Consider the following 144,179-nt stretch of genomic DNA (forward strand, 5'->3'; position numbering starts at 1 on the left):
GCATAAGGGGCGTCGACTCGCGCATATTTCGGAGTCGACTCGAGGTCGAGTCGACTCGCGACTCAGTGGAGTCGACTCGAGGTCGGGATCCGGGTTTTTTAACCCTAATCCAAGCGTTTAATCAACACTTCTATTCACCGCCGCCACTGTTCAAAAAATCCTAGAGTCGTCTCCTAGATCGTCTCCGACCGTCCTTAGGACTTTTTCCGTCGACCTTCCTCCGTCCATTAGCGTTTTACCCCATTCTAGGTCGATCATGCCTCGTAAAGCCGTTGTCCCAAGCCGGAAGAGGCCCCAACCAGCGACCGGCACCGAGCGACGGTCCAAGGCTCGGAACGATCCCGTGAGGCCACAACCTCCGGCTCGTTCCCCGCCGAGGCCCGCTCCCTCGCGTCCGTGCGCCGGGAAGGCGGTCTCCACCGGGAGATACGTCAACTTTGACTATCTCTCCCGGGAGGGCTTCACCATAGGAGAGAGGTTAAGGGCCCAGGGTTTAGAGTTCTTCTGTTCCCTAGATCTCCCCACATACCCAGGGCTAGTTAGGGAGTTCTACGGTACCGTGCATAGGGGCCATGGTGGGATAGAGGGAACGGTAGCCGGTGTCCCATTGTTCATTTCGGAGGATATCATTGCTCAGATCCTCCATCTTCCCCAAGTTGGGGTATCTCCTACACATCCAGAGGACAGGACTGAGGCCCTTACGGCCATTTTAGGGTGTTCACCCCAGTCCCCATTAGATGAGGTGTCCGCCAGCTCACTGTCAGTTGAGATGCGGCTCCTCTTGAGTATCATCTCTAGGACCCTCTTCCCGAAGACTGGCCGCTTCGATTTTGTTTCTGAGAGGGACCTAGCCCTTATGTTCTACATCCTCCAGGACACCCCAATCAACTTCCCGAAACTCATTTACAGATACCTATGTGAGCCACTAGAGAGGCCTAGGCTCACCCTTCCCTATGGTATGATGTACACATTGATCTTTAGGGAGTCTGGGATCCCCATTCCTGAGGGGGAACCCTCTCGCGGTCTGCGATGGATAGATCGCATGGGTGAGGGGACCATGCACCGGATGGGTTTTCATAAGGTAGAGGGAACCTGGGTTAGGAAACCATCTACCTCCACACATACTACCAGACACTCCCCCAGTCCTGACCCTGATTCGGACATTCCTACCTTTCCCTCCACCTCAGCTCCCACTACCTCAGCCGGACCCTCCTCCTCAGCTCCACCTACTCAGCCCATGGAGGTTCGACTTTCTTCTGAGCAGCTCCGGGAGTTGCGGCAGGAGATTGTTAGAGATCTTCGGGACAACCTACTGAGGGAGCTCCGAGGTCCAGCCCCAGCACCCTCCTCTGCGTTGGTTCCCTCTCTATCAGCCGTGTCCGAGATGACGGCTCATCTGAGAGAGGAGATCTTCAACGTCAGGAGCCTGATCCAAGCCCAGTTCTCCAACTTGAGCGATGTCACGAGCAACACTCGGAAGATGCGCGATGACATCCGACACGATATGAGGACTACAAGTCAGGGAGCCGAGAGCTTGGCGAATGTGCTGATCGCCAAGCTGGATGCACTTCAGGAGACTCTGACCGAGCTCTCCATGACACAAAGCAGGGCCACCTCGGCCATTATCTCCCAGCTAGGGAATGTTGTGGACGGAGTTGGTCTCCTCATGGAGCAGTCCAGACTGAGAGGAGGAGCCACATCCTCGAGGAGACCCTAGCTGATTGTTTTATTTTGACATGTATTTTCTGCTTTACTTATTGTATTCACAAATGTACTTACATATACATCAATACAATGAGTAGACGAATTCTCTTCAATATTGTGCAAATTGATCTCTACTTGCTTGTGTGTTCTATTCACTTCCTTTTTGATACGATGACAAAAAGGGGGAGAAATATGTATTAGATATGTAAAAGAAAATAATGAAAATCAATAAAAAGAAAAACTTTTAAAACACACAATAATTTGTTCTAAGTGGATTTGATACCTCGAGGCTCATTATCTCTCTGTTGGGGCTCCTAATGGAGTAATCTCCAGAATCTATTCAAGGGATATTCGGAGATTAGTTGAATCCTACTCAAGAACAAATTGACAGATTTTTCCTCTAAAAACCAAAAATTTAAGTTCAAAAACTTCAATGCATGATCGGTTCTTTCAATTTTGAAAATAAACCACGCAATAGCACGTATCCTGTAGGACAGTGATTACGGGTGTCGGTCCACAGGGATTGGAGACAAGTTATTTTTCCTAATTAAATAATTACTTCAAAAAGGATAAGCTAGAGTAAATGATAAAAACATAAGAATTAATATGGGTGTAGTAGTATGAATTATCTATGGAGAGAGGTGTTTAGGGCTAGAATCCACCGATGGATTCGTAAGTGTGATGCTTTCAATGACTTAGATGCGTGTATGATCTGATTGCTCTTAACTACAAGTTAGGGCAATCATACAAAAAGCTGAAATCTAACCCACAGTATGAGTCATCTAAGCCTGGCACAAACCATCTTTTCTAAGGATAGGCATGGTCTGTCCTATTTAGCATGATTCATCTGATGATTAATTTCTCAAAGATAAATCCGATAGTTGCATAGCAATCTCTTCCAAACCACAGGTATTGGATTCAATTTCGATAAACTAGATTAATTCATGCAAAAAGACTTTCTACAAGATAAACATCTTACATAAATTAAACAAGACATTTTAAGATCATAATTTCATTGAGTATGCAACTGTCTTACAACGCTAAAAATCAAAGAAATGCAACACAAATACTCATCCATGGCTTCATCAAACCCCTAAACCAGGATTCAGCCACTCATGATGCTCGGCGACTTTGATCGGCTTGCTGAGATGCTCCACGCCATCCGCATCATTTTCTTTCACTAATTGATCCGCTCCCAGCCTCCCTTCATTCTCTTTTTTTTTATTTCTTTTCTCCCGAACAGAGCCTCCTCTGTTCTTCAAAACCGAGCTCTCCCCCCCAGCTCCTCCTTGCTGCCACCGAACGCCCTCTTTTTATAGCCGTCCGGCGCACGCGGAGAGAAGGAAGAGCGGATCACGGCAGCTGATTTTGGGGCGTGGTGCCGGGAGGCAGATGAAGGGCCGGATCACAGGCTGGTTGCAGAAGAGGTGATCCGTGGCATGATGCGGGAGGCTGAATCACAGGCTGGGGATTCCAGAATGGAGTTGACACGTGATGCTTACGGACGCAAAAGATCTCAAATTCGGAAGGGGGCTGGGATCATGCTTGCAGTCGGACGGAAGGAGTTGGATGGCTGTGGGATCGGATCATCCGGGATGCTGGCTGAAGGAGAAACGGGCGCGTTGGGAGGAGCCGAAGGAGAAGGTGGCCGGATCCGTGGCGTGATATGCTGGGAGCCTGTCTTGGACGATCGGAACGGCAGCGCGGAGGCGGGGATGCAGGCGGAGAAAGAGGCAGAGGAACGGGAGGCTGGCTGCACGCACGGTGATCGCGGAGGGCTGGTCGCCGGCTGCACCGCGTGGAGGATCTGCATCGCTGGCGGGATCGACGGGAGGAACTGGCTGCACGCATGGTGATCACGTGGTTGGGAAGCTGGGAAGGATAGATAGCGGGAGGAATAAACAGCGGGATAGCGGGAGGAAGAAGATAAACAGTGGGTTTTTTTTATTATTTATTTATTTATTTATTTTTTATTGATTTATATATATATATATTTTTAAAACACTGTTCATATGAACAGTGTTTTCACGGGACACTGTTCATATGAACAGTGAATCCAGTAATTCTTCCCGAAATTATTTTTATTTATTTTATTATTTTATTTTATTATATATATATATATATATATTAAATTATAAATTTTATATGAAGGCACGCAAGGCATTGGTTGGGAATTGACTTTGGGTTTGAGGTGGGTCATGATCGTTGATTTGCTTGAACTTGTTCTTGAGCCCAATGTCATTTTATTCTTACTAAACCGCTTCAGATTGAACTCAACCAGATCAGACCGTGACTTAATAAAAGGGTTAATCAAATATTTTTCCATACAATTATAACTTTCAATCTAACCAGGACCAAAGCCCATTGAATTATACCCTTAGCTTGATTGCAACTCCATCAGGTTAATAATTCAGGTCAACACAATCTCCTCCTTATATGTTTTCTTGTAGTTTTCATGAAAGATCGCAACCGGAAGAGAGACAAGTTCAGAGTCGGTTTTAAGAAAAGAATTATTTACTTCTTACCATAATTTAAATTTATTTCAATAATTATTCAATTTCATGGTAAAACAAGTAGTTATCCGTTTAAGAACATTGATAAGTGCTGGAAAAAGAATATTAAATTATAGATTAATCAGCACTTATCACACCCCCAAACCTATGTTTTGCTAGTCCTCGAGCAAAATAAAATTAGAAAAGAAAAACTCTAACTCACTTTCGCAGGCATCGCGATTGCATTTACCATATGCAACATGGCTTTAAACCCCTAGGTTACCCTAGTGGACGAGTTATAGTCTCGTGAGGGTTTCCAGTAAAGATACCCACAAACTTCTAAAAAATTATTTATTATTTTTATTATTTTTTATTATATATATATATATATTTAGATCGATTGATCTATGAAGTGAAAATCAAATTCCAAATGCATACTAGCTAAGATTTTCAAAAACTCTCTTATTATTATTATTATTATTATTATCTAAGATACATAAATGATAAGAATTTCAAAGCACACACGGTTTTATTTACTAAGTCAGCCCAAATTCTAGGTTAGTATGCAATCTAAGTTAAAGTCATTAAGTTTCCATTTAGGGAGTTGTAAGACTTATTTATACTGGAGTGCTCGGTGAAATCTGGACCGTACACAAGCTAAGGGTTCGGATCTCCAAAATATTGTTAATACTAGTAGTTTCCAAGGATTGGTCGAAAAGACCTGCTCACTGATTCAAAATCATCATATCTGCAGGATTTCGAGAGTTGTGGATGTTTACTTTAGTACCTCACGGGCTTTATCTGTAATATTCCAGTTTACTCGAATTTTTACAACGACGGCTTTCACACTATTGTCTTTTTCAAGGTCAATACAGAACTTTTTTTTTTTTTTGAAAGATGTATAATTGTGTACTTTTACTCTTGTGGTGATTTCTCCGGGTAACGAGCAATCAGTCGACAACTCTCACACCAGTTGGCACAAGGTGTCAGGCATCAAGACTCCCCTACGGACTTATGCTCGGAGTCCTCATCACAAGCCCACTTAACCTTTGACAATAGGTAGCCCTTTTCGATGTTCCTGACTAAATCCTTTTTTATTGATGATTTTTTTTTTTTTTGGATTAGATAAGTATGATTCATCAGGGTCCAAGGTTGCTACTATACTATCAACATAATATCGAGCCTAGACCTTAGAAGGGTCGGCCAGTGTGTAGTGAAATTCCAAAGTATTAATTAGCTTACAACTCCCTAAGAGAGACTTAATAAAAAGAACTTAAATTTGTATTACTTCCGACTAGTCATTGAGCTTTTTAGATTTTATATACCTTGTGTGTTTATCATTCTCGCATTAATGTATAGAAATGAGGTTTTTTTTAAAAAAAAAAAACAAAAACTTTTTTTTAATTTTTTTATTATTATTATTTTATAAAAAATGAAAATGAACACATTTTTTTTAAAAGATATTTTTATTTTTTTATTTTTTTTATTTCTTTTGATAAACCTGACATTATGAAATGAAAACGAATGCAAGAGATGCAAACAAAACAAAAAATGAAAAAAAAATACTTAAAAATACCCCCAAACCTAAACCTAACATTGTCCTCAATGTTAAAGAAATCTAAGAGAATTGGGTTGCCTCCCAACAAGCGCTAAGTTTATTGTCTTCAGCCAGACACAGTGAGATAGTTTTTGCATCTCCTTTTATGAGGTCATCTATTTTGTCTATCATAAAACACTCAACTTCCCTCGCGGGTTGGTTGGCCGCATTGAACACATTTAATTTTACCTTCATGTTCCCAAATGATATGTTCATTACCCCTGTTCTACAATTGATGCATGCATTGGCTGTTGCTAAAAAGGGCCGCCCAAGGATCACGGGGATTTGTTTATTAGGATTGGGCTCATATTCCATATCAAGGACAATGAAATCTATTGGAAAATAGAATTTGTCTACCTTGACAAGAACATCTTCAATTATCCCACGTGGTGTTTTTACAGATCGATCAGCCAATTGAAGGGATACCGAGGTTGGTTTTAACTCACCTAAACCAAGTTTCTCATAAACTGAATAAGGTAAAAGGTTGACACTTGCCCCTAGATCTAAGAGTGCTCGATCAATGAAATTATTTCCTAAGACACAGGAGATGGTGGGAGCACCCGGATCTTTAAATTTCGGAGGGGTGTTGTGTTGGAGAATAGAACTCACTTGCTCAGTTAGAAAGACCTTTCTGGGCACATGTGTCCTAGATTTTCGCTTTTGGGTGCACAGGTCTTTAAGAAATTTGGCATAGGAGGGAACTTGTCTAATAGCATCAAGAAGCGGAAGGTTGATTTTCACTTGTTTGAAAACCTCCATTATCTCCTCTAGTGAAGTTCCCTTTTTGCCAAAGGGAGAGGGTGAATTAAGAGCTTCAGGAAATGGGGCCTTTGGGATGTGAGTTTTGGCGGAAGGTGGACTAGCTGAAGAAGAAGAAGGTTTTAGAGTTTCATTTGACACATGTCTATCCTCTTCTTCATCTTCCTTATTGTTATCTTCCCCAATCTTATTGTCTACTACACGTCCACTCCTTAGGGTAGTCAAAGCATTGGCTTGTTCATGATGAATTGCATTTAATTGATTTTCTTGAGCCATGTATTGTCCCCTAGGATTACTTAGTGGTTGGCTTGGAAGCTTTCCTTCCTCTCGCTTGTTTAGTGCATTAGCTAGTTGACCCATTTGGGATTCTAGCTTGGCGATTGATTGCGTATGAGAGTGCACTAATTGTGTAATGGTTTCCAAACCTTGAAGGGCGTTCAACACTTTCTCCTCAAAGGCTGTGTTTCTTTGGGGTGGAGGAGGAGTGTGTTGAAATTGAATCGAGGGATGGTAGGGATGAATATTTTGTGGGGTTTGAAAATTCTGAGGATTTTGAAAATTTTGGAAATAGGGTTGGGCTGTGTTCGAAGCTTGCTGCTTCCAAGAAAAGTTTGGATGATTTCGCCATCCCGAGTTATATGTATTGGAAAATGGGTCATTACCCGATCTAGGCTGTGTTTGAGCAGCATTGATGTGTTCTTGCACGAGTTCGGGGAATTGGGGCACTGAAGGGCACTCATGAATAGGGTGGGATGGGCTAGAACAAATAGTACACACTTGTGCTTGGGAAGAGTTCATGTAATACCCACCTATCATCAGTTGGTCAATCTTATGGGACAATGCATCTACCTTGCTAGACAGGTCCATAGAATGACTTATTTCACAAATGGTCCCTTTTCTTTGAGAACTCGGGGGTGCTTGACGAGAACATGAAGCATGGTGGAGGGAGTTTTCATTTAGATTTTCAAATAATTTCCATGCTTCATGCTCATTTTGAAGCATGAATGTCCCCCCACATGCGGCATCAATCATCTGACGGTTTCGTTCAGTCAATCCGTCATAGAAGCATTCCACTAGCTGCCACTTAGGTATTTGATGATGTGGGCATTTACGGATTAGGTCCCGAAATCTCTCCCAAGTTTCATGAAATTCTTCTCCCTCAGTTTGGGAGAAGCTTGTGATAGCACGTCTAAACTGGTTCGTTCTTCCTATGGGAAAGTATTTTTTTAAAAATTCTTGTTGCATTTGACCCCAGGAATGAATCGAGTTGGCTTCTAAAGAATTCAACCATTGCTTGGCTCTATCTTTAAGGGAGAAGGGGAATAATCTAAGTTTCAGAGCATCATCAGTGAAATTCTGAATCTTGACAGTGGTGCAAATCTCAAGGAATTCATCTAGGTGTTTATATGGATCTTCATTGGTGAGCCCATAAAAAGATGGAAGCATTTGGATCACACTAGACTTTATTTCATATTGTACAGCTGCTACCTCAGGTAATCGAATGCAAGATGGGGAAGTGTAAATAGTGGAAGTAAAGTATTCCCTCAGGAGTTTGGGTTGTTCTTCAGCCATCTTAAGAGGTGGGGATGATCCTAATGTTTTGATCTTAGCTCGAATGTTCCTAAGGGTTCGTTCTATTTCAGGGTCAAAAGGTAATAGGTTTTGTACTCTAGAACGACTACCGTGCATACACTAGTACTCGATCAATCAAGCATGCAATAAAAGAGAAAAGCATATCAATCCTAGTCTTTGTCCTAAAATCACTAGACAGCTCCTAACTGGTTTGAAAAGGGCACCTAAGCCTCCAATCCGGTCTAATGAACCGAGTTGACCAGGTAAGCTCCCAGGTAAGTGGAGGGGTCACGATGCGTTCGCAAAAGTCCCACTTAAAACCCACTTGCCTCGAACAGATGAACTGTCTCCCTTATAGGGACAAAGCTTGCCTAGACATCAACTAAGCCACAGAGCGAAATTGGTGCAACCTTCGGTGATCTTCGTCCTATTGAGCTCGAATGTCCCTAGGAGCCAACGTCTAATTGATTTTAATTAAAGATGACACTATGTGAGATTGAGTTCACCTAAGTTGGGCAAGAGTCCGGTGATGAAATCCGGCTCTTATCTTGTTGGGGTGATTGCCCTTACTATGTGTAAATTGATTTGTGTATGTGTATCAAGCATGCATTCACAATTTTGCTATAATTAAAATCAAACAATCACCACAAAATTTCAAACCAATAATTAATTTAAATAAGAAAAGTTTAGAGGTTACCAAAGGGAATTTCCCCAGCAATTTAATTTTTTTTTTTTGCAAACCTCTACAGCATTTCTTTTCCGGCAGTTCTCCTTTTGATCATCCCAGATTTTTTTCCTCGATTCCTGATCAAATAATATATATAAAAAAAAAATAAATAAAAATTAGTAAGGGAGAAAAAGAAGATAAGAAAAGTAACAATAATAGAAAAAAAAAATTTTAAGAAATTTTTTTTAATTTTTAAATAAATTTTTTTTTAGTAAGAAAAATAACTATGCTAGCAATCCCCGGCAACGGCGCCAAAAATTGATCGATTCTTTCAATTTTGAAAATAAACCACGCAATAGCACGTATCCTGTAGGACAGTGATTACGGGTGTCGGTCCACAGGGATTGGAGACAAGTTATTTTTCCTAATTAAATAATTACTTCAAAAAGGATAAGCTAGAGTAAATGATAAAAACATAAGAATTAATATGGGTGTAGTAGTATGAATTATCTATGGAGAGAGGTGTTTAGGGCTAGAATCCACCGATGGATTCGTAAGTGTGATGCTTTCAATGACTTAGATGCGTGTATGATCTGATTGCTCTTAACTACAAGTTAGGGCAATCATACAAAAAGCTGAAATCTAACCCACAGTATGAGTCATCTAAACCTGGCACAAACCATCTTTTCTAAGGATAGGCATGGTCTGTCCTATTTAGCATGATTCATCTGATGATTAATTTCTCAAAGATAAATCCGATAGTTGCATAGCAATCTCTTCCAAACCACAGGTATTGGATTCAATTTCGATAAACTAGATTAATTCATGCAAAAAGACTTTCTACAAGATAAACATCTTACATAAATTAAACAAGACATTTTAAGATCATAATTTCATTGAGTATGCAACTGTCTTACAACGCTAAAAATCAAAGAAATGCAACACAAATACTCATCCATGGCTTCATCAAACCCCTAAACCAGGATTCAGCCACTCATGATGCTCGGCGACTTTGATCGGCTTGCTGAGATGCTCCACGCCATCCGCATCATTTTCTTTCACTAATTGATCCGCTCCCAGCCTCCCTTCATTCTCTTTTTTTTTATTTCTTTTCTCCCGAACAGAGCCTCCTCTGTTCTTCAAAACCGAGCTCTCCCCCCCCCCCAGCTCCTCCTTGCTGCCACCGAACGCCCTCTTTTTATAGCCGTCCGGCGCACGCGGAGAGAAGGAAGAGCGGATCACGGCAGCTGATTTTGGGGCGTGGTGCCGGGAGGCAGATGAAGGGCCGGATCACAGGCTGGTTGCGGAAGAGGTGATCCATGGCATGATGCGGGAGGCTGAATCACAGGCTGGGGATTCCAGAATGGAGTTGACACGTGATGCTTACGGACGCAAAAGATCTCAAATTCGGAAGGGGGCTGGGATCATGCTTGCAGTCGGACGGAAGGAGTTGGATGGCCGTGGGATCGGATCATCCGGGATGCTGGCTGAAGGAGAAACGGGCGCGTTGGGAGGAGCCGAAGGAGAAGGTGGCCGAATCCGTGGCGTGATATGCTGGGAGCCTGTCTTGGACGATCGGAACGGCAGCGCGGAGGCGGGGATGCAGGCGGAGAAAGAGGCGGAGGAACGGGAGGCTGGCTGCACGCACGGTGATCGCGGAGGGGCTGGTCGCCGGCTGCACCGCGTGGAGGATCTGCATCGCTGGCGGGATCGACGGGAGGAACTGGCTGCACGCATGGTGATCACATGGTTGGGAAGCTGGGAAGGATAGATAGCGGGAGGAATAAACAGCGGGATAGCGGGAGGAAGAAGATAAACAGTGGGTTTTTTTTAATTATTTATTTATTTATTTATTTTTTATTGATTTATATATATATATTTTTTTAAAACACTGTTCATATGAACAGTGTTTTCACGGGACACTGTTCATATGAACAGTGAATCCAGTAATTCTTCCCGAAATTATTTTTATTTATTTTATTATTTTATTTTATTATATATATATATATATATTTTAAATTATAAATTTTATATGAAGGCACGCAAGGCATTGGTTGGGAATTGACTTTGGGTTTGAGGTGGGTCATGATCGTTAATTTGCTTGAACTTGTTCTTGAGCCCAATGTCATTTTATTCTTACTAAACCGCTTCAGATTGAACTCAACCAGATCAGACCGTGACTTAATAAAAGGATTAATCAAATATTTTTCCATACAATTATAACTTTCAATCTAACCAGGACCAAAGCCCATTGAATTATACCCTTAGCTTGATTGCAACTCCATCAGGTTAATAATTCAGGTCAACACAATCTCCTCCTTATATGTTTTCTTGTAGTTTTCATGAAAGATCGCAACCGGAAGAGAGACAAGTTCAGAGTCGGTTTTAAGAAAAGAATTATTTACTTCTTACCATAATTTAAATTTATTTCAATAATTATTCAATTTTATGGTAAAACAAGTAGTTATCCGTTTAAGAACATTGATAAGTGCTGAAAAAAGAATATTAAATTATAGATTAATCAGCACTTATCAATGCATTAAAAGAAAATTCAGAGAATCAAAACAAAGTCGAATGCATATGTTGAGGGGGAGAATCTGAATTTTTAAGAAAGCCAAATTATTATATATATATATAAGCCAAACAATTGAGTGCATGACATAAAGACTTATATAATTCCAAATGAAAGGGGGAGCTTTAACTCCAAAATTTATTGTTTCACACCTTTCAAGTTTTGGATAAATTAAATAACCAGACACTTGAATTCATTTATAGATCTTATTTCCTTGTTTGTTGTGCAATTCACTTTACATATACTCAATGTTTTGTCATCATCAAAAAGGGGGAGATTGTGGAGTGATTGATCATAACCCTATTTGATTTTGATGAGCTCAAAGCATTTGAGTATATCTCTTGTTTACTAATGAATTCAATCTAGTGTTTCAGTAAAAATCTTATAAATTTATGGTTAAGTGCGTCTAGACTTGGTTCAAGATATTTTGGATAAGTTAAGAAGTCAAGTTGAACCAAAGTCTGAGACTCGAGTCGACTCCGGGATATTACGAGTCGACTCCAAGCGTATCAGAAGCACTGGCACAGGCTCAAGTCGACTCCGGAATGTTACGAGTTGACTCCGACTGAGAACAGACAGATGAACAGAAAGACTCAATTCAAAACCTGTCAGCGAGTCGACTCCTGAAGAGCGCGAGTCGACTCCGAAGCTTGCCGAGTCGACTCTGGAGTAGTATGAGTCGACTCCAGGGAGTTACAGACAAAAAAGTCAGAGAGCAATTCTCGACCCTGAGAGCCGAGTCGACTCCTGAGAAACGCGACTCGACTCCGATGGTTGGCAGGTCGACTCCAAAGAAAGCGAGAGTCGACTCTCAGTGGTATTCAAGGCAAAAGTCAGAGAGCAGTTTTCGGACACTGAGATCCGAGTCGACTCCCGCAATGCGCGAGTCGACTCCGATACAGCGCGACCCCATAAAGACAGAAGACCGAATTGTTGTCTCTGAGACGCGAGTCGACTCCAAGATAGCTCGAGTCGACTCCAAGGCAGCGCTACACCAAAAAGACAGAAGGCAGTGTTTCGGAAACTGAGAGCCGAGTCGACTCCGGAACAGTTCGAGTCGACTCCAAAACTGGATGAGCCAAAAGACAGAAGATCGGGAGTTCGGGCTCTGAGCGCCGAGTCGACTCCCAGTATTTTCGAGTCGACTCGAGTGAGCCAAGTTGAAGAACAGCTCTATGGATTCCATGGGATGAGCTGACTCCAAGAATGCCAAGTCAGCTCCAGTTTTTGGCGAGTCGACTCCGGGTTAAGTCGAGTCGACTCCCAGTCGAGAAGCTCACTTTAATTCAAATCCGGAACAGTTGCCGAGCCGACTCCAGAAAAGCATGAGTCGACTCCCGCTATAGCCGAGTCGACTCCAGATCGCGCGAGTCGACTCCGACCCCAACGGAAACATTGTCAGGATGTGCAGAGTGTGCAGAACGGCTAGTAAAGTGAGTCTAACGGCTAGTTTCCGTGGGGAATGGCTTAAATAGCCACAGAGGACTGTAGCAAAGCAGAGAAGTAATATTTCACTCAAAGAAAACAAGAATCCTTCATCTGCAAAGTGATTTTCAACGGAAAAGAAGGAAGAGAGCCAATAACTCCATTCAACCAACTCTTCCCAGCATTAAAGAAGTCTCCTCCTGCCTTCAAGTCTTCCAGACATTCAAGAGGAGACTCAAAGTTCAAGAAGCCCTTCTCTACTCCAACTCAAACGTGTTTGAGGGCTCTTAATTTTACTCTTATTTATATTGTTGTATATCTGCTTTTTAGAAGCTCTTGTTTTCTGTTTGTTTTTGTTCTTTCCATCTTGTCTTTACTTGATTCAATCAGGGGATTGAATCAAGGGTGTATAGGTTTGTTGGTGAGCCTAGGTTGAAACCAACGGTGTAAGGGTTCGATTGTGATCCCGGAAAAACAATCGGGGTGGTTCTAGTCGGTGAGCCTAGGAAAACCGACCGAGTTCGTTGTAACCTCGTAAAACAACAAGTTTGGTTGTGAGCTTGTAAAACAACCGGCTGTAATCCGAGGGGTTATAGTGAATTCCCAAGTGAGGCTTGGGGAGTGGACGTAGGAGCAAGGGTTAGCTCCGAACCACTATAAAATCATTGTGTTTGTGATTGCTTGTGTTTCTCTCTTTCTTTCATTTCATTCACAGCACATAGCATCTAATTAAACAATTTACAAAAAGTGTTAATTAGTATTTTCCAAATCAAATAATTGTAAAAGTTATTTTAAAACCCAATTCACCCCCCCTCTTGGATTGTCTATCTGGGCAACAAAAATACTAATCCATCAATGTAGTCAACTGGTGCAACAGGCTAACTTTGTCAAAAGAAAAGCCTTCCAGCACAAACAGGGCTTTGAAAGAAGATGCTCCAACCTTCAGAAGATTGTAACTGAGGTGTGTACTCAAGAGAGTACCCCAAGCATATTGCTAGACATTTGTTTTGTTTGCTCGGCTTATTTGGTGGAAATTCTGGAAATTGGTTTATCTTATTGGATAATTACCCGTTTATATAGATTAATGTTTGATTTGGTTTCAAATTTTGACACATCTTGTCCTTGTAAATAACATTCTAATTACCGCCTCACTTTTAAATTCCTTTTTTTCAACTTATCTTTCTCGATATTTTCCTTGGATCACAAATTGATCTTTTTGCATGTTCTTGAGAAGATTATATATATATATAATCACAACACCATGCCGGAGCAACAACATTATCCCAGAGAAGAAAATTATACTTGATAATTATTTCTTATTTTCCTTTAGCATATGTTATTGTTTATGCTTCTGTAAGAGAGTTATGGGTTGTTCTATGTGAAGGAGGAGTCTTCTAGAAAACCAGGATCTTTTCCCTGCAGCGAAAGAAAATTAAGAGAAAAATTCTGCAAAACAATGAACTGAGCGAAAGAAACACAAATCTCACCACTAGCAATCCAAGCATATTGCCTCCCAAGAGATCCACACTCACTGTCTCTCACTGATTTTTGTGGCTCTCGCAAATTTTGTGTGACTTCTTCTCTTATATAGTTCTGATGGCCAACCCTGGCTATTTATAGCCATCATATAAAACCCTAGGCAATGATATCCGTGGGATCCTTAGGGATCTCTATTCTCGGTTGTAGGATCACTGAAAAATAATTTTTTACAAAACTCCATATATTCTTTTAATTCCAAATTTTGGGCTTCTACAAATTGCAAAAATATCCATCAACACTTTGCAATTGACCCCTGAGAACATGAGATTAATTTTGGTGAAATCCATTTTGCTTACAATTTTTGTTTATTTATCCTTCTACAACACTATTTTCCATATAGGCCAATAGGATCGGAAAAATCACTGATTAAATTTCTGGCTTACATGATTCTTAATTCTTATTCTGTAATTCAGTTGGACCCCAAAAATTGTTTCTAAAATAATTTTACAAATAAATATTTGACTTATAATAATAATAAAATATAATGAAAATAGTACCTCAAATTGAGGCTAGTGGATTCTTTATTGAGCATCTATATAAATCTATCTGATGCACTCAAGATCCAACTTTGTTTGTATATTTGATCTGGAGAAGACCATTAACAATTGACTCAGTCAAGCATAAGAACACATCAAATATATTTGCATAGACCTCTCAGGTCAAAAGACATATAAACTAATTGTGCTGAATACTCTTCTCAATATCAGTGATCACCTTCAAATGGTATTCATATTTGGATCTCGTTCAATGCATGTACTCTTACAGTCACCCACTCGTCTGCTTAAGGTCTCTACCTCAATGACGAAGCTATCATCCTATTTATATAGCGGCACAATGAGTGTAGGCCTAAAATATATAACTCGGCCTAGAACAACATGAGTTAACAAGGAACTGAAAGACCACCACTCCATGCCTATAAATCATTAATCATCGGTGTGGTCTTTCTACAATATTACTCAACATATATACTATGCGAACATCTTATGTCACAATAAAATACCCAGTAAACAAATAAACATATATGTGAAAAGGAGAAATAAATAATTTAATAATTATTAAAATTGTCTTACAAACTTGGTTTATGAGGGCATATATCTAACATTGTATACATGAGGCTCCCAACTGCTGAGGCATAGGGACAGCTCCTAATCTTATCTCTCTCTCTTGAGTCTTAGGACTCATTTTCTTTGAGAGATAAATGCCATGCCTCCAGGTAAGAACCCTTTCTTGGCATCTTGCATATTGAATTTGACCAGTATCCTGTCAATGTAGTTAAGCTGTGAAAATCCTAAATGTCTTTTCTTTCAGTCTCTAAACAATTTGATCCCAAGAATGTAAGATGCTTCCCCGAGGTATTTTATTGAAAAATGGTTCGACAACCATACTTTCACAGATGACATCGCTCCGACGTCATTCCCCGTGAGTAGAATATCATCTATATAGAGGACTAGGAACATAACAGTACTCCCACTAATCTTCTTGTAAACACAAGGCTCATCCATATTTTGTGAGAAACCAAACTCTTTGATTGACTCATCAAATCAGATGTTCCAGCGACGTGATGCTTGTTTTAGTCCATAGATGGACTTGATCAACTTGCACACCTTAGATTCATTTCCAGAAAATATGAAGCCCTCAGGCTGTTCTATGTAAATCTCCTCTTAGATGTACCCATTTAAAAATGCGGTTTTAACATCCATCTGCTATATCTCATAATCATAGTAAGCAGTTATATACAACAGAATTCTTATGGACTTCAACATGGCCACTGGCGAGAATGTTTCCTCAGAGTCTATACCAAACTTCTGAGTATAACTCTTTGCCACTAGTCTAGTCTTAAAGGTCTCTACCTTTCCACTAGGTCCTCTTTTCCTTTTGTAGACCCATTTACAACCTATAAGCTTAATGCCTTCTGGTCGGTCTACCAATGTCTAAATCTCATTGGAATACATAGAGTCCATCTCAGATTCCATTGCCACTTTCCAGCGTGCAACATCTTTATCGCTCATTGCCTCAGAGTAAGTATATGGATCATTATCCAAATCCTCTGATTCCAATTGTAAACTCTCATTTAACATTGAGTATCTCATCGGAGGTCTAATTACTCTCTCACTCTGTCTAGGCTCTTGATCTCTGAACAATTTAGGATAATCAGTGATGACTATTTGTTCCTTATTGTTCTCATTTACTTCTTTTACGGGTTCAGGTGATTGCTCATCAAGAACAATCTCGCTTCTGCCTTCGTTTAGGCTATACGCTTCTTCCAGAAAAGTAACATTTCTACTGACAATTACCTTGTGCTCACTGGGAACGTAAAAATAATATCCAGTGGATATTTTGTGGTAACCCATAAATGAACACTTCTCGGTCCAGCTTGCACACTTTAGACTCATCTTCAGATGTAAAACCTTCAGGTTGGATCATATACACCTCCTTTTCTAAATCTCCATTTAGAAAAGCGGTTTTAACATCCATCTGCCAGATCTCATAGTCTAAATGTGCTGCTATCGCAAGCACAATCCAAATGGACTTGAGCATTGCTACATGAGAAAACGTCTCGTCATAGTCTATACCATAACGTTGACGATAACCCTTGGCAACCAGACGGGCTTTGTAGGTTTCCACCTTTCCGTCTGCACCATGTTTTCTTTTGAAAATCCATTTGCACCCTGTAGGTTTAATCCCTTCAGGTGGGTCAACTAATGTCCATACATCATTGACCTTCATGGATTCCATTTCGGATTGCATGGCTCCAAGCCATTTATCAGTCTTTTCTTTGCATTGCATCCATGTAAGTGATCGGATCCTTATCGTTTTCATCTAGTTCGACAGGATCCCTGTCCCGAACCAAGAAATCGTAGTATCTGTTCGGTTGACGTGGTACTCTATCTGATCGTCTTAATGGTACATCCAAAGTGGGTTCTGGATTTGATCTAATCAACTCAGACTCAACTGGTTCAGTGGATGGTGTTGGGTCTTCTACATGTTGAATTTCCCTAAGTTCAACATTAGAGCTACTACTTCCTTCTCCAAGGAATTCCTTCTCCAAGAAAACAACTCTATTGCTTACGAATAACTTTTGTTCTTCAGCAAGGTAGAAATAATATCCTTTAGTTTCTTTAGGGTAACCGACAAAGAAACATTTGTCAGACCTGGCTTCAAGTTTGTCTGTTTTCAAACGTTTGACATAAGCCGGACACCCCCAAACCCTAAGGAGAAAGTACCGATTTCCGTCTCGTCCACATCTCATGTGGTGTTTTATTCACAGATTTACTTGGAACCTTATTAAGTATATAACAGGCTGACTCAAGCGCATATCCCCAAAAGGATATGGGCAAACTTGCAAACCCCATCATGGATCGAACTATGTCTAACAGGGTTCGATTTCTCCTTTCTGATACTCCGTTATACTGCGGTGTACCAGAAGTAGTCCATTGGAAAAGAATCACATTCTCTCCTAGATATGTTAGAAACTCACTGGAGAGATATTCTTCTCCTCAGTCTGACCAAAGAGTTTTAATACTCTTGCCAGTTTGTTTTTCTACTTCATTACGATATAATTTGAACATTTCAAATGATTCAGATTTATGTCTCATTAAATAGACATAACCATACCTAGAAAGGTCGTCTGTAAACGTAATGAAATATGAATACCCACCTCTAGCATTTGTACTCATTGGCCCTCATACATCAGAATGTACAAGGGTCAATAAGTCACTGGCTCGTTCACCTTTTTCGGTAAAAGGTGATTTGGTCATCTTACCAAGAAGACATGACTCGCAGGTTGTCAATGATTCACAATCATTAACATTGAGAATTTCCTCTTTACTTAACCTGTTCATCCTGTTCTTGTTAATATAACCTAGCCTATAATGCCAAAGGTAGACATCCATGACATTATCTATTCTAGGGCGCTTCCTTGACGTGTACATTACATTAACAGGTTGTGATAACAAGTAGATGCCATTGCTCAATCGTCCATTCATTACGGTAACACCATTCATAATGATATCACAAGAACATTTCTTTATTGAAATTTCATAACTGTTCATGGCCAAGAGGCCTACGGAAATTACATTCAATAAGAACATAGGACAATAGTGACAATCACTCAAGACAACTACATGAGCATTGAAAACAAGTTTGAGATTTTCTAAAGCTAGAACTAGAACAGATCTTCCATCTCCAACATTCAGGAATCTCTCGCTGTTTTCAAATCTCTCATTGACCTGAAGTCCTTGCAACGAATTGCATATATTAAACGGACTTCCAGTATCTAATACTCAGGTCGAATTATCACATATAGAGAAATTACAAGGTGTTATCATATAAATACCTTGATCAGCAACTGATTGCCCTTTTCTCTTGCTTGGCCTGTTCGGATCAAGTGAGGCAAGGTACTGAGGACAATTCCTCTTCCAATGCCCCTACTTCTTACAATAGAAGCATTCTGCCTGACTCTGGTCAGCCTTAATCTTTTTGGTCTGACTATGCTGAGTTTTCAGCTTTCTAAGCCAGCTATTAAAATTGGGTCTTATCAGCTTATCACTATCCAATAGCGATCGGTTAGTGGCCATTTCTGCATAAAAGAAAATTGGCTTATTAGTGTATGAATTGACTAAACCCTAAAGACTTGGACTTTAGTCTAAAGGTCCTCCCACTATTTTATACAAATTTGTAGCCTCTACCTCAAATTCGAAGAATTACACTTAAATCTTTAGTAAGCACTAGAACCCAATTGATCGCATATGGGCCCGAGTGTGGCTCGGCCAACCCATATGCACCTATTGGTAGGTTCTGAACCAATTGTTTCACCATAGGTCCAAAGTTTCATTTGTTTGTTATGCTTTATTAGTATAAATAATAGCCTAGGGGTCTGGGACGGAAAGGCAGGAGTTTGAGTTGTTGTTTCTTGGTGCATTGTACCTGCTCTCACCCGAAGTAAAGCACTATAATAAAGTAAGTTTCTTTCTAGTTCGACTTTTCTTTGCTCTGGTTGGGACCTACCATCTGGTATCAGAGCCAGGCTATGTCAAACAAAGAGAGGATAGAGCATCTATAAGCAGAGATGGGCGCCATGCAGAAGGGGTTACGTGGCTTGGAAACGCGAGTGGAGGGGTGCTTCACTGAAGTCTTGGAGGTTATTTGCAACCTTTTGACCTCAGTTCAGCAACCACCACCGCCTGAGCTGCCAACTTTGCCTCCTCTATCTTCGTGGGATGAAGGTCATGGGCGAATGGAAGATTACGTCGGGGACGAATGTCATCTGAGATTGGATTTTCTATGGTTCACCGAGTCAAGGCACCCCAGCTAACTAATGGGTATCCACAACCTCATTTTACTTGGATGAGGAAGCGAACCACTGGTGGAAGTGGTTACGACGGGCATACAGAGATGAGAGATTGGTGATCACCTGGAGGGTGTTTGATGGAAGTTACTGGCTCAATTTGGGCCCAACAAGTACATGAATTTCACGAGAGATTATCGCGTATTCAACAGAAAGGGTCAATGAGGGAATATCAGCAAGAATTCGAAAAACTTGCCAACTGAGTCTGAGGCTAGCCACAGGAAGCGCTCATCGGCATATTCATTGAAGGACTCAAGGAAGAGATAGCGAAAGTGGTGCGCATGAGGCAACCCCATTCTCTGCGGGAAGCAATCACGATTGCTCGCATTAGGGAGGAAAGGTTGGAGCAGAAGTGGAATGCCTCACATAGCATCGGGCCTCGTATTACTAGTGCCCCAATAGCCCCAACCATGCCAACAAATGTACTGCGACTCCCTACTCCAACACCAATCCGACACATCACCTAGGAGAAAATGCAGCAGCATCGGAAGAGAGGACTTTGCTTCAAATGCAATGAGCGGTTCACCCCGAGGCACCGACGCGAGACCCCTCAAGTCTACTTGATAGAAGTGGATCGAGTGGAGGAGATGGAACGATCCAGTGGTGGCGAGCTCGAGCATTACGGTGAAGACAAGTTTGAAGACGACGCACACCCGGTGAACTCGCTACATGCACTATCTAGATGGAACATACCAAAAATAATGTGGGTGATGGCTCACATCCAAGGACAACTGCTGACAGTCCTTATTGACAGTGGGTCAACACATAACTTTATAAGCGATCGCATTGCAAGCTGCTTTAGCTGCTTGTAGATGCCACGGTGAAATTTGGGGTCCGAGTCGCAAATGGAGAAACCTTCCAATGCCAAGAAATGTTTCGATCTGTGGAGGTTGAGCTACAAGAAAAGAAGTTTCTGGTGACCTTTTATACGCTATCGTTAGTGTGGGTTGGATGCTGTTCTCGGCATCCAATGGCTGGAGATGCTTGGTCCAATGTTTTGCGATTGGAAGCAGCTGACGATGAAGTTCAAGTGGAATGGCTAAGAGTGTGAGCTCTCTGGGCAACCAACACAACTTGCCCAAATTCCACATCCATGGAAAATGTTGCGAGAGATAAAAGAGAGAATTCAATTATTTGTTGTATTTTTCAAAGACTTGGTCAAACACCTGCCCTTGGCCGAGACGAGAGAGCTACCCACGGACCTACGAAAGTTGATGGGAAACTACTCCAATCTTTTTGAGGAACCTCAAGGGCTACCACCGGAGCTAGCATTTGTCCAACGGATTTCTTTACAAGAAGGAACTTTGGCTATCAATGTATGACTGTATCGGTATGCTTATTACTAAAAGAATTAGATTGAGCACCAGGTAGCTAACATGCTACAAAGTGGGATTATCAAGGAGAGCTAGAGTCCCTTTTTCTCCCCAATTTTGCTAGTGAAGAAGAAAGATGATACCTAGAGGTTTTGCACGGATTATCGAGCACTCAATGCTGTCGCCCTCAAAGATAGGTTCCCTATTCCAATTGTCAATGATATGCTCAATGAACTACATGGAGAACGCTATTTTATCAAGCTTGACCTTAGGACGGGTTATCACCAAATCCAAGTCCACCCTGAAGATATCCATAAGACAACCTTTTGCACACATAACGGCCACTTTGAGTACCTTGTCATGCCCTTCGGGTTGTGCAATGCCCCATCGACATTCCAGGCCGCCATGAATTCCATCTTCAGAAGGTATTTGCGTAAATTTATTTTGGTATTTTTCAATGATATTTTGGTGTATGGTACCACATGGCAGCTTCATTTGTCTCATCTTGACATTACACTCAAGATTCTTGCTGATCACCAATTTTACTTGAAACCATCCAAATGCTTGCTTGGGCAACAAGTCGAGTATCTTGCCCACATTGTTTCAGCTAATGGAGTGCAGGTAGATGCCACAAAAATAAAAGCTATACGGGAATGGCAACGTGCCACTACCATGACAGAACTACGGAGTTTTCTTTGGCTCACGTGATATTATCGAAAGTTCGTCAAGGACTACGGAATCATTGTCGCACCATTGACAGTGTTGCTGAAGAAAAGATAGTTCCAGTGGAGTTCTCAGGCCGAGCAAGCCTTCCACCTTCTAAAGCAAGCAATGATGCATTAGACAGCCTCCGTGCTTGCCATTCCAAACTTTTTGAAAATATTTGTGATCGAAACTGATGTATCAGGCAAAGAAATTAGGGTTGTACTATCTCAAAATGGGAAGCCTATAGCTCACATGAGCAAGGCGCTAGGCTCGACTAAGAAGGGGTGGTCCACTTACGCCAAAGAGATGTTGGAAATCATGGAGGCGATACGGATCTGTTGGGAAGGAAGTTCCAAATATGCACTAATCAAAAGAGTTTGTGGCACATTTTGGAGCAACGAGTGAGTACATCGGAGTAGCAGAAGTGGGTGGCTAAACTCTTGGGGTATGAGTACGAGATTATCTACAAGCCCGGGAAGGAAAACACCACAGCGGATGCTTTGTCTCACCTACCCAAAGCAGCCATGCTCAATGCCCTTAGTCGCCTAGTATTTGACATTTGGGGTGAAATTTGGATTGCCAACAGTGAAGACCCTTATTTGTGACACAAGATCCAACAATTAGAAGCCACACCCAATGGCATGAAGAACTATCACCTCAAGAAAGGAATCTTGTACTACAAAGACAAGGTCCTAATTCCACCGGGGTCACCACTTTGTACAAAGTTGATGGGAGAGTTCCATAACACAAAAATAGGCGGGCATTCGGGTGCACTAAGAACCTACAAACGAGTTTCCCAAGCCTTTCGTTGGGAATCGATGAAGAAGGATATACAGAGATTTGTGGCAGAATGTATGGTTTGTCAGCAACATAAGTACAAAGCTCAAGCCCCGGCTGGGCTAGTACAACTGCTTCCGGTGCCTACTCAAGTGTGGGAGGACATTTCCCTTGACTTTATCGAAGGGTTACCGTTGTCCAAAGGAAAAAATGTGGTATTGGTCGTCATCGATCAACTTGCCAAATACTCACATTTTTTGGCTCTCTCTCACCCATATACTGCAAAAGAAGTGGCGGAACTTTTTGTAAGTCCAGTGGCCCACTTGCATGGGATGCCAAGGTCAGTCGTTAGTGACTGGGACTCTGTGTTTGTGAGTACCTTCTAGCATGAGTTCTTCAAACTTCAAGAAGCCACGCTCAACATGAGTTCAGCATATCACCCACAATCCGACGACCAAACTGAAGTCGTTAACAAATGCGTGGAGTAGTACCTAAGATGTCTGTGTAGTCAATTTCCAAAGACATGGGAGCAAAACCTGGCTTTGGCAGAGTATTGGTATAGCACCGCCTTTCACTCCGCCGCTGAGATGACGCCCTTTTTGGCGTTATATGGGAGAGCACCACCCTCGATCATGCAGTACATGGAAGGAGTTTCAGCTGTCGATGAGGTCGATAGAAACTTGACCCATCGTGGCCAATTGATGAGAGAGTTGAAAAGTAACTTGGAGAAGACGCAATGCCACATGAAACAACAGGCAGACAAGAAGAGGAGGGTGGTTACACTTGCAAAAGGAGAATGGGTGTTTCTAAAACTACCTCCTTATCGACATCATAGCCGAGCTTACCAAAAGCTCACTCAGAAGTATTTCGGACCCTATCGTATCACCGAGCGCATAGGGCCAGTAGCCTATCGGCTCACGTTACCAGAAACCTTTAAGGTTCACCGAATGTTTCACTAATCACTTCTCAAAAAGAGGCTTGGAGATGGGCAAGTTCCTTGTACGGGACCACCACCATCTGGTGCAGGTGATTTCAGCTAATGCACTGCATTCTGCAGGATATTATACAGGTTTTGCTGATGTTCTGTTCCAGTTTACTTGCTGTTGCGATGCTCAAGATGTTTCTCTTACAACATTGCAGGTTGGGTTCTATGTTGAATGTGAATATGTTTGGGATGTCAGCTGGTATGTATTCTGAATTAGCTACAAACCTTTGTATGTTTGGGTTTTTGTCGCAATCATGATTAGCCACACAAATAATCTGCATTTGGAACATTGCTTATATTTCGCTCTAGTTAACAAATACTAAAAATAACCGATAATAAAATGAAGGGTTGCATTCTAGATGCAAACAGTATGAAGGCAGACCAAACGACAAAAAGAAAAAATCGAGAACCAAATGACATTTCTATTCACTTCTCTTCCATTTACATTGTATGCTACGAGCCAAGAATTGACAGAAGGAAAAAGATGGAATTTGCATGCACTGGGTATAAAATTCAGTAATCAGGTCAAACAACTGCCCAAAGTTTTAATGCCAATGGAGGTGCTACTGACAGCAGAGCAATTTTCCCTTTTTTCAGCTTTCATGTTAATCTCCTATCTGTAAATGTGTTACTGTACGGTAGACACTTTCTTCAGAAGTTGGATAACTTTAGTCAGGTCAACTGCCGTGATCACCCGTAAATTCTTTACTGTAATGATTCCAAGCTAGCAACGCTGCCCCGACAGCTGGTTCCACCTGCAATTGAGAGTTACGTGCTCGAATGGAAAAGAGAGAAGGAAAATAACTTAAGGTTCACATTGTCAGCGATTGCATGATAGTATCATGACAACATCTGTAAAAATTGGGAATTAGGGAAGACTGAGAAGAAGATTCATAAGCCCATACTTCATCCAAACAAGCTCTTTTATTAGAACTAGGACTTATGTCATCTGGTTCATGTTATAGAAATTGTAACTCCATATGGAACAAGAGATTCTACGCAACCAATGATGTGAACAATTCAGCTACTTCTGCTTTAGACAATAATCTTGGCATCAGACAGATGGTGTTCAAAAGCATGTCAACATGAATTTTACATAGAAAGGGATCTATCACATATTTTAATTTAAGGAATAGGAAGTATTAATGTAATAAATTGCTAGAAATAGATAATGTGGCTGAATGGTTATTGTGTTACTTGAGTAGCCAGACCATGGAAAAAGCTGATAAATTCATTGAAATACACAAAAAGAGGAATAAAGTGTTGACTTAGTTTCTACAGATATAAACAATTGTGACAAGATTTTTGTCTACTAGAACTCCACCTAGTCTTTATTGCTTAAAGTTAATACCATCTTCGCCAAAATTTATAGTAATCATGTCAAATTCCATGGTTTTCAGTTGTAATAATTATACGGTCCATTTCTACAACATCCAAAACCACAACCAATATGGGAAATAGAAATTGTATGGGGTAAGGTTCATTTATGCTGATATATCTGACCCATGGTGAAAAACAATATCAGAAATTGAAAATATTATGGAAAAAACAAATTTCTCAAAGCCAGACACCATTAAGAGGCGCCATTTCTACCACTAAATGATTATAGATTGGAGGTCTACACACCTTAGGTTGAATAGGATGAGCACCAGCGTAAACCTTGGAGATGCAATTTATGACTTCTTTCCCTATATCCCATTTCTTGTTCGCTTCAAGAACACCTCCAACCATAACAAGTGGGAATGGATCCTTTCCATCTGCAACTAAAAAGCACCAATTAAAATCTCAACACCTGTAAGCAACCCAAATGAGTAAAACCTATGTGGATCATCATGGTTTCCTGCACCTTTGCCACACAATCTAAGTCTTCGGACAACAGCTATGACACTATCAGCCAACTCTTGGACTGAATCATATAATATTCTGTTTGCAACTTCGTCACCTTCTTCAGCTGAAGATACCACTACTGGAACTAGTGCAGCAATACGAGCCCAAGAGGGATCAGCATAGGTCCACCTATGCCGCATAAAAATAAAAAGTAAATGCTTGTTTCTGGGTTTGACATTCTAGTTTACTGCACCCATGAAACTGATCAACTGAAAAACATCTGCAGCATGCCATGCAGTTGCTAATCATAAAAACAAAGCCTTATTTGAACAAGAACTTATATTCTCATTTGTATTCATGTGCATTTTATGTCCAAAGATACAACAGAATCTGGACTCAGAGAAATTTGTAGAAATGCAGCAGAAAGACCAGTGAAATAAGGAAATATTTAGCATGCTTTTGAAATGAATTTTAAGATCAACAATACTCGTAAACATTTCCACGATAAACCACTATGAGAAATTAAGTTGAGGGGTAAAACAAACAATCCAAACCAAGGTTCGAAATCTTGATACTGGATCTTGTACCAATACCATGGTGGTATAGTGTCGGTATGCCTGGTACAATAGTCGGTTTGACGTACCAGGACTCAGTACACTTCCTGCACCGAGTCTCAGTTCAGTCTTATACGGTATGGTATGCCCGGTATGGTGCGGTATGCACTGGTACAGTGAACCTTGATCCAGACAGACCAAGTAACATTATCCTTCTATAACTGGTAGCCAGAGAAGCAGCTGTCAACCACCTAAAGACCTGCAAATAAATTCTGCACGGTCCATCAGATAACTTGACGCACAAGTATCTGAATCTTTGCGCAAGGATCCTTTTCTATTATGAATTAAAAAAAAAATGGATATTAGTTTATTAGCCATAGGATTCAATTCAGCATGCAAAAGCAAACCTGATAAAGTAATAAACAGTGTTTCATGGAATTGTAAAATTTTATGTTCCAACTAATCAATCTGCAAGAGCCTGATTCCATGCATCTATTACGTTGAGGGATGCAAAGTTAAGGAAGTACCCAATTAGTTCATCTGGTGAAGAAAGACCAAGTATGTCAAGAATGTTTTTTGTTAGTTTTGTTTGGGGTCCACGACCATCATGTGCCCTGATCACCGCAGTCAACGCCTGCGCAGCAATTCCATACCCACTGCATGAAGTACACATCTAGTCACCTACATTTTCTTTGCAACTAAAAAAACATGAAAGAGGGTATTTATAAGAAAAAAACAAATAAATCTAAAAGGGAAACATGATTCACACTTGACATTCTACATCCGTAATACTAATCATCCAAAGAAAAGAGAAGACATCGTTCAACAACAAAGGCAATCTGGCACTTGCATGTATAAGCTAGTTAATGCATGCATGTACACCTGAAAACTTGACAACTAGAATATGACAAGTAGATATGTTTGTGCATTTATTCATATGTACTAAGTCATATAAAGATCAGACTGTAGCATCTAAATATGCACAAATCATATTCAAATTTAATTTCAGAAAGCTACTGGCTTTCTGCATGAGCTAGTTAAGACAAAGCAATGAACAAAATCCTCTCCCTTCCCCTAGGTACCTTCCTTGTCAATCATCCTTCCCTTTCACAAAAATTCTTTTTTCCCCAATACTTTCCCCTCTCTCCTCATGATTTTCCCTGAATTTTTTAGAATTACAGCTACAGACTTAGATACACTGGAGAGGACTATTGTTTTGGTTTTCAATAACGAAATTGGCATATTTTCATTTCAATAGCATGCATATCCAGCATGAATCATACAACTCATTTATCATGCTTGATTGGCATCATAATCTTGAGAGAACAGATAATGGTTTTGGTTTTCAATAATGAAATTGGCATATTGCAATAGCATGCATATCCAGCATGTATCATACAATTCAGTTATCATGCTTGATTGGCATCATAATCTTGCTGCAGTCGATGAAGAGATAAAGAAGCCAATTTTGAAGGAGTTCATTGAGAAAGTTGGAAGGAAACAAGCAATACATTTTCAAACATGAATATGTTCCCCTGAAAAGTTGTTAAGATCTGAGAATACTAATTCCCATCATTTCTGGTTAACAATTCTACCAAGGAGGCTTCGTGTATTGACTAAAGGAACAATTGGAAAAACGCGATCTTTTCTACAAGTAATGACACACCTAGAGCAAAATGTATGTACTTATATTTGGTAGGAAAAGCTCAATTTTAATGATAGCAACGTTTGAGGTACCATCCAGGTGATCCAAAGTCCAAACTGTCTTCTCCAGTCCAATCATAATGAAAACATCAAACGATCTGGAGCCTTACACAACAAAGAACAGGCTCACATTGATGAGTACCTGTTTAACAGTTAAAGTATAAACACAATGTGGAATACTGTTGCCGATACATAGCTACTGCACTTTATTTTTATCAATAAACTGTTTCAATTACAAGGTGACTATGGAACATAACTCCAACAGCATCAATAGTTAGGTGATGGTGGGTATTGCACCTAAAAGATATGAGACTGTGCTGTCCTCCAATCTGCAGTTTAACTTCACTAGTGTCTTATATTATGTCAATAACATAACAGAAATTATTGCAATCATTATGCTGGATCGACCATCTTGCAAGTCTTGCAGAAGTGCCTCTCTCACATGCATTACTTTATCCTCATCTAAAAGAATCCTAGTGCCCACCAAAACTGAAGTAGACATGTGGCAAGTTATTAAATACATAAAACAACAGATGACGATAGACCTTAAGGACAAGATATATCAGAAAATAGGCGGATTTTGTTCCAATTAATAGGGAACTCATGATATCTTATCAAAGCTATCAACAGGCAGAATATAGAAAAAGGTTCTAAAAATGGAAAGTATTTTAAATATTGGGTTCTTTGAAAATCTAAAGTAAAATCAAATATTGGGTTCTTTGAAAATCTAACCCAACCTAAAGTAAAATCAAATATTGGGTTCTTTGAAAATCTAAAAAATTGGTGTTTGCTTATTCAAATTGGTTGGGTTAGGTTTGTTTAATATGGCCATAAACCATCAAGCATACTCCAAAGGCTTAGTAGAAATAAGGTCAAGTAAAAAAGTGCAAAGGGTAAGACAGCAAACAGGCATTCAGTATTATACAGAATCCATCTGATCATGTGACCATATATAGGATTCCAAAATAAGGTGTCCATGTCAGTCCATAAGAATAAAGGTGATAGATGAAATAGCATCACTCCTATCTAAATAAGCTATATGCTCCAGCAAAAGTTATCAGTAAGTGTAGTGGAACAAAGGTTAAAACCAAATGATCCATGAACCCACTGATGTTAATCATTTGCTCAAAAATAATGAAAAAATCAATAGGAACCTAATTTACATTCATCTTTTCAACTTGGAGTAACATATGATAAGAGTATGACAAACAGTAGTTGTGGAAAAAAGGTGCCAGCTAACAGAATATGTAAAAGCATAATCAATAGGCATAAGAGAACAACAATTGTGAGTAGTCGTTGGCGACAATTGAGTTAGTTACCAAGCATCATGGATCTACGCCAAGTTTCTTAGTTCTTAAACAGGTCATATGTGAATTGATGAATGATACCCTAAAGCAGGCCTCATTTTCAAAATTTTGATATGACAACAGGTGGATGATTATTTATGGCCCAGAAAAATTGTTTGATGTTTAAGTAAATGATCTAGAACAGCTTTCCTGGGTAAGTGTCTAAGTATCACTTGAACCAGAATATAACAAATAAAAGGACACAGTGATCACAATGGCCTAGAGATACTCTAAAGTGATTACTTGCTACTTCTCTCATATGAAAGGACAAAAAAAAGGGAATATATTTCCACTATAGCCAGATTAACATGGATTAAGCGAAAATTGTGAATCTAAAGGGTTCTGTGATCACTGAATGCCAGCTAAACTTAGGGAAAATCTAACAAGATGACAATAAGGTCAATATGTCGTCAAATTTAGAAATTTGGTAATATAGTAAGAATACAGGATGAGCATTGTAAAGATGAGAAAGTTAATATTGTGAGGCTCTGGGGATTTGTATGATAGATTGAGCACATCAAAGGAAACTAGGACAGTACACCAATAACAACAAGGTGATGATGTGGTCATGCTGAAATGCCCCAATCTATCTTGAGGAGTCCCGAAAAGTAAGGAGACAAACTAAAAAGACCTAGATGAAAGTTGCAAGAAAATCTTTAGACACTTTTTTGTTTACTTATTGTAGGAAATAAGTAGTCAAGAGTTAGAATATAACTTATTGGTAATCAACGAACTGATAAAAGATATTGCTAAATTAGAAGGAAACATTTCTAAGCACACTAAAAGATCAAAAGGAAGAATGCAAACCGAGATTTCCTTTAGAAACTTGGAGGGCTGATGTGAGAATTAATTTGAGACCTAGCATTACTGACTTGTCATTGCTCTTTGTTAACAGAATCATATCTGAACATACTTATGGAAGTTATAGATCTGAATCTAGTAATCTAAACAGTGAAATATATCGTATTAATTAGATATCAATTCTCCCAATCAAGGCATCAACTTTCAGCAAAATCTTGAAGCGCATCCATTGTGCAACTTTTAGTTATATTCTCATTGCCCCTGTACACTCCATCCAGGTAGTACATTTAATATCTTATACATTGAAATGCTTCTTTTCTTAGCTATCAATAGCATCAACTTTGGCCAATCTGTCTGTCAAACTCTAAAGTATGGGGTCTTTCTGCCTTGCTGTTTGCACTAAAATAATAATATTCTTTCATCAAGTATGGGGACTTCCTTTCAATATGAGTCTCTAAGATTTTAAGAAGAAAATAAAAAAAATGGACGTGGACCACAAGACACCGGATGACCTTGAGCTACTCAATGGCAGGCAGATGGAATTATTGAGTAAATAAGCTAAAGTCCAAAATCATTTTTCCCTATTTGTAGATTTTCTTTTGCATCACTGAAATATGACAAACATCTAAACTTATGTAAAACAAAGAAAAAGAAAAGGAAAGTAAAACAAAGTCAGACTAAAATTGCTCTCACTTATTTAGTAAATTTCCACTCAAACATAAGCCATCAAATTGTAATATTGGAAGGTAAAAGACTTCAGTCCTTAACAAAGTTCTGTGAGAAATTATGAATTACGATTTACGCATGGTCAAATCTGATAGACACCAGATATAACTGTTGAAATAAAGACCAGGTAATAATTTTTTTAGTATTTTGTTACAGCATTGACAAGTATGGTATGTCGTACCGCTCGAATCAGACAATACGGAGCGTACCGTACCGTACCAGTTTGGTACTGGTATCCGATATGGATGGCATACCGATATTTGGTACGCCAAAAAATTTTATACCGTATTGTACCGTACCGACATTGTGGTAGTGTGGCACTGGTATGGAGTCCAATACCGAGACGACGAACATCCGACGCCACTCCACTACGATCCTCTCTCCCTCTCATCCCGCATTCGATGCTCCCGCTACTCTCCTCTCCCTCTCACATCTTCTCCTCCATCACAACTGTCAAGTAAGCCTCTTCTCCCTCTCTTTTTTGTTTTTTTTTTGTTTCTTATATAACTTTAAGAGGGATGGCACGGGGCTTGTTCTACTATTCATGAGCCCTTCCCAGGCTCTTTCTCTTCCTTTTCTCGATGGTCGGAGGCTGTACTGTGGGTGGCGGCCAAGGGCCAGCCACCGGCGCATCTCTTTCTCCCTCATTCTATTACCCAAAGGGTGAGCCCATGGGGTTCTTGGACAGGAAAAAAAAAAAGAAAGAAAAAAGGGGAGGGCATGCTCTGTTAAAACAAAGAACCACTCTTGCTCTGTTCCGTCATACCGGCCACCTCATCGTTCTCTCTCTATTGTAGAACCAAAAGAAGGAAAGGAAGAAGAGGAAGGTTGTTCCCACCCTCTCTTCCCTTTCTCTCTCTATTGAGGAACCAAACGAAAGAAACGAAGAATAAGTAGACCATCCCCACACTCTTTTCCCTTTTTCTCTGTCCCTGCTGTGGAACCAAAAGAAAGAAAGTAAGAAAGAGGCTGTTCCCTTTCTCTCTTCCCTTGTGCGTGTGCATGGATGCATGGGTCATGGAAGAGAACGGGCTACTATGCCCTCTCCCACCCCACAGTCCCTCTCTTTCTCCCTCTTCCCTTCCACCATCTTTCATTCTCTCCCTATCTATCTATTCCTTGTCCCTTTGGGTGCATGTGTGTGGATACATTTGTATGTGTTAGCAGTCAAAGAGCAGCCATGTCTTTTTCCATGGCATTATCTCTCTTCCTCTGTGGGTGCATGCGTGTGAGATGTTGTGCGAAAGGGGCCCGCACAATGCTGCCTCCTCTCACAATAACCACGGGTTGTGGCATAGACATTAGAATAATAGCCATTCCCCTATTATAGCAGTCATGAGTTTAGAAAATTGGAACTTTGGAATTTTGAGGGAAAGTTTAAAATTTTTTTGAAATTTTGATGTAGCCCTAATTAGATATATGTGTGTTTTGGGGATGATTAGGTTCCGAGGAATCCTAGCAGAGTGATCAGATTTTTCTAATTGTTGGCATATGTGACGTAGGTAACACCTCCACTTTATGGTAGTTGTTTAAGATTAATTGTGCAAATTGATATAATGATTCCCAAATTAATTTGTATATGAAATTTCGTAATCATGTGGGATTTGATTTATCATGGCAAATCTGCTACTTAACTTTTATGATCGAATCATCATTATGGATCAAGCATGTAAAACTATGTTGTGGCACGTTCAGCTGCAAAATTTGATGTGACAATTTAAAAAAAAAAAAAGAAGACTGGATTTATGTATATATATGTGTATACATGTATCACTTGCCTCTCAGCATGACTATGTATGGAATCGGACTTGAATATATGCCTGCCATAGGGGTTAATTGTGGTGACCCCACCACGAGGGTAATCATGGCGTAACCATGCCATAGGGGTGAAATGTGGCGACCCCGCCATGGGAATAAATGTGACATGACCTAAGCCTTAGGGGTTAAGTGTGGCCGCATGATCACTTTCCAATTAAAAACCCAAACTACAGGGGTAAATGTAGAGTAACCCAGACCACAAGGGTTAAATGTGGAGTGACCTATGCTACAAGGGTTAAGTGCGGCCATAGTTATTGGCTGTAGAGAAAAATAAACTATATACCCAAGTATAAATATGTGAATTAGTACATGAATGCAAGCATAGTATAAGTATGATATTGGATATGTGACTCTGATATGATGTATTGATCCATGATGTTGATTCTATTGGAAAAGAATGAAATGTATCATTTTAGATGTGAATATTATTGAAACTATTTATCATGAAGTTACCTGCATGAATGTATCTTGTTTTACATAATTTAATTAAGTTGCATTTTGTAATTTAACTTGATTCAATTTTATAAACTGGATTTGTTACTTCTGAGTTGTGAAGCTCCTAATCTTCACTTATATTTTTCAAACCCAGGGATCAAGTTTGGGCAAGTATCAGTTTTTGAGGCATGTGAATAATAGTAATGCCATCTTGCAAGTCAGTATGTTGGGTTTCAACGATTTTATGTATAAAAACATAAATATGGAAAGTTGAGTTGTAATTTTTGGACTCAAATATCTAGCTATGACTTAAGGTGGTATTTATGTATACTTTATGTGATGCATCAGCTTAATAGTATAGTGGTTCTGATAATCACCACTGCCTGCATATGAACTATGTGATTGCCAGGTTATATTGATACATTGACAAGTGAAATGCCTTGCATGCTTATAGGGTCAACGCCTTATGAGCGTGCAGCAGCTGCCACGCCCTTGTATCGTGAATACAAGGTCGAGGGTGTGACAATTAGAGTGGTATCAAAGCATAAGTTTAATTTATAGGAATTATCTCCTAGAAGATGACATAAGTTTAGTGTAGGTGGGGTAGTTATTTGGATCAAAGCATAATTCTTATTTGTTATGTTCTAAGTGGTTAATAACCTCAAATCTTAGTTTATTTGAAACCTTATAAGGAACTTTTGTTGTTGTTCAGTGTGAATTGGAAATGGCACCCTGTCGTGTTAAGAAGGTTGCTAACATTATTGATGACTCTCATATAGAGGAACCTTCAAATCAATAGGCTGACAATATTGGTCAGCTGGAGGGTGCTACAACCTCTGCCGGAAATATCCAGATTGAACAACAATAGCAACCAGCAATGCAAAGAATGTCGAACTGGGCCAAACCGTTCGGCCCAGTTCGGCCGGTACCGAGCCGAACAGGTGGAAAACCGAGTCGGTTCAACCTTTGGATTCGGTTCTGACCCCGATGACATAAAAAAATTTAATTTTCGAAATATATATAATTTTTAATAATTAAAAATTTATTTTTGGATTAAAAAATAAAAAAAAATAAAAAATAAAAATTATAAAAAAATATAAAATCAGAAGCATATTTAAAGGAAGGCAAGCTACTCTCTAGCAAAATTTGGTGTCCATTCATTTAAGTTTTGATGCGATCATGCGCACAGTGGCCTAGACCTAAATTTAAAAAAAATAAGAAATAAATAGCTTTTGATCCATGCCCAAGAGCCTAGAAAATATATGTCACATCTATTGTTGGGTTCTACATGAATCTGAGCAAAAATTAATTTTTAAAATATTAATATTTAAAATTTATTTTTAAATTCAAAAAATAATTAAATATTATCTCAATAATACCAAAAATTATGAAAAATTAGTAGTACATATTATATAATTCAGAAGTATTTCTGAAGTAGAAAATATATTTTCTGAATTTATGATATTTAAATATTTTTAAAATTTAAAAAATTAAAATAAATAAATAAATAAATAATATAAAAAATTAGTATAATGTGTTAGATAAATTAGATGTATTTTTTGGTGTAAAAAAATTATCTTCATAATAACGAAATTTTGCTATTTTTAAAGAATTGATAAACTGATGTAGTTGATAAACCTGCAGGAATTGAGCCATAAAAAAAAAACAGAGCATGATATTGATTGGGATCATGGGCAAATGCTTGCGAGTCGGCACCATTGGAAGTGCAACTAATGCAACACAGAGTTCAAAAGAAAAGGGATAACCAGATTGAAGCAGCACTTAGCTGGTGGTTACCTGATGTATCTATGTGCTAGAAATGCCCACAGAAGGTTCGACAGCTGATAAAGAAGCACTTCGCGGATTTCAAAAGACTGAAAGAGAGAATTTTCAAGAATAAAATGGAGGTAGACCACCAAGTGGCAGAGCCACCTTTCTATCACTCCAGAAAGCCAGAGAAGACGTCCGCTTCAAATAACGAGAAGGCACGGATCCAGGCTACCATGCAGGCGAACCTGGATGATTAGTGGCAGCAGGATGAGGTGGCTAGGCATAAGGCTCAATTTGAGCCCTCGTAGTACGAGTCGGACTCCGGTTCTATGAGCAGTAGGGCAGATCCAAAGTTCAAGAAAACCTCAATCAGGAAGACCGTCAGCAAAGGCGGTGGATGTATTGCATCTATACTAGAGGCTTTTGGTAGCAAAAAGATATTTGTATGTATATTGTACTTTAAATATGTGTAATTGATTATATTGTTTTAAAATTTTTACCTTACTACTTGATTTAAGGATATTTTATGTTGCTCCTTGTAGCATGCAACATCTCACTAATCAATTTATAATTTGTATCATTTTAAAACAATAAGATGCATCATTTAGGTTAAACTGGGATCATAAAAACATCAAACAAACATCAAATTAGACTTAAAATCATTGAAAATATTCAAAAAAAATGATTACCAATTAAATCAACTTAAAATACTTCCAAAAAATACCGGCACACCCTACCATACCGCATGTCGGTATGGTACCGAACCGTACCATACCGAATCATCCGCCGACCGGTACTGGTTTGGCGGACCTCGCTCCAGTTTATGGAGAGCGTAGTTGGAATACTACAACAACAGTTGCAATTTCAACGGTGGATGCAATAACAATTTCTACAACAGCAACAACAATTGTTGCAACAAAAGGAATCGCAATCATTTAGTGTTAGGGCCTATCATGGGATGTGTGGAGGCATTTCAGAATTTAAGAAGGTAGCACTACCATCTTTCAAAGGTACTACTGAATTATTGGAGGCAAAGATTTGGCTAGAAGAGATGGAGAAAGCCTTTACGATTATAAAATATTTGGAAGAAGATAAAATGGCCTATGCCTCCTACATGCTACAGGAAGAAGCCTCTGATTGATGGAGGATGGTACAAACCAAGCATACCTCTGAGACAGAGTGCTTCACTTGGGAGAAATTCTGTAAGGTATTTTACGAAACATATTTTCTTTCCAGTGTTAAAGCTTAGAAAGAACAAGTATTCATTGCTTTGAAATAGAAAGGCATGACTAGAACTTAAAAAAATATCGGTATGTATATTGTACTTTAAATGTACGTAATTAATTATATTATTTTATAATTTTTACCTTACTTTTGATTTAAGGATATCTCATATTGCTTCTTGTAGCATGCAACATCTCACTAATCAATTTATGATTTGTATCATTTTAAAACAATAAGATGCATCATTTAGGTTAAACCGAAATCATAAAAACATCAAAAAATATTAAAAATATATCAAATTAGATTTAAAATCATTGAAAAAGTTCAAAAAGAGTGATTACCAATTAAATCAACTTAAAATACTCCACAAAAAAAGAATTGGGCGTGCCGGTATCATATCGGCACGCCCTACCGTACCGTGTATCAGTATAGTACCAAATCGGTACCGTCCGAACCATTCGCCAACCAATACAAATTCCGGTACTAGTTCAGCGGACCTTGCCTCTAGTTTATGGAGAGCGTAGTTGGAATACTGCAACAACAATTGCAATTTCAACAACGGAGGCAACAACAATTTCTGCAACAGCAACAGCAATTATTGCAACAAAAGGAATCGCAATCATCTTTCAGGGGTACTACTGAACTATTAGAGGCTAAGATTTGGCTAGAGGAAATAGAAAAAGCCTTTACGATTATAAAATATTTGGAAGAATATAACATAGCCTATGCCTCCCACATGCTACAGGTAGAAGCCTTTGATTGATGGAGATATGGAACAAACCAAGCATACCTCTGAGACAAAGCGCTTCACTGGAGAGAAATTCTGTAAGGCATTTTAGGAAAAATATTTTCTTTCCAGTGTTGGAGCTTAGAAAGAACAAGTATTCATTGCTTTGAAATAGAAAGGCATGACTATAGCTCAATATGAAGCTAAATTTAATGAACTTGCCAAATTTGCCACCAAGTTGGTAGAGGACGAAGAGACTCGAGCCTGCAAGTTCCAAATGTGTTTAAGAGTAGAAATTAGGAAAGGGGTTTCACCTTTGCAGTTGACTACTTATGGGGAAATTGTAAATCCAGCTTTGATAATGGAAAGAGAAATCAAACAAAAACAGAAGGAAAAGGAAGGTCAAAGAAAGAGGTCCAAGCCAATGGCTTTACAAAGTGGGCAAAGTTTGGCTTGGCAGTCTAGAAGTTTATCCAAGAAAATATGATTAGTCAGCAAGAAAGGAGTTCTGACGGTTGTTCATAGTACGAATAAAGTTATTCGGATATAGACTGTCTTTGGAACACCGGTGCATGTTTCAGGTATGGATAGAAGGAGCATAAAGAGTAGGGCTTCTTCAACACCTCCTATAGCCCAGTCAGGTCAAGCATCAACAAGCAGAGCCCCTACTGTACAAAGTAAAAGAGAAAATCCTAAAAGAAGTGTCTAACACCAGTTATACAATATCCTAGCGGCACTAAAATTTATAGGAATATAAACTTTTGTCGTATAACACACACACACACACACACCAATATATATATGTTGTGATTAGCTACTCCTTTGTTGTTTAAATAAGTTAGGCAGTATAAAACTAAGATCATAGTCAATCGACGGAATGGAGACCTATGCATGTAAGACTAAGATTTGAAGTTCAAAGCAAAAGGAATTGTTCTGCGCTTAAATGTTTAAGATATGATATCAGCATGTACGGTGTGAGTATTTTGAAACAAGAATGATTTTCGGAAGTCTCTAGTATTTAATAAAATAAATGAATCAAAGTTTCGCAGCGAAAGAGTGGTGGAATTATAACTCACAGGTTACGTGAAAATTGTCGATGCATAATTGTATGATGTTATCCCTAGAAGAAGATATTTAGTCTGCATATATTTAATCCAGTTTGGAATTTATATTCCAATATATATATATTTAATGGTCATTTTGTATGAGTAATTAATCTTTCTGTGGTGGTAATTGCAAAGAAATGGAAGTTATCGAGATTTCATCAATAACTATTTTGGCAGAAATAACAGAAAAGCTAGGACTTCCTAAACCAACTTATGGACATGAACTTCACAATGGGCAGTATGTAATGTTTGCAGATATTGTCGTGAGCTGGGAGGAAGGGCCACGTGAGATTGTTAGACTATGGCGGCCCACAAGATTAGAGCAACAAGAGTCAGAAGAGAAATCAGTCACTTTTCGTATTAACCAACCCAAGAATCAATTTAATTTAGAAATTAATGATATAAATTTTGAGGATAAAGAGCATTACAGGTATGCGTACCAAAGAATCGATGCCAGCTGTGAGGACTTATGATCGGAACATCGATAGTTAATATGGGAGTATGATGTATAGATGAACAGATACCAAAACCTAATGGATGAATGCAATCAATTAGGAAAGAAGTAGAGAAGTATAAGATGTTCCATCCAGACACCAAATCATCGGTATGAGAAAATTCTATATAGGAAAAGAAAATGTTGCATCAGATAACGGTATGATTTATTATTTTCCTTAGATTTTAATTTCACATATATTATCCTAGTTCTTGATTTTGATTTGCACTGAGATTTTTATGTTTAATGATTTAGTAGTACAATAACTTTTGAATCATATTGTCTAGAAATTTTATGACTTGTTAAGAAGGTCAGTAGAAAGAACTAAATTTTGAAGAACATTAAAAGCTCTGAACTTAAGGGTATGGCGCATGAACATCTATCTCTAGTAGAAGTTACGCAAGATAACACATCCGAGGTAATTGTAGAAATAGCATCTTACAAGGTAATGTAGAACAAAGTTAGACCTTTTGTCTTTTGGGAAGAGAATCAGAAAAAGAAATGATTAGTAGTTGCAATTATACATCGATAGTGGAATAAATTTGGCAAATCCAGGTATTGTGATGTGATCAATCTTAGGAATTACAAGATTAAAGCAGATATATTACGTCCTAATTATTTTCAGTCTTCAGTACATAAATTTCAAGGACGAACTTTAATTAGGAGAGGATTATGTGAGGCCCAGGCCCAGGATTATGCGATGTTTTTAGCTTAATAGTTTAGTGGCTCTGATAATCACCACTGCCTGCATACAAACTATGTGATTGCCAGGTTATATTGATACATTGATAGGTAAAATGCGTTGCATGCTTATAAAGTCAACTTCCTGTGAGTGTGTGGCGGCTGCCACACCCTCGTATTGTGAATCTAGGGTCAGGGCATGACAGTATCAAAGTTTATTTCATACTACTAAGGTTTCATTCCTTCAAGCATAAAATATGCAGTATCAAGCTCTGTTGTTAGGATCAAGCGCTGACCACTACACCAAAAGCGACCACTGATAGTGAAGGCGCTACTTTATTTCCTTAAACCGCACCAGATCAACACCTCAAGTCGACTCTGACCCGGCCTCGCCCACCCCGAACTCCGATCAGGCCTCGCCCGTGGGCTTAGTGACCGCAGTATGTCCCATCCTACTAACCGGCGCATCCACGCTGGCAGGCGACAGGACTGACTCGACCAACTCGGCCTCCGCCAACGTTGACTCGGCCTCCGCCAACGTTGCCTCGGCCCCTCAGGCCTCCGCCAACAATCCCCCCTAGCGCGATGCCCGAGTTTCGAACTCGAGACCTCTAGCTCTGATGCCAGTTGTTAGGATCAAGCGCCGACCATTACACTAAAAGCAACCGCTTATAGTGAAGGCGCTACTTTATTTTCTTAAACCGCACCAGATTAGCGTCTCAAGTCGACTCCGACCTGGCCTCGCCCACCCCGGACTCCGATCAGGCCTCGCCAATGGGCTTAGTGACCGCAATATGTCCCACCCTACTAACCGGCGCATCCACGCTGGCAGGCGGCAGGACTGACTCAACCAACTCGGCCTCCGCCAACAAGCTCATTAAAATCTAATCTAACATACCATTTAAATTCAAATCTATTTACAATGTAGAATAAACTTATTGCTAGCATGTGTTGGGCAATATTGTTACTGCTCACATTTCAAAGCAAGTACCGTTGGAGCAATCATAGAAGATGGATCACCCTAAGCACCTTTGATACATACACAATTTAACATGACTCATGAGTATCAGCATAACCTATATTAGCATGAAAAAGAATCTGAAACAAACCTTCCCCAATCCCCCAAGACTGGTCCTGCACCAGCAGCTCGGGCTTCCCTTCCATCTTCAGTGAACCCATAAGCAATGGTGCCTGTGCCTGCAATCAGTACACAGCCATGGAGCTTTCCCATCGTGCCACTTGCCAGTGCTGCCACAGCATCATTTTCTACGTAGAACCGGACATGGCTTGGAAATATGTCTCTGGTACAAGGAACAACAAATTTAGGTGTCACAAAGTTTCAATTTTCAAATCATTTGAAAGGTGCAGCAAGGCATGGCTAAATAATGTTTCCATAAAAATCAAGATGAAAGAATTGGAAAAGATGAAAAAGTCGGGATATGCCGAAAGATGCAAGTAGTGATAGATTTAACAACAGCAGAGAATTTTCGATCATCTTTTAGTTACCTAGATTGATGCAAACAATAAAAAACAGCCCACTCCCAACGATGAACAAAAAACAACAAAGATACAATGCTAACCCACACAAAAAGATCCACCATTATTGCCCTTTCATTTGCATATGGTATGCGTTTGAAAAAAAGAATAATGCTGAAAGAGGTGTGAATTCAGCCAGTGTAGTGAAAGACCTGCAAATATGGTAGACCAATCAATCAGCAAAGAAGAAGAAGAAGAAGAAGAAAGGGGGTGGGGGGACAAATGCATATTTGGCACTATAGATTTCTTACAATCATTTATTCATATTATCTCTGTTTCGGCTCAATTTAACAAATGTTTAGTTTGTTAAGAGTTATCTAGTTATCTGGCTATAATTAATAACTATGTAATCTGTATAATCACATAAATGAAGCTACGCTAGAAGGTTTTCATTTTAAAATCTCAAATAGGAAGAATCTATTAGCATTTTGTTTGGAAATGTAAATGTAACATCTTTAAACACTCGCATTGATAAGTAGCTGCATCTTCATGCATCAATACTTTACTGATACCCTTAATTATCATAGGAGTAAAATTCAAGGATTTGGCATAAATAATCATCATCTAATTGGACATACAAGCCACTGAAAGACTAAGAAAATTAAGCCAGCTCAACAACCATAACCAACATCTATCATCCATCTTTTTTGGAAATAAGAAAGGTGAGAACATGGAGACTTCTTATAAGGTCAGAAATTCAAGGTGTAAATCTACACAAGCAAGAAAACTGCAGGATAAGCGGTCCTCTAGTACTAGTAGATAACTAAAAGCCATTCTCTATGAAAGGAAATATGTTTTTCCAACATCTTACTTTCAGAAAGTAGAAAACATACAGTCAAAACGTCTAATTCCATCCTAATATTAGATACAATTACATGAAAGGATATCCAAAGTCCATTACAAAGTTGGATTTCCAAATATGATACTTCTTCAGTTTCCTAAAAAAGTTGACCGTGAAATGTTTCAAAAATTATGAAACCCCAACTGTCGTGAGTTGCCTTTGTCGTCCGAAAGTTAAATTTCTATTAGGAAGAAAATATGTTTTTTACATATATGATTTCGAATGTACTACCTCAGATAAAAGATATGAAAGTGGGAAAGTTATTTAATAAGTTTATAGAAAGAAGACTTATTTGATAGTCTTTGGTCCGGTAGTACAATCCTTCGACTTGGTAAAGCAAATTATCCAATAACTATGACAACCATGGTATGCCGTACCGGTCCGTACCGGCCGGGACAGGTCGGTACGTACCGGTCCGGCCTAAGACCGGTACCAGATCAGCGTGGAATCCGGTACCGGTAGTTTATTGTTGAAGAACCGGTACGGAACCGGTACGTACCGGTCCGGGCCGCTACCAGTACGCCGACCGGTACCGGTACAGCGGAAACAATTTAACTAAACCAAAACTGTAGCACTTAAGTCTAAGAACTGACCAACTCTAGCAGCTGGGAGGAAATATCACAAAAGAGAGGGAAGAAATATATACCTCCTCATATAACTCAAAATAGCATTGTTATTTAAAAGAATAAGCAATAAGTAAATTCTGATGTTGTCTTGTTGGCATGGAGAAGACAAAAAATTTACAAGAATCTATGCTTCAAAAGAGTCAAAGGAGTTAAATAGTTCTGTTGCTTCCCTGAAATAAGTTATGGAACAGACCTGAGCCAATCCAGTAATCTCTGTTGATCCATAGGATGATTTACTCCAGATACAGCTAAGCAAACTGCCTGGACAGCTGCACGATTAGAGCAAGCCTTTGAAAGGGCTTGAGCCATAACCTCCTCTAGGGTCTCTCTGGCTGCAGTTTCTGTGGAACTCATGATAAAAACAACTCCTTGAATATTCATCAGTTTAACAACAAATTATCAACTTAAATATACTAGACATTTTTCTTATAACAAATTGAAATCAGTTAATCAAATGATATAAGCATTTGCCACTATGTTATGAAACACTCAAAAGAATCATCAAAGCATGCAAAATAATTCTGATATTTACTTTGAACAGTTAAATATTTTTCTCATAAGCATTAAGCAAGATAAATTGAACTATCATATCAAGAATAGCTTTGTGAATGACAAGCTGTCATCCATTTCTTTCAAAAGGTCATATCCTTTGGTAATGCAAACTTCCTTTAATTCTCATGCACCTTAATTTTGGGTATTCTTAGGAATCTGTCTTTTCTCAAAACCTTCTAAACAAAGGTATGGTGCCTCACATTGAAAGGTAAACAGGATTAAACTTGTATTTGAAAAACAAGCTAACAGCTATAACTCAGGACTTTAAAAAGCATTTCAACATCAAAATTGAACAACATTTGTCCAAGTTATGACAGGAGTTTGTGTGTGTGTTGGTGGTGGGGGGGTTACAATACCCAAGCGCACGCTAGAATAAGAAGGAAACAACCTACACAGGTTTGTAGAATTTAATTGTTCTCCAAAAGGAATGCCCCAATTAGTAACCAGTCACCTACCACCCGTCCACTCAATAGATTCTTGTCTCAAATTGTAATTCCAAGAACCAAAAAACAAAAGAAAAATTATCAAGTTTGAGTCACTGTTCCCTGGGCACTCACATCAAATCCGTTTCAAATACATAATCGAGTCGGATACATATCACATTCTTGGATACTTATAAAGTTCTTTAGCAGCTACAATTAAAGTTTGGAAGAGAGATGAACTCTTCCAACAATAAGTTTGATCCTATATTTTTGATATTAGGAGGGATAATTTATTCTTTCTAAAGATTAGTCAAGGATGTAGATATTCAAATAACTTTACAAAATATTATTTTGTTATCTTTAAGTTAATTCGGAAGTTTGAATGAGACACATACACATTGAACGATTTTAACAAACAAATATCTCTTTAATATTTTCTTTTTAATGTTTAAGCAAACAAAGTTTAAAGTTATAAATATAAAATTTAGTTAAAATTATGTTCTATCCATGTATCCCCATATCTCCCTTTTTCTCTCTTGCTAAGTTAGATACTTGGATACATGTCTGAGTCTGATTCCTATATGTGTCTAAGCAACACCGGTTTGAATCATGCAATGATATATCCAACCAAATTTGGTCCTATCTCTGCCCACACCTAACATAATTACCACCCTATGTATTACTCCTCTAACTACAATTCCCTACATAGAAGAAAACATGAAATGTGGCGTAGCCAAGAGGTGCCTAAATTGCAGATTCTGTCAATGACCATTATCTTCTGTCAGATTCAGTGTGGCCAAACCGTCCCAAATCACCAAGTATGGAGTGCACCAAGCTGAACCAGTTCAATTATACGGACGGTTTGGCAGTTCAGCTCAATAAAACGTCCAAACTGGGCCATACCATGCAGAACTGCCTAGTTTCACTTAGTTTATAGCGGTTTGGGGCAGTTAAGGTCCTCTACCCTTTCTTTTTCTCTTTTTCCTTCTTCTTTCTTTCCGTTTTTCCTTTTTTCCTTCCTTACTTCCTTTCCTTTTCTTCTACCTTCCTTTCTTTGTTTCCTTTTCTTCATCTTTCTATTTCTTTCTTCCTTCATTCCTTTCTTTCTTTCCTTTTTATTTTTCTTACCTTGGTTTCTTCCTTTCCTTTTCTTCTTTTTCCTTCCTTTTTTTTGTTCCTTTTTCTTCTTCTTTCCTTCCTTTCTTTCTCTCCTTTTCTTCTTTCCAACCTAAATTTTGATTCTAAGTAGTATAGAAAACAATCAATATATGAGGAAACATATGTAAAAAAAGATGCTCTAATCTGAGCATGGTGATGAGTAGCTTCTATAGTTCATGAAAAAGCTACCGCTATTTATAGAAACAAAAAAATTGAAAAGAGCATAGAGAGGAGCTACATGCCATGAATTAACTAAACCTAAAATATATAAAAACACCAAGCCCACAATGTTTTTTCTCTATTTTCTGAAAATCATCATTAGATGCATGAGATATTTTTCAAAGAAGAAACTGAATGTTAAATCAGCATAAACACCAAATCAGTCTCAAACTAAAATACTAATTATGAGAACTAAAGCACTAAGATCACCTTTTTCAAGATTACATAAATTAAATTTAATAAAAAGACTAAATATGATAATATAACAAAAGGTATCAGAATTGTTGTTACTAAAAACTTGTAATCAATGATCCGGATCTTATGATCTGGACAAAAATAGCCTTATAGGTTCACATCATGCGATCGGAATCTTTTAGGATCATAAGGTCTCCCATCCTTCCTTTCTTTCTTTCCTTTTTCTTGTTCTTTCCTTTCAAACATCATAAAGCTTAAAATAATCTCCAAAATAAAAAAAAAAACAAAAAAGTAAAAATTTCTGTACCGATATTGAATCGGTACGCATTTGCATATAGTCGATACAATAAGGTTCAATACCATACTGTATGATCAGGTATCAACATAGTTCTTGGTACTAAAACTGCGGACCTTCTCTGAATGATATGATATCCGATTCCTAATGATGTATAATCTATATGGTGATCAACAACACGAGCAATTCATAAGCAACTAATTTCATAATGTACTAAAAATTCTTTAAAGTCCCAGCCACCACATTAGATGCATCTAACGCCTACTGCCATAAATCAGATCATTCAAAGTGTAAGTTGATTTTGAGTCCAATTTCTCTTTCTTTTATAGAAATTCAAATTTGAGCTAAATACTAAGGGCACTGAGAAGTCCTAGCTATTGCAATGGGCCCTAGAAACCATAAATACCCCATGTGCTTTACATAATCTATCATCATGATTGATGGAGTTTTAAATTTCTTCTTAAATTTACTTGTCATGTAACACTGTGTGAGAACCTGTGGTTCAAGACAATGGTTCAGAAGAAGATGCACGAGAGGCCATGATATTTCAACTGAGGCCCTATGAAGGTAAAGGTTAAGCAAGAAAAGGTGTAAGGCCTTTTATTCATCCTACAAACTACAGTATTTTACATTAACACATTACAATTTTTGTCTCATTTAATTATTTTAGCTTCTGTATCCACTACTTTATTTTGCTTTCACTTGGTTAATAGGATATTTTTTAAGCAAGAAATTTTTGGCTATGCTGCAATAAAGGGGCTTTCACCTCTCAATTTTTAGCTCAATTAAACAAAATGCTTTTATAGGAGCCTATTGAACATGTCCTTTTGTTGTAGATGATTCTTCCCTTCTTTCATCCTCAGCTCATACAACTGTCGCATCAGGAAGAGCCTGTTTCAACATGTGTTTTCCATATACACTTCTCCAACATTTCCAACAATCTTAGCATTTACTCTGTCCATGATGTTGCGCACCACCATGTTAGCCATAAACAATTGGATAAATATCACCACTCTCAGATCTAGCTCCTTTCAATCTTTATCTCTTATTGTTGCCACCTTTCTAACATTCTTGTCCAATGCCTTATGCAGGCCCTATCGAAGTGAAACAATACTCACTCTTCTCTGTCTCATTCCAAAATTCAACTTGCTACAGAATTTCACCTTTCAACCATGGTTAGCAGTATCGATTTCGGCGCCTGTATTGATACCACAACATAGTGTCGGCATAGGTCGATTCATGGTTCAGACACTTGATACCACCCTCCCTGTACCAAGTATCATTTTGCCACTAGTATTACAAGGTACACCGGGTACCAAGTGGTCCAGTCTGGTACAATGAACCAAGCTTTCATCCCGCTAATGGTTGCAAATGTTCCTATAGACATCACTAGTCTTACCAAGCTTGGGCTCTAATATCAATCGTTGATATTCCTATGGATTTCTAAGCCCTAATCCTTTTGTAGAGCAAAGAAATCCATGTAAATTGAATTCTAGTCAAAAAAAAAAAAAAAAAAAATGAATGGCCTTCAAGATGAAGCATAAGCAAGAAAAAAACATGCCATGGGATCACCACACCTCCCATTTTAGTTCCATAAAAGACAATCATGCAATGTAACAGTATGACGAATGAACCAAGGTATGCCATATTGTATTGAATCGGACAGTTCTGACCGTACCATATCGTACCGGTCCGGTACTAGTATATATATATATATATATATATGATACAGGGGTGTACCGACAGTATGCTGAATTGGCTCCATACCAAGCGTCCAATACAGTAACAAAGTGGCACTAGTAAAGAGTACGGTACCGAGATGGCATACTTTAAAAACACAAGGAAAAACCAAGATGCTCAACATGAAATCAAAAAAATATGGAGACTTGACCATATTCAGGATAAAATAGAAACATAAATCTAAAATTCAATAGCAAAGAACAATTATTCCTGAAGAACCAAGCAAATGCCGATCTCTGGTTTGTAAATTGACCTAATTTATATAAAAACACATTAAAGACGAACACCCCTATGGAAATAAACTTCCCAGGACCCAAAGGAGGCGCCTTTCTTTGTGCTCATGTGGATTAAAAGATCTATACAAAAGAAAAGGAGAACGGGGGAAGGCATCGATACCTCCGACGGAGTTGTGGTTGGAGCAACCGGCGACGGCACGGGAGAGGATGGGGAGGGGGTCGGGGAGGGCGCTGGCGAGGGGCATTGCCGCCGGCAGGCAGACGCAGACGGTGGAGGTGGTGCCGCCGTCGAGGCCCAGGATGACGCCGGCGCCGCCCGCGGGCGTCTGGCTCTCGAAGTTCCATATCTCCCCATTGCGATACCTTCTCATCTCCACTACTCTCTCGATGCAAAAGGCAACGATCCCAAATATTCTTGTGATCTCTCTCTCCCTCCCCTGTTCCAAACAAGCGGAATTGGAGGGGAAGGAAGTATTGAGGGATTGATGGATTGATGGATTCGAATTTGGATCGAACCAGAAAGAGAGGGGTTTCGAGATTGGGGCGCAAATGGGCCAGCGGAAGGAGATCGAGAGGAGATAAATACTGAAATGAGCTGTTGAGCTCAGACTCGGGACGTTTTAGAGCTGACCGACCGGCGCGACCCTGCAAAAAAGGGGCTTGGGTTTTAAGGTGAGCCAAGCAATACGAACCGAATGTCTCCGTATTCCTTTAAAATTAAAATATATATATATTTAAAAAATTATTTTAAAATAAAATATTTTATTAAATTTCTGCACTCTGCTGGTGGTACGTTCTAAGTGTCAACAAAAATTCTGGCATCCCAAGCAGCCTTGTTCAACCTTAAGCAGGTGGCGAAGCTGGTAACAATGGGCTCTCGTGGCACGTTCCAAGTGCCAACAAAAGTCGATTGCCTCAAGTAGCCCGTGAGTAGGTATTTTACTCCCGCACAAATCCAACATTCTATATTTGATCTTTGTTTCCTCGGCTGTGACCTTTATTGCCTCGGTATACAATATTTCCTTTTTTGTTTTCTCAAAAATTCGTCATAACCTCAATATTATTGAATAATATAAATCTCTTTTAATAACATAATAAAATAAGCGGTCATTCATTGTTCTATTATAATTCTTAATTATCTGACCGATACCAATGACTTCTAAATATTAAACTTTTCACCAGAATCTCAAATCATAGCCATACATTAAGCATAGTGCGACTCTGATAAAAAAAAAAAAAAAGTGATTTGAGCTTTACAGCCTAATAATAATCCTCCACGCACGCATACTAGCATGAATATAAAAATAAGTTTTAGCAAATATATATAGCTGATAAAAAAATAGTAAGATTTACATATCAATAGTCCGATAATTGAATAAGTGTTTAACAATCCAGTGTATATATTTATATATTGTACATATAAGCCATGCCAACATCTACATCAAATTTAACCATATAGCAACTCAATTAGTCTGGAGATGCATATCATACATCACATATTATATATCATCCAATCAACAATTTCATTCAACAATATTTCAGTGAGATTACTTATCGCTATATAGTTAGCAAAGGTTAGTTTCGACGACATTATCATCCCGGCATTGGACTAGTCCTGCCCACACTCCAACCCATGGTAGGCAAAATAGACAACATATTTCCACTTGTGGTCGACAACCATAATATTGCATCTTAGTCCACAGTTGATACGACATATTGATGGGGACATCAGCTAGGTCCCCATTTTATTTACATATTTGCTTATTGTTATTTCTGGGTTTATTTGTGTTTAGGGATTTATTTGTGGTTTATTTTATTCTGGGCTTATTTTCATTTTAGGGCTTATTTGTGGGGAATTATTTTATGTAAGGGGTTTATTTTAATTGTTCTTATGGGGCCCTATTTAAAGGGATCTTGTAAGCAGATTAGGGTTTTAATGCAGAATTAAAGAATTTCTTTCCCCACGTTTCCCTCTTCTTCTCTTCTCCTTCCTTCTCCTTCTCCTCTTCTTCTTCCTCCTTCTCCTCTCCTCTTCTCCTGCTTTCATTTTAAAATTGGTCCGGCATCAACTTGGTATCAGAGCAAGGCTGGTTTTGCCCCTGCTGCCAAAGCCCCGATCCAACAACAGCCCTTCTTCCCCATTAGTTCTCACAGTGCTTCAAGGAGAACAGGGCCTTCCCTCTGTCAGCCTGTTTAAAAAAAAAAAAAAAAAATCGTCTTTCGGTTTTCACAAAAAAGGGGACAAAGGGATCAACCCTGATTCACCGAGCTTCTCTCGGTTCCTCTCCTTCCCTCTGTCAGCTTCACACACACACAAAAAAAAAAAAAAGAAAAGAGGAAGCTTTCCCCTGACAGAGCAGTCCCACTGTGTCCTTCTCTCTGCAGCGCCGCCTCTGGCCCTCCACCGGAGCCTGCAACCGACGCCACCACCGCCTCTGCCGCGTCTTCACCGTCGTGCCACCACCGGTGTATGGCTGAGCGTCGCCGGATTCCGGGATTTCTGTGGCCGCACGAGTATTACGCCGTACGTCGACCACGGACACCGGAGCGCGTTGAAGGACCGCGTGTGACTCCCGCTGCCGGAAAGAGGAAGAGCGTCGCCGATCTGTTTGCCACCTTGTCCCTCGGCACTGTCGACGCACCCGCCGACCACCGCGCGCAAGATTCCGGCCGCCACCACGACCACGAAGCTGCGGCCGCAAGCTCCGCCGCTGCCACGCCGTTCGGCCGCTCCGCAACCACCGCCGAAGCGGCCGGAACGCCCTCCCGAATCGATCGGGAGGTTGAAGAAGAAGTTACGGTAACGGGTCGACTCTAAACCCGTTACCGCAAACCCGATAGCCCGGGTCCACCAGTAAGTTAAAAAAAAAAAAAAAATTGGCACGTGACCCGCACGTGCTGAGTTTTATCGTTATCGGAGCGGGTTTCATTCGAAACCCGAAACCGATAACCCGAACCCGTTAAGGTTCAGAAAAAAAAAAAAAAAAAAAAAAAAGAGAACAAAAAAAAAGAGAAAAAAAAAAAAAAAAAACTTACCTCTGTTTCTGTCGAACGGAAACCCTAGGGTTTCCGCCGCCGACGCCATTGCCGCCGCCCCTGCCGTGCCTCTCTGCCGCCGGCGTCTTCTCTTCTGTCAACCGAGCCGCGCCGCCCCTGTGTCCGAGCCGTTCGGGTCTCATTCCGCCTTCGCCGCCTCCGGTCGTGCCGCCTCTTGCCGCCGCCGAGATCCGCCTTCGCCCGAGTCCGTTTTCTCCCTCCCGCGCCGCCTCGCCGTCGCCGTCCCCGCCGCTTCCGCGACCTCCTGAGTGCCACCACCGCCGCCGCCTATCCCTCCTTGCTTCACCGCTGTCCCTCCGCTCGCACGCCGCAAAACCACCGCGTCTACCACCATTTCACCGCCTTTTCCCCACCGAGCCGCGCCGCCTGCAGTTTCCACCATCCACCACCGCACCCGCCGCTGGAAGACCGCCGCCGGTTCCGTGTCCGAGCGCCCATCAGCCAAGCTCTTCTCCCGTCGGCCGATTCCGTCCATCGCTGAGTACCATCGACCTCCCTTCCCCCTTCTTGCATTCAGTCGGGTCTTCATTGTGGGCTTCATTAGACCCACTGTCAACCACCAAATTCACAGTTGGGCCCAACAAATCTGGCCCTGTTTTCACTTGCCCATCAGGCCACATCCGAGCCCGACCAGCCTGGTCGAGTTCCTTGCAGCAGGCCGCCAGCCCAGCCCGCGCGCTATACTGTAGCACGGTCCAAGCCCAATTGACCGCAGATCCTTTTACTGGCCCGATTCAGCATCTTCTTCAGCCCGTCCCAGAAATTCAGAAGGTTTTTTGTGCTGCAGCCCCGAGTCTACGGTTCTAGCTAACTTCGCCCAGTACTGACTTCGTGTTCGAGACTCCACGAGCAGACGATTCTGGTCAACTGCATTCACCACAGGTAATTGGTACTTCCTCCTTTGGGCTTGCTTATCTAAATATGTTCTAGTTCTCTTGCATGACAGTCCTATTTTGAAACTTATTTTCTTGTCAAACTGCAAAAAAAAAAAACCAAGAACATTTTCCACCACACCCGTCCTACCTACCAATTAAATCTAAATATTAAATTAGCACACCTTAGTGTCAGGACATCATCAACATCCATAGATCAGATTACTTTCGGACTTTGAATGACTGTAACACGTGTTTGCAACCTAACTTCTTATAGTGACTAGTTTTCTACTTTAATTCTGAAATAACCAAAGTACAAATTAGTAAAATTTAATTTTAAGTTACTTTTGTGAAAAAGTTGCTGATTTTCGAATTCATAGTAGGTTGCATTAGTGGGTTGCATCAGTAGGTTGTCCTGCATCACATTTAGACAATTAGGGTTCATTCGTAGTATTGCATATCATATCACCAGTTAGGGTAGCTCCTGTATGCCCACCCGTAGTGGTAGAGAGTACCTCCTCACTGACTCTCAGACCCCTTCATCCACCATGGACCCCAGAGTCATACAAGATATTCTGGAACAATTAGCTGCAATACGAGCTGATAACGACGAATTCAAACGTGAGATCCGTGCTCAAATACAACACCTTAGGACTCCGGAACCATCATCCCCAATCGCAGCTTACCCCGAGTTTGGTTTGACCACACCGCCTGCAGCTTTTCCCCATCCCCCTAGGAACCAACATCATCCTGATCACCAGCGCGATCTTGACGAGCGACTACTTCGTACCGTGCGAGTAGAAGCCCCCACATTTGCTGGTCAATTAGAGCCGAGCGTGTACCTTGATTGGAGAGCAGCCATGGATAATTATTTTGAGTGGTACGATATGACTGAAGATAGGAAAGTACGGTTTGCCAAAATGAAGCTTATTGGGCAAGCTCACTGGTACTGGCATAACGTTGAACATCGGCGTGAGACCCAGAGGCTTCCACGCATCACCACGTGGGAGGATATGAAAGAGAAACTGAATGAGAAGTATCTGCCATTCTCTTACCGACAACGCCTTATGGATAGGTGGCAGAAACTAACTCAAGGAACTTCAACTGTTGCCGATTACATTGCACAATTTGAGGAGTTTCACATGAGGTGTGGTGTAATCGAAGAGGAGACTGTTACTCTTTCTAGGTTTCGAGCAGGACTCCGTGAGGAGATCCAGAAAGAATTGATCCTCCGAGAGATTACTACCCTTGGCCAGGCATACCAATTGGCTCAAGACGTGGATAGTTTTTTACGAGTCCCTGTGGTGAGACGTACCGACTCTCGGTTCTTACCCCCAGGAGCCCGACCTAATCAAAGCCATCTCCCACAACCCAGACCACTCTCCAACCATCCTTCCCAGCCCGGTTCTAGCCAAACACCGACTAGGACGTTCCCGGTGCCTGCTCAAAGTACATCAACTGATAAAGGAAAAGGCATATTAGGGTCCAACCCGCCCTTAAGAAACCAAACCCAGTGTTTCAGGTGCCAGAAGTTTGGCCATATTGCGTCCCAATGTAATGCCAAGACCTATTTGATGACTGAACTGGAAGCAGGAACCCAGGATACTGAATGTGTCGAAGAAGTCTATGAACCAAACATCGAGGATTTTGTAGATGACTTTGGAGACGACAAGACCGGATTAGAATTTGTTCAGACTGAACACCAAAATGAGCCCACTGATAGGAATGACCAAAACCATAGGCTCCATGTGGTGAGGTGCACACTAGCCCAAACAAAGACCGAACAAGACTGGCGAGAACCTCCCTATTTTATACACTTATTAAGATCAATGGTAAAACATGCAAAATCTTATTTGATAGCGGGAGTTGCATCAATGCCATTGCGTCTGGAGTTGTTTCTCGCCTTGGCCTAAAATCTACCCCTCATCCTAATCCATATAAAGTAGCCTGGGTAGATAAGACGTCCATTTCGGTTTCAGAAAGATGCCTTGTCCCGATTCAATTCCTATCTTATAAAGACGAGATTTGGTGTGACTGCCTTCCGATGGACGTAGGTCAAGTCATCTTAGGAAGACCTTGGTTATACGATAGGAACGTCACACTTCATGGTCGGTCAAATTCGTGTAGTTTTATGTTCCAGGGTCGGAAAATTATATTGAATTCATTGCCTCCTAGAGAGCCCGTACCTGAGAAGAAGGGCGCTACACCACAAAAGGAAGAGTCACTCCACATCATTACTTCGAAAGAGGTAATGAAAGATATCGAGAGCCATTCACCTGTGTTCGCCCTTGTGGCTAGAGTTATTAATGTGGAGTCAAATGTCGAACACCCGGCCGCCGTAGTTCCTCTGTTGGAGGAGTTTCACTCTGTCTTTCCAACTGATCTTCCAGAGGCACTTCCTCCAATGCGTGATATCCAGCACGTCATTGATCTCATTCCTGGAGCGTCACTGCCAAATCTTCCCCACCATAGACTCAATCCAAACGAGCACACTGAACTGAAACGCCAAGTTGACGAACTCGTCACTCGAGGGTATATTCGTGAGAGTTTGAGTCCCTGTGCTGTACCTGCACTCCTCACTCCCAAGAAAGATGGCTCTTGGAGGATGTGCGTCGATAGCCGTGCTATCAATAAAATCACGGTAAAGTATCGTTTTCCCATTCCTAGGCTGGACGACCTTTTAGACTACATGTCTGGTGCTACCGTTTTTTCCAAGATTGACCTAAAGAGTGGGTACCACCAGATTCGGATTCGTCCTGGGGATGAATGGAAAACAGCATTCAAAACCAAAGATGGACTCTACGAATGGTTAGTAATGCCTTTCGGATTAACAAATGCTCCAAGTACTTTTATGAGGGTGATGACACAGATTTTTCGACCTTTCTTGAACAAATTTGTCGTTGTATACTTTGATGACATCCTCATTTATAGTCAAACTCAAGAGCTCCATCTTTCACACCTAAGGCAGGTTTGTGAAGTCCTGCAGAGAGAAAGCTTCTTTGCAAATCCTAAGAAGTGTGCCTTCCTGACTGATCACGTCACTTTCTTAGGGTTCATAGTATCTTCCAAGGGTGTCTCTGCTGATCCAGAAAAAGTAAGCGCGATAGTCGATTGGCCTGAGCCCAAGACCTTAGCCGAAGTACGCAGTTTTCATGGTCTGGCTACTTTCTATCGTCGCTTCATTAGGAATTTTAGTTCGATAATGTCTCCCATCACAGATTGCATGAAGAAAGGAGACTTTATCTGGACTAAGTCGGCATCCCAAGCATTTAAAGATATTAAGCATAGGATGACCGAAGCACCTGTCTTGCGCCTCCCTGATTTCACTAAGGTATTCGAGGTCGCATGTGATGCCTCTGGAGTTGGCATAGGTGGTGTGTTAAGCCAAGACGGTCACCCTGTCGCGTTCTTTAGTGAAAAGTTAAGTGACGGCAGGTTGCGTTATTCCACCTATGATAAGGAATTCTATGCGGTAGTGCAAACTTTGCGACATTGGCGACACTATTTGCTACCGCAAGAATTTGTCCTGTATTCAGACCATGAGGCTTTAAAGTATCTCAATTCTCAAAAGAAATTAAACTTTCGACATGGCCGATGGATTGAGTTTCTACAAGCCTATACTTTTGTGCTGAAACATAAAGCTGGAGTTGAGAATAAGGCTGCTGATGCGCTCAGTCGACGGATCTTCCTCCTATCCATGATGAGCACTGAAGTAATTGGTTTTGAAAGGATCAGGGAACAATATACCACCTGTCCCGATTTTAGTAATGTATACCTGACCTTACGAGATGGAGTAGAGAGAGAGCACGATGATTTCTTTTTACACGATGATTATCTCTTTCGCTCCGACCGATTGTGTATTCCTCGAACTTCTTTGAGAGATTTTCTAGTATGGGAAGTACACGCTGGAGGACTGTCCGGGCATTTCGGGAGAGACAAAACCATTGAGATGGTGGAAAGACGTTTCTTCTGGCCGAGTCTCAAGAGAGACGTGGCCAAGATCGTCGCTCAGTGCCGCACATGTCAATTAGCCAAACAACGTAAACAGAACACTGGGCTTTACACTCCACTACCAGTTCCTGATTGTCCATGGCAAGATGTTAGCATGGATTTTGTGTTAGGGCTTCCACGTACCTCGACCAAACATGATTCCATTTTTGTAGTAGTGGACCGGTTCTCTAAAATGGCTCATTTTCTACCATGTTCTAAGACTTCTGATGCTTCTAGGATTGCGAAACTCTATTTTGACGAAGTCGTTAGACTCCATGGTCTCCCTAAATCTATTGTGTCCGATAGGGATGTTAAATTTATGAGCTATTTTTGGAAAACTCTTTGGCACATGATGGGTACCAAATTAAAATTTTCCTCTGCCTATCATCCCCAAACTGATGGCCAGACCGAAGTTGTCAACCGAAGTCTAGGGAGTCTTCTCAGATGTCTGGTAGGTGAGCATACTAGGACTTGGGATCTCGTGTTACCAACTGCTGAGTTTGCATATAATAGTTCGGTCAATAGGACCATAGGCAGAGTCCTTTTGAAGTGGTGAATGGTTATAAACCTAGGCAACCCATAGACTTGATCCCCATGTCTCATCAACATAGAGTCTCTGAGTCTGCACAATCATTTGCTTCACACCTGCATTCATTGCATCAGGAGATCAGCAAACTTATTCACTCTAATAATTTAAAATATAAATCCTTTGCTGATTTGCACCGCCGTTATAAAGAATTAAATGTAGGTGATTCAGTCATGGTAAGAATTAGACCTGAACGACTTCCTTCGGGGACGTTCAAAAAGTTGCAATCTCGTAGTGCGGGACCATTCAAAGTTCTAAAGAAAATCAGTTCGAATGCGTATGTTGTAGATCTTCCTGAAGACTATGGGATTAGTGCGACATTTAATATTGAAGATTTAGTCCCATACAAGAAATCAACATTCATTCCTTCTGACCCTTTTGTGGATACATCCACTGTTGTTGATCACCCTGCTCTAGCACCTGCTAGTGAGCCTCCACTTCCACAGTTTCATGCACGCAGAGAACATATAGAACATATATTAGATGAGCAGGTTATATCTACCAGGAGAGGAAGCTACCAACGTTACCTTGTTCGGTGGAAAGGTCGACCCGAATCAGATGTGTCGTGGATTTCGCGAGCTGAGTTGCAGCGCCTTGACCCGGATCTTCTGGAGCAGTACGACAGCCGCCCCGATTTACACTCGACGGGGTCGAGTTTTTCTCACCCGGGAGGAGTTGATGGGGACATCAGCTAGGTCCCCATTTTATTTATTGTTATTTCTGGGTTTATTTGTGTTTAGGGATTTATTTGTGGTTTATTTTATTCTGGGCTTATTTTCATTTTAGGGCTTATTTGTGGGGAATTATTTTATGTAAGGGGTTTATTTTAATTGTTCTTATGGGGCCCTATTTAAAGGGAACTTGTAAGCAGATTAGGGTTTTAATGCAGAATTAAAGAATTTCTTTCCCCACGTTTTCCTCTTCTTCTCTTCTCCTTCCTTCTCCTTCTCCTCTTCTTCTTCCTCCTTCTCCTCTCCTCTTCTCCTGCTTTCATTTTAAAATTGGTCCGGCATCACATATATCACATTTCACATATGTTGGCTGGTCTAAATGCCCCTCTTTTTTCCGATTTTATAATTATGCAAAATTCAATTTACTTATAATTAAACATAAATTATCATCTTGGTTTAATTTTGATATTGGACTAATCACAGCCATGCGCTAGCCCATGGCAGGCCAAACACATGCCATGCTTTCGCCCATGTATGGTGGCCACAATATCGTATCTCAGACTACAACTAACACACCACTTCGCACATAGCCGACTAGTCCAGATGCTCCTATTTTCTCCACTCTTATAATTATGCAAAATTCAATTCACTTATAATTAAACATAAATTATCCTCTTGGTTTGATTTTAATATTGGACTAATCACAACCATGCTCTAGCCCATGGCAGGCCAAACACATGCCATGCTTCCACCCATGTCTGGTGGCCACAATATCATATCTCAGCCTACAACTAACACACCACTTCGCACATAGTCGACTAGTCCAGATGCTCCTATTTTCTCCACTCTTACAATATGCAAAATTCAATTCACTTATAATTAAACATAAATTATCATCTTGGTTTGATTTTGATATTGGATTAATCACAGCCATGCTCTAGCCCATGGCAGGCCAAACACATGCCATGCTTCCGCCCATGTCTGGTGGCTACAATATCATATCTCAGCTTACAACTAACACACTACTTCGCACATAATCAACTAGTCTAGATGCTCCCATTTTCTCCACTCTTACAATTATGCAAAATTCAATTCACTTATAATTAAACATAAATTATCATCTTGGTTTAATTTTGATATTAGACTAATCACAGCCATGCTCTAGCCCATGGCAGGCTAAACACATGCCATGCTTCCGCCCATGTCTGGTGGCCACAATATCATATCTCAGCCTACAACTAACACACCACTTCGCACATAGTCGACTAGTCCAGATGCTCCTATTTTCTCCACTCTTACAATATGCAAAATTCAATTCACTTATAATTAAACATAAATTTATCATCTTGGTTTGATTTTGATACTGGACTAATCGCAGCCATGCTCTAGCCCATGGTAGGCCAAACACATGCCATGACTTCCGCCCATGTCTGGTGGCCACAATATCATATCTCAGCCTACAACTAACACACCACTTCGCACATAGTCGACTAGTCCAGATGCTCCTATTCTCTCCACTCTTACAATTATGCAAAATTCAATTTAATTATGTCACAATTATGATTAAGCGCAATTCATTATCTAGAGTCTACTTTTCGATGTTGGATTAGTTATGGAAACTCCAGCCCGTGGTAGGAATGCTACACCTCGGCCCAAGGCTGACACAACTTGTACAATCATTCTGATTTACAGAAAAACTAGCCGTTATTGTTGTCAAGCACAAATGGGTCGACTCCTCTTTTTTAGAGATCGACTCATGATCTTTAGGGATCGACTTGAAATAACTGTAGTTTTTGTTGTGTTGTCTTTTACCGTGGCCATTGTGGGTTTGACTCGTTTGGCTTAGGGATCGACTCGTCCATTGACAAAAATCGATTCGTTATCTTCATGTGTCGACTCATGAAGGCGTATCAGTCTGTAAGAGTATGCTAGGGTCGACTCTTGAGATAGCCTAAGTTGAAATTTGTTATGATTGCATGTGAGTGTTAAAGGGTCTCTTCAAGGTGTTCTTGAAGTCAAATCTTTTTGTGTAGAGCTTGAGATAATTAAGTTTAATTTGTCCATATTGATAGTTACTGAAAAATTTCTTCTTGTCTTCATGCAAAAATTTTAGTACACTCCCAATAACTGATTAGCGAACTTTTTACTCAATTATTTTGTATCATCAAAATTAAACTTTTTGGGTCAACAAGCGCCTATGCCTGATCATGCAATCATGATTTTCTAATTAATATATTCTATATAGAATTAGAAAAAAGAACATTAATATCCAAACAACATTAAATCATCAACACATTATACTTGTACCTTTATATAGAATATCCACAATCATATAGGTAATTATTTATAGGAATCAAATTATTTATCTTAATCATTAGTACATGGTGCTTTCACGAAGCTATTACACAATCAAAGCTGAAAGAGCGAGAAAAATATTTTTTTCATCGGGCTAGAGAAAGCAATTTCTTTCTTTATAAGGCTTAATGGTGCGAAGGGGAGCAAGGAGAGGATGCACCAAATTATCCATAATTATGGAGATGATTGTGTTAAAGAATTCATACCTCTATTAGTGAGAGACTCAAACATGGTATGCATCATCCCACACTCTCAATCTAAGAACCAGAGTGTAAAGTACCTTGCTCAATACCTTCTTGCATAGATATTTTCTCCCCTACAAAATCAAGTCCAAACATCCCAATAAAAATCAAAAAGTAGAAATCAACAACCTAAAACCTTCTACTAGAGTCCACCCCTTTCCACTATCACTTGGATTAACTAGAGAGAGAGGAAGAGACAGGAGAGAGAAAAAGAGAGAAGGGAAATGGAATGAAAACCATGGAGGTTCTCTCTTTCTCTTTCAAAATAGAGGAAGGAGAAAAGAGGGATTGTCAAGCAATTGTAGTGGCAAGAGGTGGTGGCTTGGGGTTGGCATCCATGGTAGCAACAGGCTGTAGTGGCAACCCAGTGATAGTACTTGACTAGTGAAGGAAAGAATAGAAGAAAGAATGGAAAGTTGGCTCGATGCACAATCCACAATGGAGAGCCATCAGTGATCTCGACATCATCGGCTAGAAAGCTAGACTTCAGTAAGGTCTATGGCAGAACATTGTCGGTTGTGACCAACGATGGAAGAAATAAAGGGCAAACATGAGTGTGGCAGAATCAAGGAAGACTCTATTTAATGAAAATCCAATGACTCGCCACTTCCAATCATCTAGTGATAATGACATTGAGACGGAAAAAGGGAGGAGGGGAAGGATTAAAGGTCATACCTTGATTTCGACGAGGTATCAATGGTGGTCCAGTAAAATTCTTGATGAAAAACTAGGGAAAATCTCTCAAAATCGACAACGACCAAAGGGATTCTCGATGGTGGAGTTCTTGGAAGGAAGGCAAAACAGTTTTATAGAAGAGTTCCTAGGATCTTGCCGAAGTCCAACATGCCATAGGACTTCTTACTTCTAATGGGTTTGGGGAAGAAGGTGGTCTCCTATCGAGAGTTCCCTCCTCTTCTATTGCACGTGCAAGGCATGTGCGATCGGTCCAACCACTTCAGGCTGCCCCCCACCCCCCAAACTAGTTTTAATCATATCGGGTTATTACATTCTTCACTTCCTAAAATAATTTTGTGCTCGAAATTAATTTAATTGAGGCTTTCAAATTTTGAGGGTACTTAGTCTTCATCTCATCGTTGAGTTCTTAATTAACCTCCCTCCTATCCATTATTTGAATTTGATTCTCTCTATTATAACACTTCTACATCAAAGTTGGTATTTTCCAACCAGCTTCATAATGACTCAACCCACTATAGTTTAGCTGCACAACTCTAATCTAAATCCACCAAAATTCTTTGGATGTTGTAAGACCAAGTTATGGCTTTGATGAATCTAACTCCTAGTCTTTATCTATTTCTATATATATATATATATATATATATATATATATATATTAGTTAAAGTACTTCTTATGAATCATTTTTTTATATTTGATTATAATTTATCTATTTAAAACCAACCCAATTATCTATGAAAAAATCTCATGAGATATTTACGTATATTATTATTATTCTTCGGCATGGTTCACAATTGATGGCACACATAAAATTATAAAGTAGTTCGAAGCAGAGTAAAATAATTTATTTAATATGTATTTACTATGATTCAATATCTGATTTTTGTAGTCTAATATTAGATAGAAATATAATATTTTAATTAAGTATGGATCGGATTTGGACTTTACAAAAGTAATTTGGCTTTGGGTATCACGCGGTCAAACTTCAGCCTCTGACCATCTAGCCGTACTTAGTGTGGCTATTTTTGGAGAAAAGATTGAATGGACGGAATGAGTTCCAAAATAATAATTTTAAATTAATTATTTTAATATTTTTATAATTTAAATTTTATTTTAATAATAATATAACAAAAATTTTTAGCAACACAATATTAACGTAGGCATGTACCATAACTGGTTATTTGTGAGTTCTGACACATGGAAAGTCCACAAGATCCAGCTGGGCTGGAAGCAGGTCGGACCCGAGCGAAAACCTCAGCTTTTTGACGTCACTTTACCTCCCCTTCGTTCTCTCTCTCTCTCTCGCTTTCGCTCTCCGCTCTCGCCTCTCGCGCGGCAGCAAAAACCTCATCTCTCCTCTCTCGCACTTCTCCAGAGCTCCTACCTCTTTCCCCTTTCTGTCGCATTCCGCCAATCCTTTCTCCTCCCTCCAAATTTTCCAAAACGCCTCTCCGCACTCCTTCCTGCTTCCCGCCAAGAAGAGCTTCTACTGACCAAAACCCAAAGCCCAAAGAGAACCGCCGAGAGAGAGATGGCGAAGGACGAGGAGGAGTTCCGGGGGGAGGTGGAGGAGAGGCTGATCAACGAGGAGTACAAGATATGGAAGAAGAACACCCCCTTCCTTTACGACCTGGTCATCACCCACGCCCTTGAGTGGCCCTCCCTCACCGTCCAATGGCTGCCGGACAGGGAGGAGCCCGCCGGCAAGGACTACTCCGTCCAGAAGATGGTGCTTGGCACCCACACCTCCGACGGCGAGCCCAACTACCTGATGCTTGCCCAGGTCCAGCTCCCCCTCGAGGACTCTGAGGCCGACGCCCGCCAGTACGACGACGAGCGCGGCGAGAACGGAGGGTTCGGATGCGCCAGTGGGAAGGTGACCAATTTCCCTCTCTCTCTCTCTCCGCCTCTCTTTTCCCTTAATTTCACTCCGATCTGTGCTTTATCGTTTGTACTAGTCCGTTCTGTTGGCTTGTTAGATTGGTCATAGAAATTGCTCGTTTTGTCAAGGAAAAATCTCATCTTTTTTGCAATTGGGGTTTATCACTAGGGTTTTACGTTAGATTTTAGGGAAAGGAATAATCTTTTTAACTAAAATAAACGAAGATTTGACTGGGGCTTGCAACCTGAAGAAAAAATCTCATCTTTTGTTTCAGTTGGGGTTTATCACTAGGGTTTTAAGGACGAAGATTTGACTGGGGCCTGGAACCTGAAGGAAAAATCCAATCTTTTGTTTCCTTTGTTTTTTATCACTAGAGTTTTATGTTAGATTGGAGGGAAAGGAGTTATCTTTCTGAGTAGAAATAGAATTTTGACTGGGGGTTGGCATCTGGGAATCCCTTTTTCATGTTTTCTTCATCTGATCAGTTATGTGACGTTTGAAAGAGAGACATGTGATGGCTAAAATCCCACTTGATCGGTTGGGATTTCTTTGAGTATGTATTGAATATATATATATATAGCATGTACAAGTATGATTATAGGAGAAAAATAAGGAGAAAATTACAGCAGCAATTCAAATTTTGAATTTGAATAGAGAGAAAGTAGGAGAAAAATAAGGGGAAGATTACAACAATAGTTTAAATTCAAAAATTGAATTTGAATTGAGAGAATGTAAGGTATGTTATTATCCTCCCTCAAGTTGAGCATTTGGTTGAATGTAAAACTTGGACTGTAAAAGTCGAATGCTCTGCAGAGATGAATTTAACTTCTAAAAGCTTACGACCTACCAATTCTTGGACATAGTGATAGTCGATCTCGATATTTATAGTTCTTGCATGTAAAATTAGATTAAGGTGAGAGAGATGGCAGAAATGTTGCCACACTAGATTAAAGAAATAGAGTGGAGAGGAATATGCAATTCAGGCAAGAGAGAAACATAACCATTGTAGTTCAACAATAGTTTGGGCAAGGTATTGATACTTCGCTTCAGTAGATGATCGAGCAATTGTTGTTTGCTTTTTAGCACTCCAAGAAATAGGGTTATATCCGAGGAAAACATAAAAATCACTTGTAGAGCGTCTATCAATGGGGCTACCAGCCAATCTGCATCCGAGTATGCTAGAAGATTTAATGGGCCTAGTCATAGCTGAAGTCCAAAAGTGATAGTGTCTTTGAGAAACCGAAGTATGCGCTTGATTGCTACCATATGGACCTTCATTGCATGTTGTAAAAATTGACAGACCTGATTGACTGAGAAAGCAATATCTGGTCATGTTAAGGTTACATATTGGAGGGCTCCGTATTCCGATAAAATGAAGGATTATCAAGAGGAGGGCTATCCATGTGGCCTAACTTTTCAATAGAGCAAGAACTTGAATATGGTTTGCATCTAAGCATGTTGGTATGTTGTAACAAGTCTAGGATGTATTTGGATTGATGTAGAAAAATTTTATCATTCAATCAATCCACTTGAATACCAAGAAAGTATGACAATGAGCCCATATCCTTTATCTTAAATGAATTAGCAAGTTTAATAATGAGCTTGTGAAGAGCAACATTATTATTGCTAGGGAGAATGATATTATTAGCATAAAGAAGAAGATATAATGTAATGCTGCCATGATGATATATAAATAGTGAAGGATTCGATTGTGAAATAATGGACTCTAGCTCCACAAGTTTTGAGCCAAACTTTTCATACCAAGCATGAGGAGCTTGCTGAAGTCCGTAAATTGATTTGCGCATCTGACAGACATGAGTGGGTTCTGATGGATCAATATAACTAGGATGTTGAGACATAAAAATCGTTTCTTGAAGGTCACTATGTAAAGAGGTACACTCTACATCAAATTGATGGAGTGGCCAATTATGAGTCCGCTATTGCAAGAATAGTTCTAATTGTAGTATGCTTAACAACGGGACTGAATGTCTCAATAAAATCAAATCTAGGTTGTTGGTGGAAGCCTTTGGCAACCAATCAAACTCTGTATTTGTTGATGGATCCATCCATCCGGGTTGTGTTTAATTTGAAACACCCACTTTCAACTGGCAATGTTCATATTGGGTTGAAAGGGGATAAGAGTCCAAGTCTGCTGATTCTGAAGAGACGTAAATTCGAGATCTATAGCACGTCTCCACTTTGGATTTTTTGAGGCTTGTATATAAACATGTTGGTTTAATAGGATAGGACATAGAAGGGTGGTTTGGAGAGGGTGGTGGGTATGATATAGTATTTTGTGCTTGGAGATGCATGATTGAGATCGGATGGTCATGAGATGGGTGCATTGTGGTGGGTTGGTTGGTTGGTATGGGAGTAGAGTTTGGTGATAGGGGGTGGTGGTGGTAGAGGAAATTCGAGGGAGGGAAGGTAAGAGGTGGTCTTGTATTGAGGTGGTGGCATGAGCTCGATTGGAATGCTTGTGTTGTCATATGGTGTAGTAGTTGAGTTGGATGTTGTTGCCAATGAAAATATTCTGAGATTGATATGTGTACTTGTGGAGTGATCTGAGAATGTGCAGTTATTAGTCCAAATAGTGTCGATAGGAGTGGGGAGTTGAGGTAACCACATAGAAAGAGAATCAAGAGCAGAAGTGGGGTTGTGAAAAGTTGATTAAGGCAGTGATATGGTTGAAAAAGGGAAGACATGTTCATTAAAGATGACGTCACGTGATATATATATATTTCTTTCAATAAATCGAGGCATCTATACCCTTTATGAACAACGTTATACCCTAAGAAACAATATTTAGTGGATCGAAGTTCTAGTTTATTGCACTTGTATGGTCGAAGTCAAGAAAAATGTAAACAACTGAAAGCTTGTAAATGAGAATAGTTGGGAAATTTTTGAAAATTTTTCTCATATGATGAAATTTTGAAATGAGAAACAATAAGCATTCGATTTATTAAATATACTACGGTAGCAAATGCTTCTAACCAGAATTTTCGAGAAAGAGATGTATGAGCAAGAAGTGTAAAGTCTGGTTTCAATAGTGTGACGATGTTTTTTTTCGACAACGCTATTTTGTTCCAAAGTATGGGGGTGAGAAAATTGGTGCATTATGCCATGTGAAGACAAAAAAATACTTAAGAGTGTTGCTTTTGAATTCGCCACCTCTATTGGAATGGAAGGTTTTGACTTTATTAAATTTTTTTTCAACTTGTGCTTTAAAAGAGAAAACTGTCAAAGAAACTAAATTTGTAACACATGGGAAGAAGCCATGAATAAAGTGAATATCATCAACAAATAACACATAATAAGAAAAGTTTGAGCATGAAAGATCCGAGGAAGGTCCCCTAATTTTCTGCTTTTTTCTAATTGGCAAGATGAACATAGAGTTTGTTTTGGTTTATTTGAAATTGAAAGAGGACAAATTAGAGGATTGGATATCATGAGATAGATGGTCGAGACTATGATACCAGAGATTAAGGAGATGCGACAGCTCACATGGGCTGTTGGTGAGTGATAATGTGCATCTTTTGCTAGAAAATAAAAAAGATGAAGTCAATTCTTAGTCATCTAGCGGTACGACATTGCCTTTGTATCTTTGTTCTTGACAACAAAGTTAGATTCATCAAGTAAGAATAGCAATTATTATTTGGTTCAAGGATGGAGGAACCGGTACCGGGCACCGTATCGGTTCTTCGGTGGCACGAGCCGTTATGGGCTGTGTTGGGCTTGTACCGACGAGCGAGGGCACGGCACCGTGGGAGAGAGAAAAGGAGAGAGAGAAGGGGGAGAGAGGGAGGGAGGCGGACGCCGGCGGAGGCTGCGGAGGGCGAGACTATAGCCAATTCGAAACAGGGGTCCGATCGTGAATTTCAGAATTTTTAAGTGAAGTCGACTTCACTTAAATTTTGATTTTTTTTTAAGCAACAGCCGAACCTCTGTTTCGAACCTGCTGCGGCCTCCGCCCCCCCCCCCCCCCCCCGTGGCCTCTCCCTCTCCCTCTCTCCCCCACTCGCTCTCTCTTTTCTTTTTCTCTGGCTCCGATAATGGGTCTCGTTTTCGTTGCCGAAATCATACCGGTGAGCCACCGGTACGACTTGGATTGGCTGGAACCGCTCGGTTCGGCACAGTTCCGCCGACCTTGATTTGGTTTATAGATAAGAGATTTGTAGGAGCTTTAGGACAATGAAGAACATTAGACAAATAAAATTTAGTTTTACAGCTAGTGATAGAAGATAAACCAACATGAGTGATAGACAAACTTTGTCCGTTGCCAACTTGGGCACTGTCAGAACTACCATATTTTGATGAGATGGATAACTTGTTGGGGTCGGTGGGGATATAATGAGTAGCACTAGTGTCAGAATACCAAGCATTGCCATCAGTGAGTGACGGAGAGGTTACCATAGCTGCAGATTTCTCTAGAGGATGGCAATCTTGATATGCATAGTTCATACAATAATAGCAAACAATGGCAATATGTTCAACCTTATTATAGATTTGACAGTGACAGGTTGGGCGAGTAGACCATGAAGAGTGGCCATGTGGGAAATAGAAACAGGAAGGCTCATTAGGAGAGGGGAGGATGCTATCACTTGAAGGATGATTGGGACGTTGGACATTGTTAAAATGCCTATTATTCCCACCGTGAGTAGGACCACTGCTTGGATTGAATATTTTAGTAGGTCTTGAGGCAATATATGCAGTAGTAGATTGCATAGAGGCCTCTTCCGCGAGACTAATTTTTTCATAAATTAATAAAGTATGGAGTTCTTCAAGAGCAAGAGGACAAGTGCGAGCATGAACCCGAATCGAAGAAGAGAATGAGCAATACGATGGAGGAAGTCTATCCCGATTGGGTTAATTTTAAAAGGAATAATAGTTTATTGCCCTTTTAAGGATATCATTTTTAAGTGTGGGATAGCTCTTTGGTTTGTTATGTTCTAAAGAAAAAAATAGATGTTTATCTACAGTTTGTTTATGAGATCTGGGTTTCAGTTTCATGAAAGTTCATGTTATGTCTTATCTTGTTTTTGCGTCAAAATTTGATGTTATTCTGGTTATCTGCAAAATTATGTATTACCTGGTTCAACATCGTAACATGAATGTATACAGTGGCGCTGTTTATATTGGGGTGCAAAAATTGTAGTGCTTATTAATTGTGCGATTAGCTTGGTTACCTCAATGTAAAGTGCTTGGTTACCTCAATGTAAAGTTGCATATGCTGAGGAATGTAAAGACACATGGGCTCCTTTGGAAATCTTTAATCTGTCAAGTGTTATTGTTTGACGATGATATTGATCATACAATAGTATGTGAAACTGACCCATATGGTGAAGAAAAGGCCTGCTTGTGAAGCTAATGATTATTACTAATATCCTCAATGGTGTATGAGTTTACAAATAAGCAAGTGATCTGGTTTACCCATTCCTAAGGACGTCTTGTAACAATTAAAGTGATCTGTTTGGCTAGGTAATATCACCAGCATGCTAATTACTTTTTTAGTCTTGTAACTCGTTCTTAATTTGTTCCATAAACATCTCATTGAAAAAGTGATTTATTTGGGTTATTTTTTTTATTTTGTGATTCTAACTCCAGTCCCTACTACTGTTATATTTGGAAAAGCTACACAGTACACTCCAACAGCTCTAGTTTGGTTTGTCCAAATTAATGACCATGCTATCTTCTTTTTCCTAATACAGAACTGCAGTTTAAGTTCTGAGCCATTCCTAGTCTTATTGACCAATATTATATCATTTGTACAAAACATATGCTAAGAGGACTCCTTGCAGATAGTTCTACTTTGTGGATCTAAAGCATGTTCAAAGAGGGTCTTAAATCTGCTGAGTGCATTTTGCTTCTAAGTAAATTTCCCTTACTGCCTCATAAATTTGTTAAAAGGTCAGTAAATTCATTATTTGTGCTTGTCTCTATCATCCCATCATTTAAGCTCTCTTTATACTCTAAAATATGTGTTTTCCCACTTCATTTTGAATATATCCGTCAATTGTTTCAGTAAGAATACACAGTGATAATCTTCTACATGTAGCTGAATTACTTCTAGAAAGTGTTATAACCTTTTTAAATCCTGGTTGCACTATCCTCTCCTATAGCATAATAATCTGACTTTTAGATCTTAATTCCATGTAAGTTTATGGAACTTTATTGATCTCCTTTATTCTTAATTTACTTTTACCATGCACTTCATTTTGTTTCTCTCCTAGTCCTCATGAGCTTCCATTTTAAAAATTTATCATCATATCCAAGTCAAATGTATAAATATTTTTTTTTGTATACGTCAAATGGCGTCACATTTGATCCAGTTGTCTTACCTCATCTCATTCTGTAGAGTCTATATTACTTCCTTCATTCCTTTATATGAATCTTTGCATAACTCAGCTTCCAAGCTATGCAGGGAAAGATGCTCACTGAGTACATAACATGTAAAGGGAGGCCAGTGTCTAAGGTGTTTGCGTGGATTTGAGATAGATGCATCTGCATGCATGCTTACTTATGATAGTGTTATAATAATTACTTAAATGATTTTTAGAATCCATGGTCTACAATGTAATTCCTTTTGTTTCTTTTTTTTTCTTGAAGATCTTTCATCTTATATTATTTCTTTTTTCTACTGAAGTCATTATCTGCTGTAGGTTTTCTTTCTGATGATCAAGGAAAGATCTTTTTTTAAGGATCCAATTAGTGAGACTAGATTCAAAGCTTATTTCATGCCTTTCTTCTAATCCTTTGAGGGATTTTGTGTTTTCCTTCTAATTGCTTTTTAATCATAATTTCCTTGAGTAATTTAAATATAACATATTCTTAGTTACATTGATGTTTCGAGTACTAAATGTTTTGTGTTTCTGCAACTGCATGCCAACTTGAGTTAGACTTTTGGCATCTAACATGCCATTTTCTGCATCTTGTAGCCTTACTGGAGACTTTTTTTTCAGTGACTTCAAGAATCTTCACATTTTCAAACCAGTTTTATATGATGGCTGACCATAGCTCATTTCCATTGTTCAAGAATCAGCATGATGATGTTTTACTAAGGCATTTCAATTTTCTGTAACCAGATTTCAGATCACTCAGGCCTAAGCTGAAGTTACTCATGGTGCATGACAGCTTCACTGAGAGGATATATATATATCTTAAAAGAAGAGCTTGTTTTCTTTCATTTTTATTTTTGGATAATAGAACAAACAGGTTGCTTTCTCTATTTGGTAAGATTCAGATAAGGGACATGCTATTTTTCCCTTTAGTGCTTATTATCAAAATGAAACAAAGAATTGTCTGGTAAAGTCATGCTGGTTGTTTTCGTTACTTAACAAGATATACATAAATTGATTCCGATTTGTTCCCTTTAGTGCTAATTTGGACAAATAGAAAAAGAAAAAGAGTTTTCTGATTAGTTTGCCATAATTGCAATTTTCCATAGTAATGCCGCTTTTCTCTTTTCTTTTTTTTCTGGGGCATAGGTCAATTGTTTGGTGCTCGTTTCTCCATCCTACTTGTTGACAGAGCTATCATAGTAGAATGCTTGGATTATCTATATAATGTACGAAACAACTTAGGATGCTATAACATTTTTTTTTCATTTTTTTTCAGGTGCAAATTATTCAGCAGATAAATCATGATGGGGAGGTTAATCGTGCTCGCTATATGCCTCAAAACCAGTTCATTATTGCGACGAAAACAGTTAGTGCAGAGGTCTATGTTTTTGACTACAGCAAGCATCCGTCAAAGCCTCCTCTTGATGGTGTATGCAATCCTGAGTTGAGGTTAAGGGGTCACAGTTCTGAAGGATATGGCTTATCTTGGAGCATATTTAAGCAAGGGTTTCTACTAAGTGGTTCTGATGATGCTCAAATATGCTTGTGGGACATCAATGCAACTCCTAAAAATAAGGCCCTTGATTGTCTACAGATTTTTAAGGTTAATTTTAGGAAAATCTTTTTTTTACTTGTTTAGTTTTTACATGGAAATTCTGTTAAATATGATATATTATGCTGGTTTCCCAGTGATGCATTTGATTTTTCATTTGACTATAAGTATAGGGTGGATCTTTTAGCATATGAGTGTAACTCATATATTTTATAGAGAGACTCAGCAGTTGGATAATAATAAAAGGTTAGCATAACTTTGCTGCATTGCAATATTGAAAGATTAAAAGGTATAATGAGGTCAAATTTCACTAAAGTTGCCGTCATATATTGTCAATGGATGTAATTTATGACATATGTTTGCTGTTTAATGTATCTGTATGAGCTGTAATAGGTGTGAACGAATCATGAAATTTAAAGCAAGCCCAATTGCTGAATAACCCTTTTACCTTTAATACTATCAAGGACCCATAAGTATTTGATTTGTAAAATCATATTATTGAATCAAGCTTTCATCTGAAAGAAGTGGCAACTTTTCTTTTGAGGCATTGTCAAGATGTTAATCTTTGAAAGATGCGGTAACTATTGATGCTTGCTCCAATAATCAGGTGGGGTGCAAAGTAATATTTGTTTATAGCCTATTATTTGGATGTATTATATGGTCACCTAAAGTCTTTTAGATTTAAACAGTTTTCTACAAACTTTGAAAATATCTTCATGACTAGTGAATGATTCTTATTATCTCTTTTATTTGTGAAATTCCTTTATATAGTTCCATGAAGATGTTGTTGAAGATGTTGCTTGGCATCTAAGGCATGAGTATCTGTTTGGATCCGTTGGTGATGATCGCCATCTACACATATGGGACCTGCGTACACCCTCAGCTACCAAGCCAAGCCAGTCTGTTGTTGCTCATAAAGGTGAAGTGAGTATCCTGAGCAACAAGAATGGTTCTCTTTCCCACCCTCTTCTTGCTTCATATATAGACATAAGAAGATGCAGTAGAATATGTAACTTGAATTTTCACTAGAATGTCTGTCTATATGCTTCTTGAAGATGATTCATTTTGTTGATGATTGCCTGTCAGATCTATCATGAGCTTAACTCAAAGAGATTAGTTAGCTGATCCTGAGCAGATGGGACAATGCCTGTTACCTTTTGTTGTCTTTCTGCAAAATGAGCCTGGTTATACTTTGTTGAGTTTGATTTACAATTGTGGTAGCAAAAATGAGTTAGTGCATTGTTATTCTATAATTTCTTCATGAGACTGAAAGAGACCTCATAACTTCTTAAGCAATACCATTATAGGACAAACACACAATGTCGGGAACATGTTAAAGAAATGAGAACAGCAGTCCATGTTGCAGGCCTGCTAATGACAACATGTCGCAGTTCTTTCTATAATTATAGAGCCGTGTCATTGGTTCAACAGTCACTAATTTATCCCTGCACATAAAGTAATGAAAAGCAACTTGCACAAAGCGTTTAGCTAAGATATGTGCATGACTCTGTGTCTTTATACTCAGAGGACTGCCACTTCCTTTTTCCTTCATAAATCCTATAGTGATATAGCAAGAAATAATCTTTTACCTAAGGATTAGTCATATGTGGGATAAGGTTGATACATCTGAGCATCCCCAAACCCCGCAATGGTGGAAGCCTTCTGCATTGGGCCGCCTTTTTTACTTAAGGATATAAGTACTGGTGCAAATATCATTCCATGCTGGCCATACTGGATCATACCTGGTAAGGTATCAGTACATATTGAGACATCGTAAGTCACCCCTAATTTACTATTCTGGTATCAAGAGACATCATTCGTCAAAATGGTACCAAGCTATTATGGGTGCCTATGCTGTTGCTATAAACCTTGATTTCACCTATGCATATAAACAGAACAGTGCTTCCAGATGCAATTGGTTGCCTTTAATCTTTGTAATACTTGGCTTTGAAAGTTCCATCGCACTTGCAGCGGTTACTTTTCAAAATTCTGATTTTGATGCTTTTGGAAATAGATTTTGGCACAAATTTACTTAAGGCTGAAGAGGAGGGAAGCTTGAAAGTAAGCAGTTAAAAATGTAGTAAAGTTGAGGCAACTGTTTCATAGAGAGAGGGAGAGTAGCAACTCTGTGGTGATAATGACTAGTAAGGAATGAATCTATCTATAAGCTTCATTAAACATGTTAAAAATGGTTTAATGTTTTAAATCACAGATCTAGTTTAGCTTGAATGAATGAGCAATATAAAACAAAAGGATATATATTTTTTGAAATGATTCTCAGACTTCGAAGGAATATAATTTTTACTTCTGCTGAGGCGAGCCAATGTGTCATGAAGTATTTTTAAACATTTTCTCCTGCATCAAAACTGACAAGCTCATGGTATCTGTGTCGTTAAAATTCAGTCTTCTTCAATAACTTTTTATTTGTAATAACGAAGTGATTATATATTACCTAGCTCTGCAGCTTTATATCTCAGACATTGAAATCATGCTTTTGTCAGGTTAACTGCTTAGCATTCAACCCCTTTAATGAGTGGGTGGTAGCAACTGGATCAACTGATAAAACTGTTAAATTATTTGACCTTCGCAAGATAAATACTGCATTGCATACCCTTGATTGCCACAAGTAAGTAATATTTTACTGTTATGTGATGTGTTATTCAGTCTTTTAATGTAGCTGGCTCAATTTCTCTCTGTAATCTGATTAGCTGAGCATATGAATGTGCACATCCTTTACAAACTCATTTTTTGTTGTGATAAAAAAAACAGAGAGGAAGTTTTCCAAGTTGGTTGGAACCCGAAGAATGAGACTATATTAGCATCTTGCTGCCTTGGTAGGAGGCTTATGGTGTGGGATCTTAGCAGGTATTCTCTCTAGTATGTTTTTTTATTTTTAAATTTATCAGCTTAAGAAATTTTAATTGGAGAACCTTTCTTGTTTATGATTGTTGCTTTCTACTACTACACATATCTAGGATGTTCCATAAATGTTCTGGTCCTAATATTTGTGGTATAGTCCATTAAGCACAGTATAGAAAAATGAGAATTGTGTAAGTTTAACTATTGAAGCTAACAACGTTAACACCTAAACTAGGTAGGTCTATCTAAATCAAGTACATAAGGAGATGATTGGCACATGAGTTTTGCTCCACTCCATTTTTTTTTTTTTATGGATTAAATATGAGCCATCTAAGTAAAAAGAGTATATGGACAATAAGGTTATCTACCCGTTCAGGTGGATTTATTGTGCTCCCTGATGTCCCCACGCCTCCCCCTCTGCCTCTTCATCTTTGTCACTCCCCAGTCCTGCACACCTTCCCTTCCCCTCTTTATCTTCCACCCACCCCCAGTCCTTGCTATTATCCCCTTCTTCTCTCCCTTTTGTTCTCTCTCCTCTCTCTCTCTCTCTCTCTCTCTAATGCACACCCCTTTCATGTTGATCTCCCCCCTCCTCCCCTCTCTCTTTTATGCATGCACCCACTAATACAAGACATGATAGTTGGTCTCTGAGAAGGTATAAGCCTGTACAAATGATGAGGGAAGGGAGCGCTACTAATATGCTAGAGAAGCACCAACAAAGAAGAGTGAGTGAGAGAGAGAGAGAGAGAATCCTATATGGATGAGAGGATTTTCCATCATCACATACTCTGATTGGATAAGTCTCATTAGATTGGGACTCAGATTCATCGTGAAAAAGCCTTGAAGTTGTGAAAATTTACACATACCTTGCCACTTTTCCAGTCATCTACGAGGTATAATAGATTACCTGTAGCTGAAAAGACAGACCTACACTATTCATTTCAAAGACAGACCATAGGGGAAAAAAATCTGCCAACATATTGACTCATGGGTAACGAAAAGACTTGGACTACACGCTTTTTGTTAAATCTTTGAAAGAGGAGTTGACGATACAAAATCAAGGATGGACTATCCAAATTCTAGATCTAAACCTTTTAACATGATCTACACTACAAAAAATTCTTAGACACCAAAATTCATGTATTTTTGTGGTAGGTGTCAAATGGATGATTTTAATAACATCCACCCACATTTTAAGATGCATAGATCATGATATGTAAAGTGGATTTTTAATTTATGTGCCTTATCATGTATTTTACCAGACTAGTGCAATTGATATTGTTCATTTTTATACTGACTTGATGCATAAGTTAGAAATCACAAAAATAAATGAATTTTGGTTTGTAGGTACTTTTGTAGTGTAGATTGTGCCTAACAACTTGAATCTTCATTTTGGATGGTCTATTATTTTGTAGGTACTTTACGTCAACTCCTTTTACAAGGAGCAAATGTAAAGTGTGCAGTCTAACTCTAGCCAAAATATTCGGTCATGTAGATAGAAGATTTGATGCGACCTTTCTTGGATTTGTATGCAAAAGTCTGGATAAAAGATGGGGAAATGCCCTTGAAAATTCTATCTGAAGTTGTTGATAGATATTAGTATTAGTTTGATAAGAAATGCTACTCTAATTTATTAATTTGGTTTCTAGAAACAAGAGGGGAAATTTCTTATAAATCTTTCTTTTACTTTCCATTCAACAACAGCTTGGTGCCCTCTTCCATCTTATGAGATTTCTAATGTTGAGATGTTGAAATGAATGCAACAAGAGATACAAACTCATAAGAAAAATAAAAAGTAGTCAAGCTTCCTGAACAAAGAGATCATCACAATATTTTGCAGGAGCAATGGGAAGCCGCCTATTTTAACAGGCTTTTTTCACATCCTTTGATCAGGTCATCTTCCTTCCTAAGAATAGATTGAAATATTCTTCATTTCTTTCAAGCCACATCTTCCACCAAACAACCCAGAGAGAGTTTTCTAACTTGATTAGGAAAATATTAGACACTCGACCTTGGACAAGACCGGCCTCATTGCGACCTCAAGACGACTTCAGCCCCATTCGAGGAGTCATCCGACCGAGGAGAACAACCTCGTCTCCAAACGACGAACCAATCGACACGTGCCGACAAGGACTGACAATCCTGACCATGGCCGTCGTGACAGCGACTGGCCGTTGCAATAGCTCTGTATTCGGCACGTGGTCAGTACTATACACCTCCTACGTCAAAGCCGTACTACTGGCCAATGTATGTCACCTAAGGCTACAAATGGGTTGGGTTGACCTGTGACCCGACTCGACCCACCATGGTTAGACCCGACCCGGACCCGAATTGGAGGATCCGTGGGGCCGAGTCGGGTCCTAAAATTAGATCTGTTCTATTTTCGGGTCGGGTCTTGGTTTACTGAATTCCGACCCGACCTAACCCGAGTGACCTGTATATAAAATATTAAAGTATTCTTATAAATAATAAATAAAAAACTTCGTAAGTTGTATGAGAGGAGCTTACACCTTACTAGAAAGCCAACTGACAAGAGTTAGCTTCTACGACTGTAGCTTACATACTCACCCAAGTTGCCTCTTTTACTTTTCACCACAACCCTCAACCATTCAAAATCACTTGGCCTTCCCTCTGTCCAATCCCTCAAAAATCAAGCTCCATGCTCTATCCTTCACCTCTAGGCTCTTGCTCAAGCGGAAAGGGCCCCAAAGGAACATTCTTCTAAGAGCAAAGAGAAGGCACAACCAACGGAAACCTTAGAATGGCAGAAGAAAGTAGTGCCAAGATTTCTATCCAACAAAGAGCCAAATCTTCTACTTCTCCAAGGATACCAAGGAAGACCTCTCCTCAATAGAATCGTCACCACCAGAAAAATCAGACTTCAAATTTAATATTTTATTTATTAAAATGTCTTCCTTGGACCCGAGTGACCAAGGACACCAGATCCAGAAGAAGGGGACAATGCATCCTCGGTGAACGAGGGGAGTTGGAAGAACGTGAAGAGGAAGGGGACAATGCATCCTCGGTCCGGATCCCAACCCCGCTGGTCCTCGGTCCGGATCCCAGCCCATCCTCGAAGGCACGTCAGCTGGTAAACAAAGGACAGCGGAGGGGCTCTGCTCGTGGCAGGCGCGGACGTTTGGAGTGGGGCCTGCCGAGTTTGACGGAGGGGGTGGGGCTTCGGGGTATAAAGCTAGGTGCTCGCGTTGTAGCAGAGGCCACCGTGAGCCACTGTCTCTCTCCCCCTCTTCCTCTTTCTTTCTTTCTTCTTTCAGAAGAGAGGAGGAAAGGAGGGTAACGGTCGCTTAGTTCGGGACTACTAGGTTCTTTGGAGATGGGAGGGGACAAGGCGATCAGTTTTGATGAGATTAAGAACGAGGCCGTTGATCTGGTGAGCCCCTGCTTCTACTAATATTCTTTTTTTTCCCTCCCTTCTCTTCTTGTTTCTAACTCTTCCGCTTTTGCTTAGATTTTTTATGATAGCTACGGACCCGACTTGACCCGAATGACTTGTTGGGTCTGCTATGGACCCGACCTAGTTTTTTATTGAGTCGGGTTTGGGTCCAAAATTAGGATTCGAACAAGAAATCGGGTCGGATCGGGGTCACTCAGGATCCGGTCTGACCTGACCCATTTGCACCCCTAATGGCACCTGGAGCGCATCACGTTGGCCCAGGTAATGACAAAGTTGACTTTCCTATATAAAGGGGCAGCTTGGGGACCTTAGGTAAGGAAATCACATGTAAGAACACACCCGATATTATTCACAGAGCACCATACTCTGCTGAAATTTTCTTTCTTTCACATTGTTGCCTCTCTATTTTGACTTAGGCATCAGAGGGTCATCTGCCGAAAATTTTTCGGCAAGCAGACTTCTTGCAGGTCACTAGTGGAGAAGGCCGGCGTCCGACACCTCGACCAGTCTGCTCAACTCAATTCCAGCCGATCTCAAGATTGTTCGAGTTGCCCTCCAACCTTAATCCGTATTCAGCGGCAATAGATTGGCGCTAGAGGAAGGCACCTGCCCCAGCTCATCGACATTTAACGAAGGCAGAAATCATCGAGATGAGGTCACAAGGAGCCCGCACTGTATCGCACGCTTTGTAACGCCGCGCTCCGACCTCCCGAGGGTCCTTAAAAAGCTCGGAATTTGCTCGGCCGCGCTTGTGGGCAATGAGCAGTTCGACCTACTCATTCAACAAGTGCAGGCTCTGACCATGGCGATCCAAGGCCTACAGTAGGCAACGACGCGATCGGAGCCGGTCCAGCTGGAATTTGGCTAGCCCAGCCACCACTCTCAGCCACCGCTCTCAACACCAAGAGTCGTAGCGGTCTCGCCAGAGCCGGCATACTTGGCGGAGTAGTCTCAACCGAGATGGAAAACGATGAACTTTAAGCCCCTATTCTAGTAGGGACTCCATTTAGAGCCTCTCGTCCGTTTGCCTCGTAGAGTCCCTGCCCCAGTGGGATGCTGACCTTGATAGGAGAATTGAGAAGATGGGCAGGCAAATCTAGGCCATCAAAGGACAGGCTTCAAGGGCGAACGACGACCTTAACTTTACCTCGGAATCCCTTCTTCCGGTAGATCATGAAGGAACTGATCCCACCTCGGTTCAAGATGCCCTAAGTGGAGCCGTACGACGGCACCACTGATCTCCTGGATCACCTGGAGAGCTTCAAGACTCTCAGGATGTTGCATGCAACCATCGTGTTGTGCAAGGCGTTTTCCGCGACCTTCGCAAGGCAGCTCGGTTCTAATTCTTTGGGCTTCGGCCCGAATTTATTCATTTCTTTGAGCATCTCGCCTGCCTCTTCGTAGCACACTTCATCTCCAGTCGGAGATGGCGCCGCAGCTTGGATGTGTTGCTCGACATTAAGTAGCAAGAGAAAGAGCCCCTCAAGGACTATATCGGCCACTTCAATGCGGTGACACTGGAGATCCGATACTTAGACCGGTCGGTCGCGATGTCAGCAATAAAGAGCGGCATATGACCGTCGCACTTTCTTTTCTCCATGGAGAAGCGCTTCCCAGCGGACTTCATCGAAATGTTGGTGTGGGCAGACAAGTATGCGAATGCGGAGGAAGCCATGGCCTCCCATCGCGAGTCTACTAGCTGGAGACTTCCCCAAGGGACCAAAAGGGGACCAAGAGGGTCTGCATGGCTGAGGCTTGGGCTTTTGCTCACTCGACCTGGTCTTCGGTTGTCTTCGCCCTCGCCCTCAGCTCGGCTCGCTGAGCCCACTCCTCGGCAACCTCCGCCTTCACCTCGGCCAGATGGGTGTGCTCTTTGGCGGTCTCTGCCCTCGTCCTGAACTCCGAGATGCTCCTTAAGAGTATCTTGATCCTATCATGTATGTAGCCGACCTCGGGGGCGTACTAAAAAGGAGGGTTAGTTACCGAGAAAAGTGACTTAATGAAGATTTATGAAACTTACCCGAACGACCGTGGCGAAGGCCTCGTCGAAGAACTCAGTGGGGTCGAGGGAGTGCACAAGCTCCCTGTCGGTCTGGAGTTGTATGGCTCGGACCCTTGATTAGAGTTTTAGGAGCTTGCTCAAGGCCCCTTGATTGTCACTAGATAACCTCGGGGGGCGATTTAAATCCCTCTGAGGCGTCCTCCATATGGTTTCAAACCGCCATAACTGCTCGAAAGAAATAAAGAAAAACATTCCTTTCCATTTGTGGATGGAGGAGGGAGTGCCTCGGATTAACTGACGGTCTTTTCGGAGAGAGAAGTACCATCAGCTGCCAAGGTCCGCCGTACCGGTACCGGTCGGCGTACCGGTGGCCGGCCGGACCGGTACGGTACCGGTCCGGCCCGGTACGTACCGGCTGGTGCCACGAGCCATAAATTTGATGTTTTTTTTTTAAATGTTGTCTTTGTTGGATCTTAAATTAAGTGAATATTAATGTTTTTTTATTGCTTTTTTCATGATTTTTGATGTTTTTATGTTTAAATTTAGGGTTGAAATTTGAAACATAGATGATGCATGTTATGTTTTCCTCTCGTTCCAAATGATAAAATGATATACATAAAATATTTTCAAATTAAGATACAATCATTTACATACATTTAAAGCACTCTTGGATATCTAAAATTGGGACGAGTGCCGATGGCTCTCGTAGATATCCGGATCATAAGTATAATCAGGAGGAGGCAAATCAACCCAATCAGAAGAAACGTGCGCCAGGTTATAAGAACTGTCGGATCTTTCGCTCACGCTCTGGCTCTGAGAGGTGTCCTCTGATTGTGTAGGGGCCCATCCAAATATGGCAGAAGCAAAATCCGATGCACCATATCCATATTCGTCAGGCTGAGGCTGTGGATAATAGAATCCGTATCCGTATGCTGTCGGATTTGCAGTCGTATCCTGTCTTCCTGAACGACCTCGAGGAGCCCGTTTTTTATATCCAATGATATCCTCACGAAATCTATCAGGTGGTCGACCGTGGTCTGTATCCTGTGTAGCACCCATAAATTGGGACCCACCGGTGAAATAAAGACCACCCTCCGGCTGTGTCTCATGAGTACCATACTGTCCTCCGCTCCCTCCATGGCTAGAAAATCCATCACCACCAGAACTTTCATTGCTGCTAGTCCAAGTCTCTTCCTTGACACTCTCCATTGGGACCCTTTTTTTCCTTTCTTGGCCCTCTCTGTTTGGCTATGTCGCCGTTGTCTGCTGAGCATCTCTCGATTAGCTCTCTCGGAGGGTGTCTCGTACCAATCATGTGGTGACTGGCTCCCTTGTGCCTGCGTCTGATCAGCTCTGGGAGTGCGTGGAATATTGCGCTCAGCCCATTGCTCTGGATCGACCCTAGCTTTGGTGGCTATGAAGCTAGCTGGTCGTGGAGGCGATCCTGGCTCGTCAAGCTCGGGCTCCTGCTGCTGGCCTACAAGCCAGCCGAGTAGTGGATCATTGTCATCATCGGTGAAGGTCCCGTAAATCGGATCTGTATACTTAAGCTCCGCTTCCTCCTGAATGCACTTTAGCCTCAATTGCAAATTGTAATGCACATAAACAAGGTCGTTGAGGCGCTTTTGCGTCAAACGGTTTCTTTGTTTGCTGTGGATAAAGGCGAAGGTGGACCAATTGCGCTCACAGCCACTAGAGGAGACTGTTTGGGAGAGGATCCAGATAGCTATCCGTTTTAGATTTCTCGCGGACCCGCCAAAATGCACCCACCATTCAGTTGCAAAAATATTTATAAAAATTACATATATGATAGTTCTATAATAGTAACTAAGTAACACCAGGTGAATGTTTTTTTGATGTGTCACGTACTTGGATTCATATTGTGTTTGCTGACGACAGCCGCTCGTTGGCCAAAACTGTAGCTGTCCTCTCTCAATAATTTGCTCTGTAAAAAATAAGCATGTTCTACCATGTTAATAATTGAAGATGCCGATATACTTACACATGCTGGTAATTACTAAATCATAATTACCTCTTCAAGACATAGGGCCGCTTTTTTTGGATCATGCTCCATCTTGTAAATCACATTACACAAAGCATCCAGAAGTGTTTCATCCATACCAATTCCATCTATGCTGTATGGAAACCAGAGGTTTAGGTAGTATGCTGCACATATACGAGACTATCTTAGCATAATTATATAATTACATCCGTCACTATAATTGTCACTATAATTATATCTTAGCTTACCTGCTAGATGCAATTCCTTACCCATTTGCGCTCCCCACCGTTGCTCAATGATGTTGATGTACGACCGGCCATGTGCTGGATCTGCCTCCATAATCTGATCTTCTGCCTTGACCATCATGTGATACAAAAATCCTATCTGGGGGTAGATCTCGCTATCTACGGCCCGCAGCACTTCATATAATGGTTTGATAGCCTTGACTATTGTAGTAGCCCGCTGCCAGAATGGCTGTCTCGTCACCAAGTCCGTGTGACTCCTGGTCTCAAAATCTCTCCCCCTGCATACTTTCTCATCAGTGAAAGGATCCAGTTATGGTTATAAATATACCTGGTAATGCGTTGGGCTGTCTCCACCATTTGTTGCACCCTACGGATCTTTCCAATGTCCATCAACATGAGATCGATACAATGTGCAGCACATGGGGTTCAGAAAATATTTGGTCGTCGCTCCATCAAGACCTGCCCGGCAGCCTTATATTGCGGCCCATTACCAGTGACAACCTGCACGACATTCTCCTCTCCTACCAGATCAATCACATCCTCCATAAGTTTCAGCATGTACGCGGTGTTGTGCACATAAGCCGAAGCATCAACTGACTTGTGGAAAATCTTAGCATCACAGTATGTCAGGAAGTTGATGATGCTCCGCCTGGTCGGACCGGTCCAACCATCGCACATGATGGTTAGTCCATATATGGGCCACTTGCTCTTGTAAGAGTCAATCCAATTCTCCAGCTCCTCCTTATTGTTGTCAAGAAGCTCACCGTATATGTCCTTCGGGCCAGGAGGAACTACACCGGGACCGGCAGCTTGTATGGCGGCAATGGCAGACCTGTAGTATGTATTATCTGCCACATTCGCTGGGATGTGGCTGAAGTGAAACCAGAATCCAATAGCTCGCCACATAGTTTTCTTTTTATCCTTCATCCAAATTGTGTAAACCCTCTGCTGCCTTGAATCTCTGCTGGGGAGAGCATGCGGATCTACATCATGAATTGTCGCTCCTTGTGGAATTCCTCTAGATGACTTCTTTCGGCTACCAAAACTACCTAGCATAGATGCAATCCGGCCACGTTCTTTGCCGACGCCCTCCCTGACTGAAGTTGTTCTCAAGAACTCTGGATCTTGTCTAGTGCTCTCAGAACCGCCGCCTAACTCGTATGCAGAGGGCCCAAATCGAGCCCTATGCCTGGCCATCTCCTCCTGCTGCCACTGATCATCCAGGCTTACATGCATGGCCGCCTGAATATCTGCCTCCTCCTCATCTAGATCCTCAACCTCCTCTGGCTCCCTAGAGTGATAGGAAGGTGGCTCTGCCGCTCGGCGATCGACCTCCGCCTTCTTTTTGGAAGCCATCTCCTTCGCTTCTTTGACCTCAGCGAGATTCTACCTCATCAGCACACGAATCTCGCTAGGACAATTCGGGCACGTAGCAACCTCACCGGAATTTCCGGCTAAGTGTTGCTTCAACCTGGCTACCCCTCCTCCCTTGAAAATCTTGTCGCAAAAGTTGCATTGAAACTGGTGTCGTTGCCCCTCTCTTCCAAGTCTTTGCCCATAAGACCAGCCAATATCACGCTTTGTAGGGTTCGTTTTTCTTGATGGCTCCATTTCTATTATAAATGTACAACTTATCAAAAAATTAAGCTAATAAAGTAAATTTTCGCATTATCTTATTTTTTAAGTAATTTATAAACTATTTTACCTATTAACAAAATTAATGAAATAACATGACAAAAAAACCGCACCTTAAATAGTCTTCGCTGGATTTTTTGGGCAGGACCTCCTCCTCAATTTGTGGGCTATCTCTCAAATCTTCCCGTCTCTGGTTACTCTTCAGAGGCTCACTGAATTTGAGTTACTCTGGACAAGCCAATCTCTCTGAAACACTTCTGGATTTGAGTTACTCTGGACAGAGCCTCTCGTTCGGTTTTTATAACCGAACAAGTGAGGAGGAAGGCGAGGTGCAGACAGGGCGACAGGCCTCTCGGTCGAGAGGCCACTTCGGTTTTTGTGTTGTGAAAAGAAAGATCTTTTTTTTAAAAAAAACAACAAAAAAGAAATGGCTGAGAGGCCACTTCTTTTTTTGATTTGACAACAAAGAAGTGGCCTCTCGGCCTCTTATTTGTTTCCGGCCACTTCTTTCTTTCCCATCAAAAAAAAGTTGTGGCCGACAGGCCACAGCTTTTTTTTTTTTTTTTGAAAGAAGTGGCCACGGGCCACTTCTTTCGTGGTTTCAGAAACCACAGCGCCTCGCGCTGTGGTTCATAAAAAAAAAACATCGTACCGGTGCGAACCAGCCGGTTCGCACCGGTACGAGGCCGCTACCAAGCGGTACCGGCCGGTTCGGCTAAAAGAACTGGGAGATACCGGATTTCTTGTGGTTTCGGTATCGGTCTAGGACCGGACCGGTACGTACCGGCCCGTACGGGCCGGTACGACATTCCATGTCAGCTGCTGTCCCAAGGGTGCCTTTTTAGAGTGAAGCACCCTCGAAAGAGAAAAATCAACGCTCAGATGTTCCATAAGAGACAGGAAAATAAAGCTGACGAGGATCCGCCAGGAGTTCGGCACCAGTTAGGTTGGGATGAGGCTATAGATCTTCATCAGCTGGACAAAGAAAGGGTGGAGAGGCAGTTTCAGCTCGACCCTCGGAGTTTTCTCGTACAAATTGAGTCGAGAAAGGGAAGGATTGGTCACCCGGACATTGGGACTAGCGAGCTCAAAGGTGAATTCGGGGGGAACGAAATGCTGGGCTCGGATGAGGTCTACTTTCTCCTGAGTAAGCATGGATACCTCATAATCCAGGCCCAACCGGACTTCAGACTCAGCCTCATGCGGAGGTGATGACTCCCCAGCCCTGAGAAGAGTGGCCGAACGACCGACTCCCCTCCGAGGCATTAGCCTTGGATCCACTCATGGTGATAAGAAAAGATGAAGGAGAAGATGGGGGAGCGAGGAAGAAGACAAAGAAAAGGGTTGAGTAGCCAAAGAGCAGGTACCCATCGAAAACCAGAAGAATGCGGACGCCGGAGCCAGGAACGAGAGACTTCACTAGAGCACCACCCGATCGAGTACGCAGGCGAAGGAGCACCAGGAGCAAGAAGTGCCAACTGAAGGAAGGGGCCGCCCTTTATAGGGGCTCGAACGGCCGTGATCAGAGCGTCGATTCGGCTACCTAAGCAGATAAAGCCACGTGTCACCCCGAGGTATGGTGCGAACGATTTGCCAGGATCGCTGTAGTAATGGCGCCTCGAAATGGCCTCACATTTATGATGCCTCGGGACAACCCTGAATTAATGGTTCCTTGGGGCAACGTGTACCCAGCGACGCTTTGAGGAGGCCAATCGACACATCTATTGCCATTTGACGATGGCTCTGTCCTCGGCTGAGTAGGCAGTTCGACTTTCATCGCCCGAACCAGAAAACAGTCTGGCCTTGAAATTGGAGGGCAAGTAATGGAAAAAATATTGGACACTCGATCTCGGACAAGACTGGCCTTACTGCAACCTCGGAATAAGCTAACCTCAGACGATTTCGACCCCATTTGAGGAGTCGACTGATCGAGGTGGATAGCCTCGGCTCCAAACGACGAATCAATCGACTCGTGCCGACAAGGACTGACAGTCCTGGCCATCGACCGTTGCGATAACGACTGGCCATTGCAACAGCTTGGTTTCCGGCGTGCGGTCAGTACCATACGCTGCCCATGCCAAGGCCATACTATTGGCCGCTGCCTAGCACCTGGAACGCATCATGCCAGCCTCGGTAACGACAAATCAGGCTCCCCTATATAAAGGGGTAGCTCGGGAGACCTCAGCTAAGGCAATCACATGCAAGAACATGCACCGGATATTATTCACGGAGCACCACACTATGTTGAAATCTTCTTTCTTCCACATTGTTGCGTTTCTATTCTGATTTAGGTATTGGAGGGTCCCCCGCCGGCCGGCAAGCGGACTTCTTGCAAGTCATCAGCGGAGGAGGCTAGCGCCCGACACCTCGACCTGTCTGCTCAACTCGGTTCTAGCCAACCTCAGGGTTATCCGAGTTGCACTCCGACCTCGATCCGGATTTGGCGGCAAAACAACTAGTCTGAAAATTTTTGTTGATCTTTGATTTCTTCCATGAAGCCTGAAATACTATTATGGAAGTAGGCTCCTCATGAAAATTCAGGTTGTCTTAAAAAGGATTTTCAATAGATGCAGCAAAAAGGCACTGATGTAGAGCAGGTGATAAACAGTCTCTTCGTCGTGATCAAACAGGCTTGTGGATAAGGCCAGTTTCTTTTCATGATGTTATCAGTAGTTTGAATTGTACTCAGTATTATGTTTTTATTAGTGATTTGCTGAAGCTTGATGTACTATGGAACCGAGTAAAATAAAAATCAAAAAATTAATATGCCCAAAGCACGAACTTCATTGATTTGGGGAGTTGGGGAGGTATAAGAAAGCCTAAGATATTAAACAATCCAAAAAGGTTGCAGTTATAAATTGACTGTAAAGAAGTCATTTCCACGAGCACCTGAATGAATGTGGTAGAAAATGTTCTTCATGCAATGTCTCACAATCTATCAAGGGCGGTGATCCTTGTTGGTGGACGTCCACCTTTAGCCCAACAATCCCCTTCCATTATAAGGGTACCTGGGGTGCTTGAAGTAACTTAAACATTCGTGGTTACTTAATTACATCGGGCAAGTGGAACAGATCCACAAAGACAAAGGAGTACAATATCTTCAATCTTGTAAACTTGGAGGTTTTTGTTTGATGGGTAGAGACTTTCTGATGTTCAGATCTAGTTATCTCTAGGCAAAAAACTATTATAATGTCTTTTGTGTTTTGTTGGATATTCTAGTTTAAACATGCTGGATTTCTGTGTCTATCTGGCACCTTTTCTAAATAAAATGATCTGCAGCATCAAGATATTCGCTTCTTATATTTATCTGGTTAAATTCGAGAATTCATATTTTGGCTAGTGTCTATATTTTCCCTGTTTCTTGTTGGATCAGGCACTCCTTTGATACAAAGTATTCGTATCATCCAACAGCCATTTGAGTACCCTGTTAATGCGAAATTATCTTTTTGACGTATGACCATTTCTTCTAAGCAAGCTGGCAACCAGTAGTTACTCCATTTTGTTAATTCTTAAGCTCAGCATACCTGCTAGGCCTTGTTCAAAACATCTTTAAGATTCAAAGTATTTGTACGTCATGTAAACATGGAGTCATATAATTTTATCTTTATTTCATTGGTGTAACTGCTAAAGCCAATTTAGCATTTTTTTTAACAGGATTGATGAGGAACAAACACCAGAAGATGCAGAGGATGGCCCACCTGAGCTTCTCTTCATTCATGGTGGGCACACGAGCAAAATATCTGATTTCTCATGGAACCCACGCGACGAATGGGTCATTGCCAGTGTAGCTGAAGATAACATCCTTCAGATTTGGCAGATGGCGGAGAACATCTACCATGATGAAGATGATTTGCCTGGTGACAAAACCAACTAAAGCCTCTTGCATTCAAGATGAGTTTACGCAGCCTGGATGTGTTCTAATCTTGTGAAATAAAAAAGGTTGTGAAGATGGTGAATGAGATCTGGTTTTTGCCTTCCATGTTTTGGCTCCCTAGTCAAATGACATACTGACTACACGAAGCTTCTATCCTCTATTAACTTATGATGTGTATGTTTTGAGCCATGTTTATTTCCAGTTGGTGATGACGACCTTTCTTTGTCTTGAATGCTTATTTATGTTGAAGCTAAATGCAATTATCTCTCGCTTTGTCATTGTTTGTTGATTGATCCATCTCCCTCTCTCTCTGTTTTCTTTTTTGGTAAACTGAATTTATTAAACCAATCAAGAATAAATATATCTGTGGGAATCAAAAAATAAAATGTTAAAAACTTCAGCAGGAATATCTGACGTAGATTGATCCATCTCTTTGATATCAACCTAAGCCTGATTGGGTTCTGATTAGAAGTAGAGTAGTTTATCCTCAATAAATACATAGTTAAGCCAAAAACAAGCACTGCAAGGCTAAATAAAATTTCATTTCTGAAGTAAATTAAGGTTTCTTTATTTTTGTTCCTTTTTCTTTAGCTGGAAAAGGTGTTTCAATATTGGATCGTTAATCAGCAGAGAAACTCACCAATCTAATTAAAATTTAATCCATCTTAATCTCATGGTCTAGTTTTTTTGTCTTATAGCTAAAACTTTGAAGTAGAATAAATCAACAGAAACTTAGAAGTAGAATAAATCAACAAAAGCAAGATCACATGAATCTGAAGCAAAATTCGGCGTCCAAAGTATATTCGGAACCACCGATAATTTCTTGCATCAGTCCTGGTTTCCTTCTCTACTAGAATTGAGCATTTGCATTTCATGTGGAAGAAGAGAGAGATGGAAGGCTCTGTACATAAAGATTCTCTTCTAAATCTATGTTAGATGATAAATGTTTGCTCGCTTGTGAAGGCTAGTTCTCTTTTATTTTCCTCATAAATAAAGAGAACAGAGGCAAAGAAAAGCCAAGTTGCAAACATGCGTCAATGGATGGCAGACGTCATCTCATCTCACGTTTCAACTTTCTTGTATCTGAAAGAGTCAAATTCTCATCTCTGTGGTACCTAGGAACGAACCAACAATTTACTTATGATCCCAGGGTTGCCACTGAATCCTCATTTCTTCGTATCAACTACGGCTGAAATATTCCCTTACATGGGATGCTCCTTCCATGCCACCTACCCATGTCTGCTTTGCTAGAATAAGAATCAAAAGTGGGTATCATTTTCTCATTCCCATCATTCCCATGTGGGAATGCAGGTTGGCATAAACATTACTGAATATCAAAGTCCCATAAGAAGATGCAAAAAAACACCTCAAGGGCAGGTGGAAAAAAAGATTTTCTTGGCCCAAAACTGGAAAAAAAAGAGAGGAAAAATTGCAGTGTGCGTTCATCGCACGTGCCAGAGAAGAGAAACTCTCGATGGGAGCTGGCTGGCCTTATTTAAGCCTCCTGCATCGCCTTCGACCCACATCATTGATACCGCCGGCCTCAAGTCTGACCGTCACTAGTTTTCTTCTTTCCCTTCTCCTTGGATGCGGACCGCCACCGCCGGTTGCAAAGGAAAATCTATGCCGGCAAAGAGGTAAGAGGGAGTTTTCTCTGGGTGAATCAGGCAGATGTTTCTTACTCTTTTCGTCAGCATTTTTTTTTACTTTATTGGCTGTACTCATATGCGTGTAGTGTGAGGAGCCGGTCTATAAAAAAATAAAATTAAATTAAAAAAATAACAAGTCCTCCTTTCCTATCCGTTCAGTCTTCTGACCTGCTCCCTTTCTTTTGCGTTCATCGTCGGTCGAGATTGTGCCAGCAACCCACCAGATTTTCCCCTCTTTTTTTTCCTATTTTGTTTCTATTTTCCTCTATTTTGCTCACTAGTTGTTGCCGTTGCCAGCCATACGTAGCCGTCCGATTGCGGCATGGGCTGCGACCTTCTTTCACCATCACCCCGGACCCATCTAGGACCTTGTCAGCCCTGTTTCATCTTATTTCTCAGCCCCTAGCCACACGCTATCATCGAGTACCTATCCACTATTAGCACTATTATTAGCCCTAGTTGCTGGTACTCTGGCCAACACCCACCACTATCGTTGCCAGGCCGATCTCCTCTTCAAGCACCTAGAGGATGCCCTTCTATGCTTTGATTTTTTTTAAAAAAAGGAAAGGAGGAATCGAAAATATTTTTGACTCTCTTATTTTCTCTCTCTACCCTATTTCTCTATCTCTCTAGTGTTGGGTGGACCCAACAAGGATCCCTTCCCTATGTTCGTGAACGACTCTGATAAAAGAGTTTCGAGCTACCTGGGTTGCCAGCCCACATTGCTTCCCAACTTTTATCGCGCGTGCTATCAGACTCCATCATTAGTTATCGGTATCTATCATGACTCTTGTTCCGTGATTCAATCAATTGGATTAACCTAATCGGACCGACCCATGCCGTAAGGTACCGCTGCCTGATCAACTTCATTTTTTTTCCACATTTTTTTCTTATCTTTCCATCATTGTGCTGATTTTCCATTGATATTCTTTGATTATTAGAGTTGAATCCACATAGGAAATACTATGATATAATATATAATTGGGGATTTTGACAAGAAAGAATTTTGTGAAATTATTTGAAATTGTCGGTGTAATTATGAGATAAGTAATATAGTATTTTTTTGGATATATCATCAAATTATAAAATTATTATATTACTAAATTTTGATGCATGAATTTGTTGAACAATACTTTATTATTGAATATACTTTATTTTGAAATATTATGATGATGCATGATCAGAAATATTGATTTGTTATGAATTTATTTCGATACTACATGATTACATATATTTTTTCCGAATTAAAATATGAAAAGGTATAATTGATTTGAACTCTCAACCTGACTAGGTTAAGAATCTTGCCAATAGAGGATAATACGTTGGCACTTGATTAGTCTTGAAAGATTTATGCTACAAGAAGATGCGTAGTATACCCGCGAGCAGATATGCGATCCTGAACGACTTTGTCACAAGAAGATGTTTGGTATCATGACCTGTGACGGAAAAAATGTTGGCATAACTGATAGCTAATGAGATAATCTTGACATTTTAAAGAAGTTTAGATTTATAAACAAAATTTGAATTTTGAGAAATATTGAAATTGACATGTATAATATTTTGATAGTACTACATATCTGAATTTGGATTTAAACTGATAAATTCTATATACTTATTTTCTATAAATAATTATTTATCTTATTTTCTGATTTATCTACTTAAAGTGTTTATTTCTTACTGAATTGTTAAGCTCATTATTCGATATCTTACTATTTTTATAGATCCTAAAAATTGATCTAGTATGAGGTTGTACTTCGAGAGAAAGTAATTAGAAGCAGAATTATAGTCATTTATTTTATATTAGAAATTTATTGTGGTTGGATGTAAGAGTATTGGATATTGATAATATTTTGTGATACTCTAAGTTGAATCTTAATTGATTTAATTAAGCATTTAGTTAATTGATTATTTAATCCTACTACTTCCTTTATGATATAATAATAAGATATTTTGCATGATTATGGGAAGAGTTTTCTATAAGTATGTGGTGGTCACCGCATCCTCATCGTCCAAATTGAATATACGAATCTTGAACATAGTCACACTATAAAAATGCCTAGTAACTAAAATTTATATGTTTGGCTGGTCTCTAACCTAATTATCAAGTAGATGTCGAAATGGATGATTTTAATAACTAGATATTATATATATATATATATTTCAATTAAAAACTAGTGAATTTAAATTTATTAATGTTTTAAGATGTGTGGATCGTGATGCCCAAAATAAAATTTCAATTTATGTTCACTATCCTGTAGTTTACATTGATACCATTTTGTTCTCAACACATTCTCCATGAAAAGGTAAGAGACCACTAAAATACATAATATTTTGTAGATATTTTTAGAGTATAGATTGTGTTCGATAGTTTGGATATGCAAGTTACACGGTCTATTATTGATTATAAAATTATTAAAACCTTTTATAAATAGTTAACACAAAATTTATAGTCCAACTCTTACATTATTTTATACAATAATACTTTACAACATATTAGCATATTGGGCTGGTTATAAAATTACTATCGCATGCATTAGAATAGATACTCAATTTTTTTTATTAATGCTTAGTATATTATATCAAGAATGTTATAATAATTTATATTATATTTAAAATATATAATATACAATTATTACCTCTAAAGGCTTGCCTCCTTCGAGGTCCAAGGTTCAAATTCTATTTATTTCTCAAAAAATATGTAATAACTATTTTATTTATAATTATTAATGATCTATTATAAAAATAATATTATATCTTATATTACTATATTGCCCGATGTGGTTTTATTACCGAAATATTCTTGAAGCCTATCTAATTTTTATAGATTGTTTGTTCTTAATAAACAATTGATTTTAATTGATATAGAACTTAAAGCAAATCATGTGGATAATAAGTTATTTGTTTGTTAATATATGGTTATGGTTCAAAAATAATAGATCTAATGGTCCTTAAAGTTAATAAAACAAACAAAGATTAGATTTAATTGTAGACTTTAAACCAATTTGACTAGATGTGATCTAAAAATATCATGAATATAGCACAAAAAATAAATGACCAACTTTAAATGAAACTGTCATTTTTTCATTATATCCTAACCAATGGGCAAGATCAAATTTAATCTCATGGGTATCTAAAAGACTATTAAATCCTATCGTGATTATAATGATGCTTTTGTATGCGCTAAATCTAATGGCCAAGATTAACTAGTATCTTAAAAGCCCACAAGAAGGCTATAAAATGCATTAAATCTAAAGGTTGAGACCATGATGCAGGAGCATTAAGCCCAATCTCTTTGGGCATGTGAGGATTGGGTCCTCTAGTTTGGTTGTGTTGAGTCATATAGAAATTAACTCCTTTTTGTTTGGTGTGTTGAGTCAATTGGAGTTTGGGTTTCAACACCATGAAATTACATTGAGTCCATGGTGTTGAGGGATCATCGAGTGATTAGGAGTTGTCTATTTGGTCCATGTGGTATTTGGGGAAGAGTCCTAGTTGATTTGGACTCTCCCCCATGCGACATGAGGACTTCTAGATTATTTGGAGTTTTGTTTATTGAGTCCATGTGTCTTTTGAAAGAGTTCTAACTAATTTGGACTCTTAGTCCATGTGTCTTTAAATAGTCTTAGTTATTTGGGAGTCTTAGTTGGTTTAGTTGATTTTGTCAGTTGATTGCGTTAGTTGATTTCGTCAGTTGATTTCGTCAAATAATTGATTTGATTTAAAAGAGTCCATATTTAGTTGGAGTCCTAAAATTCTGACTGTAAGAGTTCTTATTTTTCCAACCTCTTACTCTATATAAAGGGGAGGTTGAAGAATAAAATTCAGATTAGTGTGTTTTTGAAAAATTGTGTGAGTTTTCATGTGAAAGGAGAGACTCTTTTCTTGCTTAGTGCGATGCCAAGAGGGCTGAAGAAAGATAGGTGAGACGCCATCCAACTCTTCATGCCAACCATTGGATTCAGTGAGGGTGAGACTCTCTCATTCATTTCATAGTTATCCTAATTTTTCACAGCCAACCGGAACTCGCATCCCGGATATCCTAGAGTCCTTCTTCCTTTAGTGCTCCTAACTCCCCTTTCACACCTCCAAGCTATTGGAAACCCTAGTGGTCGCATGCATATATTTTTAAAAAATTTACAGGGGAAGCATGAATTAAACTATTTAATTTCTATGCATGCTAACGATCATATCTCTACAACAAAAATAGATCCAGAATTTTAAACATTTATTCTAAACAAGTATACATGATTTTATATCTAACATATAGTCATGCAGAATTTCAGCAACCTAGTTGATTTCTAATCCTAATTGCTAATGAGATTAGATCTCATACCTTTTTGCTTTGAGAACTTTGATGATGCCTTGATCACCTAGTGTAGCCGCACACGCATCCGACCTCTACGGATAGTCCACACGAAGCTCTAGGAAGATCTTCCTCCGCGGGAGTGCTAGCTCGCGCAGAGGTGCTGCAATGGCTGATCCTTTCTCCTTCGAAGCATTCAACTTTTGACTTTTCTTCAAAGGGACGAAGGATGAAGATGAAGGAGAGGAAGGAGAAGAGGGGAGGCAGCTAGTTTCAAAATATTTTAGAACCTCTAGGTCTCTCAAAAAATTCTCACACACAAACCCTAGGCGTGGGGGTCCTTTTATAGCGAAAAGACCCCCACGCCTCACACCTCATTTAGCCAATGAATTTTGGCTGATAAAAATCCCAAAAATTTTGTGAAATACGACATCTAAGAGGAGATGATTATCACTCTTTTTGGTGCACTTTGAATTCCTAAAAATTAGGGGTTTATGCGCCCCAACTTCAACCGCACGCCACCTTCTCTTTTTGCGCCATACATCCCTACAAATTAGGGATTTCATCCTAATCTCTTTAGGAAGGTTTGAGCACCATATTTATTCAATAAATAGCCCCACGCGTCCTCTTTCTTCACACCAAAAATTGGCCAAAAATAAATAGGAGAGGCGCCACTAATTTTAGGGATAATGATGTGGTGTCTTTCTTCTCTAAGAAAGAAAGCTAGGGTCCTAAAATTTAGGGATTCTTCTTCTTTTAATTTCTAAATTTTTGAACTTAGAATCCTTATCAAAAATAAGGACTTTTAATAGGCTCGGGTCAAGCCCGATCCAATTGGGTCAAGTCCGAGTAATTGGGTCGAGTCTAATCAACTCGGATCAAACCCAATCCAATTAGGTCAAAACCTGATGTAGCCCAAATTGAATCTTATTCAATTTTGCTTAACCTAAGCTCAATCATTCAATCAATTGAGTTCATTAGCAATCTAATTGCTAATTAATCCTTCAATAATTCAATAATTATTTTACTGCAACTTTTGCTTAGGATAATTTGTCAATCGAATTGACCAATGTACCCTTGGACGATTCTTAATCATCGATCAATCATTTGATCAACCTAGAAACTTCTATGCATGTGACCCTATAGGTTCGAACGTAAGCCGGTAGTATAAGAACGACTTTCTGTACTAATCGAAGTGACCATCTAACAATGGTACCCGACGTCTGGATAGGCCGAATAATTGCAAAGCGATATTCTGGAACCCTTGGACTATGGTTACCTTATAATTAATCCCTATGACTCTTAATGCCTAGGATGACTTCAGAGTTCTGTCAACTCTTTAATCAGTACATTCAAAATGTGTTTCAACTTTACAAATCCTGTGACTCCTCACAAGGATTACCCTGGCCAAGGTTTTGCTAAATTGAACACAAGGGCATTTCTCCTGTCACCAGGAAGGATCAATTCCATCTTGACTCACGCACCGACTTCGCAAGTACTTGACTGCACCCATTAGCCTTCCATCACTAAATTAGAAATTCAGATAGTTCGATACCAAAGTACAGTGAGTTGCTTGCAAGTCACCGTGGTGATCTCAGGTCTGACTTATATCCAAATCCACTCGGAACATTTCTTGACATTAGAGCGTTTCAGAACTAGTTACGTTCAGTGAAATGTACTTCTATACTTTGCCTGTGTGACATATCAGTGTTTCTGCACTCCTTGGACAACCAACGTATATGACACACAACAACTTATTCTTGATAATGCTATTGTCCTAGTGATAGTATATCGTTTGGTCGCAAATTAGTTTAAGGATTCGTAAATAAATCCTTCTTTATCATTGAATAGAGTCCTAAGGACTTCATTACATTACTTGAGTTCACGAAGATGTAAAATATGTAATGAAACATTGCCAAATAACTTTCATTAATTCATATATAATTCAATCATCAACAGGTTGACGATTGTCTTTTAGGACACAATTCAATCATCCCCGCCAACTGAAACTCGCATCTCGGATATCCTAGAGTCCTTCTTTTAGGGCTCCTAACTCCCCTTTCACACCTCCAAGCCTCACATTCCAACCCAATTCACTTTGGTTTCCAACCAACTCCAATCCGCCCCACAACTCATCAAGCCCAAACCTCCATTTCAACCACTAATCATTGAACCCATTGAACCCAATTAGCCATCTTCCATCATCTTTCTCCCTTCCATCTGCTAGAAACCCTAGCTGCTATTGCGAAAAAAGAGAGAAAAAAAATCAGCCGGCATCATCTTTAAGAATTCAGCAATCATCCCACCTCCGTCTGCGTTAGACCATCTTCATTCTGTACAGACCACCAAATCCAACGACATTGCTATCATGCATGTTGGGTCCGGTGGTTAAAATCAATGGAAGCCTCTAGAAAGGCTATCAAATCCAATGATGATGGACTCATCTATATGAAATCTAAAGGCTAATATCTACCTAAAGTTTAGCACTAAAACTGACTAACAAATCCAATTATTGTGCCATATAACATCAAATTTGATTAATATTCTCATATTTGACCTATCTAACTACACAAAAAACAAATTATGAGCCATCCCTTTAACTTTTTTAAACCTATGGGAGTGGTTTCTTTTAGATTCTTTTGCGCAAAGCTAACTATTCACCTCCTCTTATATAAAATTAGATTGCATAGAGAATACTTTTATAAAATCAAGTACTTAAAAATACCATTACTACTACTGGAAGTCAGTCCGACTGATACGTTGAGCTAGCTAAGCTACTAGAGTGCTCGGACAATCAGCTGTTCAGACAATAGAGATTAATTGAAGATCACGATGTATCTCCAAGGTTGCAATGTAGTGGCCTTTGTACTCGAATGGCGATAGCTCCAATGTTGGTCGCTCTTAAAGTGGTGCAGGAAGGAGGAGACCATGCTCGAACCTTCACTCTGACGTATGATCTAGCCTGACATAGCAAAGACAAGGAAGTCCTCTTTTGAGAAAGTGTTCAGGAGGGACCTTTCGATGCCTAAGCCAGACAAACTCTTAGGGAACAACGAAGGTGTTGTGAGAGTGGTAGCAAAAGGGCGTAAGAGGACTTAAGAGCACTACCTGGAGGGTTCCACAAGAAAGGCATATATAGATGAAGTTTGGTACTCGTCGCCGAAGAGTTCGGGAGTGTGGATTGATTGTTTTTGGTAATGCATTATGGTTCTCCACATCTCGCTCGTTCGTCATGTTGTTATAGAAACCGTTTGCAATCGTGGTTGAGGCATCACCAGCTATGGGAGGGAGACGCATGCCTCTTGGTTGTTCATATGATGGGCTTTGACTAGTTGGTCAAAGGTTTTGTGGGGAGCTTTGATTGGTCTGTTTACCACATCATCTATAGTCGGTTCCACAACGTATCACATGCCCCCTACTTCTAAGATCAAGCTAACTTCTTAGCTTGGGCGATAGATGTAGATCTGTTGGTGATGTTGACCAACTGTGGTGACCCATTTTGATCTTCTGCACTCTGGTACTTAGAGAGAGAGAGAGAGAGGAGATATTGCGACCAAGTTGCTGTGGCTACTTCCTTCCCATGCTTCCACCGGAGTTTCCTTGCCTCACTGGAGTTCTTCTACCTATGTAGGTCTCCGATAGGCTCCTTTCCTTCTGAGCTTTCCCTCCAAGCTTTCCTTCCAACCTTTCCTTCAGCCCTTTCAAGACTTTTTATTTTTCCTCTTTTTTTTTTTATCCCGCCATGATGGATTCGTCTCTAGAGGAATGGTCCACAAAAAATGAGAGAGTGAGTCAGGGCTCTCTTGACCAGACTTTTGTGGCTTTAGGTGGAACCCAGTCTGAGGTCATCTCGGTCCTAATGTTGAAAAGATCTTCCTAAAAGAGTCCCGAACTTGACCGGATCCAAGTTGAGTTTTTCGTTCCTCAGAATTTCTCCTTGGAGTTGATCGATTCTTCTGATCAGGTGATGTTGCCTTGGGATAATTAACTCCTCCTCTACAAGAAGAATCCAAGGGCGGAGCTAAGGCTCCCAATTTCTTTGATCATTATTGAGCTGCTAGCTCATTACCAGCTCATGCCTCTCTAGCTCGTCCTCAATGCCTGGAGGATCATCATTAGGTTCTTTAGCTTTCTGAGGCTCCATGAGATTGCTCCATCCATAGGGCTATTCCAAATCTTCTTCCAAGTGAAGATACATCCTTGAAACAAGAGATGGTGGCACTTTTCCTGCAAAAAAAATCTACAACATCTTTTTGTTCGACCCTTCCTTTATACATGATTAGAAGGGCCAAATTTTCTTCATGACCTCAACAGGATCGTGGAGCTTTTCGATACGGAGGAAGATGCGGAGGATGAAAGCACCGAGCCTCTTCCCCTCTTATCGAACAAGGAGCAAGCATCAATTGACATCCTTTGTCAGATAAAGCCTTTAGCCTTGGCTGAGCTACTCTGTGAGGCGGTCTCAGCGCTGCTTCTAGCAAGGGTAACTTTCTTTGCTTTTGTTTCTTTCCAAATATAGATGCTTGGTTGACTAAATTGCTTGTCTTTGTCCTTGTAGCGATGAAGTTCAACATTGGTGAGCTATTCGACATCTCGAAGAAGAGGCCTAGTGAAGCTACCCATCAAAGAAGAGGAAGAAGAAGAAGACGGTGACAAGCTTGTCTGCTACTGAGGCTGAGCTCCCTATCGCATTGGGCTCGATAGAAGCTACTCGGATTGAGGAAAGGACCATGAGAAGGGATCGCCCGAGGTGGAGGTGATTGTTGCCCTCTCCATTTTTGATCGTCCACCTACCTCGGAGACTTTCCGGGAAGCAATCCCACTCGGCGCTTCTAAGGTCATTTTTGTAGTTGCTCTTGTGGTTGTCTTAGTTTTTGCAGCCTTTTTGGGGGGCCGCTCAGGCTCTAGTTGTTTCCCTTGAGACAACTCAAGCTTCAATGGCTGATCCCAAGGCTGTTCCAGCTCAAAAATATTAATGGGGCATTAAATTTATAAGCTTGTGATTTTGGATTTTAGGTTTTTGGGAATCCCTATGAAGTAGTTTATAATGACTTAGGGCCTTACTCAAAAAGACTATGTTATTTAGATTCCTTGGCCTTATATAAGTGCTCAAGACCTTCCCAGGATATAATATTTATGAGATTAAACACATACCAACACGGGCTCTCAAACACCACAATCAGCCCATGGTTAACTATAAAAGGGCCCATGCTATAATATCTCCTAGCCCACCTAGGCCATGGGCTGATTTCACTTTAATACCATTTGTAACGACTCAGGGCCTTACTAAAAACACTAGTTAGAATGTGCCATTTTTATTCCTTAACCTGTATAACTATCCAAGATTATCTAGTCCACAACCAATATGGAACTACAGATACACTACCATAGGCTCTCCCACAGTTAATCCACTTAATTATTGGTCTTTGCAAGGTAACATTCTATTCTCTAAAGTAATTTATTGAAAATTTCAAAGATCATATTATGCCAAATAATATGCAAATTATCATAATGGCAAACATGATTACATAAAAAAAACTTTTCCAATATAAATTCTTGAATTCACTACTATTAAATATATTAATAATCTCACTTCAAGATTGGTGCATATTAAATTATATCTTTTAAATTGGCTACACTGTTTCAACATGTTGTTATGCAAATCTTTCTTGCATTTATATAAATTGGATCAAGCAAGTAACATTTTGTTTGTTGAAAATCTTTTGCAAATCAGGTGGCATGTTGGAATATGGCTGTAAATTATACATATTTTGGAAATATTGAACCACCGAAAGAATTTCATTTTTGAAATTTATTGGAGTATCTTAATTGTCAATGTTGAAAATGAATATTTTGAATACTTTTGTGTATTTTCTATCTCTCAGCTGGCTATGTTTTGTAACCTATTTCGTGGGGTTTAAATTTGCTGTGGTGACCCATTGCACAGGGTTAAATGTAGTATGTAACCTAGCTACACTGTAAAGGTTAATTGCGATATGTGACCTACTTCGCAAGGGCTAAATATGGCAATATGGCCTACTTTATAGAGCTTAAATATGACATTCAAACCCTATCGCCTGGTACATATATGATTGTAGTCTTATATATAGAGTTAAAATGGATTTAAAATTTGATATCTAGGATCAAATATCTAAATATTAATATAGTTTTGGATTGAATTTGTCTTTTACATTTTACTCTAGTAAAAATATATAATTTCACTATATGTAAAATATTGTAATCTTTAATTTGGTAAAAATGCATTGTCTCATTTATCTAGATTTGTTGAGTTAAATTTATTTGATACTTGCTTGATTTAGTTATGCAAAGTAAATTGTTACTTATCGAGATGTCAAGCACATTGTTTCACTTCTCTTTCCAGATCAAGAGACAAGGCAAAGCTAGCTCTATAGTTAGACTAGGCTTAGTTTTGTCAATTTGTATATCAAATGTTACTTAAGGAATATGTATAAATATTTTAAGTACTAGAAGTTTAAAATTGTAAATTTGATAAAGTACACCCTTTAAAACTTTTGGTGATTTGTATGAATATATGAAATATTTTATTTTGGGAGTTTAACTGTTCTAATGTTCATCATTGCCCGTGTGTGAATTTTATTGTTATCAAATTATGTTAAATTAATTAACAGGTGGGAAGCTTTGTATACTTATAGGGCCTATCCTTATAGGTATGTAGCAAGTTGTCATGCCTTGAGTTCTGATTTTTGGAGACATGACAATTGAAATATTTAATAGTATGATACATAAAAATCTCTTTTTATTGTTATTAGCACATATCCAAGACTAAGAAAAATGATATCCAACCCTTTTGGGTATGGTTTTCTCTTTTTATGGAATCTAATATCTATGGGAATCGGCATTCCCCTTTTCAAAATAAGTTATTAACTATGCAAATAGAGTTGATAGAAATCTGTACCCATTAACATCTCCTGTTTCTTATCAACCAAACATGGTCGAAGGGTGACTAAGAGAGTAAAAGGGAGAAAGATAAGCAGATAGTAGAGAGAAGTGCAAGCGTAGATATGGTGAACTTTATTGATTTGAAGAAGGTGTGATTAAAAGTGACAAAAGTGAGGCGCACTTTGTAAAGATAATCATAATGAGTGGAGAGAGAATTTTCTTAGAATTCTTTCAATAAAAAGTCCAATGTGAGATTTGGGATTCATGTTTTTCAGAAGTCTAGAATTTTTACTTTTTAAAGTACATATTTTCTCTCATCTCCATTTAGGATTATAGAAAGAAAAATTGAGTAGATTGGAGCCCAAATACTTTGTTCCCTCTCTTGTCTTCTAATTAGGAGACCCTACATTTAGGATTTGAGAAAATCCAAATCAATGGTTTTTAAGTTGTTATTATTGTTTTTATCTTTTTTTTTCCTCTCAGCTCTCATTTGCTTTGGTACTTTAATGAAAATGAGGGATGAAAGAAAAATGGGTTGGTTAGAATACACGAGATCGCTCTCCCTTCTCTTTCACTTAGAGGTCCCTTGCATTTAGGATTTAAGGCATTTTAATTTCTAGAGTTTTTGAATTGGTATTTTTACAAATATTTTTCATTCACCTCTCTTCTTGGTAGTATAGAAAATAGCTATGGACAAGTAAAAAGAATGTCATGAACATCATTAAACATTTGTAAAACTAGATTGGCCTACCTAACAAGAACTTGGTTAGGCTTGGACAAAATTTTCCAACTTGAGGGACCAGGTTGAGCCTGGATATATAAGCCTTATTAAGAAATATGCGAGCTTGAGCTAGCTATATGTGTGAGTGTTACTATATGATATTTGAATACATACGTTATTTATTTTTTATTTTAAATAGAACCAAAAATGAGGCCGAGTGGGAAATGTTAGATTTTTTTTATCACAGACCCTTGTTCTCTTTCCTCTCCTCGGATCTTTCTAGTCCTATATCGAAATAGAAAGTGCTAATATGATCACTATCCATGATTGCATAACAGCTCACACCTGTACGGTCCACATAAAATACACCTTTTAGTACATGGGACAATTGTGCAATACATGGACAACCCATGTAATCATAAGCTATTGCTTGATACATTAGTGCGATTTGCAAACCAGAAAAGCCCATTTTTTTTTTTTTTTAATACTATCATTTTATAAATTTAGATTGTTAAAGTGGATGTGGATATATTATATTATTATTTGTTAACATTATGTATCACGTAATAACCTATATTCGCTCGTAATATTTTTTTATTATCATGATCCTATATCAGCTTATATTATTTTTCTTTATTAGCATGATCTGTTAGAGTGATTTTAGAAATCATGTAATGATCTGTATTAGCTTGTAATATTTTTTTTTTGTTAGTATGATCTTGTATTAGCCTATGTTATTTTTCTTGTATAGAGTCTGGATATTAGTATATATAACCCTTGAGATATACCGAATGTGATGGAACAGAGATATAAAATTCTTTTACTCTCTCTCCCTTTCTTATTTTTCTCTTCTTTTGTAAATATTCGAACATGGTATTAGAGCCACCAATCTTCTTATTTGCAGCCATCATCTCTTTCGCCTTTGATATAGTTGTCATTGTCGTATCTAGAACCCTAAAGACCCTAGTTACCAATCTATCGATTTTTGTTTCTTGGTGAATCAACACCCAAAGATTCTTTATTTTTCAATAGATCTGCATATCTTTTGTTTCCTAGTGAATCAACACGTAACGATCCTATGTTCCTTAGTAGATTTGCAGCTCCTCTATTTTCGATAGGTTAACTCCCAAAAATCCTTTGTTTTTTTAATGGATTTGTAGCTCCTATCTACTGTCTTTCTCCTCAACTTTAGATCTTTCGTTGTCTCTTCTCACCATCGCTCGGCCCCTTTCTCTCTATATTTGATTTTGCATGCTGCCTCCGACCCCTTCACCACTTAGTTTGAGGCCTCTTTCTCCTCTTCAACGGTGCCTTCATTTGTGAGGATTATCGACCTTCAGCTACCTTATCTCCAAGCGCCAACCCTCACTGCGACCTCCACTTTCTATGTCTTCTCACTGCCACATCTTCTAAAGTAACCACAATAATAGACACATCTCTTAATCACATTAGTATATGTATGACATATCATCATTCACCAGTCATAATATCCTGCCACATCATCATCTGTTAAGTTGTCAAGCTTGTCACATCAGCCATTTTGCCATGTCACTATAGTGTGAAAGCCACGTTAGCCACTAATCAGACATAACTGCCCACATCATTAAATATGTCAGTCAGCCACATCAGTTTGCCATATCATCAAACAAATTAACCAGCTATGTTGGTAGACATGTCAGTCTGTCATGTTAGTTAGACATGTTGCCAGACACACCAGTTTACCACATCACTTAGCCATGTCAGTAAATACGTTTGTCTGTCACATCAGTTAGCTACATCAGTATTGCCAAACACATTAGTTTGCTATGTCAGCTTTCTGATTTGCCACGTTAGTTCCTAAGATGATATATCAGCTCCTGTTCTGCCATGCCAGATTCTATACTATCACATTAGCTTGACATATCAATCTACCATATCAGCTTCTGAGCTACTTAATGAGCTCCTAATTTGCCACATAAGGTTCTGAGCTGCTATATCAGCTCCTAATTTGTCGTGCCAGATTCTATGCTATCACATTAGCTTGACACATTAGCTTGCTATATTGGCTTAGAGCTGCCTATGTCAGCTCTTAATCTGCCACATCATCTTTTGAGTTGCTATGACAGCTTTTGATCTGTCACATCAGACTCTGTGCTATATCAATTCTTGATTTGTCACTTCAACCTTTGAGCTACCATGCCAGCTCTTGATCTACCACCACGTCAGTTTTTGAGCAACTACATCAGCTCCTAATCTATTATGCCAGCTTTTGAGCTGCTACTTTAGCTTCTAATCTACTATATCAACTTTTGGATATTTTCGTGATATGGTGTCCTAACTCAAGTTGGTACCTGCAGTACCACCTTGAATTTGAGGAGGGGTGTTAGTGTGATTTTATAGATCACATAACAACCATTATTAGCTGCAATATTTTTCTTTGGTAGCATGATCCTGTATCAGCCTATATTATTTTTTTTGTTAGCATGGTCTTATTAGAGTAATTTTAGAGATCACATAATAACATGTATCAACCTGTAGTATTTTTTTTATTAGTGTGATCTTATATCAACCTATATTATTTTTCTTGCATAAAGTCTAGAAGTTAGTATATATAACCTCTGAGATATACCGAAAGTGATAGAAGAGAGATATAAAGTCCTCTCTCTCTCTTTGATTTTTTTCTTCTTCTGCAGATATTTTAATATGGTATCAAGGCCATAATCACCTATTTTGCTGCCACTATCTTCTTTGCCTCTGCTGTGGCTGTTGTTGTCGTGTCTAGAAGCCTTGAAGATATGATCTCTATTTCTTGGTGAATCATCACCCTGAAGATCCTCTATTTTTTGGTGGATCCATAGATCCTCTATTTTCTAGTGAATCAACACCCAAAGATTCTATGTTCCCTAATAGATATGCAAATCTTTTGTTTTTTGATAGATTAGCACATAAAGATCCTTTGTTTTTTGATGGCTTTGCAGCTCCTCTCCACTACCCTTCTCCTTAACTTCAAATATTTCGTCATCTCTCCTCACCATCACTCAGCCCCCTTCTCTCTATCTCCTATTTCACTTGTTGCTTTTAACTTCTTCACCACCCAATTCTAGACATCTTCCTCCTTTTCCATGGTGCCTCTATCTATGAGGATCATCAACCCTTGGCTACCTTCTCTTTGAGCACTGATCCTTACTACAACTGCCACCTTTTGTGAGTCTTCTTATTGCCATTGCATCTAAAGCAGTCACAATAACCAACATATCACTTTGCCACATCAGCATAGACAAGATACATCATCGTTGACGAGTCGTGACATCCTTCCACGTCATCGTCTGTCAAGCTATTAAGATTGCCCTATTAGCTATTTTGCCACATCATCGCAATGTGAAAGCCACGTCAACCACTAATAAGACACAAATGTCTACATCATCAAATATGTCAATTGGCCACATCAGTTTGCCACATCATCAAACACGTCAACTAGCCATGTTGCCATACATGTCAATCTATCCACATCAATTAGCCATGTCAGTGACACGTTAGTTTGTCACATTAGTCAGTCAGTATTGCCAAACATATTAGTTTGTTACATCAGCTTCCTGATATATCACATCAATTTTTGAGCTTCTATGTCAGCTTCTGTATGCCATATCAGATTCTATACTATTATATCAGCTTGATAGATCAGTCTACCATATCGGCTTCTGAGGTGCTTAATCAACATTTAATCTGCCACATCAGTTTTTGAGTTGCTATATTAGCTTCTAATTTTCTATGTCTGATACTGTCACATCAGCTTGATGCATCAATTTGCTATATCAGTTTTCTAGCTGCTACATTAGCTTCTGATCTACCACATCATCTTCTGAGTTATTATGAAAGCTCCTAATTTGCCACATCAGACAATATGATGCTATATTAGTCTTGATCCGTCACTTCAACCTTTGAGTTGTTGTGTCAACTCCCAATCTATCACTACGTTAGCTTTTAAACTGCTATGTCAGTTCTTGGTCTATCACGTCAGCTCTTGAGCTGCAACTTTAACTTTTAATTTGTTATGTCAGCTTTTAGATACTTTTGTGATCTAATTTCTAAACTCAAGTTGGTATATGCAATATCACCTTAAGTTTGGGGGAGATGGGTGTTAGCGTGATTTTATGGATCATGTAACAACCTGTATCAGCCCACAATATTTTTCTTCATTATCCTGATCCTATATTAGCTTGTATTATTTTTTTTACTAGCATGAACTTGTTAGAGTAATTTTAGGGATCATGTAACAACAATCTATATCGGTCCTCAATATTTTTCTTTATTAGCATGATTTTACATCGGCTTATATTATTATTTTTTTTTGTATAGAGTCTAGACATCAGTATATATAACTCTTGAGATATATCGAATATAATGGAACAGAGATATAAAGCCTTTCTCTCTCTCTCTCTCTCTTGTTTTTTTCTTTCTCTGTATATATATTAACATTATTAATATAATATTGGCGAATGAAGTTTCTTCCTTGTTTTTGATAATATATAATTGCAAATTATTGTTTTGTTCATACTTTGTGCAGATGAATGTATTCATTTCTTTCTTTTTATAAAATTTGTGAACATCCATCTTCGAAGGACCCCTAGGTGGATGCTATCCTGGTGAGGCTCTGACCGACTGTGGTAAATGTCGAGGCTGTGGGCGGACTTCGGGCGGACTTCGAATTTGCAATCTCCATCACTCAGAGGGGGCAGGGTGGGATCCAGGCCGAAATGGTGACCTATTTGGGGAGCATCTCGTGCAGGGAGTCCTAGATATGAGGGTTTGGAGTTCATTTGGCAGTCCCAGAGTCGGCGTGGGAAACATCGATCGCACCCTTCGAAGCGAGCAGCACCCAAGGCTGGACTGTGGTTGGATCTGGAGGTTCGGCCTCCACCCGCAGGTGGCCCAATTCCTCTAGAAGGTGGCTTGGGGCCGACTGCCGTACGAAATCAGTGCTGTGCGGGCAAGGTCTGGATACTCAGCCCCAGTGCCCGAGGTGTTAGTTGGACAAGACAGTGGGCTATGTGCTATTCTAGTGCGAGCGAGTTAGGAGGGTGTGGGGTCTCGTTGACATCCCGTCGGAGCCACGGTGCCACATGGGCCCCTTCCTGCAGGTGCTTACGCAGTGGGCCATCGCCCCTTAGACTCGGTAGGAGGTTGTCGGGGTGGTATAAACAGCTTACCACATCTGGCTGGCTAGGAATGCTTGAACCTTTGGAGAGAGTAGCCCTTCACCCAAGTTCGTCGTAAAGCAGGCCTAGGCTCAGGCGACTGAGATTACCCGTACTGCTCCGTTGGAGGGGCCTTTGATAGCTCGAGGCTCTACTTCTACTCTTGTAGCACCTCATACAGTGTTTTTCATATAGGAGCCCCCACTCCTGAGTTTCCTCAAGATCAATTTCGACGAATGTGTGCTAGATGGTGGCAGAAGAGGTGGTGCAGGCTTCATCATCAGAGGCCTAGATTCTAGGGTGGTTGTTGCTGGTGGGTGCTAGATTTTTGACACCTTTGTTTTGGAGGCGGAGTTGAGAGCGGCGTGAGCTGGCCTGGGTTATGCGTGGCACGCCCTACGGACCAGAGCAATTTGGTTAGAGGGTGATTCCGACCATGGTAATCGGCTAGATCTAGGGAGGCATCGGTGGTGTGGATGGGTGCCACCATGTGCTCCGGAACATTCGGGCTATGGTACGAGGCGATGTGGTGTTCTAGGCAAGGCACGTCTACAGAGAGGCTAATGGGGATTGGGTGGCCTCGTATATGGTAGATCAATTCGAAAGGACTCTATGGGTCAGGAAGAGGGAGCTATCTAGGGCACTCCGCCATTTGTTGTTTTTTTGACTTTTTTGAATGTATCAATATTAGAAGTGTAAGAGCTAAGGCTGCAAATGCGTCGGGTTGACCTGTGACCCGACTCGACCCGACCCATTTTGGAGGACCCGTGGGGCTGTGTTAGGTCCTAAAATTGGACCCATTCTATTTTCGGATCTAAATTCAGACCTGACCCAACCCGAATAGCCTGTATATAACATATTTAAATATTACTAAAAATAATAACTCTTCGGCTCCGCGCGAGTTCGAACATGTAATGTAATAAATGCCAATGTTTATGGTTACCATTTGTTACAAGTAATGTAATAAATGCATAGCGCAGCGTGTCAGCAAGTGTTGGGAGATCTTTTCCGCTACAACTAACTCTACTCCCCTTTTCTCTATTTCTATTTTCTAACCCATCTTCCGACTCTCCACCCAGTGAGAAGAGAAGCTGAGAGCGAGAGAAAAATAGAGCTGAAAATGGGGATTTGTCCTCCTCCCCTCCTTCCCTCAGCCTTCTCTTGCTCTCCTCTCTGCTCTTCCTCCGTCGCCTCCCCCTCGCCGGTGTCGCCGACATCTCCGTGGGCTCCACTCTCACCCCCTCCAACTCCTCCTCCTGGACCTCCGAGAATTGGACTTTCTCCCTCGGCCTTGTCTCTAACCTCGAGAACCCCTCCCTCTTCCTCGCGGCCATCACTTATTCCGTTGCCATCCGTGTGTGGACCGCCATCGGGGCCGACAGCGCCCCCGCCATGGTTGACTTCGCCACCTCACTTCATCCCAGCTCCGATGGCGACCTCCGCCTAACTAACCGTTCCGGTTCCGTCATCTGGCAGTCTAACACCTCCGGCAAGGGCATCACAGCCGCTTTCCTCAGCAAGACTGGCAACCTTGTCCTCAAGAATAGCGGCGGCTCCGCCGTCTAGCAAAGCTTCGACAACCCCACAGACACCATCGTCTAGACTCAAAATTTCACCGTTAAATAAATAAGCTGCTGGGTGTTCGGTTAGGGGGAGGGGAGTGGGAGAGAGAAGCGGTAGAATAGACATCGGTCTCTCCTCCGGGCACCTGCTTCACCAGCTCTTGAATTTTTTGGGTGGGGACCGGGTATACATGGACCCGACCCAGACCCGATTTTCTATTGGGTCGCATCTGGGTCCAAAATTAGAATCTGAATAAAAAATCGGGTCGGGTCGGAGTTACTTAGGATCCGGTCTAACCTGACCCATTTGCACCCCTAGTATGAGCCATCTATCATGCAAAAAAAAAAAAAAAAAAAAAAAAAAGAAAAAAAAGAGAAGGAAAAGAAAAGAAGAAGGAGAAGAAGAAAGAAAAGAAAAAGAGAAAAAGAAAAGAAAAAAAACATCCATCTTCGTCTCCCTGAGAGAAAATTCTTTGTCTACTTTGTAGGTGAACAAATAAACCTTTTATCATCGATCCTTGAACGAGAATCACAACCATCCATCTCCTTCAACTTGGAAATCATCGTTATGATTCGCCGCAACTCTTGCAGTAAAGGGAACGCCAACCAGGGGAACCAAGCGGGCTATTGGGCATCCAATTCTAGACCTACGGTCAGCTATAAATTCCGCGCTTCCTTTCTTTTTTCTTTCCATTTACGCTTCCGAAGGCGAAACCTTGGGGCGAAATACTAGAGGAGGGCGAAAAAACCCTCTGGGCAAAACCCTAGAAAAATCTCGGAGGAGCTCCTTGGGGGATATCCGAGATGCCTCCGAAGGCTTCCAAATCGAAGGAAGCTGCCCCCGAGCGGCCTATTCTGGGTCGGTTCTCGTCCCATTTGAAGATTGGAATCGTAAGCTTCGAATCCACACCTCCCCCTGAAATTTTTCTAAGATTTGGCTGTCGAGTTGAATTCCATCATTTGTGGTTCCGAAGCAGTCCATGGTTCCTGTTTTGATTTTGGAAGGAGTTTATTTACTTTTGATCGCTATAAGCTCTGATTTTCTTCTATCGATTAGCGTATCGCATGCTATATTGGTAGCTCTAGTTGATTTTATTAAAAAAAATAACATTTTTGGAGGTATCATGGGCTTCATTTTTTAAATTTTCATTCTTCGGTTTTAATTTCAACTGCACAAATATCTGCTTATATTACGTGTTACTTACTCCATGATTAATTTTTTTTTTCAAATTCCACTTCGTATATACACTTTGCTGCAGTATGATTCAGTTGCACTGCTGTTGCTCAGATGATTTCTTTTTACTATTTATTTTTGCTCGAAATCATGTCAAGTTGGATCGGTTAAAGATTTTAGCCAAATTCTGTTAGCAGCAGATAGCTGTTTCTATGTTGTTTTTGGACGACTAGGAATCTGTATTTCATGCCCATTTTTGCACTTTATAATAGTTAAATCTACAATTTTTAGACAAAATGAAATGCTGCAGACCATAAGAATGGATCTGAAACATATAATTTTTATCTCCATTGGCAAAGTTATCCTTTTCTGCTGATCAATAAATATGTCTTAAGGTGTTCTGTTTTCTCATTTCTTGATACCTTCTGTTATAAAGAATTTCAAAGTGCTTTCTATTCTTTGGCTTCTCTAATTTTATCTTATTATTAGTTTCTGATGTAAACCTTGAATCGGAAATTATTGTACTTAACTAATTAGTGGTATATGTCATTATTTTGATTCACAGGTAGGGTTACCTAATGTTGGGAAATCAACCCTTTTCAACACACTAACAAAGCTTTCAATCCCAGCAGAGAACTTCCCTTTCTGTACCATAGAACCAAATGAGGCACGGATTAATATCCCTGATGAAAGGTTTGATTGGCTCTGTCAATTATATAAGCCAAAGAGCGAGGTTTGTGACCAATTCTCTGGACTTAAATTTTCTTTTTATTGCTATAAGTAATCTCCTTATATTTTGATATGCTTTCTTTCGATATCATGTTATGTTACATTTTCGTGCAACTAGTTGAATATTGTTCTTGTTTCTTCTTTTGAATGCACTATCCAGAGACAGTGGTGTCAGGAAGTGCACTTAGAGATTTGTGGGATTGATACATTGATGAAGTTTAGCTTTATGCAATGTTATACAACACGGTTTTTAACTCGAGGAGTCCTTTGACAGACATAAATGCCCCATGGTCATCTAATGGTAGTGCCACTACAGTGAAGCTACAACAGTCTTGCATTCCTATCCTATCTTTTTTCCTACTTACTATCAGTGTAACCTTCGGGGTAGTCGGTGGCTGTTGACAAGAATTGTATTCTAGGAGTCACATTTCCTTTAAAAACCCATGTCATTTTTCATGTTGCAGTGACTATGTGGGTTATATCCATTTCAGAGTATTTACTATTGACCTTTTGTTCAAACCATATTTTTCTAAATAATATAACAGCCATATGTGATGGTCTTTCATTCAGGTAGCAGCTTATTTGGAAATACATGACATTGCTGGACTTGTAAGAGGGGCTCATGAGGGGCAGGGTCTGGGGAACAACTTCCTATCACACATACGTGCAGTTGATGGCATCTTTCATGTGTTAAGTAAGATTCCTTTGTCTTGCTGCCTTTAGGACAAGAGATTCTTTCTGTTGTGTGCTATTGGGTAGAAAAATCAACTTTGGTGTCAAATTTGCTCAAGTCATGAAGTAATTTGCATTATGTGATTACTTGAGGTAAACTACTGTTGTTTTAGTTTTTACTAATATAGCATGTTTTCACTTGCAACGATCAGCAACTCTTTGAATCGTCATGTAAGTATTCCCCTTTCAGTGGATAAAGCAGGGAGGACCTAATTACATGGCCATTTGCTGCCTCAGACTGCTTCTGGCTTTAGGATTAGAAGAAAGGAGGGAAGATAAAAGACTTGAAAGTTGCGAAAAGTCATTTCCCATTTAGGGATCTCACATTGGATAGATTCTTGGTGCAGCAAAATTGTTGAAGCCAAAGAATAATTTATGGCTGTTGTTTATATGTTTGCCAATGTTAACTATGTGTGATCAGTTAAACAACCAGAAAGATTGTATATTTTTTGTACTTTACTCAAAGACCTATGGAAAGCCAAACCAGTCCGTACCGGCCGGTTCGGGCCGTACCGGCCGGTTCGGGCCGTACTGGACCATTCTGGCCTGTAAACAGTACACCGGACTTGTGGAATTCGGTTCCAGGCCATCTCGGGCCGGAACTGACCGGTACACATGCGTATCGGTTGTGTATCGGCTAGTACCGATGCGAACCAACCGGTTCGCACCGGTACGATGATTTTTTTTACCCATGGTGCTGTGCGCCGGTTCGTACCGGTACGGTATTTTTTTTAACCCACAACGTCGCGTGCTGTGGATTTTTAAACCACAGTGCGACGTTGTGGTGTCACAGCGCGTGGCTGAAAGGGCCACGCGCTCCCTCGGGGAAAAGCGCCCCACGCGAGGGAAAGAGTGCTCGCTCGGGCGCGGGGCTGCGCGGCCGCGCACGGTTCCCCACTTGTGCATTGGGAACCGCGCCGGCGCGCGGTCCCTGCGCTGGAACCGCCCCGCGTGATCGTTAATGCCACAGAGTGGTATTTAATGCCACTATGTGGTATTTAATGGGGACGCACGCGTCTGCGCGCGGATGTGGAAAAAACGGTTCGTACCTGCCGGTTTCGGTATGAGCCGAAACCGTACCGGTCCGGTAGGTCACCGGTACACCTACTGGGAACCTTGAAGAGACCCAATATTCTACAAATGGGTTTTGAAGGATCATGTACTTGGATCGCTTGGACTGCACCATTGATTATCTATGTGGCCGAACATGATTAGATTGTCTTTCCTTCCAGGTACTTGACACTTCTCTAGTGAAAATCTCCTATTTAACATTGCCTCAATCAGGGGTAGCGTTAAGTTTATTAAGCTGTAGTGCATCTGATGCAACATTCATACAAATATGAGAACCCTTACATGGTGATCATATCAAGTTTTTTGAAGGTTGCGATGTCAGATTCTTTGGTTCACCTAGACACTTGTCTCTTATGTCTAGGTAATCTTGGCTTTTCATTAGTTCCATAGGCTTATCATTCAATACTTTTAGTCACTACATACAATAAATTGATGCCGTTATATTATTGTCCCACATTTTCATTTATTATGTAAAGCAACAAGAGTTTATGAGGCTTCATTCTTTTTCTTTTTAATTTCTTTTTTGATTTTTCATATGTTGGTAGTAGCTGAGGACACTTTTGTCATGTGCCAGGAGCATTTGAAGATCCAGAAATAATTCATGTTGATGACTCTGTGGATCCTGTTAGGGATTTGGAGACGATAAGTGAGGAACTACGACTTAAGGTATTGTTGATCTTTATCCTTAAGAGATGTTGTCTGCTGTAAGTTTGCTAGTTATATATTAAGTATATCCACATTGTTGGATGCATTTGAAGTGCTTTCATTTTCTTGACCTGTCAGGTAACTTCAGATTCACCCCTTGACCCAACCTAACTATTATTTAGTGTACATGCTATCAATACATGCCATCTTTCTGTACCCACCTCGCCCTTTAGAAAAGGTCATCCATCATTTTTGGTCTTTGCCATTGTTATTTTTGTGTAGCTTGTATTTATAATGGAGCATTTGTATTCTCAAATAAAATCGTAAGGATGCTCATACATTTCATTGTATGTACTATTATCATGTACCAGGCAGTTATTTAGATGGAGTTTAAAGCATAAATACGATGTGTTTTCATGTTATGTCTCTTAAGAGAGTCTCTATGGAATTCATTCCGCACGATTTTATCTTGGTTTATAATAACTTAGGTTAAATGGTGGAATAGCTTAAACACCATGTATGTTCATGGAAGCATGCAGTATTATATCCTTTATACTGGATGCTTTATTTTTAAAATCTCATATGTTGCTTTTTATAAGAAGCATTTATTGGCCTTGCAAGATGATGGTATGTATATTGTGCAAGTCTTCATTAATTCTCTATTGCAATTAGCGCTAAAATTATGTGCATATTGAAAGCATATGTCATACTGAAGCCTCTTTTATGTATTTTCTTCTCATAGATCTAGAGTCTAGATTACTTTCAGCTTTGAATTTGTTGTTGCAAAAAATATTTTTGTTTATGTTTCCTAGTGTGACAGGGTTCTTTGTTAGATTCTTTGAATCCCTTGGTCATTTTTAGCTTTATATAGAAATCAAGGATGGCTGTTTTATATGGCTGCTGTTTTTGATTTCATATTTCTCTTGCAGTGATCTCCTCAGCTTCTTTATCACCTTGATAACGAAAAAGTAGTCTATTTGCTTCATACCTATTTGTCATTAAATATAATTCGAGATATAGCAAATACAAGGTAACACATAGAACATATATTTAGAGCCCCATGCTTCTCTTACTCTAATTTATTACTATTTTTTAATTTTTAAGTTCATGTTTGTGCTATGTTTTAGTTTTAGCTTCAAGAATTATGTGCTATAATTTATATTTTATATCAGATTCCTAGGTCATATTTTTTTGTTCATAATTTGTTTTGTTATTGATACCGCCTCATAACAGTGAAGCTTTTGTTTTAGAAAACTAGAAGCATTTTTAACCTCTTACCTACTGCATTGGCTCTTTGTAGGATATAGAATTCGTGGATAGGAGGTTGGAGGATCTTGAAAAGAGCATGAAAAGGAGCAATGACAAGCAGCTAAAAATAGAACATGAATTATGTGAGAAGGTTTGCAGAATATATTTCTGTAAATAAATATAATCAGATTCATATATTTCTTCATACTATGTTCTTCTTGCATGAAGTTACTTGCAATTCATTCATTTATTTGATATTGTTTAATATATTTCATGTTATAGTTGCTTTATACTCATGATTTCTATAGTTTGACATCTGTATATTTTAAAGGATGGTTAATAGATATGCACTTTTATTAAGTCAGGCTTTACATTGATTTTAGCTATGGAGATGAGTGAAGGAGGGAGAATTAGATTCTGGTAATAATTCTTTTAGGATAAACTAGATGGTGTTTATAGACTTGTATGTCCTGAAAATTATTTGTAAATGAGTGTATTATGGCTCACCTGTTCATCAATGGAAATGACCAAATCATGTCCTTGGATGGCACTAATATAGGGCATCCAAGTTCTCTTTTATATGCTACACAGTAGTCTAGAATGCTTCATATTTCTAACTATAATATAATAGTACTGTTTAGCATAATTGGAAAGAGGTCATAGAGGATGGGAGAAAACGGAGAGCCCAAAATGGTTGAAGATCTTCGGATCATCAGTGTACATTAACTAGACCTAGAAAATGCATGTAATATCCTACATATGGATATCATTTGAGATTCTACTCCAATTACATAACACTCCATCAGCCAGTTGTAGCACGACTTCTTTGCATAACATATTGCGCTGTTTAAATGCCTTTTTTATCCTTCTCCGATGGACCAAAAAGAAGGACAAACATCCACTTTCTGTTTATGCATCTTTGTTAATCTACGTAAAATGAAACTAGGTAATGTTCTTCTCAGTTTGTCAGTGGGATTGTGAAAAACTTGAAAGCTTTATCCAGTTTTCTATATTAGTGATTCTTTGTATTTTCAGTTAGAGTGTTTGGCTTGTTTATCTTTGTAGCTTTTCCTTTATCCTATATTATCCAGAGCTTTGTTTTGGCCTGAAATACCCTCACTTGACACTTAAATATGGACATTGGTATGACACTTAGACATGGATTAATAAGAAATTCTTGGATATTGAAAGGACCCAAAACTTAGTCACATACCGATACTCGACACAAAATTCGAATCCATGTAAAATAGCGTAGTTTGAGGCAATAAAATCTTTTATAGTCTGGCATTGCTTTCTCATGTTGCAGGTTAAAGCATGGCTAAAGGATGGGAAAGATGTTCGTTTAGGTGATTGGAAAGCTGCTGATGTTGAGATCCTGAATACTTTCCAATTACTTACTGCCAAACCTGTTGTCTATTTGGTATGAGTTTTGTTTCCCTAAATTTAACATTTTATAAATATCTAACTCATGCAATTGTTAGCTTCCAAAGTAATTTTAATAATATGAGTAAGAGATTGACTTTATGCTTCTTAGCTTCATGAAACACAGACATATCGAAACAACCTCTCTGCATGTAGGGGTAAGGATACAATGATAGGAGCCTCGTGCATTGGGACGCCCATTTTTAGCTTCATGAAGAAACAAAGTTGAGTTGTTAGTTGATAAATACAAGGAAACATCAATTATGTATGGAACAATCATATCCTGCGTAACCACTTCCATATAAAGAGACTATTAACTTGCGAGTTTTTGCCTGTACCTACTGAAGCACTTTTAGTTGTGCTCCTGCGATCACGAGTGCTATCAATAACATTTGCCTAAATTATCATGATAAAGTACTTGGTGAAGCTGGAATATGTAAGTCTGATCTTGCAATCACTTTAAGGATGACATGTTCCTCAAATCAAGTGGAAAGAAACCAATGCCATTTCTTCAGGGTTGTTGATTAGCAGTTTGTTTGATCAAATTCTACTGAAATCTTGCTTATAATTTGGGAACAGCATGATCCTGCCCATTAGGAGCTTCTGAAAAGTTGGGTACGCACTGGCCAGGCTGGGTTGTACATGCATAGTTCATGCTGTTATGATCTCACATCATATTTGTGAAGAAACAAACTTTTTGGGCATAATGCTAAATCTCCTACATGTATTCTTGGTAGGCCGTATATTACAATAACTTAGTGCTGTTAATGTAATATGTTATATTGGTGGTAAGAAGCCTGACAAGAATAAAAGAGGGACCTGAAAACCAATTGGACTAGGATGATGCATGATTGGCCTATCTAACCTGTTTGGACCTATAGATGCTCTCAAAACCATGCCTATGTTTGAGTGGCAACTTTTAGTCTTTCTGTTATTTGCTTGCATCTGTAAAGAGCCTCTTCAAGCATTTTCAAAATTTATCTATTTAAAACTCTGTATTATAATTAATATCAACTTAAAACATTTGTCATAGACTAAAATTTGTACTATTGCTGTTTCTTTCATTCATTCTTTATCTTGCACTTTTTCATTTATATGAAAACAATATTTTACTGCTCTGTTTAATGCTATATTTTGTTTGCAGGTGAATATGAATGAGAGGGACTACCAAAGAAAGAAGAACAAGTTTCTACCCAAGATACATGCTTGGTACAACTCCCACCAATAGTGTTGGATTGTCACAGTAGCATCTGGCCATGGCTTGAGATGAATTTAATGCTCTTCCACCCTATGTTACCCTTTATGTTTGGCCGACATTTTTCTTTTGCAACATAATTTTGTAAGGAATCAGTGTTTCAGATTGGAGATTTACTAAATTAATAACCCTTATCTCATGAATCTTTTGGACAGTTCCTTGGCTTATCATGTCATAGCTGTTGTGATAAAACTGGCAGTTTAGTCTTGTGCCCTTATTTTTTGTTTTAGACAAAGGAAATTTAGGTTATTTCATTCACTTTCTCATAGAAAAATCAATAGTTTTATCTGATATTTTATTACTCATATTTTCAGGGTGCAAAATCATGGTGGTGAAACTATTATTCCTTTCAGCTGTGTTTTGGAAAAGAATCTTGTAGATATGCCAGAGGATGAAGCTGCTAAATACTGTGAGGAAAACAAAGTGCAGAGGCAAGTTTTAATGAATTGCATTCTTGTCTCATCTTTGTTAAATGTTTACTGACCAATAAATTGCATGGGTTCCATGCAACATATAAGGAAATATGTTGCATAGCTTGGACATAATGATCAGGACTGAGTGGTTCATGCCTTACCGTGTAATTTTAATTGGTTTTCATATTTCCCATGCAGTCCCTATTTCTTAACCTGATAAATCAGTATAAATGTGTATATTATATTCCTTTACATTATATTTGCATTGTGCTCTCTGAAAGTCATCTTGGTTATACACAAAATGTTATTCCTCTCTCTTTCGTCAAAACACGTAAGTCACGTTCTAGGATGTTTGTGCTCCCATGTTTGCTCTCTTTATGCTGAGGATTTGACTTATAAAGAAGAAATTTAGATCTTCATTTGGAAATATTCTTCTTTTTTCTTTCTCTTTGGTTAAAAAACATAAGTCATGTTCTCTCTGTGCCGTGGAGTTTTGATTTGACTTATGAATGAGAAATTTGGATCGTCATTTGAAAATATTTTTTTGTTGGCAAAAAGGTAATCTTCTTAAATTAAGACAAAAGAATTCTGATGTGGTTGAATATCACCAATGTGTGCCTATATGGTATGGCAGAGGAAGCAACAATGCGATTGAGTAGTAATATTTCCTGTTAGTAATTTTTTTTTCTTCTTGTGGATGGCATGTAGAATCTTTACTCTTATATGGTAACAGAATTCAGTATGCCTAACAACAGATAAGTACTGATCTGGAAATCCTCCCATATACTTTGTTGAGCTAGCATATTTATATTTGTAATGGTACATCAAAGGAAATATTAATGATATGTTGGTTACCTCATCCATACATGAATATTGCTATGCCAGCCAAATATTACCGTTTACCAACAGGAAGATGCTGTGCGAAAATTTCACCTATTCTGTTTTTTGCACTGTTCCTCTACACTTTGCCAGGTACTTGGGCATCATTACTCCTTTGAACTTCCCTGCATCTACTAGTTAAACTGCTCCACTGAGTCCCTTATGCATTGTATCGAGCCCACCAATTCTTTATCTAGAATTGTAAACAATGTTCTTTCTTAGTAAACACTTGACTAAAAGTAAATAATATTACTTATTATCTTTAGCTTTAGTGTCCAAACCGTTGTCATTACGTTTACTGATCTTTGATAGATATTTTTGGCTGTTCAGTCCTCAGGACATTTTCAGCTATAAGTAGTGAGTTCCTTGTGTTCTTCAGTCATGCATACACTGGTGTAGACGCACCAGAATATCTACATAATAAAGTTTAATTCCTGATCACTTTTATGCTTTGGATTAGATGAAGATTAAAAGATTCATAATTTGCTAGAAATATGGTTGTCCAAAACTGAACTAATTTGATGCTTTGAGAGTGTGAACGTATGATGGACAAAAAAATTTCATATAGGTACTAATATTACTTAAATTTTTTATTTTCTTTATGTACATCTAATTTGTTTTGTGATTAGTACATCTACATAAAATATAATTTGGTGACTCTAGAAACTCTGCCAAAGCTAATATATAGGCCTGTTGGCTAAAATATTTTTTCTACGAAAACAAGAGATGTTATGCCCAATAAATTTCAAACAATTTGATAGGAGGTTACTATCTCTTGTTTGCTTTTTTCATTTGATGATTTGACCCAATCAAAGAATTTTCGGACATGATTTTATTTTGGAACACAGCTCATATTTGTATGCCTGTCACTGTAAACTTCTGATTTGGAGGTTCTAAAAGATGGTGTTAAAAACATTATGCTTGACAAAACATCAGTGTCATATGTTTTTACCCCCAAAATGCTAGACTTATTTGACAACTTTGTACAAGCAATGACTTGGGTATACTAGTCGGCATTCTTAAATTGCATGCACATGTATTCTGAATAAATGATCATGTATTTGTTTAAAAGGCAGATTTCTGAAATGATTGGGCTTTATGTTGCTGCAGCGCCATCCCTAAAATCATAAAGACTGGTTTTGCTGCAATCAACCTTATATACTTTTTCACTGCTGGTCCAGATGAGGTATTACCTTTTCTCAACAGGCATATCACCATATTTGACCCAATTGATCATATGGTTTACTGTACATGATTTTAAGGTTTTTGGTCAACATCTCATGCATTTTTAATCACACCTTGCTGGTTGTGGAGAAGGTTTCTTACCATCTGCTGATTTATATGCAACTTGAGATAATTCATTTTTCATAGCAGTCGTTACCTGTAACTATGCCCTTTCTGCAAAGGATTTTTTTTGTGATTATTTTGCATGCTACATTCGTAGTTTCTTTTCAATGTGATATTTACTACCAATGATGCCATCTCTCACCCTAAGATTTGCACGACACCTACAAAACTAGAACAGCATAATGATATTTAGTGATTAACCGGATGGCCTCTCTTATGATGAATTTTTGGCTGCTATAGGTGAAATGTTGGCAGATCAGACGGCAAACAAAAGCCCCTCAAGCTGCAGGTGCCATCCATTCTGATTTTGAAAAAGGTTTTATATGTGCTGAGGTATGTCTGCTTTCTTACTCTGATTGCATAGACATAAGCTTTACTTATTTATTTATTTTTGACTAGAAAATCACCTTATTAGAGAGGTGCACTTTAGAGATCACACTTAGATTTTCGTAGTGTGGTATAGACATTCGGGGCCTATTTGAGTAATCCAGGAGGATTGGGCTGGATTTCCTGCTAGATACATTAAGTCGGCAGTCATCTGAGATGGCCATATTAACCCAACATCCATTTCTCCCCCCCCCCCCACCAAAAAAAAAAAAAAGTCTGCAAGAGGAAGGAAAAGAGCTTCATGGTCTTTTTTTTTTTCCTTACAACAATTTGTGATGTCTTCTTTCCTCATCTTCATCAATCACTTATCCTCTCCCTCTCCTCCCTTCTTCCCTACCCCCATGACCCCTCTCTCTTCCCAATTCCGGCAGGAATACCCAAACAGGCCTTAAAGAATGTGGATATGATCTCTGTGTGAACAGTATCATCTAACCTACCATGATACTCCTTACAATTTCTTATTTATGGAAGAATTGTGATATCATCTGAAAACATTATGGTTAACCAAAGATTCTAAACTTTTTGATTTTTAGTCCTTATTTATTTTAGATGCTTCAGATGATTCTTAACATCCATGAATCTCTATTTAGCTTACTCTGTATTATGCACTTGTCATGGGCCTAAATCCCATATATAGCATTGTATTTCAACTGTTCTTTCAACTAGAGGAGGAAATACTATGCCTTCTGTTTTCATTCTTTGATGTTGATAATATGATCAAATGAAGGTGGAAATCACTGGCATAGGATTTAGCTTGTAAGGTTCTTAGCACAGTTATCTAAGTCATTAGTGGGTGAGTTTTGCATATGCGTTTCCTGGATGGGCTTTGAAAATAATCTAGGCCTTTTTTTATATGAAACTTTTAGTCATCATATAGCTATGGATGCTTTCTGGGTTCTGCAGTCTTTCATTCTTCTAGTTTATGTCTTTATAGTGTTCTGTAGTGAAATTATGGGTTTTTTGGATCCTGATCCAGATAGCAATGATGCAGTTCCTTTGAAATATTCATTACTTAGGCGTCAAATATGAATTATTTCTATTTAATTGTTTCATATTGGAAAATGCTACTTGGAACTAAGGTCTGCCGTACTGGTAGGCGGACCGGTCGCCTACCAGACCGGTACGGTTCGGTTTGTACCGTACCGGTTCCGATACAAACCGGTTCGGCGTGTTTTTTTTTTTTTTTTATATTTTGGTTTTCACGTTCGCGTGCGGACGCGCGGGATAAAAGCCATAGAGTGGCATTAAATGCCACTGTGGCATTAATGAGCCTGCGCGGGTGCGGGCGCGTTGCCTCGCGCGGGCGGGAGAAATGCCCGCGTGACGATTCACAACGAGGGGAACCGCGCGAGGGCGCAGCCACGCGCGGGGCGGGGAATCGGCCACGCGCTTTCCCACCGAAAAAAAATGTACCAGTGCGAACCGGCCGATTCGCACTGGTACCAGTCGGTACACGAGCGTACTGGTCAGGATCGGCCCGAAAACAGCTGGAATCGGTTTCCACACTATCCGGGTACCGGTTCCAGGCTAGATCGGTCTGTACCTGGCCGAACCGGCTGGCCGAACCGGCCCGTACGGTCCGGTTCGGCAAACCATGCTTGGAATTGACATTAGTACCCCAACATGATACAACAGTTTGTATGAGTAATGCCGCCCTTTGTCTATGATAGTACTGTATTTGCTCTGCATCCACCTTCCTTTTATTATTTATGCTAATGAGATAATGGGTTGCTACATGTTTTGACCAATATTTGCTTCCAATATCTCGTGTATCTGTTGTTACAAACCTAGATATATTGTCTCCATATCCAAGTGTTGGTTCCTTTTTCTGCTTCACATTTTAAGCAACAGAAGCAAACATCTGTCAGTCCCTTCGTCAATGAGCATATGCGCAAGTATCTTTACATTTTAAATAATGTACAATGCAGTTACAATTCATTTGTGTTACATAGAATAAGATGTTTAGCTTATATGTTGCTTGAATCAAAATATTTAGAAATAAGTAGGTCATATGTTTTTGCTTTTCATGAAATGGTGTTTTATTTGGAACTGTATTGTCTTCAGGTCATGAAGTTTGAAGATCTAAAGGAACTGGGCAGTGAAGCTGCAGTCAAGGTACAGAATTATAGTAACCTGTACTTTATTTTGCATGTCACATCCACTGTAGTTAGTGGTCCCTTCTCATTCTCTACATTTTATTCTTTATAATCATGAAAATATATTTCATTATCTTTTCTGTTGATTCTTACAGGCTGCTGGGAAGTACAGGCAAGAAGGGAAGACCTATGTTGTTCAGGATGGGGATATTATTTTCTTCAAATTCAATGTTTCTGGGGGTGGAAAAAAGTGAAAACTCTTTTTGAAGGTGATTGGCCTCTCTAAAGTGCTGCTTAGTTCTTGTTTTTGCTGTCTTGCATTTGGATCACTTTTTTCATGTTATCTGCATCACTAAATGTAGGTGATTTATATACTTGGATCTTCAAATGAAGTTGTACTTCCTGAGGCAAATTAAAATTTTTCAAGAAACAGATTGTAAGGACACTGATTCATATCATATATAATATTTTGTCTGGCAGCTTTCGGATCCATGTATATCAAGTACCAATGCAATGCGGAGAACTATATCTCTGTTGTCTTGTTAAATAAATTTTTGATAACCAAGTCCATAATTGAAAATATCTGGATGCTGATGATCACTATTACGGTAACTTTTTTTCCCTTTCATTGTTCTTTTCATAATCACATCCTGAATTGAGCTGCTTTCATAAATCAAGCTGTTTTCACTCCCATGTCCCATGGATTTTTTTTTTTTTTTTTTTGAACAAAACAGAATTGATTATGTACTCAAAAAAAATTCTGAATGCCCTGTGTTTTCTACATATTTATGGCACTACAAATTAGTTACCTTTTAACCTTGTCCTATTGGCTCTAGTGTTAAAGAGGAGAGGCTTATGCTATTGCATTCTGCTTATACTTTTTATTGTTCACATTACTAATGTTGGTGGCTCTTTCACCGAATTATGTATACATGGTTTTGATCTGCTGATTACTTTGTTATATACTGATATTCATGAATGATATAATAATCAAGATGATAACAACTGCAATATTCAATAGGCAAATGAGGGATAAACCCATCCAATATATATGGTTCTTTTTATCTGCTACACAAGCATCTTGCTTGCATTTGCTGAAAGATCAGATTCCTAGATTCAGTCCTTATAATTTTATTATAGACTGCCTATTTATCTGTTATTTGCCTGGCTAACTAATAGTCAGAGAGTTTTTGAGGGGCACATACCATGCAGTGTGATCTTATAACTTGTGAAGATGGGCGAAACTGAGATTCTAAGTACTGTCCTGATTGATCCTATGCTGTAACTAGGCAGTCTGGGCTTTGTTAGGGCATGTTTGGTGTTGCTTAACAAAGTCCTTTTGTAACTTTCAAAGCCAAAAAGGACCTTTTAGAAAAAATTAGTGCTTGGTGATAGTGTCAAAGAAGCGCTTCCACAGGAGGAAAAGGTCCAAAAAGTGCTTTTAGAAGAAGCTAAGTTCCCGGACCCTTCAATGTAAAGTATCTGCACCCAATACTTGGAAACGGACATTGATATGCCACTTTGACATGGCTCTATAAGAAGAAATCTTTAGATATTGAAAGGATCTGGGAGGTAGGCATATACCTGCATCCAACACACAAACCTGAGTCCATGTGACTTTGAGGAGAAGCTAGGAAACATCACTTCTGGCTTCTTCTTTTATGATTACTTCTTAAAAGCACAAGCAACACCAAGCATGCCCTTATCTGCGTTGCTTCTTATACTGTCAGTCATGTTGTTGTTAGCATTCTCGTCTTTGTTCCCCCTCCGGCTCCTGCCCTCTTGTTTGTGTTCCAATTTAACAGAGTATGCAATACTAAGCTTCGGCTAATTTCAATCCTATCTTGTTCTTGTGCTGAGCTCGGTGGTTATTTCATATGTTTTGTTTGAGAATGACATTGTGAAGTCCTAGATTGATGCAATGCTGGTGAACTCTATACCACTCAGAGAAGCTTTTAAGTTTAGCAATCAGAAATCAGATCCTTACTGTGTTTCTCCAAGAAATAGTAATGTGTTTTTAGCAATAAAACAATAGAGGAGAGTATCTAAGATATTTTTGAGAGAAATATAAGGCTAGATTACATTGTTATTGTGATAACATCCTATAGGGCCAGAGCATCAGTGTTGTACACAAGAAGAGCACCACCAAGTATAAGTGCTGCCAGGGTTACAGCCCATATCAAATGCCCCCATAGTTCCTGAATAAATCAAACGTGATTTTCAAAATTAAGGTTTCTGATGACTAGATATTATGCTTCTGTACAGATGTATATTTGATATGATATGTTTATGCTTTCTGGTCTTACCTCTGACATGGACATCACCACTTGGCGACCACTCTTCAGGTGTGTAAATTGGGCTGCAAGTAAAATAATAACATTATCATCTCCGCATGATGATAAATAAATTGTTACTGCCACAGCATTTTCATGATCAATTCCTGGTTATTTTCTTTAGGATGCTATATGTAAGTTTAATATTCAGAGTCCCATAACCCCTGGTTTCATTAATCATGATGAAGCTCTAGGTAATCTTTTTTCACGAGTTTATCATGTGCTTCTGCCAGCTCTTTAACAGGATATACCATAACCACCACCATTAGCCCACCTTATCCTGACTATATTCCATAGCTTACCACTCGGTTTCATTCTGTTCTACTGCATTTGAAACTTCATAATTACTGTTCAAATGAGATTGCATTTTTTACCTTGTTTTCCTATGTAAAGTACATACAGAAAGATACCTATTTTTGCCCCCTTGAATTTGAAGATTGCTTTACCCATCAGGAGGTAAACCATTGATTGGTGATGGGAGGATATCTGTTTCTTGAAATTGCTACTCTGTTGCTACTTTGTTGCAGTGTATTAGGTGGTTTTTGCGCCCTTGCTTTGGGAAGACTGTCTAATATTGATGGTAATAAATTAATAATGGATGAACTAATGATAACTGAAATCAAAGAAATTGCCGAACTCGTACCTGTAGCCATCAACATTTGCACCATATTTACCCTTCCCCCATATCGACAGAGTAAAGATTGAAACTTCTAGCAGAATAGGTGGTAATTGTATCTTGAAACCCCAGGGACACCTTAAATGGGTTCCAAATAACCATATACTATGAAAGGCATGAAGGGAGAAAATATTCAACCTTAAGGCTTCCTTTCGGATGCATCAACACCATTCCTCAGGTTCAACCCTCCTCCTGGCCCTACAAATTGTTTAATTTTTAATCACTGGAAAAGAAAATTTGATCCATGCATCTATAAGATGTTCAGCTCTAAATAGCTTGAACAGGAATAGAATTTTGGTTTCTGCGAAAGGAGGTTTTAGGCTACAGAATTATGTTAAATGGCATAAAATAATGAATATATTGTTGTCGATTAGTTTTGTTGATTGACAAGGATGGAGAGTTAAAATCAACCATTTTGACAACCACATTGCCATCGAAGAAAGTTGGCCTTAGGGGATGCAATAATGATGGTAGTTCTTTGGGGTTCAGTGATCCACTAAACAAGCTAGAACTTTCTTTTCCCCTTATTTTCATTGCTCTTTCTAAAAACTGTTCTTGGATAATTCATGCTGAGGAAGCCGTGAAAATTAATGTCCAGTTTTCCATGCTATGTTGCTTGGAAGCTATGCATGTTACATAAATCTGCATGCCTTCTGATGGTGGTGGTGATGGTGGTAATAATCTATGATACGCATGTAGCTCCATTTGTGTTTAATTCTAGACTAGATGAAGCTTTGAGTCAGTTGCTGTTGAATATTAACCATAGGGTGTGGCAGTCTTGATCTTCTGGCCACCACTGGCCTGAACCTTGAGGGAAAAAGATCTGACCGGGTAGGGGAGGCCCTTAATCTATGTCCTCTCAAGGAATGGAGAAGGCTTCATTTCCAAGGACATCGCAAAGGTTGCCATTCGGAGTTTCTTAAACTTCACTTGACTCTTCCTCTTCTCCCTCCCTGAGCTTTTCAAAATGCACAGATGGGGATGATGCGGTGGGGGAGGAGTGACTGTGCTGCCAACACGGGGCATTTTCTCTATGGCTGGATCCTGCTATTGGTGTTGCAAACATTATCTTTACCCAAAGGTGAGGAGAAAAATAAGAGGAAGAGAGGTTGGAGATTTTTATTTATCAATGACATTTACATCCGAATTTTGAGAAATTTGTGGGGAGCAGGGTTCCTATGTGTGTTTGCACCAATTGATGATTTCCCTATATCCTGCTATTAAAAAAAAAGAGGCATTTATTTATGAACCTTTTTACATGCTGTGCCCGCCGTAGAATAAATAAATAAATAAATAAAAACAAAGGATTTCAGGGAGTAAATGAGATAAAAGATTTCATAATGTATTCTTGAACATGTTTATTTTCAGTTTGTTAAACTCTTTCCTATTCATTTGCGTACCATATATTGGCTATTGACATGTAACATGTAAATAATGAGTAGTTTTACGCAGCTCAAGCTTGTTAGTATCCTCCCCAAAACATGTGGCATTAGGAGATTATGCTTTTTTTAATTTTTCCAAGACTCGCAGGGGTTTTAACCCCATCTGCTACCCTATATCCATCCTTGCAGAACCGCACGATGCCTAGACCTCCATGCAGACCAAGCTCGGTGCTTGCAGTATGAGAGAGCACAGAGTTCATGGAGGTTGAAATGCGGGAATGGTGTTCGGGAAATGAACATCTCATCAAAGAGATAAAAGGTTGTACCATCTGAGCTAAAGTTTGATTTAAGGGGATGATGCTATTCATCAGGAGTCGGAGAAGATTCTATCGGGTTGGTGCTCTTATTAGAGTGACATGCTAATACCACATCAGATTGAGAAAATCACAAACAAATGCCTGCTTTCGAAAGTTTGGCATTTCATTTCCAAAGTTTAAAACTTGAGGTTGGACGAGCATCAATGGAGGTGAGCTACCATCAGTCATCCTGCTTCTGTTAGAAGATTGCTACTTTTTTCCATTCAGCACACCCTTAATAGTTGAAAGAGAGATGATATTTACTCTGGAACATGAAATGAAATCTTTTATCAAGGGGACTGCGTTTTCTAATCCTGGCTTGCCATACTCTTTCGAACCCCATCATGAAGTAATCAGGCCTAAGCGAGGGAATCAGCTATCCAAAACAGACCTGGTTAGCAGTAACGGCTTATACAAGAATGGTACGAAGGTATCTGTGTTATCAAAAAAAAAAAAAGAAGGGGTTAATGGTTGGTGTGTCTTGGTGTGACCACCAGGGCAAATATCCAAGGTCAAGAAATTATCAGGTAATGGTTTAGGAGGCTTGCAGCATCAAACAGCATAGAGAGTAGAGCTTCCTATCATTGCTGCTGCTTGGTCCATGTAAACTAGTTGTGGTGTGTTCAGATTGAGAGATTTGCTGCATGTAAGGCTGAGCCAACCAGGGGCTGTAGTGAGGGAATGCCCATTTGATCTAAGCAGGCAGCAAGACAGCCATCATTTTTCATTTTGAGCTCCCACTTGAGCAACCAAGATTAGCCTGCTCTAGCACATTAGATTCAATAAACTGAATTCACTAGAATTTGAATAGATTTAGAGATTGTTTATTGACTCTTGCATGAAAGCATTTGTAGTGTACTTTCAAATTTTAGCCACCCATTCTGGTAAAATCATATTGGTTGAAGACTTATATTCCCAGTAGTTATAGGACTCAATTTCATGTTCCTCGTTTCCAATACTTTTAGTGAAGTTAGGATTTAGGAAAGGGTTACAATCATTTAGAGTGCAAATCCTCTTTATTTAGAGCTTGGAAAATGCATATTCATTATGCCTTTGATAATTATGATGGAGATCAGTACTTTCTGTTTGAGTGAGAATAGCTTATTCCTTGATTTAGGGATAAATGTTTTCCTTGTGGTAGGTATTTTATAAGATCTTTTGTGGTAGCATTAAGATTATATTATTTTAAAAGGAAAGGTTTCTCTTCTACCTTGAATATATGAAGGCAAGGTGGTTATTTGATTGTTTGTGTGGAAAGAGTCAAAGTTGTGGAGCAAGAAGAGATTCTTGGATTTCAAATTGGAGATGGTTTTGGAGGGAGATTTTTTTTGGATTGTAATTTCTTTTGAGGGATTCTCTTCTTTCACCGTTTTTCTGTCAAACGTAAAATTTTGAGTGAGTTTGTTTTGTTCTAAAAGATTGAAGACTGAAAATATACCCTGTTATTTGGCAAAGATCTATTTGCTTCTTTTGTTCTAAAAGATTGAAGACTGAAAATATAGCTTGTTATTTGGCAAAGCTCTACTTGGAAATTAGATTTTCAACATATTTCTATAAAACATCTTTGGTTACCATACAGTCAATGTGAAGAAGAGATTGCTGGTTTACCAAATATCTGTAGAATTTAGAAATTACCTTTACTATAATGAGGATTTCTTCGTAGATTAATTTTTTTGAATATCATTTCATATCCCGGAAGTGAATCTTACCTATTACTCCTTTTCATCAATTAAAAAATACCACCATAACCAAATCAAATGCATCTATTTATACAATTTGGAATATATTTTGATGAACTATGTTGAGACAAGATAAGCATTTTACATTTTACATCAGAGTTCCCTTAGGCTTCACAAGTATTTGAGTACACGATCATTTGATGGCATATAGTGAGTATTTGATATTCCTTAAAATCCATCTAGATTTCAACTAGAGATCTTCCATCTAATTGTATTACGATTGCAGTATCAAGGGATTCTTCATATTATTTTGTCGAAATGATTAAGTCTAGGATAATAGTTTTATCTAATCTTCCGATTCTATATGAGAATCACAGTCCTTTTTTTTTCTAAGTCTTCTTCAGATATATGATTAACAAAATCTTTTAACTTTCAAGGATGATAATAGCGACTAGTTACTTGATCGACTGAAAAACGATCTTTCTAGTTTGGCATCAGGATCTATCTCATGGGCAGTGAATATAGGAGGGACGTTTTTGGATGAGGATGTTTTGTTACTTTTCAATGGTAACTTTATTCATCTAACCTACGAAATTTTTAGGATTGACTTTATCTCTCTCTTCATTTGTTTCTAGGAGAATAATTTCTATCCTCGTGGTTTGCTTTCCTATAAATTAAAGAGCTAGATTGGTAAGGTTTTGCTATTCTACTAATTGCTCAAGATGTTCAATCTTAACATTTTCATTTAGGAATTTTGAGAATTTTAAAGGACTAGCTCTTAATTCTACTTTATTTGTATAGTGTCAAAAGATGGATTGACTCTACTTCTACCTCTTTGGCGGTCTTCCAAGTATTAGAAAACCTTATCACCATAGTTTGTTTTTCCCGAGGCAATAGCTCAAGCATAGACTCAAGGTCTTTTAAATAATAATTTTTGTACTAGTCAAAGAAGAATATATTTCTTTCTTCCTACATCATTTGACTCTACTGCATTTTCCTGATTTAATTCCTTCTCTCTTTTCATCATAGTTTTTGAAAGTCCATTTCTTTTTATCATTATTATCTTTAGAGTTAAAGTCTTTTTTTTAAAAGTTCCTTCTCAATTTGAAATTTCTCTATTGATTCTATTACATTTATTTCAAAATCTGTGATAGATGTTCTATAGATATCTAAATAAATAGCATAGGCATCTTTTGTTGACTTAAGTTGACTATATTCTTTTTTTATTGTATGTAGAGAAGGAATAGGGAATTTAGCATCTAAGACTATTCTTCTGCTGGATGTAAAATATATTTGGACATCTCCTTCTAGAATTTCTGTTTTCTTGGTTGCTTGGAGGACATTACTCAGCTTCTTCCATAAAACAATTATAATATACAGATGAAGGAATAGAATTTGATTGATAGAAAATCTTGAAGCACCTATATGTCCTATCTTCACATATTGCATACACCATCTCCTTCAGATAAATGTTCTTTATTCAGAATTGTGAATGCTGAGGCGATGGAGAGTGCTATATTGCTATTTATAGACCTCTTCATGGGTTGGGTAGTCCACTTGGACTATTGAAGCTCGTAGCCTTTTGGGCAAGCTTGTGCTAAGATTTTAAGCCTGGTAGGCCGAGCCGGTTCTAAAAAATAGGCCTGTTTCTTAAACAGTCTGGGCTTAGGTTTGTAAAAAGATATGGTCTGAGCATGGCCCAAATCGAAATTTTTTTCTTGTATTTTCGTCTATGTTTGATGTACTTATAGACTTAACTAACAAATTTTATTGGTTAGGAAAATTAATGGGATAATAGACATGTTTAATTATTCATATTTAAAAGTTGTAAAGCATTTTAAAAATTGAAAAAAAAGGTCTGAAAGCCCACGGTTCGGCCTAAAGCTTGAAACTCAAGTAAGGGCTACACTTGGGCCTAGATGGTAGGCCCAAAGGTTGGGCTGTGTCAGGCTAGGGTTTAAGTAAATGACGCACGTAAAGCCCAAACCGAGCCTAGCCCACCTGGATCGCATGAATAGGTCTAGCTGTGCAGAAATCCTATGGTCATGATGCTTTTCAGCCAAGGTTGTATAAATTGTATTGGGAATCTTTGAAAAGGATGTGGTCAGGGAGTGATGCATTTCTTTGACACTGTTGAGATGCCTATTGCTCGGAAGAGAACACTTATTACTCTCATTCATAAAAGAAACAATCCTTGGGAGGGGATTCACTATTGCCCTATCAGTATATGCATTACAAGATATAAAATTGTGACCAAGGTTACGTCTAAGAAACCAAAGGAATTTTACACCTTCTAGTCAATATGAACCAGTCAGCCTTTGTTATGGGTTGAAGTATTCTTGATGGAATTCTGAAAGCTCAATGTGGATCTTTGATGGCTATAAAATTGGACATGGAATGTGCCAACGATCGCCTGAGATGTGATTATACTAAAGATGTTTTGAGGCATTTTTGGTTTCCTTAGTCACTGAGTGTCTTAGGTATCTAGTTGTATCAGAGATCCTTCCTTTGCGATCCTCATCAGTGAAACTCTCATGCCGCTTCACATCTTTGGTGAGGCTGAGACAAGAACATCTTATATCCCCTTATCTTTTTATCTTGGCTGTAGATATGCTTTCTAGGAGTCTTAATTTGGAGATGGAGGCAAGGCACCTCTATGGCTATGGACCTAGATGAGAGGCAGCTTCTATCCCTCATTTGCTTTCGTAGATGATTGTTTATTGGTGAGTCAAGCAAGAAGAAAGGATTGTTGGGTCTTTCAAAGAGTCAACAATCTAAACAAGTCCTTTGTGGTATTTATCCCTAGGATGACGTTATACCAAGGTATGCCGTATCAGCCTGAACTGAGCGATACAGAGCATACCATACGACATCAGTTCGGTACTGATATCCGATACGGGTGGCATATCGACATTTGGTATGCCAAAAAAATTCTGTGCTAACATTATGCTAGTGTGGCATCGGTACGGGATCCGATATCGAGACGACGAATCTTGCCTTGGATCATACTACTGATCTAGTAGAATGCTTATGGGTTCATCAATCTGAAAATATGGAGACTTAATGGGAGACTCCTAGTATGAGGGATGATTGAAATTGTCAGACTTGGAATGAATTTAAAGATAAAATTCTAATGAAGTTGGATGCCTAAAAGTGGAGCTTCTTATCCTTTCCTGGTTGTGCAACTCTTATCGAATCGATCTTTATGGATATCCTCATACGTTTGTTATCAGATTTCTTCTAGAGCTGCGGAGTCTTTGGGTCTCCTTACTGCGGGCGAAGTATGGCGACCCAGCTACCCCAGCTGCCGTCCGAGTGGGTCGGGCTTCCTCGTTTATTTAGAGGGAGATTTGTGCTCGTGCCCCTGGGGTGCTTCTGGCGATCAGTTGGGAGGTTGGGGATGGGCAGGCTATCAGCATTCTGGAGGATAGGTGGCTGGCGGAGGATACACTGCAGGGTTGGCCTACCCTGATTGACAATGGATGGTTAGAGGGCCGCACAGTTAGTGACCTGTTTGTTCGGAGAGAGCGAAGATGGGATGCTGACCTTGTCAGAAGAGTTTTGGTGGGCAGCTTGCTGAGCGAGTGCTATCAGTGCCGATCCCGATGGAGGAGGTGGAGGATAGGAGGGTATGGAGGTTGACTAGTCGGACGACAGTGGGTGTTCGTGATATACTGACCATAAGTGAGGGATCGGTGACTCAGCAGATGGAGGGCGACTGGATTTGGAGTCTACGTGTTCTCCCTCGCATCGCACTTTTCATGTGGAAGGTAGCCTGGGGTTGCCTACCCACGAGGAGCATTCTGGCGCAGCAGGGTATGAGGATTTCTTCAACATGTGGATCCTGCTCGGAGGTGGAGACTATATACCATGTGCTGATTGAGTACCCACGGGCCAGTCAGATATGGAGGAGTGCTGGGGTTCATTTTGACCAAGGGCAGAGGTGGCTATCTATTGAGGAGTTCCTGCTCTTTCTAGAGGAGTCGGCATCAGGACCTGGGCTGGAGGAGAGAGGGACTCGTGCTGCCTACCTGGTCTATTACTCGTGGTTGGACAGGAACGTCCGAGTTTTTAAAAGCAGCAGTACACCCCCGAGAGTGGTGGCGGCCAGAGCACTATTGCATGCTACAGAGTTCACTAGTGCTGCTGAGATTTCACCTACTGGTCTGGCTAGGGACATCTGGGGCCTCCTTCCTGCTCTTGTAGGGCTCAAGTATGTGTTCGTATCTTGGGTGCCCCCACGTCCTGCCTTTCTGAAGGTAAATTTTGATGGTAGTGTGGCGGACGATGAGAGACGCGGTAGTGCAGCTTTTGTCATCAGAGACCATGAGTCCAGACTAGTGACGGCAGGTGGCTAGTGGATCTTCGATACTTCGATGGTGTGTGCAGAGCTCAGAGCGACCTAGGAGGGCATATCTTTTGCCTGTCGGATCTTGGGTGCATATCGGCTTCTTCTCGAGGACGACTCGGCTACGGTGATCGATTGAGTTTGAAGCCGGGGTCGTGCAGGTGAGGGTAGGCTACTGCTTCTTGACATTTGCAGACTGTTGCAGAAGTGTGATGCCCATCAAGCTACACATACCTACAAGAAAGCGGATGGATCGGCTGATTGGGCTGCCTCCTATGCGGCCCACCACTCTGGAGGTTTTGTGTAGATGGAGGGTGACAGAGTACTGACTTCTTTATCTGTCTTGTTGTTTTCTAATTTTGTTGACCGCGTCCATACTCGTAGGGTGTGAACCGCCACTGTACCCAAAAAAAAACAAAGCATGCCCCAATAGAAAATAAAACAAATCCCCATCAATGTGGAGAGTAAAACTGGATTTCAATAAATATGGAAGATCCTTTGAGCAATGTGAGGGTTGTTTGGATGTACAACAATGGTCCATGAAAGGAAACATGGCAAGAGCAAAAGGCTTGAAGAAATCAGAAGAGATACGAGCATATTACCGAAGACAGATATTTTGATGAAAAAGCATTTCTCGATCAATAGATCAAAATCATAATTATAGGATTTTCTATTCTATAGGTATCAAGGAGGCGATGAAAGATACTTCGTTAGCCTTATGATCCTCAGCTAATAAGATCAGGGGGGCATTATTTGTACCATATCTCAACAATCTAGCTAGCGGCCAAAAGCAAGTGCCATGTGAATTAAGTTTGATCGAATAAAAGTAGGTAAGGATCATATCTTGGTAATACTGGATAGAGTTGGGCTGTGACAATCAAACTAAAGGTGAAGACCTATGTCGAACAATTAGAATTCAGTCATAATATTGATGAGCAAGCCAAAATATCAAGCCTTGACCATAAAAGATAGTCAGTAGAAGATCAAAATATTGATCGTAGATTTCCAAAAATTAGAAGATTATATTAAAGGTTGAATGAGAGGAGATGGCCAATTCGTGCTACGTTAAAATAAGTTAAAGGCCGAGAAGACAGGACTATCAATTCAATAGTTATAGAATGATTATGGTTATATATATGCGTAGTAGTAAGATGGTTGGCAGTGGTTATCAAAACGACCTCCAACACTAGAGGCTATGCTACCCGACTTGAAAATCTAATCCCCTTGCCTAATGGTTGTCTCTTTTAAACAGTCTGCTGGCCGACTCTGTGATAGCCACCTTCTCATCATCTTCCTCAATGAGTAGCCTTGCTTAGCATAGAAATGCTTTTTCATTTCTCTTTTCTTTTATTTTTTTATTATTTACAAGCAAAATACCCCATCATACAAGGGAGATTAAAATAAATAAATATAAAATATAAAAAGTAATTTTCATTAAACTAGAAAGTGATTGGATACAAACGCTAGATCACTTTGAGTCTTAATCGAGTTGGCACACATCAAGATTGTGTTCCTAAGTTGTACCTTTTGCAAATCTGCTCAGTTTTTGCAATCCTGCTAGTTAGACCAGCTGGCATAGCATGTCATCATCCTGAAGATTGTCCAGGCCAACCTTCTTGAGGGCCAAGTTGCAAACTTATCATTGGAAAATATTGAGGCTTTTACCCCCCGGTTTTCGTCTTGCTTAGTCTCTATCAGGAGAATGTCGAGGCCTTGTCCCCTAATTTTGTCCTAGCTTAGATGAAGTAGGAACTTGGAGCATTTGCAGGAAAGAATTTCCTAAAGATCCAAACTCCATGTTATCAAGATTCGAGAACGGTGTTGTTGCTTGGCAGTTTGAGGGTTGCCCATGATGCTAGTTGGCGTTTCTACCTGGACTGTTGCAATCTTAATGAGGATTGGTTTGCTTTCTAGGTCCGCAGCTCGAAGGTTGGTATGTGGGAGGTTGGAATCTTTACTTGGGCCGTCTCGACCTAAAGAAGTCGGTTAGCTTATCAAGTCCTCAGCTCAAAGGCTAGTATCTCCACTTGGGCCATCTCAACCTAGAGAGATCGGTTAGCTCATCATTTTTTTTTAGCTCAGAGGTCAATATTCTACTTGGGTCACCCCGACTTAGAGATGTTGCTTAGGTTGCCAAGTCTTTGGCTTGGAGGCTGGTCACTCCATTTGGACCATCTAAAATTAGAGAGGTCGATTAGGTTGTGAAATTTTCAGCTCAGAAGTCGATAGATCCATTTGGTCTATCTTGACCTAGAGAGGTCTGGTAGCTCGCCAAGTCTTTGGCTCAGAGGTTAGTATATCCACTTGGATTGTCTCAATTTGGAGAGGTTGGTTAGGTCACCAAGTCTTTGGCTTGGAAGCTATTAGATGGAAGTGTAGCTCCTATGGAAGCTCTCCTAGAAACTTTCTAGCCACGAGGCTTGCAGGTTGGAGCCATTGGATGGCTCATCTAATGAATGGAGTTGTAGGCCTCCAGGAAGCTCCCCTAGAAATTTTCTAGCTACAAAAATTGGAGTCATGGGATAGCTTGTCCGACGAACGAATGTGTAGGTCCTCCAAAGCTCTTTGAAAAATTTTCTAGCCGCAAAGGCTTGCAAGTCAGGGTCATTAGATGTTTCATCCGATGAATGGAGGTTTAGGCCTTCAGGAAGCTCCCGCAAGAACTTCCTAGCTAGGCATGTAGGTTGGGGCCATTGGATGGCTCGTCTGATGAATGGAGGTATAGGCCCTAGAAAACTCTCCCAAGAACTTCCTAGTATTGAAGGCTTTTAAGTCGGGGTTGTTGGATGGCTCGTTTGACCCGTTATGCTTGAGGAAATCTTTGCCTATGGTCATATCAAGATGCGTCCGACCTCATGCTCGCTTGGAAGCTTGATACCTGACCTGAAATAATACAGTTCCTTGCAAAAAGAAAAGAGTTTAATGATAAGTCTGGTTTACAGGATGCATTGATACATATTACTAATGATAAGCTTGGAGGTTGGAAGAATTTCATACCTGAGGTATGGGCATCCCATTTAGATTCTCCAAGCAGTAGGTTCTAGGGTGTATGACCTCAGATACCTTGTATAGTCCCTCCTAATTCAGTGCAAGCTTGCCTTGATTAGCTGGTGGGGCAGAAAAGCGAAAATGTCTTTCTTTCATCCTCCACTCACTGGAGACTATAGAGATCTGAGATTTGAGAACACTGACTGATGACACTCAACTGACGGGACATCGAGGAAGATATTTTACTGTATACCTATACCGACGAATGAAGGCACAAGACTGAGATGGAGACCACAACATAATGTGAGTACGAACTATACCGCAAGCTTATATGCTTCGAGAGCCCAAGCCAAGGAGCTCTCTCGAATAGGAAAACTCGAAAGCCTAACATAAGGGTTCCTCACCTCAAAACCTAGAAAAAAGCTAGAAACCTCCAAAGAGGATCCACTTTGGTTCTTCTGAGAACTAGGTCTTCAGCTCGAAAAAACTTAACTTTCACTCGAGAGTTGTAATATCGAGCTACTCATCGTTGGTATATGGCCATGCGGATCCGAGCTCGTTTTCTTATTTTTTCAAGAAGTTCAAGGTTGGCTCAAAGATCTTTTGAATTACTCTGTTCGTTGAAGGAGTCTACTGGATAAGTGGGTAAACCAATCTCCAAAGGAATTACCACTTCGGTGCTAAAGGAGAAAATGAAGCGTGTTTCTCTTGTTAGAGTTCGATGATTGGTTTGGTAAACTTAAAAAAAGCCATAGAGCTTATCCACCCAAAGCTCTTTTTGCTCTATCTAACAGCATCTTCAGGCCTTACAGAATGGTTCTATTGGTCACCTCGGCCTCCTAGTTGGCATGGGAATGCGCGACTGAGGTGAGCCGGTGGTCTATATGCAGGTTGGTGCAAAATCTTCTGAAGTAGGCATTGTCGAACTACCTTTTCTTGTCGGTAGTGCTGTCCCAAGAAAGCCTAAAATAATATATGATGAATTTTCAAATGAAATCTTGGGTATTTTTCTTAGAGATCCAGGCTAGTGGCTTTGCCTCGACCTACTTAGTAAAATAGTCAGTAGCCACTATCAAGAATTTTCTCTACCTGATTACCTACATGAACGGCCTGTAGGATATCCATCCCTCACTGGGCGAAAGGCCAAGGAGCATTGATTGAAGCAAGCGGGACCATCAGTTACTGCTAAATGTTCACATACCATTGGCATTGCACCTCCTCATGAAATCAATAGTGTCCTTTTGGATGCTCGACTAGTAGTAGCCTTATTATATAACCTTGTAAGATATGACCCTACCCTACAGGTGGTTTTTGCAGATTCTTTTGTGAACTTCCTGAAGTGTGTATTCAGCTTAAAGGTTGTCCTCGGTGTGGCAACAACCATCCGCCCTCTCCTCAATCCTATACAGCCTAAGATAGAAGCCAACATGAAGCCACTTCAGAACCGATCTTGATCATCCTCGTCCAGAACACAATCCTTATTGCTGGGACCGAAAGAAGCCTCCAGTTAAACACCCATAGAGCGGTCAAAATGTTAAGACGACACGAGTCAACCAACTGGTAGGAAGATCGTTATCGGATGAAGCAGCCATGATAGCCAAAATGAGTGGAAGTTGAAGAGAAGAGAGGAAGCCAACTTACAAAGGAACGCTAGAGAAAGGGAAGAAGAAAGAGCCAAAACCCTTACTGGATGGAAAACTACCAAAGAACATGAAGGCACTCTCGAATTTTGGGGGGGGGGGGGATAACTGGGGTTTTGCCCCTCAAATAGAGCTTTGAATGGTCACGGTCCCAACTTCTATGGATCAATCCTCGTTAGAGCCTTAAGAAAGAGGGGCTATGGCAACGAAATTTCTGTCTGTATGGACAACACTTCGAAAAAGAATCGATGCTACAGAAATCATGCCGCTCATTAAATACGGCCTCTAGAAGCATGTAAGTCTGATTTGACAACTCGTTTTGGCTCCACCGACTCACCTAACGAATGGCTTGGCTACTTTCAAGCCAATCAAAAACAACTCGAGCTCACAACTGGAGGCAAGTGATATGACTTGAATTTGCCATCCCCTAAAATCTCACCTACTAGCTCAACCTACCAACTAAAAGATGACGTATGTGTCGTAGAATCAATAGCTAACCATATTTTTGAACAATTAGTACAATATTTGTACAATCAATTTCAGTTCGGCATGATCTTGGTGCGCCAAAAAAGGAAGGCAATAACCGTCCAGATCAACGAATGAGGAAAAAGCTTAGCCGCTCGTTTGTAAGTCGTTCGATCCTAGTCGGGCAGATCAACATCCTCTTCTCTATAAATAACAAGCAAAGGGACCCTCCACGTATGAAAAATCTTTCTTCCAAACTCTCATTCTACCATCTCTCTCATATCTCTAATATTTTCTTTCGAAACTCTCCTTAACTTACGCATCGGATGGTCCCCCACTAGATACACTCCGGCGATGCCCTGATCATTTTTCTTTGATTGCGTATCAAAGCCTACATGGTGTAGCCCCTCTCTAGCCAAACCGAGCAGAGCTGCGATGCTCATTAGCTCGTCAATTTATCAGGTCAGGTTTTGAGGGGCAATAGTTAGCATTTCTTTTTATTTGTTTTATGAGAATATTGAGTTATTCATATTTAGACCCTTGCTAGTAATTGCTTCAATTGGGTATTTTCTTCACTGTATTGAATTAGTACTATATATAGATTTAAAGATCAACCTTAATAATTTCATTGATGCATGTCACAAGTTTCAAAAGTTTGATAAATGAGGAAGGTTTACAAAAAGCCTTTATGCCATTGATATTGGGCATTATGATCTAGCCCGCATCTTCTGTGCAAACTCATCCTATGATCAAGTCATTGGCAAAATCTGATCCTTTATTTCCGAGATTGAACAAAAATGAAAGAAGATACTACTAAGTCCACCATATCTGTTTCATTCAACTCACTACTAGCTTATGATCTCGTGTCTTTCAATTCACAAATTTATGTTAGACTTGCTATTGTATTAAGGGGGATCATAGCATCATCTTAGAGGCATCAAGAAATTTGTATGAACCATAGTCTTACACAAATAGCTAATAATGTGTAAAGAGAAGACTTAATTTATATCACACTAAGTTCTCGGAGTATTAATATCAGGATTCAGCATATGTTTAACCTAGTTCTTTTATTGTTCAATGTAGCGTCATGGGCGCATTGTGTTATGTTCTTAAGATCCATGGTATGCATAGCAGAAAAGGAATAGGTATGCTCCAGTCCAATCATTTTTTATGGGAAATGTGCAATTAGCCAACACCAATTGAACCCTGCCTCGTATAAAACCTCCCTTAGTATAATAAAAGGTTCAAATTAGGGTGAATTTTTTAATTGGACCATATCTATCGCTAGGTTGGTGGATTAGTCCAACTACGAACCAATTAGTCCAACTCGCGGAGGAATTATGCTAATGTGATCTGACAATGTACAAGCACTCGGATCCACCCTAATGACACACGATAACGTGCGGTCTCGCCCCCTCCATTTTTAGTTAGTTGGCTTATCTTGCATCTTTCCAGGGACCCACCTTGTCTGCAACCAAGGACCCACCTTGTCTGCAACGAAAGGGTGAAATGCGAGGGATGAATCCAATGGCTCGTTTCTCCATGCCGTGCAGCACAAGAGTTCTTCCACGTCCTCCCTCCCTTGTTTGGATGCCGCTTCCTGTCCCCCACTACTTCATGTGTGTGGTGTGTCCTTATCCTCCCTTATAATACTTTTATGGTCTAAAAAATTATGTGCAACTTGCATAGGGCTTCCGCATGGCAATTGAATTAAACATGAAGACAGCTTATGATAGAGTTCGTCGGTTGTTTCTTTTTTATTCTTTTCAGCATGTTGGCTTCTCAGGCGCGTGGATTTACTGGATTTGGGGTTGTATTGTGTCCCTTTCTTTCGCTATTTCGATCATTGGGTCTTCATCTGATTCTTTCCAATTTACAATTGGTGTGAGATAAGGTTTTCCACTACCACTCTAGTTATTTGTTTATCGGTGTATCCACCTAGTTGTGCGGGGGTAACTATTTTTTACCTTCTCTTCACTAATAATTATGTATTGTTTGTTCATGCTACTATATCTAATGCGTTGGTATTAGTTTTCATTATAAATGACTACTAGACGGGGCGTTTCGTAACCCCAACAGGATCACCATGGTGATTTAAGATCCCCGGTGATCCGAATGCTGGAGTAATTTGATCCCCTGTGATCTAAGATCAATGTGTTTGGTAGGCCATGATCCAGTGATTAAAAATCTCCGGATATCCATAAGTAACTTGTTTGGTATGGTACAGAGATCCAAAATCACAGACCACATAATACTACAAATACCCTTGATATATCTTAGATGGATTTTTTTATGTATTTTTAATTCTCATGAATCAAAAATGTAAGTCAATATACTAATTCCTATAATAGCTCCATAATTTTGTCACATATGCTACTTTTAGTAACCCTTATCATATATTTATTAATCATATAAAATAAATTATAATAAAATATTAATATATTTATCAATATATTAATTATTAATATATTCAATAAAAATATATTTATTACTCCTATAAATTATTAATCTTATAAAAGTATGTTATTTTTCATTATAGAATTAATATTTTTATTTATACTTATAATAGATTTTTTAACACTAATGATTATTTTGATTAGAAAAATAAGATAAATAGGAGTAATATATTAAATGTTTTCATTATATAAATATAAAATATAATAATATATTTATACTATAATTTAAAATTATCCTTCAATAATATTATGATAATAATATGATTAGTAATATATTATAATATAATATATATCATTAATATCATATATAATATCAACATATTTTTTTATATATATAATATTGACATAATATATTGATATATCAATTTTTCTGCTAAATTGAGAGATATTTTTGTCTTTAACTTTCAACCCAGGATCACTGTCATAGGGTGATCTTGAATTCTCGACCTCAAGAACAGGTATCCCATCATCGGGTTGGGCGGTGATTTGAGGAGTGGAGGTGGTTTAGGATCACCGCCATGTGGAATCACCGTGGTGCAACCAAATGCAGTGATCTCATCATCTCCACCAACATGACCCTTGATCCTGGGACGATCATCCCATACCAAACACCCCCTAAAGTTTTAGGTCAAGGGGTGATTTAGAGAAATTGGTGATAAAGTTTAGTTCAAACATCAATATACGACAATGTATTAGGAATCACCTACATATTAGAGAATAGGATGGCACATGGATATATTTGGGAATCCCTATTTTTTTGTAAAAAATCGACTGCTACGGATTGCAAGGGCTTAACTCAATAGTTTTTAGATAGAAAAAGGGTCGGAAGTGGAAGGCTCTTTCTATGATGGCTAGAGCTACTCTTGTTAAGTCTGTTCTATATGCTCTTCATATTTTTTTTGATGTCTCATTCTCTTATTCCCAAGGGAGTTCTACTAAAATTGCAAAGCATTATTAAGAATTTTCTTTGGGACTCAATTGATAGTTCTTGAAGGGTGCATCTCATTTCTAGGGACTATTTGTGTTGGTATTTTTGAGATGATGGTTTGAGTATTCCTTCTTTGATAGCTAGGAGTGAGGCATTCTAGACGAAGCATATTACAAGTTTTCTTTTGATGCACGATAAATTTTGAAATTCTTTCATGAGAGCAAAATATGACCCTTGATCTTTTATATCTTATCCAATTAGCTCTCCGACTGCCTCAGCAATTTGGAAGAAAATTTCCTCTTTTGCTCTGGTTATCTATTCTAATATTAGATGTGTGTTGGCAATGATATATCTATTAATGTATTGCATGATCAATGGATATCATCTGTTCGTTTAGCTAGATGGCCTGCTTCTATAGATACTGCTGCGTTATAAGGCTCTTTCTATGATGGCTAGAGCTACTCTTATTAAGTCTGTTCTATATGCTCTTCATATTTTTTTTGATGTCTCATTCTCTTATTCCCAAGGGAGTTCTACTAAAATTGCAAAGCATTATTAAGAATTTTCTTTGGGGCTCAATTGATGGTTCTTGAAGGGTGCATCTGATTTCTAGGGACTATCTGTGTTGGTATTTTCGAGATGATGGTTTGAGTATTCCTTCTTTGATAGCTAGGAGTGAGGCATTTTAGACGAAGCATATTACAAGTTTTCTTTTGATGCACGATGGATTTTGAAATTCTTTCATGAGAGCAAAATATGACTCTTGGTCTTTTATATCTTATCCAATTTGCTCTCCGACTGCCTCAGCAATTTGGAAGAAAATGTGCTCTTTAACTCCGGTTATCTATTCTAATATTAGATGTGTGTTGGCAATGATATATCTATTAATGTATTGCATGATCCATGGATATCATCTGTTCGTTTAGCTAGATGGCCTGCTCCTATAGATACTACTGCATTATAAGGCCTTATGGTTAAGAATCTTATAATTTCCAAAGAAAAGAGATTCAGCCACTTTTGCAATTTTTTTCTAAAAAACTAGCATCTAAAGTATTATCTATTCCAATTCCGATTGGTAATTGTGGCGATAGATTAGGATGGAATCCATCTTCTAGGTTGACTATCAAGGTATTTGATTTATGTAGACTTGTTTTTTATCTACACCTCAACCAAATCATAGCACTACTTTGGTTTGAAAATCACGTGTGTATCCCAAGATCGCATTATTTATGTGGAAAATTATCTGGCATTGTCTACCATGTAAAGAAATTTTTCTTCGATGTGAATTTCACATACCAAGCTATTGTAATTTATGCTTTGAGCTAGAGGAGTTTATTCAGTATGTTATACTCCAATGTCATATGGCAGCACAGATATAGAGAATAGCTCCAATTCTGGACTCATTGAGATTTTTTTCTTTATTGTTGGACAAGTTTCTTTAGTTTATTAGAGAAAGTTCTTCTTTGAATATGAGATACTTTGAAGTAGGCTTCATTTGTTATATTGCTTGTCATATATGGCTAGTATGGAATAAACATATATTTCAAGATTTGAGATAGAGTGTTGATTGATTTTACTAAAAACTTCTATACAAATTCATAAATTCCTCTATAATGCTTCTTCAGAGGATATATTGATAGTAGAAGCAATCCGTGGCTCTTCTCAAATAGTTTCTGCATCCTTAACGAGTCTCTCACTTTACTTGGAAGCCATCATTCCCTATTTCTTTAAGATCAACTTTGACGCTAGTATATAGAAGAGAGATGCTTTTGGTGGTGCCAGCTTTATCATTAGAAGTGCTAGTAGTATTTTTGTGGCTGTAGGTGATGTTAGGATCCGTGGCACAACCATTTTAATGACAGAATTACATGTAAGAAGAGTTGTCTTATGCTATTCAAACATTATAGATAACTAATATTTATTTAGGGGATGATTTTTAGATAGTTATTAGATGGCTTTCTGATTATTACCTGCTACAATTAAACTTCATTCTCTTTGTTGATAGTTGTTACGCTGTAAACAGTGGGGCCCACTGAAATAGATCCGTGCGTCGCGGCGATTTAACCTTGACACAACTGATGGATTTGTATCAGAGGGCATCAGAAGTCCAACCGAGAATGGCAGATACGGAGCTTTCACCAAAAAAGAGAATGACAGATATATATATATATATATATATATATATATATATATATATATATATATATATATAGAGAGAGAGAGAGAGAGAGAGAGAGAGAGAGAGAGAGAGAGAGGAAGTCTAGAAACCACCTTCGCTGTTGTCGTATTTATGCAGGGACAGGAGATGAGGTTGAGCTTCAACGACGAAGTCACGAGGGCCATTGCAGTAGTCCGGGGGCACATGGTGAGAAAACATCCATATTTTAGAGAAAGAGAGAGAGAAGTTGAGGTTTCTATGGGTGGTGGAGGCGGCCATGGCCTTTGTTTGACTACAAGTCTGTTGCTGGTGATATGCTCTCTGCCGGCAATGGTGGAGTCGGCATGTGGGCGTAACCCGGTGGTGTTCAACTTCGGCGATTCCAACTCCGACACCGGCGGCTTCGTGGCTGGCCTCGGCAACCAAATCTCCCTGCCGGAGGGCCGCGTCTTCTTCCATCGCCCCGCCGGCCGCTACTGCGATGGCCGCCTCATCGTCGACTTCCTCTGTGAGTACAGCTACTCTCTCTCCTTTCCCTCTCGTCCGTTACTTCTCTGGGTGGGAATCGGTCAGGTATAGAGTGGGAAACGGGAAAGGAAAAAAATTGCGGAAAATACGGAAGTGCTGGGAAATTTTCAGGGAAACGATCGGGAAACGCTTGAATATTTAGCCGAAAAGGAATAGTGGGAAGAGGACATGCTGCTGGGCATGTGAAAAATGAAGAAAGGGGGGCACGGATTGTTGGGAAACTATTGGGAAACGCGTTTCCCAATCTGGGTCCATACCCCACTGGTAGTCGCATTTGAGGGCTGGTTTCGTCCTCCTTTAAGTTGGAGTTTATGAACGTATTGCTTTCTTTGGATTACAATGTAATGTCATATGTTGGCTAGTTAGTATTACTTGGTGATGATCTTTGTCAGATTTGCACTTTTGTTCTTGCTAGTGTTATTGGTTTTAGTAATATTATGGTTGATAAATATAACTTTTGGTGTTCTTGACAATATCATTGATAGGTGAAAGCCTGAAAACGAATTACCTGAGCCCATATTTGGAGTCATTGGGTTCGGATTTTAAGAATGGAGCAAACTTCGCCATTGCTGGTTCGAGGACACTGCCGCCCGATGTTCCCTTCTCCTTGCACATCCAAGTGAATCAGTTCCTTCGTTTCAAATCACGATCTTTGGAGCTCGGTGCTCGTGGTATGAACTTAGCTCTTGCTTTATATGGCCACGTTCATACAAGCTTGTCATGTTTGCAATTAGTTCCATTTGTCTTAACAGTACATGCATTAAGCTCGATGGATCCATCAATGGTTACCCTCTAGCCCTAGCAAATACTTACTGTTGTTGAATTTTTTTCTGACTTAATTGCTTTGTTGCTGCTGTACCTAAAATTAAGTTTACAAAAGCAATTGATCTATGTCACGGTTCGAAAGGTCCGATTGATGAGGAAGGGTTCCGCAAGGCACTCTATGCAATTGATATTGGGCAGAATGATCTTTCTGCTGCCTTCGATGCAAATTTGCCCTACGATCAAGTCATCCAAAGGATCCCATTTGTCATTTTGGAGATTAAAACTGCTATTAAGGCAAGTCTATCTCTTGATGACAATCAATTCATTTGTGGCTTATAACCTCATGTTTGCATCTATTCGAAGCTAGTGGTCATCTTATTCTTGAAGCATAGCATTTCATGGTAATAGTCTGATGGAAAGACAATCAACTTTTTAAGTCTTTTGACTGTGCTCTATTTTTCTAGACTAACTGCATCAACTAATCTGTTTAGTTGCAGATGCTGAAATAATGAATTCTGTGTGTGTGTGTGTGTGTGTGTTTGTGTGGATCTCTTTATATATGATGGTCTTTTCTCATTCATAGTTATCCGAAAATGACTCCTATGAGATGTTGTTGTTTCGAGTTATTTTTTGGCTGATTTATATCTGTTGAATAGAGTGTGATCCTATTGCTCCTCCTGAATGCAGACTTTGTATGATAATGGTGGCAAAAACTTCTGGATTCACAACACTGGCCCTCTTGGGTGCTTGCCTGTAAAGCTTTCTTTACCACGGAAAGATGACAGCAGTCTTGATCAATGTGGTTGTCTCATGCCCGTCAATAATGCTGCGAAGGAATTCAATGCCCAATTGAGCGCACTCTGTGATGAATTGAGGTCTGAGTTGAAGGATGCCACCATTGTCTACACTGATATCTTCACGATTAAGTATGACATCATTGCAAATCACACTACATATGGTAAGCTATAGAACTGAGTAAGCAATCTATATGGTTTAACCTTTGGTTTGGAGGTTATCAGTTTATAGAATCTTATTTCTTTCTCTGCTTTAGAAACTATAAAACTTTAAAGTTAAGAGAACTTCAAATGCATAAAAATAAGTCATGAATCCCTCCTCCCTATCTCTCACATGCGCATGCACGTGCACACCACACACGTCCGCTCGTGTGCAGAGAATTGTTTTGTTTCACTCAATTCCATCATTCTATATAATATCATATCTCTGTTTCCAAAACTTTGCAAGATAAAAAAATTATCATTATCTACAAGGTGCTTTGAAATGTAATGATCAATATGTTAACCACCGGTTTCCTCTTAATGATGATTTATTATAACAGTGCTCCTAATCACTGTCCCAGGCTTTGAGAGCTCCTTGATGGCATGCTGTGGCTACGGCGGACCCCCATACAACTTCAATCTGAACATTACATGTGGCAATCCAGGCTGCCCAGTCTGCCCTGAAGGCTCTAAGTATGTGAGCTGGGATGGAGTTCATTATGCAGAGGCTGCTAATGCCATAGTGGCTTCTAAAATACTTACTGCTGAGTACTCCAAGCCCAAAGTTAAGTTCGATTACTTCTGCTTTGCTTGATCCCTGGCAATCTATATTGCCATAGATTTCATCTTGAATTGTGTCAAAACCACAGCAAGTCTAAACTTGCTAAGAAAACCGCATCGAGAGATTATTATGGTACTGGAACTGTATCGACGCATGCAAGTAAGTACATCAATAAAATGCACATGTTCATATTTATCTGGTTTAGCTTTTGTTCTCCTTGCTGTCCTTGGGAATGGCTAATTTTGGTGGCTCTCCATAGACATAATAATTATAGAACATATGTGGAGTAATTAAATCAGGATTACTACATTGAGAATATTGTAATGACACCTACTCTGCTCCAACAACCAGAAATAATGAAGTGCGAAGTTTGTGGTGCCAGCAGTCCAAGTGCAATGAGATCCTCTTAGCTCTGGAGATGGGGTTCATAATCATACAACCTAAGGCAAGGATGCTTTGTGATCTTGTCTAAGGTAGGGTTGCTGAGTGCTTCCATTAAATAACAATCAACCCTTGTAAATAGCCTCGAGGAAATTGAAGTAGCCTACCAGAACTTTCTGCCTGTAAGGTGTCATGACATTGTCATGTATGTTAGCACGTCTCCTAATTCTAGGAGACTTGATGTGGCCCACTTGATAAGTTTATTCCACAAATCTTGTTTAAATGATGATTAAATCCAATTAAATAAAGAGTTTATCTTATCTTGTGGTTTTTGTGATGGATGGAAACTATTAGAGATAAACCTTATATATAATGATAAGGATACGGATTTCTAATCTATAAATAAGTTTGTGGATCCATCATCTAAGGCACTTAAGTTCTGCATAGGTTAGAAAATCCGGATCTCTTCTCTCTCTCGTGTGAGATCTTCGTGCTTGAACAGCAATGGGCGGAGGTCAGTAAAAATATTTATTTATTTATTATTTCGTTGCGCATAATTTATCTTACAATGTAATCTTCACTGGGCATGCATGTGATGTGAGTTGGGCCAGGCCAAAGTGACTCAGGCTAGCCTGCATCATTAAAGTTCTGTTACGAGTCGCAAAAACAAGTTTGCAAGGCCACGGGTTCAGCAGCATGTTAGTCCACGTTCAAGTCATGGATTGAAGGAGCCAAGCAAGTTAGCACATGAAACAAGTCTTAGTAAGAGTTGGTTTCGGCTGATTTTGTTATGAATATGGTTGCCATTTCTTAGCTTATTTTAAGTCATTTTCACAGTTGGTTTCGGCTGATTTTGTTATTAATATGGTTGCTATTTCTTAGCTTATTTTTAGTCTTTTTCAGGTGAAGTCTCATATGTATAAATGAGGACGTCTGCATGGAATAAAGTATGTGTGTGGAGAAAAACTAAATGACAAACTTTTAGGTTGTCTAACTTGGAAGCTGTGGTTTTCTCGAAATAAACCCATCCCTCAGTTTTTATTCTTCTTTCTCT

At 39.6% G+C, this 144,179-nt stretch overlaps 6 protein-coding genes and 1 non-coding gene across 10 annotated transcripts; 5 read left to right on the forward strand and 2 right to left on the reverse strand.

The window, feature by feature from the left end:
• The first annotated feature begins 7,642 nt into the window (after positions 1-7,642).
• Positions 7,643-7,748, forward strand: LOC149751341 (small nucleolar RNA R71). Its single transcript, XR_016398390.1, has one exon. It is a non-coding gene; the product is annotated as a small nucleolar RNA R71 (small nucleolar RNA).
• A 16,097-nt stretch (positions 7,749-23,845) lies between these two features.
• LOC103723089 (uncharacterized) lies at positions 23,846-47,109 on the reverse strand. The gene is made up of 7 exons (XM_008813897.5): positions 46,647-47,109; positions 41,863-42,010; positions 39,776-39,967; positions 26,363-26,491; positions 25,301-25,470; positions 25,081-25,211; positions 23,846-24,209 (listed from the first exon to the last, which is right to left on the reverse strand). The coding sequence occupies exons 1-7, from the start codon at positions 46,855-46,857 to the stop codon at positions 24,132-24,134; spliced, it is 1,059 nt and encodes a 352-aa protein (XP_008812119.3). The 5' UTR covers positions 46,858-47,109; the 3' UTR covers positions 23,846-24,131.
• Positions 47,110-60,195: 13,086 nt separating this feature from the next.
• On the forward strand, positions 60,196-85,035 carry LOC103723090 (histone-binding protein MSI1). 2 transcript variants are annotated; one of them, XM_008813898.6, is made up of 6 exons: positions 60,196-60,829; positions 68,450-68,776; positions 69,497-69,649; positions 71,227-71,351; positions 71,495-71,590; positions 84,538-85,035. In XM_008813898.6, exons 1-6 carry the CDS (start codon positions 60,485-60,487, stop codon positions 84,755-84,757), a joined length of 1,266 nt encoding a protein of 421 aa, XP_008812120.3. In that variant the 5' UTR covers positions 60,196-60,484; the 3' UTR covers positions 84,758-85,035. The 2 variants fall into 2 exon arrangements, with proteins under 2 accessions (XP_008812120.3, XP_038975766.2); XM_039119838.3 differs by having other exon boundaries at positions 60,208-60,829; positions 84,523-84,969.
• On the reverse strand, positions 77,599-79,276 carry LOC148700036 (uncharacterized). The gene is made up of 2 exons (XM_089927276.1): positions 79,252-79,276; positions 77,599-78,946 (listed from the first exon to the last, which is right to left on the reverse strand). Exons 1-2 carry the CDS (start codon positions 79,274-79,276, stop codon positions 77,802-77,804), a joined length of 1,170 nt encoding a protein of 389 aa, XP_089783402.1. The 3' UTR covers positions 77,599-77,801.
• A 20,736-nt stretch (positions 85,036-105,771) lies between the features above and the next one.
• Positions 105,772-119,091, forward strand: LOC120106780 (obg-like ATPase 1). 2 transcript variants are annotated; one of them, XM_039119835.3, is made up of 13 exons: positions 105,772-105,978; positions 106,827-106,994; positions 107,561-107,684; positions 109,368-109,459; positions 110,739-110,837; positions 111,993-112,106; positions 113,253-113,317; positions 113,678-113,794; positions 115,766-115,841; positions 116,243-116,335; positions 118,454-118,504; positions 118,641-118,754; positions 118,848-119,091. In XM_039119835.3, the coding sequence occupies exons 1-12, from the start codon at positions 105,892-105,894 to the stop codon at positions 118,737-118,739; spliced, it is 1,185 nt and encodes a 394-aa protein (XP_038975763.3). In that variant the 5' UTR covers positions 105,772-105,891; the 3' UTR covers positions 118,740-118,754; positions 118,848-119,091. The 2 variants fall into 2 exon arrangements, with proteins under 2 accessions (XP_038975763.3, XP_089783479.1); XM_089927353.1 differs by having other exon boundaries at positions 118,966-119,091.
• A 9,425-nt stretch (positions 119,092-128,516) lies between these two features.
• Positions 128,517-129,269, forward strand: LOC120106782 (uncharacterized). Its single transcript, XM_039119839.2, has one exon. It carries the CDS (start codon positions 128,517-128,519, stop codon positions 129,267-129,269), a length of 753 nt encoding a protein of 250 aa, XP_038975767.2.
• Positions 129,270-139,972: 10,703 nt separating this feature from the next.
• Positions 139,973-143,445, forward strand: LOC103723092 (GDSL esterase/lipase LIP-4-like). Of its 2 annotated transcripts, XR_015973323.2 has the most exons (6): positions 139,974-140,402; positions 140,908-141,093; positions 141,330-141,481; positions 141,875-142,145; positions 142,545-142,903; positions 143,096-143,445. XR_015973323.2 is itself a non-coding variant. In XM_039119834.3 (5 exons), exons 1-5 carry the CDS (start codon positions 140,027-140,029, stop codon positions 142,775-142,777), a joined length of 1,218 nt encoding a protein of 405 aa, XP_038975762.3. In that variant the 5' UTR covers positions 139,973-140,026; the 3' UTR covers positions 142,778-142,939. The 2 variants fall into 2 exon arrangements, 1 of the variants encoding a protein (XP_038975762.3); XM_039119834.3 differs by lacking the exon at positions 143,096-143,445 and having other exon boundaries at positions 139,973-140,402; positions 142,545-142,939.
• Positions 143,446-144,179: the final 734 nt, after the last annotated feature.

This window comes from Phoenix dactylifera, chromosome 14, assembly GCF_051530095.1.
Source record: "Phoenix dactylifera cultivar Ajwa chromosome 14, Ajwa_hap1_PhDact_Kaust_v1.1, whole genome shotgun sequence".
Classification (NCBI taxonomy): domain Eukaryota; kingdom Viridiplantae; phylum Streptophyta; class Magnoliopsida; order Arecales; family Arecaceae; genus Phoenix; species Phoenix dactylifera.

Excerpts from the sequence above, each read along its gene's own strand:
- LOC103723089 (XM_008813897.5), bottom strand. The coding sequence starts at position 46,857 with ATGAGAAGGTATCGCAATGGGGAGATATGGAACTTCGAGAGCCAGACG. Across the intron at positions 42,011-46,646 it reads CAACCACAACTCCGTCGGAG|AAACTGCAGCCAGAGAGACC; the intron begins GTATCGATGCCT and ends TGAGTTCCACAG. Across the intron at positions 39,968-41,862 it reads AGATTACTGGATTGGCTCAG|AGACATATTTCCAAGCCATG; the intron begins GTCTGTTCCATA and ends TCCTTGTACCAG.
- LOC103723090 (XM_039119838.3), top strand. The coding sequence starts at position 60,485 with ATGGCGAAGGACGAGGAGGAGTTCCGGGGGGAGGTGGAGGAGAGGCTG. Across the intron at positions 71,352-71,494 it reads CATACCCTTGATTGCCACAA|AGAGGAAGTTTTCCAAGTTG; the intron begins GTAAGTAATATT and ends TAAAAAAAACAG. Across the intron at positions 71,591-84,522 it reads ATGGTGTGGGATCTTAGCAG|CATTTTTTTTAACAGGATTG; the intron begins GTATTCTCTCTA and ends AAGCCAATTTAG.
- LOC148700036 (XM_089927276.1), bottom strand. The coding sequence starts at position 79,276 with ATGGGTAAGGAATTGCATCTAGCAG. Across the intron at positions 78,947-79,251 it reads TAAGGAATTGCATCTAGCAG|AGCAAATTATTGAGAGAGGA; the intron begins GTAAGCTAAGAT and ends TATTTTTTACAG.
- LOC120106780 (XM_039119835.3), top strand. The coding sequence starts at position 105,892 with ATGCCTCCGAAGGCTTCCAAATCGAAGGAAGCTGCCCCCGAGCGGCCT. Across the intron at positions 105,979-106,826 it reads CCCATTTGAAGATTGGAATC|GTAGGGTTACCTAATGTTGG; the intron begins GTAAGCTTCGAA and ends TTTGATTCACAG. Across the intron at positions 107,685-109,367 it reads TGGCATCTTTCATGTGTTAA|GAGCATTTGAAGATCCAGAA; the intron begins GTAAGATTCCTT and ends GTCATGTGCCAG.
- LOC120106782 (XM_039119839.2), top strand. The coding sequence starts at position 128,517 with ATGGAGGAGGTGGAGGATAGGAGGGTATGGAGGTTGACTAGTCGGACG.
- LOC103723092 (XM_039119834.3), top strand. The coding sequence starts at position 140,027 with ATGCAGGGACAGGAGATGAGGTTGAGCTTCAACGACGAAGTCACGAGG. Across the intron at positions 140,403-140,907 it reads CCTCATCGTCGACTTCCTCT|GTGAAAGCCTGAAAACGAAT; the intron begins GTGAGTACAGCT and ends TATCATTGATAG. Across the intron at positions 142,146-142,544 it reads TGCAAATCACACTACATATG|GCTTTGAGAGCTCCTTGATG; the intron begins GTAAGCTATAGA and ends TCACTGTCCCAG.